Source organism: Hydractinia symbiolongicarpus, chromosome 13, assembly GCF_029227915.1.
Source record: "Hydractinia symbiolongicarpus strain clone_291-10 chromosome 13, HSymV2.1, whole genome shotgun sequence".
NCBI classification, from domain to species: Eukaryota; Metazoa; Cnidaria; class Hydrozoa; order Anthoathecata; family Hydractiniidae; genus Hydractinia; species Hydractinia symbiolongicarpus.
The window spans coordinates 13,837,079-13,948,688 of record NC_079887.1 but is presented as its reverse complement, the minus strand read 5'-3'; the positions used below and the strand labels follow the sequence as shown (position 1 = coordinate 13,948,688).

At 33.0% G+C, this 111,610-nt stretch overlaps 7 protein-coding genes across 9 annotated transcripts; 2 read left to right on the top strand and 5 right to left on the bottom strand.

Annotated features, from left to right (window-relative positions):
• Positions 1 to 2,946: 2,946 nt before the first annotated feature.
• Positions 2,947 to 19,129, bottom strand: LOC130624231 (serine/threonine-protein kinase TAO1-like). Of its 2 annotated transcripts, none has more exons than XM_057439804.1 (19): positions 18,709 to 19,129; positions 18,098 to 18,143; positions 17,648 to 17,755; positions 17,365 to 17,406; positions 17,221 to 17,281; positions 16,889 to 16,940; positions 16,376 to 16,415; positions 15,938 to 16,031; positions 15,706 to 15,787; positions 15,131 to 15,340; positions 14,800 to 14,904; positions 14,282 to 14,394; positions 13,845 to 14,013; positions 8,145 to 8,273; positions 6,955 to 7,140; positions 6,176 to 6,415; positions 5,675 to 5,887; positions 5,040 to 5,222; positions 2,947 to 4,574 (listed from the first exon to the last, which is right to left on the bottom strand). In XM_057439804.1, exons 1-19 carry the CDS (start codon positions 19,003 to 19,005, stop codon positions 4,128 to 4,130), a joined length of 2,817 nt encoding a protein of 938 aa, XP_057295787.1. In that variant the 5' UTR covers positions 19,006 to 19,129; the 3' UTR covers positions 2,947 to 4,127. The 2 variants fall into 2 exon arrangements, with proteins under 2 accessions (XP_057295787.1, XP_057295786.1); XM_057439803.1 differs by lacking the exons at positions 2,947 to 4,574; positions 5,040 to 5,222; positions 5,675 to 5,887; ... (1 more) ...; positions 6,955 to 7,140; positions 8,145 to 8,273 and adding exons at positions 9,802 to 10,915; positions 10,998 to 11,180; positions 11,260 to 11,472; ... (1 more) ...; positions 12,465 to 12,653; positions 12,764 to 12,892 and having other exon boundaries at positions 18,709 to 19,123.
• A 3,290-nt stretch (positions 19,130 to 22,419) lies between these two features.
• LOC130624230 (ubiquitin-protein ligase E3B-like) lies at positions 22,420 to 48,980 on the bottom strand. Of its 2 annotated transcripts, XM_057439801.1 has the most exons (32): positions 48,833 to 48,980; positions 48,393 to 48,442; positions 47,978 to 48,030; positions 46,780 to 46,844; positions 46,244 to 46,303; positions 44,596 to 44,700; positions 43,775 to 43,822; positions 43,186 to 43,237; positions 41,824 to 41,909; positions 40,922 to 41,004; positions 40,050 to 40,158; positions 39,816 to 39,936; positions 38,415 to 38,449; positions 38,135 to 38,164; positions 37,907 to 38,019; positions 37,589 to 37,719; positions 37,248 to 37,406; positions 33,554 to 33,728; positions 33,003 to 33,118; positions 32,784 to 32,910; positions 32,335 to 32,434; positions 31,338 to 31,448; positions 30,239 to 30,316; positions 29,978 to 30,076; positions 29,771 to 29,887; positions 28,508 to 28,645; positions 28,251 to 28,316; positions 27,840 to 27,898; positions 27,071 to 27,253; positions 26,519 to 26,630; positions 26,152 to 26,244; positions 22,420 to 25,815 (listed from the first exon to the last, which is right to left on the bottom strand). In XM_057439801.1, exons 1-32 carry the CDS (start codon positions 48,950 to 48,952, stop codon positions 25,618 to 25,620), a joined length of 3,192 nt encoding a protein of 1,063 aa, XP_057295784.1. In that variant the 5' UTR covers positions 48,953 to 48,980; the 3' UTR covers positions 22,420 to 25,617. The 2 variants fall into 2 exon arrangements, with proteins under 2 accessions (XP_057295784.1, XP_057295785.1); XM_057439802.1 differs by lacking the exons at positions 47,978 to 48,030; positions 48,833 to 48,980 and having other exon boundaries at positions 48,393 to 48,432.
• Positions 48,981 to 51,418: 2,438 nt separating this feature from the next.
• Positions 51,419 to 59,007, top strand: LOC130623371 (cilia- and flagella-associated protein 119-like). The gene is made up of 13 exons (XM_057438846.1): positions 51,419 to 51,666; positions 53,130 to 53,160; positions 53,261 to 53,326; positions 54,383 to 54,469; positions 55,040 to 55,122; positions 55,572 to 55,642; positions 56,006 to 56,076; positions 56,862 to 56,907; positions 56,993 to 57,047; positions 57,141 to 57,187; positions 57,497 to 57,548; positions 57,767 to 57,831; positions 58,389 to 59,007. The coding sequence occupies exons 2-13, from the start codon at positions 53,138 to 53,140 to the stop codon at positions 58,506 to 58,508; spliced, it is 786 nt and encodes a 261-aa protein (XP_057294829.1). The 5' UTR covers positions 51,419 to 51,666; positions 53,130 to 53,137; the 3' UTR covers positions 58,509 to 59,007.
• Positions 59,008 to 59,574: 567 nt separating this feature from the next.
• Positions 59,575 to 62,970, bottom strand: LOC130623370 (uncharacterized). The gene has a single exon (XM_057438845.1). It carries the CDS (start codon positions 62,572 to 62,574, stop codon positions 59,677 to 59,679), a length of 2,898 nt encoding a protein of 965 aa, XP_057294828.1. The 5' UTR covers positions 62,575 to 62,970; the 3' UTR covers positions 59,575 to 59,676.
• Positions 62,971 to 63,693: 723 nt separating this feature from the next.
• Positions 63,694 to 90,321, bottom strand: LOC130623369 (trafficking protein particle complex subunit 11-like). The gene is made up of 36 exons (XM_057438844.1): positions 90,090 to 90,321; positions 83,923 to 84,092; positions 83,636 to 83,706; positions 83,037 to 83,151; positions 82,536 to 82,608; positions 82,416 to 82,442; positions 82,240 to 82,313; positions 81,473 to 81,569; positions 80,429 to 80,562; positions 80,082 to 80,142; positions 79,197 to 79,277; positions 78,374 to 78,461; positions 77,912 to 77,991; positions 77,448 to 77,526; positions 77,085 to 77,139; positions 76,694 to 76,774; positions 75,836 to 75,900; positions 75,480 to 75,541; positions 74,906 to 75,041; positions 74,748 to 74,820; positions 74,364 to 74,421; positions 73,928 to 74,086; positions 73,431 to 73,612; positions 72,961 to 73,086; positions 72,480 to 72,523; positions 71,983 to 72,077; positions 71,363 to 71,422; positions 71,180 to 71,245; positions 70,783 to 70,848; positions 70,472 to 70,579; positions 68,776 to 68,827; positions 68,477 to 68,615; positions 67,644 to 67,726; positions 66,164 to 66,297; positions 64,955 to 65,125; positions 63,694 to 63,970 (listed from the first exon to the last, which is right to left on the bottom strand). Exons 1-36 carry the CDS (start codon positions 90,288 to 90,290, stop codon positions 63,920 to 63,922), a joined length of 3,417 nt encoding a protein of 1,138 aa, XP_057294827.1. The 5' UTR covers positions 90,291 to 90,321; the 3' UTR covers positions 63,694 to 63,919.
• A 379-nt stretch (positions 90,322 to 90,700) lies between these two features.
• LOC130623781 (putative ascorbate peroxidase) lies at positions 90,701 to 95,974 on the bottom strand. The gene is made up of 2 exons (XM_057439303.1): positions 93,243 to 95,974; positions 90,701 to 92,820 (listed from the first exon to the last, which is right to left on the bottom strand). Exon 2 carries the CDS (start codon positions 92,812 to 92,814, stop codon positions 91,606 to 91,608), a length of 1,209 nt encoding a protein of 402 aa, XP_057295286.1. The 5' UTR covers positions 92,815 to 92,820; positions 93,243 to 95,974; the 3' UTR covers positions 90,701 to 91,605.
• Positions 95,975 to 105,385: 9,411 nt separating this feature from the next.
• On the top strand, positions 105,386 to 107,693 carry LOC130623740 (uncharacterized). Its single transcript, XM_057439252.1, has 6 exons — positions 105,386 to 105,539; positions 106,056 to 106,181; positions 106,259 to 106,381; positions 106,731 to 106,853; positions 107,089 to 107,223; positions 107,618 to 107,693. Exons 1-6 carry the CDS (start codon positions 105,476 to 105,478, stop codon positions 107,635 to 107,637), a joined length of 591 nt encoding a protein of 196 aa, XP_057295235.1. The 5' UTR covers positions 105,386 to 105,475; the 3' UTR covers positions 107,638 to 107,693.
• The last annotated feature ends 3,917 nt before the right edge of the window (positions 107,694 to 111,610 follow it).

The following is a 111,610-nucleotide window of genomic DNA, read 5'->3' as shown; positions in this document are numbered from 1 at the left end:
TTTTTTAAACTAATTACAAGCTCGTGAGCTTGTATTAAAACGCAAATGTGTCCTACAAGAATGGAAATTTTTGCCTCTCTGAACACTGACACGGGAGTAGTCGTGTGTTCGAATCTCATTTTCGTAACTATTTTTACTTTATTTTCTTTTTACTATCTCGCCTGCGAGGATGCGTTTCCAACTCGTAACTACAGTAGACGTCCGTTAATTCGAACACGCAAGGGACTAAATTATTTGTTCGAATTAACGAATGTTCGGATTATCGGAAGTTCAGAAAAAACAAGAATTTTAATAAACGTTTAAAGGTGTCATGCTAATATAACTTTATTATAACTTTACTACAACTTTTTATAAAAATCTTTTAACGTTTTTGCTTGGTGATGGGCAAGGCCTCCAAATTCCTTGTAAACTTCATTTAATTGATAAATTAAAAGAAATTTTGCCACCATTGATGCAATAAAAATGAATAAAAATGAAAACGTTTTTTTTATTTTCCCTTAAGATTTTATTTATCGATACACAAAATTTCGAATTAACGAGCATAATGCATCTTTGGGACTAAAAATTGTTCGAATTAGCGAAATGTTCGAATTAGCGGAGTTCAAATTAAGCAGCTCAAAATATAAGACTTTATTAAACCAAACTCAAGGGACTTGGTAATTTGTTCGAAATAACGGAAAGTTCGAATTAAGCGGCATTCGAATTAACGGACGTCTACCGTAACTACTTTAATGGGGTAAATTTTCGCGGGGATTAAATTTCGCGGTTGTGCTCTTCCGCGAAATTTTAGCATTTCGCGGGGACTTATTTTCGCGGATATGAGGGATGTTTTAATTTTTCGCGGGAATTCAATTTCGCGGATGAGGTCACAATAGCAATTTTTGAAAAAATAAGTTGTCAAAAGGGTTCGGGGCCGAATGGCACTGTCTCGTATTCATCTCTCCTTGAACCCTATTCAGTGGGTAAGTACTTTTTGATTTCCGTCGCCGCTATGCGGGGTGGAATCTTTAAAATCGCCTGATGGGAGATAGATAGATAGAGACAGCACAAAGCCCGGATGCTGTTAAGTTTTTGTCCAGGCTAAACGCTCGGAAAATTCCATTTTTGCGAAAGCCAATGAAGATGCTTTATTTTAATCTCTAGCAATTAAATGACCAATCTGAACAGAGAGTGTACTCTTCGTGTGGCCAGAACATTCCGTGTGCGGCCATGACTAAAAGTGCTTACATTTCGTTGGTCGCCCCTTGCTGGTCTCTTTGGTTTGGTTAGGGTTAGGGTTAGGGTTAGTAGCTTTATTGACGGGGAGCTAAGCACTAATTTTTAAATTCGTGTATTTTATCAGGTAAAAATTATTTTGTATATAGCTAAGTGAGAAAGGTGTGCTGGCTAGCTAGCTATCTCAATTTTTGGTGCTGACTTGGATCTCCTTTTGATTGGTGCTGACATACCCCTTCACGAAATTACTTACTTGCTAGCTAGCTATGGAGCTAGCTACACAAAATAGTGCTTTGATTAGAGTGCCTTTTTTTCTTAAACAGCAAGCAACAAAAAACCTTTATCCTGTCTTACGTAGTTCTTCCATGACTGGACACTTAACTCCTGTTCTTATGGGAAAAAGGGGGGCTAAAAATAACTTCCAAATGAGACTTTGTGGGACTACTTCTATCAGATAAAAAGATATATAATTCGCACAGGTTTTTTATATTTTTTGCAGAAAAGTTGTCGAAACGTGACAAAAGTTTATTGTTGCTTGCACTGAGCAGTCGGGGAACTGATAATTAACCTGTAACAATATATAGTTAGCCGATGCAGGATAATTAGATTAGCTGTTAAAAGCTTCTTTGTGTTCTTTACAGCTAACTGCGTCATTTCCATGTTTTTTCTTGAAATCAGAATAGTTTTGTTGTTTAATAATATAGACGACATATGTACTGCTAGCTACAGTAAAATTATTTCATTTTTGCAAAATTTTTTCTTGTTCTTTTAATTGAAGCACAACTTTATGTTGATCTATATATATATAGATAGCTATGGGGAGATCGATAACGAAGAAAAGTGAAAATTTAAGTAAAAAGATATATATCGTATAAGTAGCTGTATAAGCGGCTATATATATTTAATTATTCTGCATAGATAAATGTCTGTATATTTGTCTAAGCAGAATGTCTGTATATTTTATATGTCTACCCTTACAAATCCTGTCTATTATTTCCAGGAAAGGTCATAGTTTAGATAGGGAGTCCTAGTCCGGGGCTATGGTAGCATAATATTGAATTGCCGCCAAGGGGAATCGAACCCCGTTCTCCCGCACAAAATGCCAGTTATAACCACCAAGCCATGGCGCCATTTAAAACAGCTAACTATTCTGTTACTGGCTAATTATCAGTTCTTCTTCTACCTAATTTGTTCGAAAATCTTTAAGATCAACCCAAAGTATCACAAATATTTTTCTAAGATTTCTTAGAAATGACTTGATTTTTAAAAATCTCACGAAATATACCTGTGCATCACATCGCATAGGTTTGTATCTTAGATTCACTTTTTGAACTTGCCAATGTTCATGCGAGATTAAACAACTTATTAGGTGCGATTTTACGTGTGATTTCCATCAACTGTTTTTTAACTGTTACAATAAAGAAGAATAAAAACTTCCTTCCCAGTCGCACCGAATTCCTGTCTTAGATTGCGACGTCGTGTCGCCAAGAATTTGTTGTAATATCTTGGTGTATTGAGTTTTCCGAAAAAGAACTTAGCCCAAGGGTTAACTCAATCCGACCGGCAAAGTCTGTTTCAACTCTCGTCGCCGGCATAATGAGATTAAAACACCCGAGGTGAGAATGTTACATATCCTTTAACATCGCTGTACTCGAGAATAAACGTTTCGCAGATAGATTTTTGAAATCATCGAGGGATTTTAATTGACGGATTCGCATAAAATGGCTGTAGTAAGAGAATTAGACGCATCTTATTTTCTATGTATGTGGAAAAATATTATCATTAATACAACAATTATACTAAAAAATAAAATTTTATTGCGAAATTTTGATTTCAGCGCATGGTATATAACAAACAAAAAAAATTAAGAAACATATATACATACCAAAATAATACTACATTGTACTTGACCCTAATATATAGTTACATACAAAATGGGCCTGTGCACTAAGTTGTAAGAGTAATCATAACTGTTTTATTACAAAAAGTTAAAACGCAATGAAGAGAAAAGATAAACCATTTTCACGTTAAAAAGCCCTGGGGACGTGGTTGTCATATTTAGTGATAAAACTGAAATAAAATTTAAAAGTTTTCTTAGATTGGCAAAAACGAAAAAAAAACATCTATCAATACGGGGGAAACTTAAACAGACAGAAATATAATAAGACACTCTTTATCACACTAAAAAGTTCAAGCTTTTGATGGAGAGAGAGCGATTAACATTTGTGATAGGATTTTGAGGTTCCGAGAATCAATGAATAAATGAGATAAAATGAAGACTTCGCAGTGAAATTAATTTTTTGTTTGAAACGTCACCTCTTTGGAGCTTCTAGAGTTCATGAATCATGTTTTTGTAACTTAGAATAGAAAAATTATTTATTGCGCCACAAACAAGCTGAAAACGTTACAGGTACATGTTACCGGAAAACGCTACCGAAAGGAATAATAAAAATGCGCGTAAAGAGCGCGGAATAATAAAATTAGAACTTATTCTATTGCAAAAAAAATTTTACCAGTCAATTTCAAACAAGCTTTAAGGATTTTCTAGTACTCCGCCAAAAATGGACCAGGTAGCACTAACTAAAAAATAAAGTTTCATTTTTAAAAACAATGTGACTTGTATAAGGTATGATTTAAATCCCTTTTTAAAATAAATATCCCATGAAAACAGAAGATCATACAAATGAATGAATCCCACAATTTTTAAATACTTTCGCATTAATTTTAAGGAGCAATCGTTACTAATTTTTTCTCGCTTTTTTCTTCCCGCACTTTTTTTATTCCCTTGATATACTTCCGCCATATTTAAAAAAAAATAAAAGCTACTGCACATAGTGAATTTTTTTCGATAATTATTATCGCTAGTTACGACATTCTTTAGTGTAGTAACAATACTGATTCGGTGAAAATAGCTATTTTCGACTACCTTCGTGATACGATAAGCGAGCGTTACCGTTTCGACTCTCGTTACTTCTAGTTCTTGTTACATTGCTCGCGCTATGCGCCGGTTGTAACGGGCCGTTACTAAATTGCGATGCTAAACTTTCGCGCGTAGAATTATTGGTTGCGGATTGAAGATTAGACATGCTGATAAAACTGTTACGATTAGACTGCGGGTTTCGACTAGCCGGACTACCTAGCGATCTATTACTGAGTCGTGGACTACCTTGATTGAATGCTCGGCTAAAACGTGGACTCGTGCTGCCGCTGAAGCTACTTGCAGAACGACCCGCGCGAAGATTATCGATATGTCTCCGTGATGAGGAATCAAAATCCTCGAGTTCGAATTGATGTCGATTTTGCATTTCTTTGAGTCTTTCCAATCGAATGTCTTGAAGCCGCGTGCTCTCTTCAAACATCTAATAAAAAAAAAAAAACTAAATAATGAGAAGATGAAAATCCAATGAATCAAAAAAATTTCAATAATTCAAGTGCTTGCTCTGAAGAGGGTTTTATGAAAATTTGGATGCGAATCAGTAAATTGGATATGCTGTACAAACCACATGTGTTGATTGTGCCAATCGGATTAACTGGTAAATGATGCACAACAATCGTAGAGTGGAATTTTTATTTAACTGACGAAAACAGGGGGAGAATTTATAGCTTAGGTTTAATCAACAAAAACTTGTTAACTAAAGAACATCAAGCGATCACAATTTCCATTAGAAAGCATGCCGATCAATGAATTTACTTCACTTGTCTTGTCCAATTCCTTAAAAAAATCACGAACTACAAGCTCTAAAACTAAAGTCTCCAGTTTCTTATAAAATCTTGTACAGCCTCATTTAGACTTGAGCACACGAAGTTGACGAAAGAAAGCATACCCTCTCTTCTAAAAGTTTTTTCCTCAATTCAACTCGATCTTGTAGATCTTTCAACTCTTTGTCAATGTGAGAATTTAAGTGAGCAGATTGTTTGGCTTGATAAGTATCCAACACTGTTTGTTCTTCTTGCAACTGAATGCGTAATGCTTCAAGTTCTTGCAACTGAAGCTCATCAAGACGAACCTGTTTGAAGGTACGAGAAATAAGTATCAGTCCAATGTTATGTTATCAACAATAAAAACTTGAAAATCAAAATTTGGAAAAGTCGCAAGATTTATAAAAAAATAAATCAAAGTTTTTTCATTACTATGTGGTTAGCAAACAATCAACCTCGTCCCTAGGACTATGGTAACTAAACGGGACGGGCGTTAGCATACCATGGACGTAAGGGAGCGAAGTTTTAATGAACTTTTACGTCCTATCTATAAAAAGTTCACGTAAAAAAAATAATCGCGAAAAAAAAAACAAGCGAGAAATTGTCAAAAAAAAACAATACACGGTAATTTTTATAAGAATATCAAATGGCTAACCTAAGATTTTAGCCTAATATTCTTAAAAAAGAAAAAGTGTGGGGAGAAAGAAAGCATAAATTCGCAAAAATAAATCCGCGCAAGAATTTCTATCTTCAATATTACCTTTTGTTTCTGTAGCAAGTCGTTTATACTTTGGTCGTATTGTGAACCAAGATCGGCAAACTTTCTCATGCGATCTTCTTTGAATTTTTGTATAATTTCGCGATGTTGTTCACGCGGAGCTTTCGCCAACATCTGCTTGCGCAGCATTTTATATTGTCGTTCTTGTATCTTGCACGTCTCGTTAAATTGTTTCTTCACCTTAAGTTCTTGTGCCTAGAAAAAATTATTTCTTGTAGTTTTATTGTTTTTAAGTCTAACCGAATCGGTCTCTGTCCAAGCCTGCAGGTCGCATTAAAAGAAGAGAGTTGGTAAGGATGTCAAGGGGTAGCTAAATGACACGTTACTACTACTTGTTTAGTTAGACATCTACCTGAGGAGAGATTAGAGATCATGCTAACAGGATATTGTTATAGCGAGAAAAACTATCCTTATATGCATACAACAGCAACGGGTCTTCTTTTTAAAACTGAAAACCTAAGGTAACAACGTATAGCACCGAACCTTGAGTGTTTTTGGTCTTTGTCGCAGTTCCAGCAAATGCTTCTTCTGCAGCTCCATTTCTGCTTTCTTGTTATACTCTGATTGATTGTCTCTCTCAGTTTCATGGAGATTAGATTGTTGTTCTTTACGTAGTCGATGCATACTATTCAATTGCTTGTACTCAAGCTCCTGCGTACACTGATGATGACGTGATAACATTTGATGAGCCTGATCCTTCTGAGATTGCAATGTATTCATTTCCTAGAGAAGCATAGAGACAAAGTTAGCCTTTATAATATTTCATAGGTAAGCTAAGCATGGAGTCAAAGTTAGACTTTATACTATTTCCTAGGTAAGCATAAAGTTAAGTTAGCCTTTATACTATATCCAACTTAAAAAAGTGATTAAATAAGCCATATTTCAGAACAGTTTCTTAACACCGAAATCCTTGCAAGCAATCCCAAAAATTAAGCAAAATGAAAATAAGCTGCCTATAATTTCGTGGGCTGGTTCTTTTTTCTGAACGAATTTACACGATGAATTTCCTTGTTATCTTACGTACATTTGTTTCTACACCTGTTTATGTATGGAAGGTTAAAAAATTAAGAAAGATAGAATGACTGGACTGAATGTACGAAGACAAGATCTCTTTACGAGAAAGAGAGGAACAGTCAAGTATACTAAGCAGATCATTTCATTTTCTCTACACAGCCTTCTTTACTGGTCTGATTTTCTTATTAATATATTTCTTCGAAGAGAATAAACAAATATGTAAATACAACAAAGATGGCTACTGATACCTCCATTAGCAATTGCTTTTCCAACGCACGACTTTGACAAAGATGTTTTCTTCGGTAAGTTCTGAGGTTTTCTTCCATCTCAGCTACATGTTCATTGTACTTTCTCGTCTCTTGATCGCGTTGATGTTGCAAAAATTGTTCTTTTAACTGTGATGATGTCACAGACGCGCGTTTGTTCACTTCGTCCTATTAAAAACGATGGAACATACCTAATGGGCTTAAACTTTCGTCGATTCTAATTTTCGTAACCTGAATTTTTTTTTACTTTGGGGTCACAAATTTTAATTGTTCAAAACCTAAAAGCGCTGAAGTCAGGTATCTATTAAAATAAAAAATTGGAAGTTAGTTCAAAGTATGCCAACATTTTGAATCTTGCTAGGAACCCAAACTAGTTCCCAGGGCATCTTAATCTCTTCTGAAATCGGGATGGCAATAACGTTTGCATTGCTGCATAATGTCAGAGAGATATGTTCTAAACACAAGTTTGTTAGAAATCTATTCCGTATAATAAAAAAACCCAACTTAAATCATCCCCTCTAAAGATGGTGATTTTTTTGTGGCATTTTAACTGAATCGACATTTTAGAAATCTGATCTGATTTTTTATTGGGCTAAATTTTTGTCACTTTCTCAAACTTAGGGCCGAAAAGGTTGTATCAGAAGAAGTAATCAAAATTAATTTTTTATGATAGTATGTAAAGTAGTGATAAAGGCAACATGCTTTCAACAAAAGAATCCACTAGCCTACGCCAACCTCGTTCCCAGGGCATATTGAAACTTGTCGACGTTTGGACGTCGCCCAGTGTCAAAAAAAGACAAAAAACCCTGAGAATGAGATTATACCCTTCGCACATATAACATTGCTCCATTACGTTATTAACAAGTCCACACTTTTCACAAAAATATCAAAATAAATTTTTATGAGTCTTTACAATAGACGATTTTTGTGCCATTATGTTTTTTTTGTATATTTTCCGCGAGAGTAATTACGCGATGATACACTGAACCCTATATATCATAGCATGTGAGAAAATTTTTTCGTCTAAAAGCATGGACAGTAAAGGCGCATTAATTTAACAGATAAATGCATGATGGCGGCAAAAGCTCTGAGACTATCTACCTAACATTCTTTGAAATGTTCAGTGCTTTTAGGACGTGGCAACAAAATAAAAACAAATCATAGCAAGTTACCTGTTTGAGTTGTAGTTTTGCTTTTTTGAAGTCAGTTTTAACTTGAACAGAAAGTTGACGAAGCTCGCCGTCTTGATCATCTTTGATTTTTTTGATCAACCTTTTCTCATCCGCCATGCCTTGCTTAACCTGGGTAAAAGAGATAAAACACGGTTACCAATAGTTACGCACAAGAACAGAGTGTCCACTCAATATCAAATCTTCATTTTCCTGAGATTTCTGACACTTTTGACATTTAGGGAATTTCATACTACAAGAACCTTGAATTACCTTAAAAATATAAATTTAAATAACAAACATATTGATGTAACAGATTTGTTGAAAAATAATGCTATTTTTTTTAAAACAATTCCTAAGTTTAATCCCTTGTCAATATTTTGCAAACTAAAGATAGTTGATTTACCAACTAAACCTAAAATTCCTAACCTTTTCCTGACATTTCATAAAAACATATCCCTGATATTTTGCTTACTTTCAAAATTCTTGACATTTTTGACGGAGTGGGGACACCCTGAAGAATGTTCTTATTGAAGTTTTAAATAACAATATAGTAAAAAGACGAACAAACATTTAACTATCTTTTTTTTAAATGAAGAAGCATTTTTACCGAGTTTTTTTTGACGAATGAAGTTTTTTGCTGTGTTACTTTACCTATTTTTAATATAGTCAGACCTCGAACGAGTTAAAAACAAAAATATCGTCACATTTCTTTGCATATATTTTATAAAAGCAGACAAAATATTTAATATTTTATTTCGCGTGTCTCAAAAAGCGTCGCGAGTAATGATTTTTGCGAATCGATAGTTGGATTTTCGCGGACATTGGCTGCCTGAGTAAATTAATGCTAGATATTTCAAGAAAGTTGAATAATTTGACAAATGCTATTACACCACAAACCTCAAAAATACTGTGTTATTTAAGGAGAAAATAAATAATAAAAATAATAATATATAATAATATAATAATAAAAAAAATTACTTCTAGAACTCTAATATTTCGCTTTAATTTTTAAAAATGTTTTAAAAAAAAAAAAACATTTCTCGAGCACAAAAATTTCGCAAATTTGCGCTAAGTTAGCGAAATTTAATGCGCTAAAATTAAAAAAAATTATCAGGACTGTTGTGTTCCAACATTGGCCACTAACGTAGCATGTGGCATAGCTATTTTTAAATTTGTTGAAAAGCCGTCAATGGAAACATTAAATTGACTTGCCCGCAAGCGGAAATTCGAAAATTACCATGGACGAAATTATAAGCGATATTGCAATCTCTAATACCAGTTGTCTGTCACTGTCTCGATTTTGTAATTATGTTACGGATACACAAAATGCGATATATAATCAACAGGTTACAGACTAATAAATTTAATTAAGATTATGGAAGTCGATGAAGCCTAATCATTTATTGTTATTTTTAGGGTTATTATTGATAGGAAATTTGATTATTGATTAATTAACGTAATTATTAATAATTTTAATAAACATTAATAAGCTCGCTCACTCGCTATTTATGAATTCGCTCATTCGCTATTTTGAAAGCAACTTCCCTTTCATTCGTATTTCCATTCTTGAATCGTTGGATGTACAACTCATGAAATGCGCGAGGGCGTCGCTATGCAACAATACTTCACGTAAATACAACACGAAAGACACACTGCGTATATTATTTGCGAAATTCTTTATTTCAGCACATGGGTACAGAAAACAATTTAAGAAATATATGTACATACCAAAAAAGTGCCATGGCCATTTTTATGAGCACTGGTCTTTGAACTATTATAAAAGTACATGACTGGGCGTTAAAAGTACATGACTGGGCGTTAAAATTCCGCCTGAGCGGAAAAATGTATTAACTGTTTTCGATTTATTAGGAGTTTCTTTTTTCTTTTTAAGAAATAAAACGATGATAAAAAAATACTCTTTCCATATAATCTGAAAAGGATATTCCCTATGAAAACTTTCCACGACTTTCATGTACGAGTTATGTGAGAACATTAAAATGACGGAACATGAAGTGTTAGCAATCGAGGCGAGAAAATTTTGTAAACAAAGATAAAGGACAGCAAGGTAAATGACGATAAAGTTTGTTCCATTGAGGATTGAGATATGTCAAATGTGGATTTAAAATTCTACGATATCTAAATATTGCATTTTAAATATTAACTAGAAACGCCTTGAAACTATCACCAAAATCATCACCGGTATAGACTTCATGATCACGTATTGATCCAAAGGCGATAATACATGCATTGATATATAGACGTGATTGACACGTGTTCTTCACCTGTTAATCAGGTGGGTGATTACCCACACACGTTGTCGCACGGTCTCATCTTCGATTTGACTCATAATACGATAATCTTTCGATATTTCCATTGCGATTGTCGTTTCTTGAGCGCGTGCTGGTGACATTGCTAACGCTGTGTGCTGGCTGTAGTTGACTATTATACTGCGTCATATCACCACTGCGATTCGAGCTGCCGCTAGACTGGAGACTGGTCATGCTCACGGAACTAGCTCGACTTGGCTGAGCAAAACGTGTGCCCGGCGTTCCCAAAGACCTGTTACTGTCCCGAGAGCTACCCTGATTAAAAGCTCGACTAATTCGAGGACTACTCCCCACACTGGTAAAGCTCGACCGACTCGATCGCGGGCTCTCCAAGTGGCGACGAGATATTGTGTCGAATTCTGCTAGTTCTATTTGGTGACGATTTTGCATCTCCTTTAAGCGTTCCAAACGAATGTCTTGTAGACGGGTGCTTTCTTCAAACATCTGCAAAAAATAGAAGTACATATCAGTGACACAATTTAAACCAATCAGCATAATGCAGAGAAATAAACTGACGAAACCATACCCTCTCTTCTAACAGTGCTTTTCGTAACGCCACCCTATCTTGAAGATCTTTCAACTCTTTGTCAATGTGAGCTCTCAAATGAGCAGATTGTTTGGCTTGATAAGTATCCAACACCGTTTGTTCTTCTTGCAACTGAATGCGTAATGCTTCAAGTTCTTGCAACTGAAGCTCATCAAGACGAACCTAGTTGAAGGTACAAAACGTTAATAAAACGAAAAACAAATGAAAAACACCTTTCCATTTTCATAACTGTAAATAATACCTTTTGCTTCTGTAGCAGGTCGTTTATACTCTGATCGTATTGTAAACTCAGCTCAGCAAACTTTCTGGTACGGTCTTCCTTAAACTTCTGCATTATTTCGCGGTGTTGCTCGCGTGGTGCATTTGCAAGCATCTGCTTACGCAGCATTTTATATTGTCGTTCTTGTACTTTGCACGTCTCGTTAAACTGCTTCTTCACTTTAAGTTCCTGAGCCTAAATAAAATTTACTTGTGAATTACGTAACCGTATAGATCATGCACCTAGAAGTTAAAAGTCTACACGAAGGTCTATACCAATCTAACGTATGCGTTTATGCCAAAAAGGGGTATAAACAGGATTAAAGTGACATAACTAGAATTTCCTGATACGGTTACCACGAACCTTGAGTGTTTTTGGTCTTTGTCTAATCTCCAACAGGTGTTTCTTTTGCAATTCCATTTCTGCTTTCTTGTTATACTCTGATTGATTGTCTCTCTCAGTTTCATGGAGATTAGATTGTTGTTCTTTACGTAGTCGATGCATACTATTCAATTGCTTGTACTCAAGCTCCTGCGTACACTGATGATGACGTGATAACATTTGATGAGCTTGATCCTTCTGAGATTGCAATGTGTTCATTTCCTAGAGAAGCATAGAGACAAAGTTAGCCTTTATATTATTTTCTAGGTATGCATATAATAAAAGTTAGCCTTTATACTATTCCCTATGTAGCCAAGCATTAAGTCAAAGTAATCCTTTATACTATTTTTAGGTAAACATACAGACAAATGTAGCCTCAGAAATACTTCTTAGCACGAAAATATACAGTCAAAGTTGGCCTTAATACTATTTCTTAGGTACGAAATATACGAGTCTAAGCCAGTTTGTTTTTAACACCCATTGAAGCCTTAAAAATTACTACGTTAATTATAGATATTTTAACGAGAAGACAGAAATAGCTTTGCTAGGTTAGGACGCAACATAAAGTTAAGGAACTCTGTTCTAAAATTTCGTGAGGATTCAATTTTGTGGTCAAGGTCTTCCGTCACCACTGAATACTTATTTTCTAAAATGACCTTTTTATACAAGAGGCGTTGAAGTAAATGTCAAAGCAGTTTTAAGGCAGAGATTGTTCATAGCTGTAGCATATTTCATGGGGCTTTTTTTAAAGCATACTTAATTACGAAACACTACGTCTCTTACTAAAATAAAACAACCAAACTTACTTCAATGAGTAATTGTCTCTCTAGAGTTTGACGTTGCCCTAACTGATCCCTTCTGTATCTTCGCAGCTCTTCCTCCATCGCAGCAACATGTTCATTATTCTTCCTAGCCTCCTCCGCTCTTTGGTGTTGAGCGTACTGCTCTTTAAGTTGGGACGGTGTGACTGAGTTCCTTTTGTTAACCTCCTCCTGCTAAAAAAATAATCCAAATAGGATTTAGTCAAAATTTATTTGTATTTCTGTGCATTATAGTATGATGTTGAAAAACAAAGTGAAGTCTTCTTTTAAAATATGACAATTACCTGTTTTAACTGTTGTTTGGCTCTCTTGTAGTCATTTTTCATTTGATTGGTAACTTGACGTAATTCGCCGTCGTGGCATTCTTTTATTTGACGTATCAACTTTTTCTCGTCGCCCATACCTTGCTTTGCCTGATGAAAATTTAGTGTTTTCTTTTTTAACTGTTTAAATAGTTTAGACAATTTATACTTTATCTGTTGGAGTCGTGTTATAAAGTAAAGTCTTTTTAGTGTACGCATGTAAAATTGTGAGTTGGTCTAAACAATTCCCAAACTTCATATCGATATAAACATTAGCCGAAATAATAATACAGAATTTAAAGACTCATAATTTTAATGTTTTGATTACACAAGTAAGGTTCTTTCAAATTTCAAGGCTTTCCTTGTTAGCTTGCCTCGTTTAGTCCAAACAGACAGACAGACACAAAGAAAGTCGGAAAAGTATTTTCCTTACATAAAGTTTGGGAAAAGTGTGGTCATTCTCACAAAGTCGATGCTTTAAATTTTAATGGTACTATGCACAATTCACTATAGGTGTCTAAAATTACTATTAAGCAATTGGTTAAATTTTTAGTTTTCTTTAAAACACTTCATTATATATTTTTATGCTGATCTCAGCAATTTTCGGCGAAGGGCTGTCTGTGAGCGTTTTTGCATCGCGCATCGCTGTCTAAACTCGCGGAAATAATTTGTTCGGTAAGTTATTAAAACACGCTCGAGCAATTCCCCACAAAAAGTAAAAGCGGTTAGTTGAAAGTTGTTAAAAAACAGAATGGTGTGTTTGTGCTTGGTGGATGTTAACCATTAAAATGAAAGCATCAAGAAGGAAAATGAAAATACAAGTCGAGTTGAAAAAAGACTGTTTGTTTTGTGTTTCATGTCATGAAGTGTTTGCATGTGCATGTATGTAGAAGTAAAAGTAAAAAAAAAACAAATGGTAGAAGGATTTTTGCAAAACCTTTGATATTATAGATTTTTGTTGCTTTGAAAGCTTTTCCTGCTGGCCACACACACAGCGGGAGTGCAGGCGCGTCGAACGTCATTGTAACAGTAGTCATAGAAACAAAACATAAACAAAGCGAACCTTCTGTTCCAGTTCTTGCTTGTGTTTCATTTTTAACTTCTCCATTTCTTTATCGAACGTGTGCATTTGATTTTCGAATTCTCTTTCTAAGGCTTTTCTATGTTCGTACATCTCTTGCTGTTGTTTCTGTTCAAGCTGGATGATCAATTTCTGATGCTGCTGACGAAGCCTGATAATAAATAATGTATCGACAATTAATGCAGTCCCTGAGAACAAAATGCAGAGCAAGCCTGGGAACAGCTTAAGCATACCGCTACTAAAAATTCACAATATTTTAGACGCGAGACTCTTACGTTCCCTTGGTAAGAATTTTTTTTTATTTACTTATAGCATAGTAATAAGTTGCATATTTATCCAACCACAACAGCAATAATAACAACAATTATAAACAACAACAACAACAACAACAACACCAACAGTACTAGTAGAATACACACCTTTTATAAACTTGTAGTTGTTCTCGATATGCGTCTGAGCCTTGATGCTCATGCATTTGCCTAGCAACCATCTGAGCAGGACGCAAAGTAGCGAACCTATCATCAACATCAGGCTAAATGGAACGGTTACCAAATACAATGAATTCACTGAGCGAAATGTTTATTTACCATATCTAAATTAAATCTGGGGAAATCTAGAAATCATTGACATGTCAATACTACTACTTAACTCTTGTAAAACCTTCCTTTGCTAACTTTATTACCTCATAGGGGTGAATAGTTAGTTGCTAAATGTTCCATTTTAAAATTAATGCAATGCCAGTTCTTTCAAGACGTTAGTGTTGGGAATTAATGAACAAAGCACAGAAGCAAATAAAGAAAAACTAGTTGACAGGTTTGGCTTGGCAGCGAATTATTAACCTTGTGGAGGAGAAGGGAAAAAGCTTCGTGCAGCCATTTTTAACAGACAAAATATAGGCATTAATATAAGAAAAAAATATATAAGGGTAGACACATACTACTTTTACTCTTCTACTTATAATGATTGGATCAGACGTCGAGTCAGGTTTCTCATATTCACTTTCACTGCTTCCATGGCTGGTTACACTGAGTTTCCTAACATCCTAAAAACAATTAATGAGTTAACAGATCTAAATAAGCTGAAACACTAATTCCAACATTTCTCTCGTCTCAGATGCAAATTATTTATCAATTGGCAACTTTATTATTTGCTTTCAAGGAACTTTTAAGTTGTAACAATTTCTTTAAAAAATCCTTTGATTACCTTTTTTAAATCTTTATACAGAGATGAAGAAAAAAGGATAGCGTCAGTTAATCAAGAAACCTTACCTCTTCTAAAGGAGTTTTTCCATCAGTCACAGAGCCATTATGTCCAACTGCCTTTGCACTAGGCATCTCATCCTCTTGTCCATCAGAATCTTCCATAATGATTTTCATACGATTATAATTTGCTTTATCTAGTGCTTTAACTGCTTTTTTAGTTCTTTCAATAAGTTCAAAAAGTGTATTAGCTGGCCTTTGCCGTGTTACGAATGGTTCCTGAAGGAGAAAGAATGTTCGAATTTATTTTTTAGATTACGGTTCAATAGGCAAGAAACACAACAAGCTTGCAAGGAAAAAAATAAAATATCCATCCATCTTTTTTATGTGTGTTTTATGTGTGTCCGGAGAGCCAATACAGTGCAATAAATGAACGTCCTGTGAAAAGGTGCTAAAAAGTTCCTATGGAAGCCATGCAAGCAGTGATTTTAAAGTCATGCAAGGAAACTTATCTCCATACCTCATGCTTAAAAAATGCACACCTTTATAGTTTCTTTTAGTCTCCTTAGTAAACCCATTTTCCACTTGCAAAAAACTGTTGCAAAAAATGAAAATAAAGCAAGTAAAGTAAATAAAGAATATACCTTTAGTAGTTCATCAGCACTCGGTCGATCACCTGGTAATTTAGCTAGACATTTTGCTACAAAATCATTAAATTCTGAAGACCTATAACCAGAAAAAAAGATAAAAAAGTAAGTCTTTTACATTTGCACTCTTCTCATCAAAGCTAGGGTTTATGTAATCTCCAAATATATTTATTATATAAGATTAAATCGTGTAACATGGCATGAAATAATCTCAAGATTGATTACTTACCACTTGCCCACAGTTAGCTTAGGAGGATCATTTTGAGCTATGTGGTATAACGCACTCATTGCATTCATATTAAATAATGGTGGTTTTCGTTCCGCTGAAAAATAAAAAGATAACCGTGCAGGATTATGATTGGCAGGTTTTTAATTCACAAACAAAGTTGAAGGAGAAAGTTTACATAAAACAATTCTATCTGAAAAACACTATAGTCAAATCGTTATGTTAAAAAGTCAACACTAAATTATTATTTTAAAATACTAAGCTTTCCTGAAGTTCGTAGAACTTTTATTGAATAAAAGTGTTTTTTTTAAAAAATGAAACTGGTGATGAAAAACATAGATAAAAAAATGACATTTTATTAAATTTCTATAATAAACGTAAATTTGAGTTTTACTTGTAATCCATGTGTGTGCTTTGGACAATAACAACGAAGGGAGTTACCTAGTTCAATACAAGTGATGCCCATTGACCAAATATCAACCTGAAAGGTAAAAACATTGATGCTATAAATGCTAAAATTTTCCCAAAAATGTAAAAGATGTTTTTTTTGTCAAAAAGAGAACTTTTGTAAACATTTTTATGCAATTTTTATAAATCAAATATTTAAAAATATGGAGGCAGACTTGTAGTTGGCCCTAACAATTTTTTTTTTCGTAGAAATAGTTTCTAGGGCAAAGCCCAGAGGTAGACTGAGAAGTTAATAAGAACATACTTGATGCAAAGGAAATTGAGTTTAGATCTGATTGTAAGAGGCTTATTAATATACAGAGTCCAACCTATGCTAGCATGGAAAACAGACGTTAAGTCGAGAATGATGATAAATGATGACAAGTGTGTGATTAAAGAAAAAATTAATTTAAGGGGATTTTGACTGTCTCCTCCAACTGACAGGAATAAAAACAAAAATACAAATTGGCACACTAAAAAATAACTACGCTCAAAAAAATGTGTTACTTTTCCATCGTATTGGCCTTCATCCATTGCAAGGATAACTTCAGGTGACATCCTGTGAAAATAAAAAAGTCTAAAGATAAAATCCATCCAAAATATCACGTAGATAAAAAAAGATCAACTTGTTGTTACTATACGCTTCAGTATACTTTAAAATATGAATTTTGAGGAAGGAAGAAAGTTTTACAATCACAGAGGCACTGTATTTAATTCAAAATCAATAGTATAATTCAAAATCAATAAAAACACAAAAAAAATACGATACATTTTCTTTAAACAAATTCCCAAATTAGGCTCAACGACTTAATCTTAGCAGAGCACAATATATCACTTACCAGTATGGCGTACCAACAAACGAGTTGGCTGGAGCTTTCATTGAAGCAGAACCAAAATCAGCTAATAAAATATGGTAAAAATCATAAATAACCCTTTATGAAAAAAGTATTATGCAACAACAAGTCAAGGGATGAGATACACACCTAGTTTTACGACACCTTTTTCAGATAACAAGATGTTGCCAGCTAAAAAAAAATTAAGAATGTGATAGAATTTCAACAAACTAAGGTCTTCTTCAAAAATATCTTTAAGGATAACAAGGTTTACATATTGTGCAAACTATTTTTGAGGTGTTTTAAAAAAACCTAACCTTTTGGCCACCTACAGAAAACAAAAGCTTTTTAAGGAAAGTTAAAAAGGATACAAAACATCATGGACAGGCAAAAAGAGTTAACAGTCAGTAATGTGTTAAGTTCAAGATCATACCTTTTATATCCCTATGTATTCTGTTATTTTTATGTAAATGTGCCAGCCCAAATAAGGCTCCATGACAAATAGCAGCACATTCATTTTCAGTAAGTGACTTCTTATGAACTATAAAATATAAAATAATAATAATAAAATTTTCAAATAAAGATATGCTTACAAAAACCTTATTAAAAAATTGTAACAAAAAGAGCAAATCAATATTGCACTTTTGCTCAAATTGTTAATTGCACGTAGTTAAACACGATAGTTATGCTGTAGTTGGCTTTATCGAGAAACAAGGATAATTTTTGTCAAGCCTATCACTTGACAACATTTCTAGGATATAACCATTTCTGTTTGTTGGTTTAGCTTATTTGAGTGATGCCATTTCAAGCATCCCACAATGACCGTTTTACTTTACTCACATTGAAATGATTTACTTAAAAAATCCAAAAAAATTATGTTTACCTTCTAAAATATCTGAAGCAGATCCAAGACAGTACTCCATAACAAGCTGAAATATTAACATAGAATACAACATTTAAACTTTACTGAACCATGCAATATTTGTCTACCTGCTGGAAAAAAGAAAGAAAAATCTATGTGGTGGCATGGCTGCAACAAAACAGACTATTTCTATTCACTTCTTAAAAATATATCATGTTAAAAACGAAATTACAAAGTTTATAAGCTTCTGCAAAATAAAAAATACAACTGATTTGAAAAATTTAATATCACGTCAAGTTGCGATGAACACAAATTGCTAATCAAAAAAGTACTGGAACATAACAAAATTAAAACTGCAATTTATTCACACTTAATGTACTTGAGTTTCTCACTGCATTTTTTTAAAACAGAGACAGTAACACTGGTACAGTGCAAAGCTGGCTTGACTGGTACATGTCTAGCAGCATATTCCACAGTCTGATAAACTAAACTGGCCCTCGCAAAGTATAAGTGCTGAGAAATTTCTAAATAAAAAAGTGTCAACACTACACCAAATAGCAAAACTTTTATCCAACCTTCATAGAAAAAAAATGCAATTTGCACAAAGGACAATAAACTTAAGTCAAACTTACCCATGCTGTATGATCTTTCAAATAGCAAGCATGATATCTAACACAGTTTTCATGCTTAAGTCCAATAAAAAATTGTACTTCTTTTACTATATCCTGCCATTTCTCAGTGGAGTTTTTGCCTGTAAATGACATTTTTTTAATAGCAACGGCCTCATTCTGAACATTTCTTGCGTAAAACACAGCACCAAAGCTGCCATGGCCAATTTCTCGTAAATCATGAAATACTTTTTCTGGATCTGCATCGGAAAATAGTCCGGCATATTCAGGGTTTTTGTGACCCCCTTTCGGGTGGGGCATACTGTTGTTCTACATTGATTTGTGACAATTTACTTAGTTATTTTAAGATAATGTTCCAAAATTATTCATTGAATTCTGTTCCTAAAAATAAAGGACATAGGATACAATATAAATTACAAAAGCATGCAACATTGACATTAAAAACAAGCAGACTAAAAAATCTGAAACTTAAATACAGGCACTAGCTGGGAGACTTGTTGTACATAAGCTCAGTTAAGGTTTGAAAGGGTTACCACACCCTTTTAAACCTTAAAGAAAACTTTTTTTCAGACTATTATATTCATTTTTTTCTATTAAAAAACTCTTGTCACAATTTATAGCTTTAATAGTATTATTTTGTACCAAAAATATTCAGCTTTAATAATTACTTCTTAAACTCAAAACGTCATAAATAACTATTTTGCCAAATATAGCTTTAATGCTATGCATTTGCAAATTTTTTTTCAAATGATTATGTATATTTAAGCGGTATATAAAGCGGTTTGGTTTTTGCTAAAATGTTTTTATTAATTCTGGATATTTTTTTCCCGCATTGCTGCATTCAGCAATGGAAGCTACCCAAGCGTATTTCAAAAAAAGGCCTTCAGAAAAAAACAAACTATGTAGACCCTTTTAATGTGATTTACACAAAGTTCATTTAAAACAGATGAGGTAGAAGTTATTTGCTACCAATTTTTAAGTGGGAATATTTGCTGACTCAACAATTTAGATTGAAAGTCAAATTCATTTTTATACATTTAAGTTTCAATTTTGTCAAGAGAAAGTACATGTTTGTACATTAAACACTATGTAAATAAAGCAGCTGTTTGGACAGCCAAAAAAGGTTTACTGCTACCTTCCAGCCCTGTGAATTCAACGTACAGCAACAGTATTGTTTTAATTTTTTAAAGGCACAATTACAGGAAACTTTGTGTACTACCTATGGTGCAATATGCAGGCCGTTTTTAAAGCCTAAAAGTCTGTTAAAACAAGATCGGTTTAGCTGAAGTTATAAGGAAGTTTTCATGGCATGCCAACTTTTAGATTCAAGTGGGGAAGACGGATTAGACAGGTGGAAAAACTTAGTCAAAGTTCAAGATTTAAAGCATTTTCCATTTTAGTGAGTTTACTATGATGGTTTAGAGCAATGCCCAATAGGTTGTGATGTTATGAACAGGTGGAGTCAAAATTAAGCAATAAAAATATAAAAGATCACAGAGTTTTATAAAAATTAAGCAAGTATTTAGAAGATATTAAAATTTGAATTTGCTGCAGGCACCTTATGCCCCCATACCAAATAGGGTAATATTTGAGCAGCATTTCAATTATTTGTGCTAAGGCAATAGGCTGAAAAATTCCTAATTGAGCAAATCACACTAAATACTTGTAGAAACATTGCAAACTATACCAACCACATAGCATAAAATAGCATATATATGTCCTATGCCTGTTTTTCGCATACTGCAGAGTATGCAGAACAAGTATGCATAAAATTTTCTAGGCGATTTCTATATTTAATTTACATAATTTGAACTTGTTAAAGTTCACATGAGAATATTTACTTTTGTTTTAATTTTTTACTCTTATTGTTGCTGATTGCAACTTTTTGGAATAACACAAATGAGAAAATCAAAAGCAAAAAAAATGGGCCAAGGATTGTTGCTAATATGGAATTTACATTTCTGTGCATGTAAAAGTGGAAATTGTCACAAAACTTCTTTGTTATTAATATCAATTTGAAGGTTGTTTAAAACATTATTTTAACAATAACAGAAATGATCTTCCTCGAGGTAAAGTACCAGATTGACAAATTTTCCGTAATACTGACAAAATTGAAATCTAAATATTCATGTGTATTAAAAACTTTGATGTGGCCCACCCTAAATTAAGTGACAGCAAAGACATGAAATGAATTCATACAATTAGAAATTTGCTTGTTCCCAAGGCATATATTTTGAAAATGCTAGTTATAAAACTTAGTTAATATAAATTTACACACTCTCAGGCAATGATATTTGAGGGTAATGATCGATCTGTTGCTCCGTCGTTACCCTAGCTTTTATATAGAAAGCAACAGGCTTCAACAAATTACCTTTAATGTTTCATGTTTATCTTAAAAATTCATGGTTTCAATGTTTATGCTCACATTTGATATTCACATGTGACCATTATGATGTAAATTTGATGTAAAAATGTCACTTTCTATCTATTGATAACTAACTTTGTGCAAAAAATCAAAAATTCTAATGAACAGATCTACAGGCCTATCAATAGAGGGGAGAGCAATTGCTCTTGCTAACGCAAATGCTCGCTCAATTCTGAAAAATGAGCAACTAGCTGAGCCATTAATTGCTCCCCCAATTCGAAAAAAAGGTTTTCTGGCTGAGCAATATCACTTCATCTCACATGGAAATCAATGTTCTATTTCTTATTATTTATGGTAAAAAAGAACCAAAATATATAAAAAAGATAAAATAAATAGATAAAAAGACTTCGTGATAAAATATGCATTTATAACTTATTTTAGTCAGATTGCTCGCCCAGTTTAAATTATTGTAACTTTGGGGGAGCAATTTATGCTCGGGTGTTATTTTCTTATTGATGGGCCTGGATCTGTGACAAACGCAGATAAGGATGCGAATGGAAACTATTAGCTAATCAGGGGTTGTTCTAGTTCTGTTGCCTAACACCTTCATTATTCCCCCATACAAGACCAAATAAACTTTCTAGATATAGATCTGTACTGAAATATTAGACTGTTTATAAAAAAACACTTTTTAGCATCAATATACACCTATGCATAAACAATGAAACAATAAAAATTTAAGACAAACACGAAATCAACTGATAGTTCATCTATAAAAAAGAAACAAATAAATTTGAAGACAACGGAAAACCTAAAATCACCATTTTCTACCTATTGATAAGTACCTTTGTGCAACTATTGGATCCAGAGAAAAGCTTTAATGTGCATACAATTGTATGCACCTTAATTTCATATAGCATGTGTGTGTAGCCAAAAAGAACACACACTAAAAAGCCACTTGCTGAACTTTAACAAACATACATACTGGTGGATAATAGTACTAGGACAGAAGGTCAACAGGAACTTGGTGGCCAGGCAAAAAGAATTGAGTTTTTTTTAAAAGAGCAAGGTGAAAATGAAAATAACTCAAAATTTACTTTCTGCAGGGAATTTAGGATAGTGACAGGTTTTTAACATTTGTATTCTAACACCTGCATGATGTAGCTAACACCCTACCATAATATATAGTATTAGAAGGACATGAAAAGTTATACACAGTAAATACTTTAATTTACTGTGTATTTAATTTTCAAAATTTTTAGGTGGCTTTGATTGGAGAGGGGCATTAACAAGAGAGAGAGGGGGGGGGGGGGGGGGGGTATTTAAAACTTTACTTTGTTTATACAAAATATTTTTCTGTGATATCTATCAACAATTACAAAGTCAATGTATGATGAAACTTTATCTAGAAGGCTGATACCTGCATTTTCCTTTAAAACATTTGAGTCAGTGGAAAAAACAAATTCTTGTGCATATTGGCATCTATTTTAAAAATAAAAAAAACATACATTTTGGTTGTAGTAAAGCACCAATGCTGTATCTTGGACCTCTATGTGATCTATTAAGTCAGAGACTTTATGTCAACATTACTTTGTCTATCAACAAGTATTGGGTGAGTCAAACATGCCTTTTGAAGGAGATTTGTCCACTCTTCAACATTAAAAAGCTTGCAAATAACTCTGCCGAAAAGACAGACATTGCGTAGAGTTCTCAGAAAAGGCTAGTGATAGAATTTGCTTGTTTGGTATGTTTCTTACATATTTTGACTGTGCTGTGTGTATGTGTGCGAATAAAAACTTAATGCTCCAGACGCAAAATCATAACGCTATGCTATACTACAACTAATCTAAAAATATAACAGTTCCACAATTCTTCTGTTTGCGATGAAGATAACTGTCGGGAAGGCAATCTTAAAGGAGGCTTTTTAATGATGTTCCATTATCAGAGGAGGGTGTCATACAATTGGGGGTATAAGAAGAACAGACAAGGAAGGTAAATTTGGAAGCTTGTGACATGGTATAAAGTACTGGCTAAATACAGTTGTAAATTAGAATTTCAAACAAAATACGGGAAATAAAAAATATATATAGCTAGCTATCTATGGCTAACCAAAACAAGCCGAATATTTGCCTACATCCCACCCTACCAATCTTACATTGATTTTCAAATAGTTATATAGATAAAGAAACGCATGTAATAAAGGAGCTAGTTAGGGAGAAATTCTTTGAAGGTTAAAAAAGAACATAACATGAAAGTTTCCTATGAATATACAGAAAATACCAGTGTTACGAGCTGAATTTCCAAACAGTTTCTTCGAACTTCTCTCTCGGTTCGTCATGACATGAAGTTCAGACCAAAATAAATAACAACGCATGCGCAAAACAAAACCACCTCGGGTGTACTTCAGATTTCAAACCCCGGGAAAATTTACATTTTTCTTGAAGAAAAAGCTCAATCTCGTTCAAAATTGAGTCAGATTTACGGCGGAAGAGTTGATACTGACAACTTTCATTACTCACTTGAGGACAGTTTTAAATGTCTAGAATAAAAAGTACGGCGCATTTAAATGATAAAACACTTTGTTGTTCTGTGTCAGCAAAAAATGACGTCTAATTGAATTATTATTTACGTCCTGTATGATGTATGGGGAGCAAGAAACGTGTAACAAACAGAAATTTCGAGACATTCTTAATTTCCCTACATGCACTCTCTAAGGATGACGTCAGGTCCTAGGCAAGCTCCCATGACTGTTAAAAAACCCGTCAATCTGGATTTACAACTTCCCGAAACGCGTTGTAGTGTTGGACTCGGCTATTCCGATGGAAAAAGTACATAGGGTGCCCTGGGAAAGCAAAAATGCACAAACATATTTTGCATCAAAATGGTATTCATTATTCTGTCACATACTTATTTTAATGTTTTTTTTCTATCTTATAAACAAGTTGTTTACAAGCTTCCCCAATAATGTAATTTAAAACGTAATTTGCTAGAATTAATCGGAACCAATGTAGAATGCCAGTTAATTGCTCAAGCTTTCAAATCAACCTCGTTTGTGTATTTTAGGCTCTCGATCCCATGCTGTTTAACAGGGAAAACGACTACACTCGTCCTCAGGGTTTTTGACTTCTTGATATGAAAGATGACAAACAACCCTCGTCGAGGGTGCAAAAACGACATAACTTAAATCTCCACTAAAAGACAAAACAAAACAGAAATAACTTTTGTTCTGATAAATAATTTCAACAGTTTGGATTACAAATCATAATTTTACAATCGGATCCGCTCCATCCTTGAGCAGAATCCAACCTCGTCCACAGGGTCTTGTGGCCCCTGAGCTGTTATTACGAAATGGCCAACAACAAACAACTTCATCAACAATGCAAAATGCCCTGGGAACGAGGTTAAAGCTCGTTCTTAGGGTTATTGTACACCTGATGCTGACTTGAAGGTCCTCAAAGTTGACACTGTTCGTCAATAACTTTCCCGTCCCGAATACAAAAACATAACCAGCCCTGTGGAGGAGGTTGTCGCTAACCTAATTATCCCCTACTAAAAAGGGGGTGAAGATTAAGGTTGTTTTCAGACAGGGTATATACATGTAAATTGATGACAATATTAGGGTTGACATGATTGACACGAAACTGACAAATGTTGTGTCAATAGAAATGAAAAAATAAACAATGTTATATAATGTTTAAAGATGTTTTTAATGAATAAATAGAAAATTACATTCTTAATCTTTTTACAATCTTTAATAAAATAAAATTCATTAAAAAAACATCGAAAGAATAAAAACAAACACAAGAAAGAAGTACGACCTTTTTGTTAAAAGGAGTATGGAAGAAAGATTGGTACGTGTGAAAAAAACATATATTTTGCTGACGAATGTGTTATTCAACAATGACGTAATGTAGTAATTAAATATGGCGCATATTTCCAGTTGAAAATGAATTTTCGTTATTCTCTGCGTCATATGAAATGCGAAACAAAGCACGATGATTCGCGGAAATATAAAGTTTGCTTTGTTTTAGTTTTTTCGCAAATAAAAGCAAATAAGCGAATTTTGTCTTGAAATCATCTGGATGCTCTTATATGGATACAGTAAACAATGTACAGTTAGCAATATAGTTCCCAGTCTTTCGGGTAAAAACTGTTCAAAGGGAGTCACAATTTCCAGCTGGTGACAATAAAAACTAGGGAAGAAAATTAAGATGAAAACAGGGTTAAATTCCAAAAATATTAACACAAACAAAGCCAGTCACACTCCAACATAACAAAAAACAATAAGAATCTTCAAGAAGACATGTATACAAAATCTTGTAACCAGGTTTGTTATTCGCTGCTATAACGCGGCAACATATTATTTTATATTTATACTTTGTTGTGCTTCAATATATAGCCGTCCATTTTACGATGTTAAGTCGTCGATATTCAGCTGTATTGAAAAACCGTCAATTTGTCACTATATTTTCGCTAATACTTTTCCATGTTATTGTCGACAACATTTCCATGTTCAGGAAGAAACGCAGCAGCCGGAAATAAAAATATTACGAAAGCTCAAACCCAGACTCGGATTTGATAGCATACTTTAATTTGTCCCTCAAAATAGTTTTCTTTTTGTAACTAGGAAGTTTTAACAAGTTAAAACACGTTGAGGCGGTTGGCAAACGAGCTACTGACGATGAATTGCGTTTACGAACGTTAAACAGACCACGAACAACACTGCCCACTGAATCGCCAACATCCTGAAAGAAATAAAATTGCAATGAAAACCCAACCGGATTGCAAAATTAAATAGGCTGGTTTGGGTATTTATGCTAAGTTCTTTTTATGGGAATTGTTTTATAAAAACACGATATGGCCTTGATATTACCTAAAATTTAAGAACTTGTTAAGAAACCAAGGTAATTCTTCTAATAAAGTATAAGAGACAAGAAAAACATTTCAATATTATTCAATAACATTTCTAAATTAAGAAATAAACAAAAACATAAAGTGAAAGTCAAATTTGGTTCTTATAGAATACGATTAATGGAGATAAGGGTTTATCTCCGTCAAAAAATAACGAACGTCATTTCTACCTCATCCTCGGAGCAGTCCACGAAGCGTATCGAAAATTGTGGCTCTAAATGTTTGAATCCCAACAGCGGTGGATTCGAGCAACTCGTTACGAACTAAAGAACAACATAAATATATAAACGATTTAACAAGTGGTTTCATGAACCTGAAGTTTGAATTAAAACCCGTCATTCAGGTTGTTTGTCTTTATAGAAATAGCCAAACAAATGCATTTATTATTAGTAGTATTAGAATTAGCAGTAGTATTACTAGTATTAGTAGTAGTAGTAGTAGTTTTTTTTAGGTTGTTTTTCTAGTCCAGTGAGCCATTTGCTAGATTTGAGAGGCTGGTGTCTTGTAGATAAAGAGGGGGTAAATGGTTAGACGTACCTTTAAGAAAAGCTTTTTCTCAGCCAAACTAAAGTCATTGTTCAATATGTCCCAAAGCCACGATATAGTTTGATGGCCAGCATGGTAACCTCCATAATATTGAGTATTGTTTCTATATGAAGTAAAATAAAGATATATAAACGATTTGATAAATGCGCGAGCGAAAAGTGAAATTTCTAGGCAAAGAGAAAAAAATAAAGAGAATAAAAATGAAGAAATACGGAATAAATGAACATGGTCCAAGCTGACCGCCAAATTTTCATCAGAAAGGGCCCCTGGATTTTACAGGGGCCCTTGTAACTGAAGACTGAACTGAAGTTAAGTCCAAAAAAGTCTAACTGGACTGAAGTTAAGTCCAAAAAATTATGCTATAACACATTCATATTTTTTTTTCGATTCAATAATAATTAAAAAGCACTACTTAAAAATTCTTGGATGTACAGAAAATTTTTCCAACTTTTCCAGGTCCCTGAGTACTCCAAAATTGTAAAAACGCAAGGTTGTCCACAAGTCGTGGCATGAAAAAATACGCAAAAGCAAGCAAAGCCACACCTTAAATCAGATAGATCCAACGTTTCCGCAGACCCTGATATAAGACGCTGAAGTTCTGGTCCTGAAAATACCGACAGCCATTCTGGTGAGATAATTGAATGAAAACCACATTTAAATGCCGAACTTTGTTCTTTAATTTGAATGTGAATACGATATCGCGCCATCAGATGAATATAGGTCAATCTAAAACAATAATAAAAGAATATGTCATTGTTTATTCCAACAATTGTGTGCTTTTGCTAAATGGATTTTAGCACCCTTTATATAAAACCCTAAAAAGTCTGAAATAAAGAAGTAGGTAAACAACAAACAAAAAGGAATAGTGTTTTCTGTACTAAAAATACCCGCATTTGTCAGTGTGCAAGAAAAAAGTCGTGCTACGGACACACGATAAACAAATGCGATTTATTTTTTTCCACTTATTTCGACGGGCCTTCGTGTTCAAAATGGCTGCGTTTCAGGTCACCAGCAGAGCAACAATTTTGCTAAAAGGCGAACCCGTAATTATATTTTTGGGTTAACGACTAGTAATTATAATTATCTAATAATTCGTGAGTAAGTTATAAGAGATGTAACATCAAAGAGCCAAGCTCGTGCCCTGGTCATACATTTTACAATTCTGCACAGAAATAAAAGAAATCAAACGCAGCAACTACAGCATCTTGATTCAAGTAAAAAACATAAATCGCTTACACTTTCAAACCGGAATATGGGAAAAAAGCGGGATTTCTTTAAAGAATGTGCCAAAAACAACAAAAGAGAAAATCACCTGTTTGAGTTGTTGACTTGAATGGCTCGGCCACCAGGTTTCAGGTCATGTGTAACCAGCTAAAGAAATACGAAGAAAATACATCAACCTTCGTTATACACTTTCTGGTAGGTAGCTAGTGAAGGAAATCATATTCTTAACCTGATGTTTAAAAATTTATGTTGTAGTTAATGCTTCACAACTTTTCAAGTCAGCTTTTTTAAATTAAAAAACAATAAAAATTTCAAAAATAAATATTCATTATTCCTTGTTTATGAATAGGCATAGTCTGGTTCCATCGAGCAAACAGTCACAAAAATACATCGAAGGAAATGAAGTAAAGAAACGTTCTTCCACGAAAAAAAGAAACGCCCTGGCAAACAAAAAGGAAACTCTCTTTCAAACTCAATAAAAGTAGGAGAATGGACTTACTTGACCAAGTACGTCTTCATCGAAAGCAAACACCAACGCTAAATCTGAAACATCGCCTTCATAGCTCTAAAAATGAAACATACATCTAAACCAAAGCAGCCTTTGTACAAAAAATATTAAAGAAATGGAAGGATGCGATGGGATGTTTTTTAATGGGAGGCGAGACGAATCAATAGAATGGAGACAGAAATAAACAAATGGAAACAAGTATGTAATATAAAATTAGAAATATTAAATAAGAGTCTAAAACATAATACCTTGATAAAATTTAAATTTTTATACATTTCAGGATCTAAAGATGGCAGCTCGTCGATGGAACTGTACAGAATAGAATGCTGGCGTTGCAATAAATTGTTAAGAAAAAACGAAGCGAACGGTACATCGACTAAAATACCCTAGAAAGTAGTAAAAACACAAAAAAAGGTAAAAAAATCAACATGGTAGCACAGTCACGTTGTGTTCCTAAATGAAATGAATTTTTCTGACCTTATCCTAAAACCCATTTTCGATCTGTAAAAATGCGAGGTCATAGTTGGCAAAGGGGTCAGAACCTCTCTATTTTTCAAAACAGCCCCCTATTATTAGAAACCCCAACCTTTTTATTTTGGGGGTAACCTTCTATTATTTCGAGGTTAAGCTATTATCTGTATGTAACGGATATGTAACGCAAACACCCTATTAAAATGAATTCATATTTTTGTTGTTGTTAAAAAATATATGGAACCTATCAAAAAAGCAATGTTAAATATTTACAACAAATTGATAGAGAAAAAGTTCTAGCAAATTAGATTTTGCCTATGCTAATTCTATTTATCTACTTTGTCTGCCTTTCATAGCGACCAAATGTGCCTAAAAATACCTGATATTTTTAGAACTTTCTCTCTCTATACACCTCTAATGCATAGATAAGTCTCTGTAATTTCGTAATGTTGCCAATTTTGAATATTGCAACAAACTTCGTTTACTGAGTTTATTGAATCTTTTCATAATTGTCAACTTCAAATGATTTTTACTGATAGGTTTTGAGAGACACATGAATTTAGATACATGAATGAATAAAAAAGATATAACTGTTAAAAGAAAAAATCAGTCTGCGGTCATGGTAAGATCCTTTTTTGCCACACTTTCAAATACCTCGTTTGTACTCCGTACAAACGCTGGATTTGACTTTGACATAGTAAACAAAAAAGGGATGCTTAAAACCACGGTGACGTAAAAATCGTGGGTTTTTGTCAACAAAATACAAAATACAAAATACATAACCTTGGTACTGTTTTAGGCCAAAACTGGTCCAAAAATTAAAAATGATTTTTTTTCTACAAAATTTGCCACAGTAAACAAATAAAGCACGCTAAACATGATAGATATAATAAATTCGAATTTTGTTAAGTTTTTCTACAATTACAACATCACATTGATATCCTCACAATTTCGTTTTAATGAAAGTCGTAATCAAAGACGTCGCCTCAACTTCTTGGTTCACTTTGCTTGTGGAAACACACTGAAGAAACGACACACACCTCATAAAGAGCTTTTGCCAACATCTTTCCAACAAATTCAAACAATAACAAATGATTCTCGTGGATGAAAGAGGTAGGGGAAGGATACAATCTCTGCTCATCACCACCTGTTGTCAACTACAAAAAATAAAAAAAATAAACAAACAAACAAATAAAAGACAGACAGACAGACGTAGAGACGGAGAGGCGCATAGACGAGTATTATACCTTGAATAAATTCAACTGTGGGTCAAAAGCATGTGAGATGACATCTTCAAGAAATTCTTTAAAAACTCCATCTTGATCAATGCCAGCTTCATCAAGACCCTGAAATACACAGTGATTAAATAAGACTCAATTTATTGTCTTATCTTAAAGGATAGAACTCCACAAGTTTGAGAAAATGTAATTGTGAACATCAGCAGGTATTCAACAAACAAAAACAAAACAAAAACAAACAAACAAACAAAACAAAAACAAACTACGAACCTGGTCATTTATAAACTTCACTCTAACGATACCTTTCAATTGGCTGCCTGAGCATCGACTCAACTGCTCATACCCATCCTATAATATATACATATAAAAAAAATATATATATAATATATAAATAAATAAATATAGCATAGATAACAACAAGAAACTAACATTAACATCCAAACCAAATCAATATTCGATCAGTTGAAAATTTTTTGAATTCAAAAGCATCAAATAGCCTTACGAAACGACACTGCAGTTAGCAGCACTTCTAGACTCTGGGATTATTTTTAAAAACTTGACAATTTACAAGAAGGGGGATCACTTTATCAATTATTTATTTCTGAATCTATGGGTTGAAGAAACTTTGGAGGTGAACAATACTAGCATGACAGACAATGATCATGTCCAATAATTAGTTAGCACAACTAACTTATAATTAATTAACAACTATTAAAATAGTTTCCTTATATATATTATACAATATATATTATACAACACTATTTTTTTATGATCACAGGTGCAATTACCACACACCTTTTTTATTGACTGATTTGTTTTTTCAAAATTAAACAAGCTGCGGTCTCTACAAATTTACCAAAAAAATTAGTGTCGTTATTTTTGGATCCATTACATAACTTTTAAAAAAAATAAAAAGAGGGGCAAAATGAATAGCAAAGAAATAAAAAGATGGAGAAAAAAAGTACATCTCCAGTAGAGTAGCTTCACAAGGGTCTTGCATCATAAAAGCACTGCGCTGGAGAGCAGACATTCGTAAATTTATGAAGACGATGCTAATTTAAGGCATAATCAGGGAAACCTGTTCATTTTCTTTTTCTTTAAAATTTCTTCAAAATCAAATTTACAAAATAGCATGTAATACATCTTACAAATGAGGCTGCCAGATCGAATAGCAGGTTGTTAAGCAAAGAAAACTAGGGTGAGGTTTTACATTCATATTTTTCAGTTTTTTAAAATAAAAATAGGACGTTAAAAAGACATTGCGCACAAGGTTTTTATATCTGCGGCATTGATACCAAGAGTATGGCACACAGTCAAAATAAAATTCTTTTTTGATAAGTTAATCAAGGCAAGATGAATTGTTACTTACCTCGAGTAAGCGAGATCTTTTGATGGAAACTAGCGCCGAGGCTCGTGAATCTTTATCGATACCAAGTGACCTTTTGTCAGCACTCACAAGACGATGAAATATCTTTACTCTCTGAAAAAAAATTAAAAATTTGACTTTCTAAATATAAGGAAAAAAAGCGGAGACCGTAATAAACAGAAAACCTAAAAAACACACACACATTAGAAGGGATTATAAATGATGATGCGGAATAATATTCCTGGTCATTTTCGACTGGTGGATTTTGTGTGTGACCCTGCACATGTAAATATCTTGAAGGGGTAAATTTTAACGTTTGTTTTAAGTATGTAATCGTATAGAATACATACTCGGATAAAAAAGATATAACACGCATATTTTAAACCTGCCGAAGTTTACAGTGAACTAGATTAGACTCGCATGGAAAACGATGTCAACTCAGAATAGTCCTTTCCCATGCTTTCACAGGTCGTAATATCGATTGTGTTGCATTGCACACGCTAGAATGCATTGAGTGCGTTTTCACTGTGTTTTCTTTACCTGGTCTACGTTTCTGCAAGGATAACATTTAACAACTTTATATTATATGTACATTTTAAAGAATAGTACAAAAATTTGAATTTTATATACATTTTTTATCCAAGATTGTAGATAGATCTTTAGAGAAACGTGAAGCCAGAAGATATATTCCTTGACAACAACAACACAGATTCTTAATTTGAAATAAAATAGCAAACCAGTTCATTGAGTTTAAGCAAAAATTGTAAGGTCAACCAAATAGGTCAAATTTTAGATCCTTCTTAGAACTTTATGTGTTCTGCAATATTACACATAAACAAGAATCATTTTATAATCCCGCGTAAATTTGAAAGAGGGAACCGTATAAAGAAATTTCAAGTGTCAAGGTTATACAAAGCCTTATATTCCTAATTCTTCATATCTGGTCTACAAAGTCCTACAGAAACACGGATATGACAAAAGAAGACAACGTAATACTCACTTCCATGTGTGGAATGACGTGAGGAATGAAACCAAATATTGTAAGAGCTCTTGGCTTCTTCTCTTTTAATTCAGTTTGAAATTGGGACACTTTTATTTCTCTAGAAAACACAAAGCATGTGTTACAAATGAAAAACGCTTACACCAGCATACATCACGTACGAGAAAAACTGTTATTTCATCCAAATCTGTCTTTTAAAGGGTCAAATTAGCACGAGTCTACACATGTAGTTTTGTCAACAGAAGAGTGAAAAATAATAGTTGTAGATAACAACAACAACAACAACAACAACAACAACAACCACAACTTAAACAACAATCACAACAATCACAACAATCACAACAATCACAACAACAACAACAACGTAACAACAGCAACAACAACAACAACAACAACAACAACAACAACAACAACAACATAACAACAGCAACAACAACAAAAACATTTACTTGATTAGCCAATGATTAGGCGGTGTAAACTGTCTCCGACAATCGCGATCATACAACAACAGTAGCAATTCTAATGCGGAGTTACGAACTGTATAATCCTTTTCAACTTCCTTTGGCATTGATGGATCTATTGATCAACAAAAAATAGTTAAGTTGAATGAGTAACAGTACCATTACATCTGATGTCAGCTGATACTGATTTGCAGTATAAGTCCCTACCTGGTTCGTTCCATATTAATCTGAAGACGAGCGAATTTAAGAAAGCCGACATCTGTACCAAGTCATCACATGTGTATGGTTTTTGTGTTTCATACAACTCAATATCGTCCAGGATACTGTTTGAAAAAAAAAGTATTACTAAGTATCTTCAAAACACAATTTTAGTACGCATTAAATTTTATGCTTATAGACTGTCTTTTAATGTCTTTATAATTTTTGTGATTAATACATAGAGAAGAAAATGAATTCGTATCAGACAATACAAATAGAATTAAAAAGGAAGTTTTCATAAACGGATTCCTTTCACTAGAAAAAACTTTCTTGATAGTGAATTCAAAACATCTTTAACTAGAAGGTGTCGCTCAAATATTTTTAGATATGCTTGTAAAATAAAGTAAATTACCTTGCTTGATTTACCTTTTTGATACAAGTTAAAGAAAACAAGAATAAAAAATCCAAGTTGTTGTGTTAATGTTAATCAAGTAAAAACAGTCAGCCTGTCAAATTTGGTTACCATATACATTGGGAAGCTTGTCAACACTCCAACTTACGGTATTAACTGGGCTGAGCATTCACAAAACAGGATCAACAAAGATGACAAAGGTTTAGGTAACGTCTGGCTGTTTTCATTGATGAAGTTTAAAATGCTTTTCATTCCAGCACCAGGTCCAATTGAATATATGAAGCGCCACAATCGCACCAACACTTCTTCTTGTAGGCTTAAACCTAAATAAGAAATGTGCTCACATTAGGTCTCACGCTTCACTCTAACAAGAAAGGAATAAAGGATAAATTTTCAATCACAAGCAGGACATTATAGGACAATAGCTTTTAACCACTTTTAACAGTTGTTGTCAAATATAATAAAGATGGAGTAGTTCTTAGTAGATTTTGTCCTCCTAGGTTAATGTTTGTATTGCTAATTCTGTAAAGATTTTTACGAAATATGTGTTTTTCTAAAATGTGATATTAAATCTATTTATGTACGGGTTTATTTATTCAAGATGTAAACAGGAAGGATATATATTGTCGAAACGTTTTTGAGACTAAACAAACTCATACCTACTTAGTGGACCTTAGTAACTGTATTAGCAGTAATTCTTCTTCACAATTATGTCAAATTTCCTGGAACCGCTTATTTAATATTATTCCAGAACAAATGCTTTTATGTATTCTGTTACCAAGTTGATCGACAAGAAATATTCAAATTCTGCACCATTTAATGCTACTATGTTTTTTATAAAAAATATGTCTACTAAACTTGCTTCAGTCATTATTTGATTGCAAAAACGAAAAACATAATGTTCTGATGATAAAAAAAATATATAATGCAAAACAAATGTTAGCAAAGGGCGACACAGTCAACAAATATTTAAATTGACCAAGACTTAGTTTAGCTATCCAAGGCGATTGACTTTTTTTATTCTAGTATTCCTTTTAAATTTAATGATTTATATACTTTATTATTTACTTTTGCGACTTTAGATGCTAAATTCATAAATCCTATACACGAAGACAAAAATGCTAAAAATTAAAGACAATTGACACCAATTAAACTGTAACTCTTCATATTACAGAAGGTCTACTTCTTGGGTCAGGGAGGCAAGTTCTGTTAAGTGCTGAAAATCATCGCACTTTCTATAAGAATGATAACATCAGAAATGTCAAGATTATTATTAGTCCTTAAAAAATTATACTGCAATGGAACTAAGATGTTGATAAATATGAGTTTGTCTTGTGTTGGTACAATAAAATTTTAAATAAAAAAACAACCTATCGCAACTCTACACTTAACAGGAGTTATACTCCCCCCCCCCCCAACCTATAGTGATGACCTCCCCCTTAATCCCATGACTGCAATCTTTGTTAAGCAGAATATGTTTTTTGCTACATTGTTGAATTCATACATAAATAGTGTATTAATTGAGTTTGTACATTAGTAAATTATGATATTTTCACTGACACAAGTTCTTGGCTTCTCTATTTTCACATTACAAACAGTGTTTCACAAAAATTACTGTATTAGCAGTAATTTTTCTTGACTTTATGTCAAATTTCTGGGAATCACTTATTTAATATTAATCTGTAAAAGATTATTATTAAGTAAGTGATATGTAAAAGTTTGTGAATAAAATAACTCAAAACCTGGTGTACTATACCTGGTGTATTTTGCTAACATTGATAACTATTGCACTGTTAATTTAAGATTGTGGTGTCATAGCATGAGCTGTTACTGGAGCTACATGAACTTGTAGGCTGGTTGGGTTAAGATAAAAATCAGTTACTTCTATAATCTTTTTATATCTGTATATAGCATTTACCAAATACATAACGAAACAACAGGAGACCTTTTAAACTGGTGCTTGTGAATTATGAAATATTTTTTTAAAAGAACATCAAATTTAAATTTAGTATAAAAAGACACCAAAATTTTGATCTTGTGAATGTTGATTCTTATTACCATTTTTGTGTTTATTCACACCTCTAAAGGATATTGTCTCAAACAATTGTAGTTGCACGAACTGTGATGACTAATTATAAAGCTTTTAAATGCTGCTTAAAGTTAGACTTGTGATAGACATCATTTAAGTGCAAGAAGAATTGAAGTAAATCTCTTTAAACAAGCTTATCCTAAAACCAATTATAGCCTTGCTTACATGATCAAAAAAAATTAAAAATTTATAATTCTAAAAGGAGCATGCTGATAATGACTTGATAATAAAATGACGATAAGATTAAAGAAAAATATAAAAACTAAGATTACACACAGAACATGGCAAAGAGAGAAAGGGTTTTAATGTTGTTTGTTTTGAGAAAAATAAAATTTGACAAAAGTGAGATTTATGCTTATTATTTATATGAATACATTTTTAAAGGGATGGCAAATCATGTGATGCAAGGTCTAATAATCTATACATATATATCATCTGCCATACCTCTTCAACAAATAGATTTTTAGTTGCAAAATATCACAAGTATTACACGCAGATACTTGACTCTCTTTCTTTATAGTCTTCGTGGTTATTTCTTACTGTTTTTCATAGCCATTTTTAATTCATTATTTTTTTAAAACGATCTAAATATCAAACCTGTTTTATGTTTTAAGGATTCAAAGGCTTTTTAATATACAACTCTTCAATGCACCTGTCAAAAGACTTTAAATTCTCACCTGTTTATAGTTATCATATACTATACAATTTTTTTTCTACAAGAATGTGTGGCTAAAGTCATTGACCTAGCAGTAAATGGATAACTCCATTTTATCATTCCTCCCTTATGTACAATTTGAATATATTCCTAATTATCATTCGCTGTCTAATTTCCAAGGAGAAATTAAATACTAGAGTTAATAATCCAAGACCTGCAGTGCGTAACATTCCAAAAAAAAAAAAATTTATTCTGCAAACTGTATTGTTTTAAACAATTTGTGTAATAGCCTTTGATATAGCTAACAGCAATGTCTTATTTTTAGATTAAGGAAAATGTCTATCAATAAACAAAATCAAGATGGGTTAAAGTTGAGTTTTAAGGAGTGCTTCAAAAGCAATAAATGGCAGAATGCAATACTTTTTGCAGTTTTAAAAACCCACGAAAGAATACCGCATGTTGAAGATGCTAACTCTAATGTAATTCATGATGAGCTAGAAAGTAGCAGACAGCAAACAAATAAAATACAGTGCTCAAATAGCATGCCTATGCAGAGATGCGATGAGCATGACACACTTACTGAACTAGTCCAGCAACACTGCTTGGAGAATGACATTGAACAACCGTCCTTGGTTAGTATGTTGTACTATATTATCCACAACAAAATGATTGTACGAAAAAATCCAACCGAAAGGAGATCAGCGATTTGTGAGGATTCCATGCTCGATCGTGACATTATTTATTTGATTTTAAAAAAGTATAGACTTGAAGAAACCCTACTAAAGTATTCACTGGAATAGGATCAGTAGAAAGTAAACCCTGTCAGTTCCAATCACAAAGATAAAAATGCTATAATCAGCAGGACTTATTGAAAGTTATACTAGAAACTGCAGTAAATAAGGTTTATGCTGAAATCATCAACATAACGTAGAATCCATGTATTTAGAAGCAATCCTCATTGTTTTTACAGGAAGATTCAAGGGTGTTATCTTTAATGAATTTGAATATGATAGTAAAAATCTCACCATCTAATACAATAAACGTACTTGACGTATAAAGAAATAATTAATCAAACAAATTGAATAATAAAAATCTTACTTGCAACAATTTCCAATTTTAATTGTGACAAAGTTGCTGTTAATGTTTGATACAAATCACATGTCATGCAGATGTCAATAACTATTGGTTCGTTAAGATCAACAACACCAGAGGATATTTTCTTAAATGTTTTCATAAACGCTCTACGAAGAATGCTTCCTACATGTCAAAGAAAATATGCCGTTGAAAGAATTAATTAGATACTTTAAATATTAAAATATATATAAAAAAATCCATTAAGGGTACTTAAAATAGTTATTAAGAAAATATGCCTTCACATAGACGAATTAGAAAGCCATGTGTTGAAGTCAACTTGTTCAACTGTATTCATTTTAAAATACCTTTAGTTTCATTGTCCTGAGTTGTTGTCAATTCATTTACATTTGGTAAATTTTCGAAAAATGTACCAACCAAAGGTTGCTTCCACAAACATTTTAATTGTGACACAACATGAATATAACTTTCATTGGACCTACATTAAAAAAACAAAAACATAAAAAAACAAACAAATAGATTTGATAAACAACGAAAAAATTTGCTTTCATCGTCACAAATCCTATTAGCTTACTTACGAATTCATATAAAAATGTTTTTCTTAGAGGTGTTATGCATGCACAAGGAAAAAAATAGTTTGACCAAAGTACTGTAAAACACTCTACCTTGACTTATTTAAATCTTTGCACCAACCAAAAACTGGATGCCATTTTGAATTTCCAGAATGCTTTCCACCAACAAATGTCTTACAATGATTTAGAAGGCCACTAAGAATTATCTGGAAATAAGAAGTGTTGTTGTAATACTTGTTTTTGTTTTAGTTTCACCACAGCTATCATACAAAGTGTTTTATATCTCGAAATTGATGTATAAAAAAAATGAGATGGATTTACCTTAAGTTTATCCTTAGTTGAATGAAATTTCTAAAAAAAAGTGACAAAGATATAATTAAAATAAAAAACAAGTGACATTATCTGTTGATACTGACAACAGGAGACATTTATAATAGTCAATCTTTAAAATAACAACACTACAGTTCAAGCTGTTTTGCAGAACAAATATTTCGTTTAAAGGATCAAAGATGTTTATATAGTTGCATTACATAATTTTAATGACTACTGTTTTGATCAAACTATCTTATAATGTGACAATGTAGGAATAAAGAAGATATACCTGTATATTGATAGAGCACAAACTAAGAAGATTTCCTAAATGATATAAATAAATTACTCATTAACTTTTGAAAAAATCCACCAGCTTGTCCGTCAGCAAATAATTTACTCTTTGGGGATCTGAAATGAAACTGTGTGCAGCCATTTTAAACACACATAATATGGCTATTATTATATAGACTACTTGTTAGCCCATGGGAAAATCCACGGGTTCGCCCGTCCTTTAAATTTACCCGTCCCAACAAAGTGGACAAAAATATATCGCATTTGGCATTGGTGCGCATTTTAAAAATTTCGTGATTCCGGTACGGGACGCGGCTCTCACAGACAGACAGACAAAATACGGCTATTATTAAAGAGATAAATCACATTAAAATTAAAAAATGTGTTTTTCTAAGTCAATGGTGGGTGTAAGATTAATAATTAGGAAAACTTGCACATAAAGTTTTAAACAAGGGTTAAAGGAAAAAATAAACCCAAAGGAATTATAAAATTTCTGATATTCCTGTATATCATTTTTAGACCACACAGAAAAACACCATACTTTAAAGACCACACTAAAAAGACCCTTTAAATATATCGTTTCATGGTTTCTTTACAATGTACATCATTGTTTAAACATCTCTTTTAACTTAAAGTATGAAGAAACCTTTCTTGTGAAAAAAATTACACTTCATGTAGAAAGAAATACAATGTTTTTTTTTTTAAATTTTACTTTAATTTTAATTTTTTAAGGCACTTTGTCCTAAAAAAATGCCCAAATAAAAACTTTAAAAACCTGGTATATTTTTTTGTTTCCAACTTATCAATATTTGTAGTTCCTGCATGAACGAAGCAATCTGTAGAATCATAACCAACTGATAATTTTAGTGATAATCTGTCTATTCTTAGATGTGAAATACAGAATGCATCAAGTCCTAGCGATAATGGGAAATGTGAGATGCATACACATTCCTTGTATTTTATAGAAGTTTTAAGTAAGCAACTACAATTGAAGGGTAATTCATCACAACACGCTAACAGGCAAACATTATATTATTTTAACTATTATTACGAATCTTTATACAGGATTTAGTCATCTCAGTGTTGGACACATTGTTATTAATGTGGGTCCAGTGTTGCGAAGTATACATTACACCGGCATTGTCTACCCAATCTCCCTCCCTTGGCAAGGGTTGACTTGTAGCTGTGGTAATGCACTTACTAAGCATGCCCGCACTATGAACCACGGAACATGTAATTATGAAGCTAATTCCATAACCACAAGGTCATACGCCACAAGGATGCACAAAATATAGATGTCGAAAACATTGTACCATTGGAAAATTTCTGTGGATTCGTTCAGTTTAACGATATTTTGACAAGTTGATATGAAAAAAGACAGACATCCAAAAGACCTTACCTATGAGACATAAACAAACATGAGCATCAAGTGAAGAATACACTTTGGAAAGGTTTTCGTAATTGTGAAGCGCGTCCAATACTTTAGTATAAGCATCAAAATCAACTAAAAGTTTGGTTGCCTATAAAAATTGTTATTATCAGTAACAGTAGAAAAACAATATTCTCTTTTTTCTCTAGTGGCTCTATCCCTTTAAATGTGATTAAGCATTAACTTCAGTGAAAAAATACTTACATCAGGAGAGAGACTATTAACATGACGTATATATGCAGGAACAGTAAGTACTTTCAGTATCAGGATCATTATACCAGACGTACTGTTCATCGTGGACGTGTTCATAATTCTACAATAAAATAAAGTGAACAAGTGTCAGTTTTTTCAGTATCCATTGAAACTGCTTTCTGAAAAGTTCCAAACAGGCTGTTACGCTAATTACGTTCGTTAATTAATGGACTATTTATAACAAGTGCAGCACTACATCTGATTTTTAAGCATGCCACCTATTACAATTAAATGCATTATTCAAAAATAAATTATTTATGAATAATACGGGTCAACCCAAATATTCATTTGTTAAAATCTCTAAAACTGTCCCCCTTTTGAGCGTTAAAAATAAAGACAACGCTCCTAGTTTTTTTTTAAACACCTATTAGTATAGTGCTCACATTTAATGCATAAGGTCGTAGTTTTAAGGTTTTAAACTTCAATAGGTCATGGTTGTAATTCCACGGTTTTAATCCTTAACTACTAGGTCAAGGCAGAAATTAAAACAATATAATCCTTTTCTTTCCAGTTTCCAGGTCAGTGTTCACTACAAGAAAGAGATAAGTTTCTCAGGTAGTTGTCTAGCTGGCATGCTTGTATAATTTTTATATTTCAAAAGAAGCTATATATAAACGTTTTCCTGAAAGCAGTATAAAGAAATACCAACAACATCATCAAAATAACTTCGAAAAGTGATCAAGTTTCAAATTAGTAATGCAAACAAAATGATATCTTTGCAAACCACTCTTAGAAAGTTTTTTAGTAGCTATTCCAAATCGTAAATATACTTTCTAATGAAATTTTCCAGTTTTCCAGTTTATTTTTATTATTAAAAAGTTTACCTGATGATTAAAGCAGTAACAGCAGATAGGGACAACGTATTAAGACATATTGAAGATCTGTTTAAACCATTCATGAGAAATTCCTAAAAAATAAACAAAAAATAAATCAGACATCTGCTTCCAGTAAAGTGTAGTAATGACTTACCTGTGAAAAAATAGAAAAACACTCTCGTAGAGTGCCTGGCAGATTTTTTAATACTTTCATTCTAACCATAAAGACAATGACAGTTTTAAACTTTCAAACTATGTTTACTTTTACTGTGTTCAACGTAAAATACATTATCTGGACTTTAATTGTGAAAATGATAGGTACACCTTCTTTTGCCATTACAAAAAAAATTATCTATATTATAATACCCGTATACGTCTGTCTGTTTGCCATGCAAAATGGTACCGAAGTAGCGACACGCACGCAATGAGGTATTAAAAGACGGGCTAACCATGGAATTTTTCCACGAGTCACTGACTAGTTATGATTTAAACAACTGATGATGGGCAAAATAAATAGTCTAGCAAGTGAATGTAAAAGTGTAGTGCAAAGTTTTTTTGGTGATAACTAAAAATTCAAATCTATATTCAAGGACATTTTTCTTATTATTCCAGGACCAATTTGTTTGACATTTTATGACCATTCCAGAACACAAAAGGCTGGAATTTCACCAGGATTTGATGAAAAAAATAGTAAATGTTTTTTTTAATTACTTCTTGGAAAATTCCTTTTCGTAATGTTTATAAAAGAATTTTAATATGTCGAATTACAAAATTTTAATTCGAAACAATTTCTTTTTAGGACATTAGCAAATTTTCATTAAAATTCAAGGATATGATCACCACATATTATGACATATAACCCCAAACAATGATTATGTATTTAATTATATTTAGAAAAAATAAAGGATTACCTGTAATGAGATAATTAACCCTTTTGCAGTTAATTCCATTGTAACAGATGAGCAGACTTGCTGCATGACAGGTCGAATATTTTCTCCTAAAAGATATTATGCTGAGACTTGCAAAAAAAATAACAAAATAAACAAAATTTGTTTTTTGTTAAAGTAAGGAATATTTTAAAGTGATAGAATTAAAATATATTTGCCCTAATTGGAATAAAGGTTAAATCTGCTGAATGAATAAAATTAGCAAGGCTTGGCTAAAGTGAATAGCAAACATACAGTTACACACACCTGATATAGCCTTACCTTATTCACAAAAATACATTAACCTTTCAAATAATTCATTAAGAATTATTAGGTCAAATATCTAGGCCTATCAGTAAAGAGCTAGCAATTCTCTTGGGCATGCAAAGATGTGCTCAGTCCTGACAAATTTCTACCTTATGTCAACAAAATGCTTTGCTAGCTTAGTGATATAAATTTTTGACCTTGGTGTTTTGAAATTGTTTTCCTAGTCATTTGTCATTTGTTTTTTCAGTTATTAACATACATATTTCAGTTTCGAAATTAAAGAATATTTTAGGTGGAATAATGCAAATGACATACATCCTGTTCTGCTGGCAGACTTATTTTAAACGTTTCTCATCTGTGTTCATCTCTGCACCAGTAAAAGGTCGCAGGCTAGGTAACAGCTGCAATCTAGTTACCAACTACGAAGGGGTCATGTTTTTGACATTTTAGTTTACGTAGATTATCTAGATTATTGGCTTTAAATATTTAGAAAGGTGTTAGAAAGGTAAGATCACCGGTATTTTCAAGGAACTATCTTACAGGTTTAAAAACGTTATTTTAAGTCCTAGTGTGGTTGTCTTTTAAAGAAAAATAAAATGAGTAAAAGTTAAAAAAAATCTTAAGGTTGGTAACAGAGTTTAAAAGAGCTTTTGAATGCACCCAAACAAGTCTGGAAAAATATTGTGGTCAACAGAGAGGTGAATATCGACTAGTCAAAAATACTTTTACTAAAGGAAGTATTGAATTTTAAGTTATATAAGTAGTAGTTTCAAATATAGTAATTTATACCAAGTTGCACACAGAGGTGGTTAATGATTTTGATCTTGCCTGCGTAGATGCCAGAATATAAAGTTTTTACTTTATTAGTTACGAATGCGCACTTCTCTTCTATTCAGTCAAACACTCGCGTGGCTCATAGCCTTTGACAAGACAGTTTTACTCTATACCGTCCTTTCTTTATCAATTTTCATTTTATTTAACCCTAGTTTATTTATATTTCAATTAAATTGTAATTATTTTTAATGAATAAATATATTTATTATTGTAAAAAAAAAAAAAAAAAAATATAGTAATTTTTACCTCCTTTTATTTTTAATATTTTCCAATGTGTACAATCTGTGAATGTCACCAACTAGAATGCATATAAATAAAAAAAAATTTGAAATGCTTAAAATCTAAAAATTAAAGTATTTAAAAATTCCTGTAAGCTTTAGATGTGCAGCCCTAAGTAACCTGCTTTCCTTAGTAAATGATAATACTAGAAATGAAATGTTATGATACTATTTTTTTTAATGTTCCAAACATGTCAGAATTTCCTAAGTTGCAATATCAATATTAGTTATCACCAAAATTTCTTGCAGACACTATTGTTATTCTATCTGCTATTTACATGAATTGGGCGGCTAAAATATTTTGTTTTAAACAAGTTTCCATGATAACGGACTTACTAAAAATTTAAGAATGCAGAATAAAAACATTAGCAACTTTGGATATATACTCATAAATGATTGCACTATAATACCTGCTTATCCAGAGTATTCACGTGAATGACTACAACAGCTATTAGGTTTAAAACTGTTTGGCCATCTCAATGGAATATTTTGCTGTCCTTTTTAGTATGCAGATTAATACATTAATGGGGGGAGGGGGGAATAAAAAATGTCAATACCATGCTTAAATAAATACTCGCAGATTTGCTACCAGATGATATATGAGTCTAAAAAACAATGTGCAAAAAATTAATATTGGTTATGATATTTTTTTATAAATATTTATTGAAATATTTTTCAAAGAAATATTTTTGAAATGTAACAACCTGCATTGTAACAATCTCATCTATGATTTAAATAAAACAAACAAACAAACAAACAAAAAGTGCAACGAAGATGTAAACTTACCGTCTTGGATGTATGTAAGATGTTGGATGTAAAGTAATTTAGGGACACAAAAGTACTAAAGGGCCCTCTGAACTCAAAAAATTCTGATATACTTAAAATACTCTTAGGGACTTAAAATACTACATACAGCAAGGTTGAAAACATATTTCAAAAGATGTCTGGTGGTATATGCAAAATAAAAAGCAAAAAAACGATAAATGAGAGTTGTACTTTTATGAAATAATTTGTTTAGTTTACTAAATAGGAAAATTACGAAATATCTTAAGTAGCCATTTTGAAAAAAAATTCTCTTTTGTTTGTGTTTGAAACTCCATCTTACACAACAGTTTGAAACTTAAACAACTACGAACATTATTAAAAACAATGAACAAAGAAAGGACTACATTTGTAAAATTTTAGACTTGTTATTTATTTTTAATTTCACATGCCTGCTATTGTCTTGGGGATTATTTTGTCATCACTATTATGATTAAATAAGAACCTGACTAAAAACAATATTTTTTCATCGCCAAGTGTTTAGCATAAACTTTGAAACCATATACAAGAAATAACGTTGGAAGGTATTTAATATAAAAAAGTGTTAACAACTTACCCTTGCCGTTTTCAGTTGATTGGAACAAATAACCAACAACTGCTTAATATGTTTCAACCAAGCACTGGTCCATTCTTTTATTAACATCACTGACATATACCAGTACTGATAAAAAACATGTTACCATAAGCCAAAAAATGTAATATTAACATATCGTTACATAAGCTCTTCATAATGCAAAATGTCTATTAAAAAAGGAGTTTCCTATTACAGTTTTTTCACATAATTTGCAGTACTATCTATTCAATCTTCAATTGTCAAATCTACATTGAACTGTGTTCTCAAAAATGTATTATTTTCCAGGATAGCCTCTTCAGTTCCTATTGGTACTGCTATCAAGGAGGGTCCTGCGAAGGGGGGCCTAGTGCATTTAAAGCTCCCATTTAAGCTACAAAAGTAGTGCAAGCGGAGCAATCACTTAACTAGACAACCGCCTAAGATATCAATCCTAATCTCATGCTGAACGCTAAGCAGAAAAGACAGATTCACACTTTCATAGTCTCTGGTATGACTAAACTGGGGTTTAAACCCAAGACCTCCCGCACTGGAAGCGAACGCTCTACAATACGGCTACCAGTGTGTGTATTTAAAAGTTCTTTAACATTTTTTTAACAATTTTTATCCTTGTCATGCATCCTTTCTAAGATAATTTATTTTATGTTCTTAACGAATTGTCGGTGTTAAACGCCATTTAAATCTGTTTCATAATAACAAAGTTGTTATTTACGTCAGTAATTTGAATATTTTTGTGATTAGATTCTCCAATACACGAGCAACAGTTTAATGTAGTAAGAAAATGAGAGGAAAACTTTTGGTTATTCAAAATTTTTTTGTTAAAACACCAGCATAACCATTGGAAATTGTTCAATGCCAATGTGATTTATAAATGCTGCATTTTAATGGAGCACAACAAAAAGAATCACATAAAATTTTGATATAAATTAAAAACCAGAGATTATACTTTCAAAAAAAGATTCTGAATAAAACTTTCCAAATAAAGTGAATATATAGGTGCATGGGAGATGAAAATCATAAAGTATAAAAAAGGATTTTACAAGAAAAAATATGTTTAGGTCAAAATTTTAGGAGTACTGAGTTTTTTATTAGCCAGTTAGGAGATTTTAGGGAAACTAAGGGAAAGCTAGCCTTGTTATCAACTATGTTAGTCTTAATAAAAACAGACAAACAATATAATGCCAAATTAAAAAAATTCAGTGTTTCCGGCAGACAGAATGAGGAAAATATTTTGCTTCGATTTGAAAAAAGGTTTTGCTTCATTTTGTAGATTTATTTTGAAGAAAAAATCTTATTGCACATTTTTAGATAACACAAAAGTCACCAATTTTTATGGAGAATCAACCCTTATTAAATATTATGCAACATTTTCATGTGTTATTTTGTTGTCTTAAAAGAGAAAAGGGGGAAAGCACAAGGAAAGCCAATATCCTCTTTTTAATTCCCAAACTTTGATAACATTAGCATAACAAGTTAAAAAACTCTAATTTTTTCTAAGAGAGCATAGTCAAACCTCTCTAAGGAGAAGAAAAGTGGTTGTCTTGGATAGGTCTTATAAAGAATCTTAGTATAAAAGCTACAGTGTAAATCTTGCATCATTGGCTGCTTTGAAGAGTCTGCAAATGAAACTTACTTTAGGCTCTTTGCCGGTGTCAAGACTTGTAACGATGGTCTTGCATAGCAACAGAAAACGCTAAAAAATTATGAATATAAAACAGGATAATAAGGGTGCATACCTTTAAACGAAAGAAAATAATAACAAATAACAAATCTTAAATAAAGAAATCAGGAAAAGAATTTCAATCAACATAAAATAAGGGTCAGTTGGTATAATTGCTCCGAAAAATAGTAGACACTGCAGTACAGGGAGTCTACCCATATGTTGTTAGATTATCTTGTTTTATTGTCCTACAATTTTTTTTTTTAACTTAACACTTAAAATAGTCAAAAACTTTTCACAAATACTAATGAAACACTAGACAAAGATGCCACATATATTTTAAAAATGCAGAGGGAAAATTGTTTAAAACAGTAGAAAATTCATACTACTGAAAATTTTATCTTGTAAAGTATCTGGAATAAGGTGATTCTAGCCATAAATTTGGTTTACCTAATGTTTTAAATTTTAAAGCAACATTAAACATACACACAAATGCTGTGGTACTGTACCTGTTCATCCTGAGTTGAGTTGTACACAAGTAACAATTTTCTTGCTTGGAGAAATACATTTAAAGCTAAATAGAGAGACCTTTATGAATTAAATAAACACTTTGTATTAGTATTGTAAAGTGTATTACAGGCCTATCAATAAGGGGAGAGCAATTGCTCTTGCTCACGCAAATGCTCGCCCAATTCTGAGAATTAAGAAACTAGCTGAGCCATTAATTGCTCCTCCAATTCAGAAAAAGTTTTTTCTAGCTGAGCAATATCAATTTATCTCACATGGAAATCAATGTTTCCTTTCTTATTATTTCCAGTAAAAAAGAACCAAAATATATAAAAAAGATAAATAAAATAAATAAAAAAGACATTGTTATAAAATATGCATTTATAAACTTATTTTACTTATTTAGATTGCTCGCCCAGTTTAAATTATTGTAACCTTGGGGAAGCAATTTATTTATCTGATGTTATTTTTTATTGATAGGCCTATTATTGTATTAGTACATTATCAATTGTGTGGAGATAGAGCCTTCTAAAAATAATAGATCTTTTTGAGCCACTACAAAAGACATAGCACATCTAATTTTTATATATCAGTTTTTCAACATATAACTCTATTTTGGGGAGGTGTTTCATTTCAAATTTCCCATGTCAGAATGATAAAGCAGCAGTCAGGGATTCCCACAGTAAAAGTACTGTATAAAAAACAGTTGCTCACAAGTTGTTCAATGACATATAAAAGAGCGTAAAGCAGTAAGGCAGAAAAACAGACATATATAGATGAAATTTCTAAGTGAAAGAAGCATTATTATATATATGCCTAATGGTTATAGAAAAAGGTTTACGTAATAAGTTTAATTTTTTCTCATCGATTTAAATAAATTAAAATTTTCCATTGGTTGTTTTTATTAACTGATAAAGACACCATGTTAGAATGAATAACAATAAAATGAATACCTTGCACTGTACACAATACTATTGTTAGAGCAAATGGTGGATTTAATTAAAAGAAAATGCAAATAAAAATGAAAAAAAAAAAATATGTAAAATTTATTCCACTTAGAGTGTCAATTTGTTGTAAAATTTTAATATTGTTTTTCATTGCATAGATGTTGATTTTTCACAAGAAAAGGGACGCTCAGCAAAACAATGCCCAAAAGGTAATTAAATGCCTTGAAAAATAGTAAAAAATACTGTTACAAACCTGGCTGAGTGATGTTTGTCTGCTTTTGTTCAAAACAAGCATCGAACTCATTCCTTTAAAAACATTTATGTTATTTAAACTAACTTTTTGTTGCATATTTAATAGGTCCAACTTGTAAAAAATACCTCCTTTTTAAACACAAAGACACAAGAAAAAAATCTAAGCTACAATGAAGGTGAGAAAAAAAACCTTAAAATGGCATTGCAAAAAATTCAAATATATTGAAAGTATTCAAGTTTCAATGTTTTTAAATCAGTCAATAAAGTTTGACGGAAAAGATATAAAAAAGATCAATGAATGATTGTTTCTGCTTGCATCACAATCATTGCCATTTGTGTAATTTAGCAATTCAGAAGCAATTTTCTTATGATAAGGTCTAACATGCAAACACCAAAATTTGAAAGATATAATATACCTAATGTTGTGATGAAATCTTCTTTTGTTTATAAACATACGTACATATGCCTAAAATAAAAATGCAAAGATTTAAATGTTGAAGTTGACTCTATAAAAGAAAGTTGTACAGAGGGCCATATAAAATATCACGGACATTCTGTTCTTGTATTATAATTAAATGACTCTAAAGTTTCTTATTCCATAAGGATAAATCAATTAACACATCTGACTGAAACTGGTTATTTGCACTGCAAGTTAATTAATTAAAGTCAGGGCAAGTATAAAGGGAAAACATAGTTGTGTTTTAAGTGGCCCTGTCCAATATTCTATACATCAAATTCAAGTCAAGAGAAAGTAAGGTTATTTTGTTCAGCTGGTGAATCTGGAATAATTGAACTTGTTGTGTTCGCAGATGCACCTAATGTAATCTGCTAAATAGAATTTAAAAAAAATACACACCTGAATTTTTATCACTGCTTTTTCTTGCTGTTTTTGTTGTAAGCGTAATTGCCGTTCATTTTGAGCTGCTTGAAGCAATTGTGATTTTTTACTGGATGATGTACCAAACATCTCGTACATTTAATAATGTATATATAGTATTATGTATATAGCTGTTACGAGAACAAAATGCGGAATTGATTTAATTTACTAAAACAGGATTTAAATTATCAGGCTACAATTGGCAATTTGCAAATCGAAATGCTGTCAATACAGAATTTAGATTTAATTTACTAAAAAACAGAAAACACATATGAATAACTTACTGCATGTCATTAGATTTTATATGTGTTACAAAATTATAGATCGTAAGTGTTTATTTTCAAGTTAATGCTTTATCAATTTTTTTGTTAAAGCTTACTTCCTGCAAAAAAAAAACTAGTTGATTTATATGAAGGAGCTTGAAAAAATATCTATGAATCTCTCATTTCCTGATTTCCAAGATATAAGTCCTAGATCTTTAAAGGTTTAAAGTTCTATTCCTTTCTATAAGAATTCAACTCAATTTAATTGAAATGGAGTAGATATATATAATATACACAATTTTAAAAACATTTAAGGTGCCTAGCTTCGTGATCATAATTCTTACACTTTGCGGGAGACTGGAGGGAGGGAGTGCCGCCTTTAGCAAATCTTCTCACTCCAGGATTCCAGCCTGAAATGTACATGAAGGGCACAGCTAACACTCTTTTGTCAACAATGCAGTTTGATGTAGGATTTGTGTAGGGATCATCAGGGATCAATGACAGAAAATTATCTAGCTAGTTTTTGAAGCAACTTGTAGAACATTGAGTGTTTGTCTGATCTCTTTTGGCATTTGGTTAAATAAACGAGATCCATTGGTTTGAAAGCTGGTGAATTTCAGGGATTGAATAGCTTTGGGGGCTTTTGAGGTTTTAGATTCTATATAACAGGAACGTCCTTTTCTGTTAGATGATTTTACAATTATGGGCACAGAAAGGTTGGAAACTAGATTTTCAAGGATTTTCAATTCATATATAATACAGTATAGTTTTCTTCTACGTTGGAGAGAGTACAAGTAGAAGTGACATAGAGCATTGGTATATGATAGTTGATACGCTTCTTGGATTTTTTTAATGTAGTTACGCTGTAAGTCTTCTAATCAAAGAATTTAACCTTTTTTAGTTGGTGACCATAACTGTGAGCAATAGTCCACTCTAGGGATGACAAGGATTTCCAAAAAATAAGCATTGCTGGGCTTCTCCGTTGAGAAAGGTCCGTAATATTCATTCAATTAGCTTTCTGACGGTTTCAGTGAGTGACAGGATGTGTTCTGAAAAGGTGCAAGTGCTGCTCATTATAACACCTAGATCTTTAACATGCAACTTTGATGGAATTGGCAAACCTAATTGATTTAGGTATTGATAATTTGTGTGAAGTTCTATTTTACCCTATTAGATAAGCTCAAAATTGAAGTTATTGAAAGACATGTTATTCTGCTCAGCCCATTGATAAACTATATTTAAACCTATCTGTAGATTTTGAGAATCTAAGCAGCTTCTGATTCGACCACCAATTTGTGTATCATCTGCAAAGCTTTGTAGGAAATATGATGAGATGTCTGAGTCTATATCTCCAATTAGTATTAGGAGCAGTAGTAGTAGTAAGTAGTAATAATTTATTCATCAATAGACAAAAAGTACATGATTTTATAGAAAAATGATTATATAAGTATTGTTGTAAATAAGTCTATTGAAAGGGTCCCAACACTGATCCCTGAGGGACACCAGACAGTACAGGCATTGGCTTGGATTTAGTGCCATTAACTAACAGTGTGGTGTCTATTGGTGAGAAATGAATGGATCCATTTGACAATGTTACGACTGACTCCCAGGTTGGCTAGTTTTGCTAAAACAATCTGAAAGTCGACTTTGTCGAAGGTTTTTGCCAAAGTCTATATATATCACGTCAACATTGGATCCATCTTCAATTAATCCAAGGATTTTTTTATAATGCGCCAGAAGTTCACTTAGGCAAGATTTACCCTGTCTGAAACCATGTTGAGATGGATTGAATAAATTTTTGTCTTCAAGATCACAAGTAATACTTTTTTTTAAAACCTTTTCAAAAATCTTGATTACATACGAGGTCAAAGCAATTGGCCTATAGTTTAGCAATTGGTCTATAGTCTATAAGTTTAAATTTTATATTTCTGACAAAATTCATAATTTAATGCAGCTAATTAGCCAATTTTTTTTAGTCCTGGCTTTTTCTGCCCCAACAAATGTGCTTTATGTTTAGCTACTGAATTTGTAGGTGTAGGTCAACAAAAAGGAAGGGAAGGGGACGTTTACAGATACAGCTAATGGGTACAGCGTTTGATTCCTTAAACCAAACCAGCTTCTAATATTAAAATAACTATAAAGAAGTCTGCTATCCTTCTTGTGTGATTCTGCTTTCTGTTTTGAACATTACTAATCAAGCCCGCTTGGATATATTTTTGAACTATCGAGACTTGAGGTAAATAAATATGGCAGCTTTCTTGAACAACAAAAAATATAAAAAGCACACCACCGTCCAGGAATTTCTATGTTTGTGGGTGGAGAAGGGGAGTAACTTTTATAGATTGTTATATTTATCATTAGGTTTTTCCCTTACTAATCATTCCGAGAAAGGATTATGTATGTAGGTGCATGTACAATTTATCATTGTCATTTAGATTTTACACTTAAGTTATGATAATGTGATCCAGATTTGTCTTGCATGTCAAAATTTTGTTAAATCTTGCCTTCTTTGTTCTCACAAAGTTTCCCCTTAGCAGTGATTCAATATGGGTGAGTGAAGGTTAACCCAAGCCATGTGAGCGAAATTGGGGAGAGGAGACGGTACACTGTGTGGGCTGTTGGATGTTGCATAGAGTTGTCTGTTAGAACGCAGACCCTAATTAGGTCTGCATACCTCAAAATAAGAATTAAATACTCTAGGACTCCCCGTCTAAGCCAAGACCCCTCCTGGGAATAATAGACAGGGTAGCTTTATCCCTCAATATTTGTGAGGCAAGCCATGTAAAATATGCATCTCTCTATCTCTCTGATAGTCGTTTAAAAAATAGTCAAAAAATTCTGAGAAAAGTAGGATAGGAAACAAAATCATAGGAAAATAAAGTACATGTACAAAGATTTTTTTATTTATCCTCACCAATAACCATCTCACTATTTCCTGCAATGTATATATATATATATATATATATCTATTATTATACAGCATTAAAAATGCAACTTGTTCGTTTTAACCCTATTCGGTCCGGGGGGGGGGGGGATTCCGCCCCCCCCCTAACGGGTTTTTTTAATAACTCCTGATTGCTTTCTTATATGGCTATGATACTTACTGAGTTTCAACATTTATCTATTAGACACCTGCATGCTAAATTTTTAGGTCCCATACCTTTCAGAGGCTTTAATATTGGCCATTACTCGAAACTACCCCTAAAATCTCTATGAAATCCTTATAATGGGGAAAATATAATAACTCCTGTTAGGATTATCCTTAGAACTTGAAACTTGCAACACAACTTTGTTTCAAGAAGAAGAATCATTTTGAATAATTTTGACACGTGACTAATCCGATTTCCCGATTTTGTCGGATTTTACCTGAAAATTGGAAAAAACGGATTTTTGGGCAATTTTTGGCAATTTTTTATCCGATCCATGTAAAAACCGTAAGATATGTTAAAAAATTTTATTTAGCTTTCAGAAACTTCAAACAGAATGTAAAAATTCGATCTAGAACAAAAGTAATTATATTTTAAGCAGATAGTGGCATTTTTAACAATTTTCAAGCTTCTGATGACGTCACAGAAAATGTGCTGACGCAAGCAAAAATTTATTGCCGCCATTTTGTTCCTTTTATGACGTACTATAAGTGTGCCAAGTTTGATTCAATTTGAACAATCCTATGAAAAGTTATTGAGGAGGGGGGGGCGGAATCCCCCCCCCGGTCATAGTATGTTAGAAAAACCCCGGCCCGGATAGGGTTAAAAAAGAATCTGTAAACAATTTTTAAAAATTACCAGATGATTTCGAATCACTTAATGAAATGATGATTAAAACAATCCATTAGATAAAACCCACAAAAAGGCAAGCTCCCTAGTGAAAGACAGTTAGTTGAAGAGAACTAGATAATGTTTAAGAAAATATTTATTAAAATATTATATTTAATAATCTATTTCTGTCATTAATTTATTTTTAGAGTTTATTTAAACAACAATTTATGATTATTAAAAGTTGAAATTTTTTAGTATAATCAATGAAGCCTTCAATCTGTTTATGGTATGTCCATCCACACCTTATTTGTTTGTGTTTTTTTTGTACATTTTTTTACTTTGTTTGATATTGACTTGCTGATCTATTGATGCGATTTGTGTGTTAGGAATGATTTGACGCTGCAAGATGCTAGAGAATTATCATCATGTGAATCAGCTCAGCAGCTAAAAAGGTATTTTTGTATGATATGAGTTGAATGATTAGTTTTAAGAAATGAATTTGCTAAATAAAAGTTGTTTTCAACATATTGGGAACCTTTCAATTAGTTGCTGCCTTTTAGCCAATTAAAACACTTTAATTTATTACATGACATGGAAAGATTTTTTTTGGAAAACATAAAAATGACAAGAGGGAAAAGAAAAAACAAAAGAACAAAATCAACTTTATATATATATGTGGAAGCCAATATTTGCAATAAAAGAGTATACATCATGAAAGCTGGCTTTCACAAAGTTAAAAGATTAGAGACTTGTCTGTAAAAAGTTAAAATAATCTGCCTTGTCAAGGAAATTATACTCTCTAAATGTATGAGACATTTTTGCCCAAATTTGTTTTTTTTAGCCACCTTTCCTGGAAGATTTTATTACAGCAACTCCCGCTGTAATTCAATTTCTGACTTTCTGACTTCTTGTCAAAAGAAACAGTTATACTTTCAAGTATCACCCTTTAGTAAAGCAACTCTTTGCATGAACACCATTATTTCATGTACACTTTTTTTATAAGCAGATGCAAAATTTAATCGGCTTAAAATTTTTTAAAATTTATGAACATTTACTCTACAATTTGTTGGGGTGAATAACTGATAAGAAGCCAAAAGTATAAATAAATATAGACTTTAAAAATAAACAATTTGCCTGATAAACTTCTCAGGTAAACAACAATTACACTGTTTATGGTGCGTTTCTTTCTAAAGTAGCTAAACATTGATTGAAACGAAGTGCAAAAAATCTTTTTTTTATAAAAAAGTGTAAACCAAAAGCCATTAATTAGCTCACATATAATTGCATAAAGTTTTGCACAATGAATAGTCAATGAGGACATTTTAAATTTACCTTCTTGCATAATATTTTTAGTTGTTTATGTACTAAATTCAATATTGAGCATGAAGAGCCTCAAATCAAAGATAAAATAGTGTTGGATCTTTATTTTTACACAATACTGTATCTTTTCATATATATATACATCAATGAGGACAATTTAAATTTTCCTTCTTGCATAATATTTTTAGTTGGTTATGTACTAAATTCAATATTGAGCATGAAGAGCCTCAAATCAAAGATAAAATATTGTTGGATCTTTATTTTTACACAATACTGTATCTTTTCATATATATATACATCAGCATTCTTCTTTTATTTTGTGTCCAGTATTACAATTTTTAAACTCACCATATTGCTAGGAAAAGTGAAAATTTTAAATTTATAAAAGAGAATATGTATTTATATTATTATATTAATATATATTTATTTTGTTGAAAAAAAGTTTTAAAATGTAGGTGTAAGTAAAACGCACGTTTGTATCCTTGTTAGATAATGAATTTTAAAAATCTGAATTACACACAACTTATACAAATGTTGTTTATTTTTTTCTTGTCAAAGTTTCAAATATTTTTAAACCGGTCATAGACATATATTGTTTCGATTTTTCTGTTTATATTTTATGCATTTGTATATATAGCTTTATCATGCATTTCAACACAGAGAGTAAAATTTATACAGCTACACAACGAAAAATAGTAAATGCAAAAAGAACTTAATAAATGTAACCTCTTGTGGAATTAAAATTAGCTTGATTTCCTTTTACAACTAATTTTAAAAAATTTAAGAGTCAGACAAGATATTTAAACCATCACATTTAATTTTTCTTTCACTGTTGATAATAACAGATTCTCAAAAGAAAAATCATTTAATGAAGAACAAACCTCATCATTTTTTTCAATTGTAAAGAACACTCACGAGAAAGCTATTGGTGAGTTTTAACCAACAATATGTTTTTTCTTCTTTTTTTATGGCTATATTTTCTCTTATCTCTTAGCAAAGAATTCCATAATCCATACATATACTACAAACTATGAAAACCTAGATTCAAACACAGCTTAAAAATACATATATTCCAAGTTTACTGCACATAAAAACAGCTTTCAATAATATTTAATAACAGTCAAAAGAATGCTTATTAGTTGACTTTATCTGCACTTTATAAACTTTTGTAAGTTACTCAGGGCTGCAAAATATGCATTTTAAAACACCAATGCAAAAGGTTTTATCTTTATAAGACGATTTTTTGCTTACATATGCCCAGGTGAACGCCAACCAAACCAACCAGATCATCCTTCTAGGGAGTTACATACTAAACCTTTCACAGATGCTTTAACATTATTATGTGCAGTTTTTTTTATGTATTTCTTTTTATTTCAGAAACATCCTTTGGTAATCTTGATGAAACATTTTCTTATTTCAAAGACCTGATAGCATGTCACAGTGCCAAGGTAAAATAAACATTGCAATGAGCCTTTTTAAATTATATACAGTATAATCACCTTTCAAACTTTTTTCTCGATACACTCTTGTAAAATTTGATGAAGAGAATTTATGTCTGAGAGGTATTTTTATTAGGATATAGTTTCGTGGTTGGACAAAGCAATAAAAATATATAAAATTTCGCGAATTACAAAATTTATAAGATTTGTCAGGATAAGCTTTCACTAATTGCCATATTTAGTATATGGAAATTTTTACTTTTATAAATAATATGTAGAAGTAATATAAAAATGTCTAAATTTACGAGTTTTCATTTTAGTATTTTTATTATTAGATAGAAAATATAAATGAGTACAACTTTTTATTTTTAGAGACCACCATTTTGTGTTCACATATTTCAAGTACACGAAATCAAAGCTATTACCGACTATGTTTTAAAAACGTAAGTTTATTTCATGCTTCCCTCTTTACGCGTTTTGTTTTTTTCCTATTTTTAGTAAGAGTAACTTAAAGACAAACTTGGGGTCGTCTGTAACGGAAAGGGGAAGAGTTCTCTGTTTTTTGCACAATGTCAGCCACGTCTCCTTAAATCTCCTAATTAACCTAAAGGACTAATATCCTCCTAGAATCTCCTAAATAACCTAAAATTTGGATCCATAATATTAATTCTGCTAAAATCTCTTAATTATTTATGATGGCATCCGTTTTGTTTTTTCAAATAGTATACAACTTTGCTATTACGTTTATGTGAGAAAAATATCAGCATATGTTTATCTTGCAACGGGACTGATGAATTATATATACATAATCACTGTATATTGAAGAACTACTTTGTTCATCACTAACATACTGCCAAGCAGTGAGCGGGATTCGTTCCGCGGGCCCCAGAACTGGGAGCCGCAGACGAACCCACTACACTACGTGCGGCAAAGTAGTTCTTCTTCAATATGACTTACGCGCATTATACTCGCCCGTCATGATCAGAGGTCTGATCGGGGTGAAGCATTCTCTGTTGAGAATGAAATACGGATGTGCTATGATAAATATTCACCTATATATAATCACTGTAATTGAGATGTACTGCCTCTCTGATTCTTAGTAACTCTGTATTTTCTCTTAATATGGTTGACAAAGTCTTCTAAAATCTTTTGTCCTCCGAAGTATTTCCGATTTCTTCGATCATACCATGTATTTATATTTTGTTATCTGATTGTTTTCTCATTGCAGATATTTCCGCCATTTCAAACTGTACAAGTATGCGTTTACACCAAAGGTAAGGCTGGAAGGATAAAACAGTTATATATGCTAATAATGCATGCGGTTATTTTGTAGCTTTAATAAAAGCTATGTTCTCATAGATTATTATGAATGTATCGATAACATATCAAGGTATACCTGAAGAAACCGTGGAAGGTAAGGAACAAATATTTTTTGATGTCGAATTTACTAAGGTTTTAATCAATGAAAAACGCAATGGTTGCATCCGGGTTGTTTTTCTTGTTTTAGAAAACGAAGAACTGAACCCAGATATAGCTGTAGAAGATGCACAAACGGTATGTTAAGTTTCGTTAGGACTGATAATTATTATTAAGATCATTTAGGTAGTGTGATAAAGGGAAGTGGATGGGTGGTCAGGGTATATCGCTTTTTGATTGGCATATAAATCATGTATGTAAAACAAATTACGTCATTTATGTTATTACAAACAGCATGTAAGATCATATCAGCTGACAAATTGTTGAAACTTTGGAAGTTATCAAAAAGATGAGCCTTGTTTGATTTTTGTTACGAGAAAACTTTTTGACTCTACTTAATTAGCTCCAGCGTGATGTGATGTATCGTGTCCCTCACTATTATTTTAGGAGAGTGACGACAAAGCTGAGGACGCAAATGAGGATGCAATTGAAAATAATGGTAAACATATTGGTTCTTTTGTGCCTTGTCCAGTATCTCTGTTAGCTCGCTTACATTTGTATGTTACCTGCCAAGTAAAATTGGTGCCCTACGCTTCCTATTGTCTGTTCACTCATTATCTTTTGTTATTTTTTCCTCAAAAAAAAAATCAGTGCAAATTTCCGCAGTATTTGTTGTTATATTCACGTGATATTTATATCAATTAATTTCTTTACCAGACCCTCCAGCTGTACAAGAGCTTAAGAGTATCATCGAAGCAACTTTAGAAGATCAAATAACAAAGGTAGAAAAAAGAGATTTTTTTTATTCCGTGTACTATAATACATATTTTTCGCGTGCTAGTACCAGCCGGATGTAAATTTTCCCCCGGATTTTATTTTAATTTTAAACTAAAAATTTTATAGTGTGGTTTCTGAAGATATTCATACGTTAGAAAGTAGACAATTTAATTCGCGAAAATAGATTGACGAAAATAAAGCTCACGCGAAAATTTGTCCGAAATTATTTTGTACAAATCATTATTATTTCAACTTAACATATGTTAGTAGGTGAAGTAATTATCGGCCGAACAACGAAGGATTTTTTTCCTTTTTTGTCGGCATTAAACCAGGACGATTGCGTTGCCAAGGTGAAGCGTCACAACTACCTTGAGCTCCCAGTTTTCACCGCACACACGCTGAGTTGGCAGATACCAGTCTCGGACCTAGAACCTCGCAATTAGCAGGAAATTTGCTCTGAGAATTGGTTATTGGTGTACTCTTCCGCAAACATTTTTTTTTTTTAATTTTTTTTTTTCGCGTGAACAATATTTTACCTGAGTTTTTACTCTTTATACTCCAGCTGAAAGTCAGTGTCGATCAAAAGTTAAAAGCCAACGAAGAAGCCATTTTAAAATCGGTTGCAGGTGATAAGAAGAAAATTAATCCGCCCAGAAGTGCCAGAAAGGGAAAGAAGAAATAAACGCCAATACCAAGTTCTAACATTCTGTTTGCTCAGTCATTGTAACGGGCGGGGATTTTGATGGGGTAACATTTTGCCTCAAAATGTGCTATCTTAAGTTAATTAATTTTCCTGAACACTTATTTTCGCGATGTTAAAACAAATAGTTTTCAAAAATCAGTCATATTTAGATAATTCGCGAAGATTTTATCGCGTATGGGCCAATTTAATAGTCTTTGTGAAAAATTATTTTCGGGAATCTACTGGCCTTTTATTGAACTGACCATTATATTTGGCAGGCACAAAATAAGAAGTAAATTTACCCAGAAAAACAAAATTATATTTCAAAAAAGATAAATTTGCGACGGTTAATTTTAGCGAAGAAGGTTTCCCTTGTAATTTCACAAAGATTTATTATTGCAAATCGATATTTCCAGAAATTTTCCGGCAGACAAATTTTCACGTATAATAGTTAGAAAGTTGTATTTATACATTGTTAATAGAGTTAATATATTTTTTTATTGTTTAAACTTTCTGTTGTGATCTAATCGTTGTTGTTTGTTGTATAGTTTTTCAGTTGTTCTAGCAAGAGGTTAAGTAGACGCTAGCATTTTATCTTTCGAAAACAAATATTGTTATATTATCCCGAGTTAAGAGGTAATTTTCGGTATTATAAGCCTGATTATTCGAACGACTGCACGCAGATTTGACGAAGGGTAAAACAAATGTTGCTTTGAAAAAAAAATCAACAATTGGAGCAGCAGAGGGTCAATATTTTCTTTAAATTCGAAATAAGTAGAAAAGATGATATGGCTAAAAGGTCTGTAGTGTGTCTGCACATTTGCCTTGCCTTTTGTTTTGAGTAGACAATTCCCGTTGTTAAAAAAGGTAGCGAAAGTTTCCAAAATTTAGTGTTATCCTCTTCTTCCCGCAACAATTCGGCTTTTCTATCCTCCTAGAAATAGGTTACCAAGAGAGCGATCACAAAATGTTTGTTCCATATCAAATTAACAAAAAAAAAACCTCGCAAACATAAATGCATCCTTGAGATTTGAACTTCGGGTAGTGACATTACGTAGAGGTCAAATTGCAATAGTGTTCAAACCAGGTAAAAGCTGGTTTGGATATCTTTTTAAATAGAAAGCCTTAACAACTATATATACACAGTATAAAAAACTCACATTACTATCTAAGGACACGAAGGATTGCAAGGGTATGGACAATCTACCAAATTGTATTTTTCCTTACTTCCTCGTTCGTAAAACCAATCACCAAACGCTTGTTGTATGGATTTCCCTCCAACGATTAGTCCAGTCCATGTTTCATCAAATAAAGATAAAGAATGATCTATACATGATACTAAGAAGCGCCCCGACTTGGGCATGCGCATGACACTATCAGTCGAATGTAAAAGAGCTGGTCTGTATTTCATTGCGTTTAATATTTCTTTCTCTGTACATTCTGGTGGGTCTGAGCGCAATATGTTTATGTATTCTTTCGCAATGCTTGTCGAACGTCTACTTTTTTTGATTTTACTGTGCCCTGTTTCGTTTAAATGATGACGTTTTACCGCCATTGAAATGTTAAGCTGGCTACCTGTTAACTTGGTTTCGAATATATGTCTACTTTGTTCTTTGATTTGTCTTAATCTATCAATACCCTGTAGTATGTTATTCATATCTTCGAAGGGATTTGTCGATTCGTTATGCAAAAATTTGACAGCAGTCGGGATCATCGATTTTGTTGTTATTTGCTTACTTAATTTGTCTTTACTATCCAAACTATCGATTTCTTTATTTTCTATACCTAAAAGGTTTTCTACTTCTGTGGTATTGTTCATCGAGTCGAGAATATTTTCAGCTAGACTAGGACTTTTTTTCGCGCTGATTTGTTGATTTGTTACCAGGCTAGTGTTTTGTTTTATTTGCGAAATTTCTGCTGTTGAGTTCGATGTTGTGTTGTTATTAACAGCAGTTGAATTTTCAAGTTCTGCCTCCAAATCGGCATGAAATAAATTGTTCATATTCTCGTCTGACGATGTAACTTCACCTAATTCTTTTATAAAGTTAAAAAAACGTGATTTACCGGTGTGTTTCTTCTTTTTACTTAACTTATATTGACTATTTTTTGTATGATTGCTAACTTGAGTTGTCGTATTCTGTAAAGTATTATTATTGTTTGTCGTAACAGATGTATTATATTCTTTCGTTGAATTATTACTTGACGTGTTTTGTGAACTTGGTTTATCTGCCGGAACTTTATCTCGACGATCCGAACTTTGTCGGAAGAGCGGTAACATTTCAAATCCTGATATATCTCTTTCCGTTCGTGTAGTTAAGTCTCGTTTAAAAAGTCTAACGTCGCGACGAAATAAAAAACGATCAGCGTCAGTATTAAGTGGACTCATATCCAGTTCTGAATCACTACGCAAAAACAACTTTGGATCTATGTTCCTCTTTCGTCGTTCTTTTAGATTAACTGTTGGAAATTTGCAATCGATATCAAGAAAATATATCAACGCCCATATATCGTACGCCGAATTTAAAATAAACGTCGGTGTTTTGACGTATTTCATTGTTTTAGCCGGTAGGAAACATTCCCAACCGTCTTCCATGCCAACATCTCGCACGCAATCTTGATTTAACCCTGCCGAGGAGTTTTGTAATTCATAAACCCTTTTGAATATGGACCCCAGATTCTTGCCGCCAATTGGCGCCGTGTCGATAAAAAAGCCGGCATCGGATAGAACACGCACGGGAATTGTCTTTGGAAACTTGGAAGCTATGAAGTCAGCTTGAAACATAGCCGTCATGCTCCCGGCGGACGATCCAGTGAGAATAATAGCCTTAGCAAATTTAAAATCTCTGTTGTATAACAAGTCGTTTACTATCGCATTTAAAACACGTTTTCCTCGTAGGTATATCGTTTCCCCAGAATCTGAGATGAGAGGTCTCTCTCTATTTCCTGTGAATGATGCTCCGTCACAATATACAACCCAAACTAAATTCCAGTCATAAAAATCGGGATTAACGGATGGATCGGGTGAGTTGATACCCTGGATAATAGGAGGTGATGGCGGTAGCTTCTTGGTCGAGCCCAACGAACTTCGGCTTCTTTCAAAGCAGGCTTTTGCGTCGAAACACCATGCACCGCCATTAAAGTGAATGATCCATAACTTCTCACTGTTTCCACTCCCTGGACGATGATAATAAGCCGGTGCCGAACCATCTAAACAAACGGCACCGGCTTTGACAGCGTTCTGAACGCGATATAAAGTCATTGCAGGAGCGTCTCCAGCATCTACTACGGGAACATGTTTGGGTTCTGCCGACTCTGAAGCTAGTTTTTCATTAACAACAGAGCCTCGTTTTGTAGGCCGTGGGTTATCTGGTGGGTCTAAAAAAGTCTTTTTTGTTTCAGTCATTGGTGTTGGTCTGAACTCGTGCAAGCTGTTCTCTCGCGTTTCTCCGTTTTCTTCTTTGATAGCTGCCGATTTAAGGTGCTTCCGGCTTAACGGTTTATCGATTATCCCGTGTTCTATGACACGATACTCGTCAGGTGACGTGTTTTCAAAGACGTCATCTAGGTCGTGAAATATCTCGTTATGCGACACAGCACTTTCATCATTATCGCTTTGCTCGAAATTCAACCCACTTAATTTATGTCGCTCCCTGAAAGAAAAAGGACTCTGTTCGAAGTTTGTTGGGCCTGATATTCCATTATCATAATCTTCTCTCTCATCGTAATCTGGAAGGCGCAGTCTATGTTCATGATGGCTAAACAAGTTCATTTGGTCATCTTTGTGTGCTACAAAACGAGAATCGAATTTGCTCGATCGGCTAACATAAGTATACGTAAGTATCGATAATATAACAGCAAGAGTTAGCGATGTTACGACAAGTAACGCAAACATTAAAAGTTTTACGTGGTTACGAATCCAGTTTACGTATTTCGAGAATAACGAGTCGACGTTTTCGTCAGGATCATCGTAAGCACTCTCATAATCGCCAGTATCGTGGTCTTTCGAATCTGAGCTTGTGTATTTGCGTGAACGGAAAAGCCTCATAAAGGAATCACGCACGGACATGTTATTCCTTACGTATAATTCATACACAAAACATTCTAAAAGTATTCTCAAGTTCTGTTTAAGATGTTCTTCGTTCTCATGTTTTCGTGAAACATTTCACCTCTCTTTCTTCATAATTTTAATCGAACGACATATTCGATTCGAAACTTCTGTTTTAATTTGTTAGTTACGCTACTTTCTTCCCGGCATGCAGGTGTGATACTACCCGTCTGAACGAACCAACGCTTCGTGCATAAACAAAAACAGACTTTGTCACAAAACTCGTTCCCAGATCCTTTACTAATTTTGCGTCTATTTTTAATAAAAATCTCGATGTTGAAGCCCGAGTACTAGATTATCTATTAATACAGCAAGTGCGTTGAGCATTTAACTAGTTGTTAATATTTTAATTGAAAGCTACCTCAAATGTTTTAAAGAAAACTTCAAAATTGTGCAGCAAATAAGCTAGTTCTCGGCACGAACATTGAAACCAACCTCGATTTCCGTAGACTGGGAACGAGGTTTACGAACCATGTTTCCTAAAGCGCAACTGTTATTGGGAAATCATTTTTGCGCTAAACTGGCATACGGATGAATCTTTACAGCTTAACTCCTGCGAAAATACAAGTTAATTTCATATGAAGAGCTTGAAAAGGTGTCTATTTTTGCGCTTTTTGAAAAATCTTCATTGGTTTCTGAGATATATGTCTTAAAAGTTTAGCTAATTATGCGGAATTATGACATCATCGATTGTATGCTCAGAAATAATTGCTAGTATGAATGATAATCAGGGTAAGTATTAATATTTATGTAAATATGTTCAAATTATCAAACTGGGTGGGTGAAAACATAATCACCACATACTTTGATAAACCCTTAAAACACCTCATTTTTTCTATTCCATGATGTCATGCATTAATTAGCATAATTATCAAAACTTTTAAGGTCAAAAATCTTAAGAACGGATAAAGGTTTTTCAAAAAAATAAAAAAATAGACAACTTTTCAAGCTCTTTCATATGAAGCCAACTTGTTTTTTTCGCGGGAGGTCAGCTTTAAATAACATGCGTATAAAAACGTTTTACGAATAATTTGATTGGAAATGTGATTAGCGCAAAATTAAATCAACGTAAAAACAATGAAAACAGAGAGACCCGGTAAATTTTTGAGCGTTAAGGAAGGTTAAATAAAAATCATATTTTATAAAACTAATATTATAAATTTCTAGAATAAAATTCAAAAAAAATGATCGTATATTTGCGTATCATTTCGGCAGTTGTTGTTTGGAAAAAAATTTCTGTTGCTACGTCAGGCAGGTTGCTTGTATCACTCAGGTGTAAGTTATAAGTTGAGTGTGTATTTACATATTACTGCACTTGAATCTCCTGCGTATGTGGCGAAGATGATGTTGGCTTCGGCTAAAACGTAAATAAATGACGTATATTTTTTATTATCTTCCCCATCTCTAGGAGATTAGAAACCGTTTTAATAAACGCTACCCTGCAACTAACAAGCGTGACATTCTCAAGCTAGAAACCTTAACAAGCGTAATGGCGCTAACTACAGGAAATCTACTCGCCGCTGTAACGCAAAAATATTATACTTATGTACTTTAACCATGCTTTTCTTTTTCACTTTCCTACCCTCTTCTATTACTTAGTACAGAATATAATGTCCTGCACGACCACCATTTTCAGTAAATAAACCTGTATCGTGCCTTGCGCGTATAATAAATTATTTTTAAACAAAATGCGAATCGAAATTTTTTTAGAATTCGTGGAAATTTTATTCCTCGAATGGCCAACAACTAGGATTTGAAAAAGGAAAGTTGGAAGCCATTTTATCCTTCATGGTAGTTTATGCTCCAATCAGATTCGTCGGAAGGATCGTGATCTCTTTCATTGACGGAAGGGCTTTCAAGACCTGGGTAGGATGTTACCGACTGATGACTCTCCACTTCTACAGCTGTAACAATGTTAGCGAAAGAAAAATTATATCTGTTTTTACGATCTGTTTTTAAGATACGTAACAAAAGGACGGGCGCAACAAAAATCGGTTAATTTACTCAAACGCAATGACTTCTTACCCCCTCAATTTTGCTTAAAACAATGAATTGAAAAAAATTAATTTCGCGAAATTCAATTTTGCGAATGGCGGAATTGACAAAAATTTAGGAGAGCATATTATTAGAGCATCTTGTTAGGAGAGAATTGCCGCAGTGGCATTTAAAGCATTTCGGGACAAGCTTGAAAAAATTCGCGAAATTTAATTCACGCTAAAATTTATTCCATTAAGGTAATCTATCAAATAACTTCATACGTCACGTTTGATGTCAGGTTAGCTCTCTCGATAAGTGGAGGTTCCACTTATCGAGAGTAAACTGTATTTATTTATTTATTTACCTTTATGTACACGTGCGTTGTCAGCATTTGTTGAGCTAATGCGTTGCTGTTTAAGTTGTATAAGTGAGGCAAATTAATGTGAAGTTTGGGGAGTGGTAATTCTCCCGGAAACAATGGAAACATGCTGTATGATAGTGTGTGTTCGCCATGTGGAAGAACACGAAATTGCATCTAAATGAAAACAGAAAGTGTATTAAAGAAACGCTAGAAACGCCCCAAAGAACCTTAGTCATGGGTAAACTCTTAAAATCTAAAAAATGTGCTTGTTATAGCACAGAATAAAATTACAATCGTCTTATACCTAAATAAGTCGACAAAAAATTATATTTTATACCGACAAAAAAATTTTTACCGACTCTTTTATACCGAAAAAAAAATTTCTACTGACTCTTTTATACCGAAAAAAAATTTCTACCGACTCTTTTATACCGAAAAAAAATATCTACCGACTCTTTTATACCGAAAAAAAATTTCTACCGACTCTTTTATACCGAAAAAAATTTTTTACGGACTCTTTTATACCGTAAAAAAATTTTTTACTGACTCCTTTATACCGACATAAATTATTTTACAGGCTTTAGTTTTTGCCGATAAAGTTCTTTTGTCGATTTTTTCTCTTTCTTTTTTTTTTTTGCATTAAGAACTAAAAGGTTTAAAAATAAGAGTTTATCAATTTGGGTATTTTCGGTTTACAAAATTGAGATACAAAAAAGAAGAACCCTTACCTCGAATGTATTTGCTTTAAAAACAAAATGGTTTTGCATTAATTTTTCCAAAAATTAATTCGGTAAAAATATGACTAACTTTTGTGCAAATAATTAGTTTCCGACTAATTATTCATTCCGTCTTTCTTTTCGTCTTTTTTTACCCGACATTTTTTACCGATAAGGTACAGAGTACCACTTCTCGCCATACCAAAAAATTTCGGTTATTGTCTGGTATTTTTAAAGGTGCAAATATTTATTTTTCATAAAAAGAGTGGAAAAATAAACAAAAAATTTGATCCAAGGATGGAATCCTTGAACATTTTTTAGTGAATAATAAAAAAGGAAACAAATGAATTTTAAAGACATTAAAAAATTTTTTTTTTCAAAAAATACGAAAAAAAATACGAAAAAAAATACGAAAAAAAATACAATAAAAATACGAAAAAAATTCGTTTTTTTTAAAAACAAACAAACAAACAAAAAAATCAATAATACAGCTTACTTGGGTAGTACCAGCTAACATAAATGCGTCACTAGGCTGGATTGCCGCTTCAACTTCTTGTACTAGACTAGTTCGGTTGCAAATGGTGTACTGAAACAACATGGCTTCTTGCACACAACCATGTGACGGTATATCTGAACGAATAACACGAAGTATGACTTAAAGTACATTGATTTTAGTGAAACAGTTGTTAGAAAGTTACTTCATTTGCAAATATTACGCTTGATACTTGCTCGATTTTTGCACAGAAGAAAAATGGTTTTAATGAACTAAAAGTTTTATAGATTGTGTTTAGATTATCAAGGCTTTAACTTTTTAAATTTAAAACAAAGTGGATACAGTGGACTCAGCGGTTCGAGTGATGGAGAGTTTGGAAATTTTGCTAAGTTTATCCTTTGTACACAAGCCCCTTGAGAGAAAACGATGTATTTGAGCAATTATCTACCTTACGGGTGAGAAGTATGTCGTAAAAAGTTTATTTCAGTTTACCAAATCTATTGTGTAATGAAAAAATCCATAATTACAGTTTGTTTACTGGTCAAATTGACATGATGTTTAATATTATCATTCAAAACCTTGAGAGACTCCATCATTTCTTTTCAGAGAAAAGGCTGAAATCTTCGAGAATACTAAAAGCTTTCAAGACTTCTTCTGTCGTTGGTTTAGTAATCTTGTTGTTTGTTCGAGTTACGAAGAGCGAAAATAGCGTAATATGCTTTCAAGGGGCAAAAAATATTGTTCGACTTAAGGAGATTTTCGAGTTATGGAGATTCGAGTAGTAAAGAGTTGATTATGAGAGTTTATTAGGAAATTTTCACAGTGCCTACGAATTCGTTCGAGTTAAGGAACGGTTCGAGTTAAAGAGTTCGAGTTATGGAGAGTCCACTGTATATTGAAAATTATTTCAGATTGAAGTCAAATCAGTATTCGGCAACCACTCTAAAAGCAAAAACAAGCTTTCGGTCCTTTTGATTGATATGTAAAGTGACAATAAAATCATCTTACCATTAATAAAGGCAGAACAAAAACAACAATTATGTCCGCTACCATAAAAAGATCTCCTCGTGAAATAATGAAACACAAAATTCACATTGCATGAAGTTTAAATGAATTTAGGGCAAAATTTCAATCTTTTTGGAGAATAATAAGATAGTGATCTGTTGGAGGGAGGGAGGGAGATTAGGGGCAACGTAGTGGTTTTGCTGAATTTGTTTTGGAAATTATTTTGTCTCTAACCAATGTCTAAAAAATATTTAAAAAGACCTTCTATCGCTCCTTTCATGATATTGAATCTTTTTTTAACTCAAAATACATATTTAAAAGAAATACACTTATATTAAAGCAGTCTATATCTAACTTTTTATTTGCGGTTGAATAACATATTAAAAAAAGTTTTTTAAATAAATAAGAAAACACGTAAGGAGAAATAAATTTATAACATTTTCTAGATTTCCTAGATTTTTATAAAGTAGTTTCCTACCCGTTTTTATGTAGAAGGGAACAAATTGAATGTGCCCAACTGGAAGATTGACTTTTGTATACACTGGCGTTCCTCCCGATGTCCTATGAAAAGAGCATAAAAAATAGGACAAGAAAAAAGTTGATTTAGAAACAACAAATTAAAGAATATTAAAATCTTTTATCATGGTTCAAAACATGTGCCCTGAGAAACCCCACTAATTTAGCTTATACAGTAGATACACAGCATCATTTACATACAAGATTCCTCTTTTTGTGATACACCACAAAAAATTGAGATAAACACCACAAACATTAATGAATGTTTTAAGAAACAAGTAGTCGCGAAAAAAGTTGTGGCAGAAAAAAAAATACAGTTGACTTTCCCTAATTCGAATTCCCATGGGGAACAAATTTTTATTCGAATTATAGAGAGATTCGAATTATAGAAAGTCTCGGTAATTCAAACTTTCAGCTTCAGAGAGTAAAAATTCGAATTGCAGAAAGAAATTACGTTTATTTCAAAATCAAGAAAACATAATTCAAGTTTCATTCAATCTTTATTTTCATAGTTTACACAAAAAAGAAACTCTATTTAACACCCATTAAAAAAATACTTTAAAATTCGAATAAGGGAGAGAATCGTAGTGAAGGGACTGAAAAACTGTTCGAATTATAGAAAGTTTCGAATTAGAGAAATTAGATTTGTAGAAAGTTTTTTATAAGAGTTTTCTAATGAAATATGACGGTGATTGAGCACTCATTCGAATTATAGAAATATTCGAATAATTATAGAGATTCGAATTACAGGGAGTCAATTGTACATAGGAAAAATAAAAAAGCCCAGCATCTTACCTTCTCCATTGGATCAGATATTGACCAATCTGTACACTTCTCACACTTTCAGTTGGGTCGGTAACAAAGTGTTCGTTTTGTTTACTCGGCGCCAGCAGACATTGACATTCTCCAGCCACATCTCCCTGTTTCAATTTCACTAAAAAAAAAATATACAAGATAGGATACAATGAATAAAGAACAAATAAAACTCATTGTTAAAAGGCAAGTTTTTTCCACTTTATGTTGGTTTCATAAAAAAACAAGGATGAGGGAAGTTCTAATGAAATTCACAGAAAAAAAGTATAAACGGTACATACAGCCTTTTATTTGTGAAACTAGTTTTTCATCGGCGCTTTTGTATTCAGAACTCTAAAATAATAAAAATAGAAAGAACATGTTAGACACAAAAATCGTGACAATGTTAAAAGCATATGTGCACCATGTAAGTCGACCTCTGTACCATATAGGTCAATCACTCTTCAAAAAGCCATCAAATTTATGTCACTAAAATTAGATCTATGTTTTATCTCTTAAAAGAGTGAGAAAAGTCTTTAGCATCAATAGTTCAGGGCACAAAGTTTTACAGAAATAACTCAGAGATGTTTCGTTCTAGACATCTAAAATCGCGGACAAAATTAATAAAACAAAGTCAGTTTATTTCGTCGTTTTTCAAACATAAACAAAAGGGTAAAACTGGTCAATACTCTGCAACAGACAGGCTGCAAAGTCCTTAGTCTGCTTGAATATAGACAAGTTAAAAATGAATGACTCTAATATAGAAACAACCAATTTAATTACTTGTGGCGGAGAAATTCAAAAATAGACGTTCTACCTATTTCATTATATTTTATCTAGGTGATAGCATACTTAGATGATAGCTCTCTTTAGATGATAGCTTACCTTTGGTGATAGTCTACTTTAGATGATAGCCCACTTTAGATGATAGCCCACTTTAGATGATAGCCTACTTTAGATGATAGCCTACTTTAAATGATAGCCCACTTTAGATGATAGCCCACTTTAAATGATAGCCTACTTTAAATGATAGCCCACGTTAGATGATAGCCCACGTTAGATGATAACTTACTTTAGATGATAGCCTACTTTAGATGATAGCTTACCTTTGGTGATAGTCTACTTTAGATGATAGCTTACTTTAGATGATAGCCTACTTTAGATGATAGCCTACTTTAGATGATAGCCTACTTTAGATGATAGCTTACTTTAAATGATAGCTTACTTTAGATAATAGCCTACTTTAAATGATAGCCCACTTTAAATGATAGCCCACTTTAAATGATAGCCTACTTTAGATGATAGCCCACGTTAGATGATAGCCTACTTTAGATGATAGCCCACTTTAAATGATAGCTTACTTTAGATGATAGCTTACTTTAGATGATAGCCTACTTTAAATGATAGCCCACGTTAGATGATAGCCCACGTTAGATGATAGCCCACTTTAAATGATAGCTTACTTTAGATGATAGCTTACTTTAGATGATAGCCTACTTTAGATGATAGCTTACTTTAGATGATAGCCTACTTTAGATGATAGCCCACTTTAAATGATAGCCCACTTCAAATGATATTTTTTACCAATTGACTAAATATATTTTTACTTTAATTTTCCTTATTCTTTTCTTTTTAACTTGTGCATTTATATGTATAACAATTGTTAAAGGCAAATTTAATCCTGTAAGAAGTTGTCTACAAAATTATCATCTAAAAGCCAGCGTGGCCTTGTAGTTATGGCATCCGCTTTGTAATCACAAGGTCCGTGGTTTGGTCTACAGCGTGGGCGGACAAGTGTCTTTACCACAGGTACAAGTCAACCCATGCCATGTGAGGGAAATTGGGTAGGCAATGAATGTGTATACCTAATGTATACATTTTGAACACAAGACCCACATTGATAACAGTGTTTCCAACACTGAAGTGGCTATATCCTGTAGAAATATTCGGAATAATAAGTACAGCTGCATATAGATTCACGGTATGAAAAAACCTTACCAGCAAGAATTCACTTGATATAATGTCAACAGGCCAAGGTGATGTACATTTGACATAAGTGACAAGTGTGAACGGCTCATCTGTGTGTATCTGGTTGATCTGCTGAAACTAAAACACACAAAGAATGCTAAAGTGGAATAGTCGACAATGAACTAACATAATTTCAAAATCATGCACCTGTGTTAAGCCTCTTGCAAAAACTAAGCTATATTAGGAAAGAATATCCTGTGAGAAAAACAGACACGCCTTGAAAAAGGGTTCGTTATATACATTGGATCACATGAAAAATGGAAAGAATTATGTATATTTACCTTCATGTTAGCAACTTTGACGGAAATTGAGAAAGGCATTTGTGTCTCGATGGTTAGTATTTCTTCCTAAAACAAAAATCAGATGGAAAAGCGTGATACATGAAAACAAGTTTAACCTGAAACAATGAAAAAAACCCAAAAAAATAACAATTATTATCACTGGATTATTTACAGTGGGTGAGACATAAAATCCCAGGAAAAAACTTTCAGATGTAGTTTATCCATTCATTTTGTCATTCATTTATTCTGTCATTCATTCATTCTGTCATTCATTCATTCTGTCATTCATTCATTCTGTCATTCATACATTCTGTCATTCATTCATTCATTCATTCATTCTATCATTCATTCATTCTGTCATTCATTTATTGTCATCAAGTCCTCCCAAATTACATACCTTGGAACAAACACAGTCCACCATCGTTCTTTCTTCACCGACAACTACACCCATATTATAAGAAACCTGCAATAGAGAGAGAGAAAGTAAGGGATTTTTGAAGTAGTGTCGCTGTGGTATGGTGAACCAATTTTTTTATTTTAAAAAGTAAACTAGTATAAACAAAGATTTTTTGCCTTTTACCTCAAACGATACTGTTTTAGCTCCCAGCTCACTGGATTTGAGATATATCGTTTTCGTGATCTATGTAAAACAATATGAATATATAATGGCGTTTCAGCAGTGTCTGTTGTTGGGTTGTGGTTACATCGCCACAAAAAAAAGTTGTTTATAGAAACATTACTGAAAGGAGGCGGATAAAATATGGTGACCTTGGTTGCAATATATTTAACGCTTATTTTCAACTATCTGTTTATAAAAGAAACATTGGAAACAATATTTTAATTATCAAATTACCTGCAGTAAAATTAGAACCTGCAAAACGCGGATTCTTTTTTACTGATGATTTTTTACAATTCACTGCCATTAGAAGTAAAAAAAAATTCAAGCAACAATAGCTTTTGGTAGTGAGGGTTCAAAATATTTATTTTAGAATTTATTTATGTTAGAATTTATTTATTTATGACTTATGAAACTAATAATTGGCTTATGATACTAATAATTTTTAGCTTTTGTTTGAACACGAAAAACATTAGTAACAGTTGCATTGTATAATGCTGATACTTTATATAACGACGGAAGTTCTTATCGTGTATAAATATTCGCAAATAAGTAAATATAATTGAGAGTACATCCCTTTTTACCTGTGAGTTAGATTCAACATTTTCCAAATCAAATCCAACTTGATTCAAACCAGCTTGTCTATCACCACCATCAGCTTCGTCCAGATATAAGGTAGCTACAAAATAAACATTGTTACGATTAAGATCTGTTATAAAAGATTTGTTAATTAACGTAAGCCTAGCTAATTTTATACTCTGCAAGTAAACTCCCCAATACGTTACATTCTTAAGATTTCCAGCTTTAATTCTTTCCTGTTGTTTATGGAAGCAGCCTCTTGTTCTTGGTTATATATGTAGCTGGTTAACAGGATTTAATGTAATTCCATTTTACTACTATTTTCAATCAAAACAGCCTTATGCATCGATTTATTTCTCGGGAAAATTGAAGCATAATACATTCTGCTACAAAATATGACATCTCGAATTTTGCAAATGTTAAAAGGAGCTTATTAAGTTCACTTTTGAGGATAAAGAGATTATAAGTTCTCTTTATTATATGCACTGTGTAAGCAATTTACCATTGTGTGTTGCTCCTTCTTCCGTCACTATTTTCACCAATAACCTGAATGATAAAAACGTAAAGTTAGGTCACTATTTATTGCGAATATAGTACATGTCCAAATAGCTGGTTCGAAAAAGCTACTCAGCTCACTAGAAATACGAAAAAACACCGTAATGATAACTTAAACTGTTATTGAAATTACGAAAACGAACGTATATGGTAACTATGGTATTGAACTGGCAGTGGTGTTTAATGAAAGTAGTGATAGAAAGGTCATTACTTAAATCTACCAAGAAGAAAAATAATCAAATCGAATCGAACCCGAACCCGAATTAAACCGAACCGAATTAAATCGAACCAAACCGGAATGAACGGAAACCGAACGGAAACCGAACTGAATTGAACCAAACCCGAACCGAACCGATCCAATTCGATCCAAATCGAACCGAACCGAACCAAATCAAACGAAACTAATTAATCAATTAATCAACCCATACCTTGTGTTTGTCACCATCACACTTTCTTTATTATGTATGTTAACGTTGAATTTGTAAAACTCGTCTACGATGCACGGTTGGTCATGGACGATTTCCAAAGACACTTCGGCTGGCCGAGGTACAACACTGAAAGAAGAAAATTCTTATTTCTTTCCACGGTGGAATATTTAAAAAAAAATGAATTAAAAGTGAAAGAGGTTTAAGAAAGGAATTGTTGTGAAGTAATTCAAAACGTCTTCGACCATAAAGCTAGTCAGTTTGTTGGAGCAAAGTTGGCAAATTTTAGGGATTTTTTTACTTTTTAACTAATGAATACATTTCAACAAGAGCTTTATAAGAGAGAGGTTCTCCAAGCAAAGGTAGGAACCAAAGGCATTGAGACATTTCCCTTTAAATAGTAAAAGCAAGAATAATCTTTATTCAACTTTAGTTGTCTAAATTCGATAAGGCAAATTCAACATATCACTCACTCTGTAAAAGGAGATATCGTTACCGAATCCCACAAAATATCCCCATCTTTTCCATGTTTGACAGGAATCCGTTCTCCTCCGTAGTTGGAAGAATCATAGGATGGACTGACATTTGCATCGAGACCAGCACCTTTCCATCGAAGGATAATATTTTGGCCAAGCTTTAAATAAACTTGTTTTACCTGAGAGAAACATAATGTCCTAGTTCAGTAAAATCTAATACAACACATTATAAAGAGAATGAATTTGGCTGTAACAGATTATCGTTGCTACTGCCACTTCGATTAAATTCAGTGGCACTGCCAACATGTAACCTTCTGCTTCACATGGTTTTTTTACTGCATTATCGACCACAAAAAAGAACAGTTTTATGTTCGCAGAATCTACATAGAGCGACCGCAAATATTTAAGAAAAAGAAATCCAAAAAAAATCTCCCCAACAGACAGAGCATCTATTAACAACAAGTTATCAGATTTCATGCAAATATAGAACCTACTTCAAGTTTTTTATGAACATCAGCGGGTGCCAAAATAAATTTAAAGGTATGCACAGTAGTCTTGTAAGGCTCCAAGAACAGGTCTGGACCATCAACCACATCAGACGGCGTTGATAGAGCTTCACAGGTGTCTGTTTTTATGCAGGATGAATTGTATACCTGAGAAGAAAAAACGTTTTAGACATAAACTGTATAGTACATAGGTCATAAATCTCCCCTAAGATGTTTGATAGTAGCATAGTAGCTACACAATCAATTTTATATTTTTAAAACTAAGGAGGTTTAAACCTCCTTGCTAAAATCAAATCTGCATAGGTGCCTAACTTGCTAGGAGATGAAACGTTCGTCCTGTATTAACCATAGATTTAGTAACACTTTGTCTTGGTAATTTCATCTAATTCGTTGTACCAAAGTTTTATATCAAAAAGGAACTTACTTGATTGCTAAATTGCAATCCAAGCTCAGAGAATCGTATAGGATAAGCAGCTACAGACCTATGTTAAAGAAAATAAAAAGGTTTCTTATAAAAACAATATTTCCATTCGCTTTCACTTGACAACTTCAGAAAATCTTGGAGTCAAACACAAAAGAAGGAAAGTTAAATCCTTAAAGAGATTGATAAACAATAAGGATAAATTAGAAATTTTGAGGATTTGAATGAAAAACAAAGCTTAATGTTGCAACAAGAAAGCTTCCCTGCTGGATGAGTACAAATTAAATGTTTCAAAATCAATGGAAATAACGTAAACGCAATAAATAAACACAAACATAATAAAAGATAGATTAATTTCCACGACTACTGTAAACTATCCTAACATACCTAATATAAACAGTCACAGATGCAACTTCATCCAAACGAAAAGCATCCTGGTCAAACGACACACGGCATTCAACTAAAAGAAACACCAAACTTGTGTCTAACCAAATGCGTAACTGCGAAAATACTCCATCAACACCAAATGATAACAATATACTTACTAAATGAGGTAAGATTCTCCATATCTACTGTGTAAACCTTTTGTTCTTGTCCATCTGCAAACGCTATCTTCCACAACTCTTTCGCTTTTTCAACAGACTCAATACTGCAATTATTTTCTGGATCGGGAGGCGTTTTCTAAATCAAAAAAAACCTTAAAAAAGCAAATACTAGTCCTTTTGACCATTCCGTAATGATGTTGTTTTGGTTACAAATACAAGCATACATCCAGCACACTATCTATTCGGCATCTCTCAAGTGTCTGAAGCAAAGCCGGTATGTGTTTAATGTGATTAGCTACAGCCAGAGCGAAAGCACGACTTTAAAATGCCTTATGTATAATTCTTAGTGATCCCAGAGAATTAAAGGTTCAAAGTATTTTTTTTTTATAATACCAGAAAAAGCACAGCTTTACTCTGGACATGAACAGTTATGTAACTTTTTTCTTTTTTTTATTGAATGTTTAAGAGATCCTCAAACATGACTGAACAGACCAGCAGGTAAATATCAAACTCTACTAGGAGGAAGAGACACTGCAGGAGTGCTAAGCATAAAAAAATGCTTATAGCTAGCTACCTTAACAATTCGTAGCAAGTTTGTTTGGAGTCTCGTCTTTTCATCAATTTTCACTGAACAATCTGTAAATAATGCTGTTAAGGATAAGAAACATAGAAAAAAGCTCGTCTTATTTTGAATTTCCGACACTTAAAAAATGAAAACAAAACTTCAATGAGCTTCATGTTTCAGTTTTACTTTGCTTTCTTATATTTTATTCGAAAAAATTACTGAGAAACAAAATTAACAATCACGGAATTTAACACAAAAAAAAATTACTAAAAATGTTTGCAACGACTTATAAAAAAGAATTTTATTAAAACGATTCAGTATTAATTTAAAATCAATATTTGACTTCACAACAAAAAAGAGGATACAATTTCCAATTAGCTCCAAACATGATGTTACATAATCTTGAATGGCGACTGTAAGATAGGAACATCTAGAATAAATGGACGAAATTAATTTTACCTGAATATTTGAGATGATTTACAAGTGTTACCTTTCAGTTCTATTATGATAACTATGAAATCTATCAATCGATTTTTTAATTATATTTGTTTGTAGATATACCTTGTTTGTTTATACACCTTTTTGCATGAAGGTTAAACACAAATTGTCATTTGACGTTTGTATTCAAAATTGTTCAATTCACCTTAAGATTTCAATACAACCAAGATTTTGACAAAAAAGCTAGTTTAATTTTAAGCTAAACTATCCAGAAACATGTAAAGAGAGGGATAAAAAATTAGAAAAAGTGTATTTTCACTAAAAAATAAAAGCATGACAATGGGCGTGGCGTCATACCATTCTGAACATTCCCCCTTTCCCAACCCGAACAGTGTTAAGAGTTCCCCTATCGTGCAAACGATTTAGTGCAATAGCAGGCAATAAAAAATTTTTTAAGCGCCATATTTTTATGTCAACAGATACATTCCAAGATGGTAGACAGTAGAAGCTGTGGTTGAAACGTTATTAAAAATAAATTAGAAAAAAAGATGGTGGAAAGTTTTATTTGAATGGGTTCAGTCACTCTATAGGAAAAGGAAAGGGAAAGGGTCATATACCCAAATTGTTCTGGCTGAGAAACTTTACGTTGATAGATCACTCCACCAATTACTCTGATTACTCTTTGCTGTAAGTTTATTATAAAGTACGCCATGGCAACATTGGTGAATTTCAACAAATTAACTTTTAACAGTCATATATTTATATAGTATGCAAAATGTTCATACCTTATAGCAGTACGTAAAACACTTCTTAAAAGGTCCCACCATCTTTCACCACGATAAAAAGGTGTAACACGGTGTAGAAGGCTAAAATTAGAATCACATTAACTTTAAATAAATAACACCTTTAGAAGAAAATAGATTTTCCTGTATTAGAACTGAATGTTGTGAAAAAACATTAAACTCTACGACCATAAAGTGGAAGTTCATGAACACTGCAGAGAAACTATACAATTGAAAAAAACAAAGAAACTCTTTTAATCAAATTTTTTCCAGGCTGAAAAGCAAAGATAATTTAGCATAGTTTTTAGCTGTTGTTTCTGTTACTGCTTTTTCTTTGTTTCCTTTAAAATAACAATCCAAGTTGAGAAAATTTTATTGATAACAAAATACTTACGTTAATGCTTTCTCATAATCTTTTGCTTCAAAATACTCTTCACCCATTTGCACCACTGAAATTAAAAGAGAATTTTGAAAATACACTTTTCAATAAAATTTGTTCTAACAAATTATTAACACTTAATACATGCAAATAACTAGATTTTTCAAGACGATAAAAACATTTTTTTCACACCGCAAAAAGTATTATTTAGTGAATTTTTTGACTAATTTCTGAACTATCAATTCAGCATTGTGTTTCTGTCAAACAAGCATTAGTTACGTTTTTCTTAATATTAGTATTAAGCATTTTTTTTTCTAAAGAAGTTATAAAAAATGTGAAATTTTTTTAACTAGTGTGATAAAAATATTATAGACTTACTTAAAAACAGTTTCATCCTGACAGATTTATATTCTCGGAACTGAGCAACAGCACTGCTTAACAACGGGATGACAATCCACTAAAAAAAAATTATCTCACATACAAACATCTATAAAGATAATAAAAATTCCATCACAGACAAAAGGAAGATTGCCACTAAGTTTCACAAATAAATATGTCGATTTGTTTTAACATGTTGGTGTAGAATTACTTTAAGTAATGTCGAAAAGAAAATGCCTAAGCAAGATGCTCATTTTTTTATTTCTTTACTTTTAATGTGTATTGTTATGTATTTTTATTTTATAAAATTTGATAGTGATAAACAGGGCAAGATTAGTTTTTGCGATTTTTAAAATCCTATAAAATTTAGCAACATTTATTGCATGCAGTTAATATTTTAGATAGGAAGTAAAAATGGTTTCAAGCACATTGTAAATCCTTGTAGAGAAAAAAGAAAGTCTTACAAAATGTTCCACTTTTAATTCTAGAGCTTGCAGAGATAAAATGCCAGCCTGTTCCATTGAAGGGTCAGGTGCTTCGTTGGCTAAAAAAAATGTTAAGATGGTCACAAACATAAACAATGAACAATGAAAACAAGGTTACATAATGAACGTGAAAATAACATTTGATTATGTATGACTAAATCTTTTTAAGTAGAAACAAAATATAAACTGATGTTATAAATCACAAAGCATAATTTTACTTCAAAAAATATCAATTTTGTAAAAACCAGGCAAATTACATTTTCCAGATTATGTTTGCCAAGATACCACCTTAGGACACAAAAATAGAGCTTTATTGGCAAAGCATGTACATCTTCAAAAGTCATCTGTCACAATGCATAAAAACTAATGTTCGATTGTAAAATGATGTTTATACAACCTAAAGCACGTAAAAATTGGAAAAAAGTTGTAAGGAATATTAACCTTGACAGCCTTGTCTCCAAGGTCTCTGTCCAAAAAATTCCAAATTATTTATGTCTTCCATTGGATCTGGGTGCACTGGTTCAGAAAACTATATAAAAAGTTATATAATAAGAGTATCTACATCTAAGTGAATACACACAGAGGAGAAAATTCAAACTTATCACAATTTTCCTATCCTTTCCCCAAGTTTTCTCCTATATTTACACTTAATGGAGACGCATGTTTACACGTTCAATTTAAATTAATAAAAATTCCATATATATAAGTCTTCATAACTGCGAAAACAACATTGCATACCATATTTTAATAATAATTTTTTTTTAAATATTGATAACAAGAGATCAGGGACCAAGTCAGTTTTTTTAGGACCATATCAAATCAAAATGGATTGTGCATTTCTTGTTTAATATAGATCAAAAATGAAAAAAAGGCAATGTATATTAACAAAAAAATAAATATTTACGGCAAGCAAAGTTTTAACAATACCGTATGCCTTCACAGTACAATTGATATTTAGGCATTCCATAGAAGCACTCAAATAAATAATCAGAAAGGAAATAAAAGTATGAATCTACAAAACTAACTGGAGTCTACATTTTGGCTGAAAAAATTAAAACAACATTTTATTTCTTTTAAGTCCTCTCATGATACTATAGTTAGACCAGGATGAGAAACTTTGTACTTGTTATGTTACTTAGTTAAGTTTTTCCTGCATTTAAAAAGATCTTTGTCTACCAAAAAATACAATAGCAACTTACATGTACACATACATAGTACTTCATATAATTTTTTCCTAAAATATTAACAAAAAGACAGCCCTTACTCGACACAAATTTCTACAGTGTTTCATTCTCATCATTGAATGATTTGCAGCTTGCTGATAATAGAAACCAGGATGTTGAGTCTAAAAAAAGCAGTTATCTCAAAACAGAGAAACATTTTAAATTTTTGAGAAGAATGAGTAATCTATATTATAATACCTGTACACGTCTGTCATGCAAAATGGTACCGCAAGTACAAGACACATGTAATATGGTATAAAAAAAAACGGACATCCCTGTGAATTTTTTCCATGGGCCACGGGCTAGCTATTTTAATTATCAGGGTACTCACAGAATCAACAAAAATTTAACAAATTTTCTATTTTTTATGCACGCTTTTAAAAAGTTTAACTAATAGAGAATTAGCTATTTTTTAATTCTATGCAGGGAACTCTATAAGTGTGTGATCGCACACATATGCACCTACGCGCAACATCTGTCCAGGTGTCGGATTCATCGCTCATGCTGAACAAGCTTTTTGTTTGTGTAAAAACTGATAATTTTATAAAAAATAAGTAACAAATTGATTTTCTAAAGTGTGGTTAAGCTGTCCCTAATGGCAATGTGTAAAGCGTTCAACTATTTAGAAGCTCTGTTTGAAAATTCAATGTCTAATATAATGAGCTTCAACTGCATTGTGGTTAAATAGAATATTTTAATGAAAGCATACACTATAAATGAAGATATCTGTAAGGGTAAAATAACAAGTTTCTCACATTTCATACAAAATCATGGGAAATTTTATGCTTGTAAAGCCCTTAAAGTTTTCTTCAAAATGGAAAAAATTGCACATGCAAATTTATTAAACTTTTTTTATGTGTGCGATTCACAGCACACATGCGTAATTTTATTTCATGGAATTTTCTGCTATGTATCCAAAAGTCTACCTGTATTGCTTGCAAGCCATTCTTTATCGCTTCTTGAAATAAATCACCAAATAAACTAAATCTACAGAAAAAAGAAAAAAAACTTCTGATATATTCTACATAAAAATAAATTGTTGTCAGTACTCTTATTACTAGTATTAATCTACACCCTCCCTTACACCCACCTCTATATCTAAAAACATAATATCGCAAACAAAGGTGTTTTATTAAAGTGAAATATGTAAGCACCGTAAAAATAAAAAAGGTATATTTCAAAAGTTAAAATTCAACACTTCCTGATACAATATTGCATTGTATAATTAATTAACAGTGATGATTGAGTGATGGAAAAAAGAAACAAAACTTACTGTTTAGCCATCCATGCAGAATGTTCAAATGCTAGTTCATTACATCCAATTTTGCTTTTAAAATAGTCAATATGTTTGCGAAACTGTGAGATTGCATCGAGTGGTGCATTTAACTGGAAGGAGATACGACATATCTAAATGTAAACATATCATCTACCTTTACACAAGACACTTGATTTCTCCACAAAGACTTTTAGACCTCGCAAGTTGATTTAAATCATCAAAATACAATAAGATGAATTAAATATAAATAACACAATTGTTATTCTAAAAATAAGGAAAATACTATCACACAAAGTTTGAATATTGTCATATTTTATTCGAGCACTAACGAAATGAAGCTTGGATATTTTTTTTCAAGACTATTAAAACAAGATCACACAAAAGCATGATGAATAATAAAACTATCAAAACACAATTAATAAAAAAGTTATAAATATTGCATATTTTTTCCATAGCAATAAAAAACTTAAACTTGTAAATTTGCACAGGGGGAACCAGTTAATGTACATATTATATACACATTATTTACGTACGCAATGGAATTTATTTTATTTTTTTGTAGAGTGGGCACTATTTCCCTTAATAATAGACTTGATTTCTAAGGTAATAAAAAAATAGAGAAAAACAGGAAGAGGATTAAAAACTACATATCTATGTTAAAAATAATAATAACAAACAGCATTTTTGCGACTTCAACAGACCAAAATTTGCAAGCAAGGCCGGATATTCGTTATGATTTTGGTTCTTGTAGAATTTATTTATCTAACAAAACAAAATGTTTAATAATGTAAAATCAATAGACTAAATAAATATCCATCATTATCTAAATTATAATACCTTAATATGTCTGTCATGCAAAATGGTACCACAAATAATCAGACACACAATGCATTAAAAAAAGGACAGGGCAAACTTGTGGATTTTTCCACGGGCCACGATTAGTTTCATATAACGTTCTTGTAAGAACAGTAAAATTGTTTAGTAATTGCAAACAATCACAGTGCTAAATAAATGTTTTTTTGTCAGAAAAATGAGTAAAACCTTATAATTAACAAAGCCAGCCACAATTTTCACTTCCAAGTTGTTGACATCAGTCAGTCTATGTTCCAATATGTGCTGATAGGCTTGCTTGTAATGCCTACAACAACAAAAAATAAATAAAAAAAAATTCTGACGTTATATTAAAACTGAAATTGGAATAACAATGTTGTCAAAACGTTTGTTTGTTTTTCACCTAAAAAGAATTGGTTTATGCATTACCAGGACGGTTCTAAACCATACAATACTCGTCCACAATAAATTTAGCTTAATTTTGTGACTAGTTGTTGACAAGAATATATTATTTTCCACAAATAATTTGATTTATTTATTGATTTATGATTTCGCAAAGTCTTATTTACAGAATGAGTGAATTTTTCACCAAAAAATAATTTATGCAGATCGTAGGCAATACCAATAGAATTTTTTTTTCAATATTTACACAATTGGCTGACTGCATCAACCAAATGCTGACTGCATCAACCAATTGCTGACTGCATCAACCAATTGCTGACTGCATCAACCAATTGTGTCTCCAAAAAAAGAATTGACTTCTTACTAAATTTGCCCAGTGGTGGAATTATTCTTCAAAGTTTTACTGAAGAATTATATTCGCATGAATGGCGAATAAGTCACAAAATTTATAAAAATAAATTTCAGAAATCTTTAACCTTGTTAATGGTATTTTTGAGAATGCTAAGATTACGGCAGACAGAAAACCAAATGGTATGAATTATTATGCATAATTAATAACCAGCATTATAACTTACTTCAGTGCAGCATGTGAATCTTGTCTCAGTTCATTGTAAAAAGCAACTTTAAACTGATGTCTTGAAAATAAGAGCTAAAAAATTTAGACATATTCTAAAGCTATAGGGCTTTCTGGAAAGAAATTTAGACTGCTATGCAAGTAAAACTTAAATTATAATAAATGAAATATTATTACCTGATGCTGTGATTTGTTTAACAGATCCTAAAAAATTAAAAGACAACATGATAATGTATACAATTCAACTTAATTATAGTAATCCCAATACTGTTTTATTCATAACGAAATCCTATATACCTTATGTTGTTTGACAACACGCGCTTCGTTAGAATAGTGAGTTTGAGCAATGTCATAAAATGCACCTTCTAATCTAAACATTTAAAGCAACATGAAAAAATTGCTGTTCGCTGTTGATTTCAGTCATTTGATCAAAAAATTGATGTGACACATAATGCCGAAATGCAAAATGAAGAAAGTAACTTAGTGCAAAATATAAATTCTTATTATAATACGTTGACTTTTATAACCCTTATATTTCTCTGGGAAAAGCTGTATAGCTGTCTTGAAGGCAGCATATTGTGGCAATTAATATATTTTTCAGTTTTTCTTAAATGTTAGCATCAAGAACATCAATATCCCAAAATTTGCTCATAACTAATCTTGTTTTCATGTTATTCCGCATTTTCACATGCATATTTCGCAGAATTAATTGAGTTTGGAAATAGGTCTATTCCCAGTCTTGTCATCCTTCTCACATCATTTGTCCTTTATAACCTTTAGTTTTGACAGTTAACAAACCTTGTCACATATCCTTGAAGGTGATCACTGAATGGTAAGACAAACAAAGACTTTGATGCCAATTCGCAAGCTTGACACAATGCTTCTGCACGTTGAACTGCTTGAGGGTCCTCGCCTACAAATTGTAATAATACAAACATCAATGTGACATATACATTACATTCGCAAAACAAGGAAAAACATATTTTTATTCATATGGTTAACAAAAGGCGTTAAAAGCCATTTTTCTAGCAATTCATTATTGAAATCAAATTTGAAAACAAAAAACCATGCTACAAGCAAAGACGTGTTGTAGTCAATGTGAACAAAAATAAAGTTGAAATCTTCACAATGTAAACTGAAATTAGAAATCTGAGTAGGCACTTCTGTGCACCTTGATGTATGTACCCCAAAGGTAGGAAAGAAAATAAACAGTAATAGGACCATTCAATTTGATGTTTAAAGAGAATTTTGTGGAACAATGCAAAATTGATCTGCGAAATGCAATAAAATGTAGAGTTTAGCATCGAATTTTCGAGGCACTTTTACGTTTTTGCACATTAATGTAGCTAATCTTAAATGTCCTGATGCTACAAGTAAACCAAAAAACATCAACTTACCTGGTGGTAGAGGGATATTCTTCTGAATCAGCACGACAGCTATTTTGGTATTTCTACCAAACAAACTTGACCTAGCATAGAGACAATAAAGAAAAATTAAGCAAAAGTTTGATTTTGTGTAGGTATCATCTCACTTTCAGTAAAAAATAGGAAGCATTGATCAAAGGATATAAATTTCTGGATATTTATACTACTTATTCAAATCACTCAATAAATAAGAGTAAAAACATTAGCCATGTTCTTTAAAAAGCATACAAAATGAAGTTTTATGTGATTGAGACATATACCTTACAACAGCAACCCTAGAGGCACATTCCGTTTGTTTTTCTCTCCACTGCGGATCATTCCAGTCCAAATCAAAGAAAACAACGACAAGGGCAGGTAACAAGTTTAAATGTTTGTTTATCCAGTTTGTCTTCAGAATGCCTTTTGGGATGTAGAACTCATAAGATGTTCGCTAAAAAATATGAAAATCCCAGGGAATAAAAATATAACTTAACTAAGAGAAGGAAAACTACATTCAAAAAGTGACAAGTCATTATAAAGATTGAATTCCTACTAAAAGCTTATGCAAAAGTGATAACTATTGTATGTATGAGAGAGTTAGAATGTGCCATTCTAATTGCTGTGAGCCCCATGATTAGAGGTTAATCTAGAATTATATACGGAAAACTATCCAGTAGATTCTTAAACACTAAAACATCACATTTGGTACAATTTTTTACTTCTTTTAGTAAGGAATTGAATAAATTTGCACCATGCAGGGACAGTAAAAATGATCTCAACTTCTTAAAGTTGCTAGGTAAAGTGTAATTAACATTTCCAGACGTAGGTTAATAGATATATTTATTCTGTTGTAACCAAGATTTGGAATCAAATCTTTAACGATTTCCCAAACATAGACAAACTCTGTATCGTTCATGGCATCTTTGAAGTGAGCGTAAGTTGTATTTTCGAGAGCACCCAATAGTCAGAGTTGCATATACTTTTTGATTTTGTGTATAAAGTATCATTGAATCAATTCAATTTTTTAAACGAAGCCAGTGGTGGTTGGACACAACAGTTGTGAACAATATTTAAAAAGAGGCAGCACAATACTTTTCTATCACTAATAAGTATAAAAAAAATCAGTGACCCTAAGACACATCCTTGTGGTACACCTAGGAGAAGATCAACTGGTAATGATTTTTCGTTGTCCACTGCTGCTGAGTGGATGCGATGTACCAAGAAGCCAGTTAAATTACATCAAATCCAAGATTATTACTCTCACAAAAAAATGGAGATTTTTGCAAACTTTTTCGAATATTTTTATCACATGAGATTTCAAAGCTTTAGAATGGTAATTTGATGAATGTTTTCATTCCACCTTTAAAAATGGGTGTAATTAATAAGGTTTAAGACGCTGTGGCATAACTCCACTATTAAGACACTTTCTCCAAAACAAATTTGGTAGAAAGGTCTTGCATTTTGTTAGTAGAATTGCAGGGAATCTATCAGGACCAGCCGAGAGGTCAGTGAAATTTATTTAATTGCATCTGCTAATCCCCCTCATTAAATTCATATCGCTAATGTTGATGAGCTGGTTTGTGATGGTGAATGGATAACAACTTTTTCCTATGAAGAATATTGCTCACACAATGCTTCTGCCATAAGCAGTTTGTCAAAAGTATATGTTCCATTTATAAGAAGAGGACCAAAGTTAGTTTTTTCTTAAATATTTTTTTGCATAACTAAAATATTTTGGGTTGCTTTTATTGCATTAGTGGCTTTTTGTTCACGGTATTCTTTACTAGCTTTGTATGAAGCTTGCGTCACATGTAGTAAGTCTGCTAATTCTTCTTCTGTGACATAATTCAGAACAATACCCGTCAGAGATTAATTTTTTTATAATATTTGTTGGAAAAGGCACATTTGTTTTTTTAAAACATATATATGGAGTAAAAAATGGAAAGGATCTTAATGGTTGTTTTCCCATTGAATGATTTTTCCTAGTCTTATGCTGAAAATGCACAATTCAGTCCGTCCCAATCGAATCTTCATGATAAAAGTTGAGTGAGTCAAACAGTGTGTGATATTTATGTTTAGATTGACTCTGCTGTGGTATTGTTTTATATATTGTTGAAAGTTGAATGACTTAATGTTGAGTGGTGCTTTGAAGAGTGTTTATGCAATTAAAATTAAATAAAAGCAGTGACTTGTTGGTAAAAACAAGATCTAAAATATATTTCCACCTTTGTGTGTCTTCTCCTCTTATTGTCTTCTTTATCATATCGGATTAGAGTGTATCTATGATATTAAGCTTAGCATCAAAGTGATCTCTGAGCCATGTCACAGATAGGCCAATTGCTAGGTGATTATCCCCAGTTAGAACATTCTCCATTAATGGAACCTTTGATGGAACAGTTTTAGGCTTAAGACCTTGAATGTTCAGAAATGAGATAGTACTCATATGGTTACTCATAGGTTGGGATATTGATATCACATTGGCGGGACCATGTGGTAATTCATTGGTGGCTGATATATTGGTGGATGGGTTGTGACTGGTTTTTATTATCACATCCATTACTTCTATTAGTTTCATCTTTAGCAACTTTAATGCCTCCAAAAAATCCTGTTTAGTGTCTTTTGTTTGTTTAGTTTTTATACTTTTTCATTATTTTGTCATTCTTTCTTACTTTTTTTAGTACCTTTATTGTGCCTAAATTTGCTGCTTTTGTCAAGGCAAATACACTTTCTTAATGAATTTGTCATTCTTTAGATGGGTGTTTTCCTCGAAAAAGCTTTTCCTATTTGGCTTGCTGATTTTCTTGAATAATTATTTCAGGGTAAAGATTGTTTTTGGGCTTACCAATGTTCTGGGCCCTCAATGTAAAGTGTTTCATCGCCCTCATATCTGAATGTTGTAATGAAAGTTGTATTTTGGGTTGAAGTGACAGTTTAAGTGTTGGTAGGCCAGTACACTGATTTTTGCCATAACATCTGATTCACAAGCCTGAAAATGTCTATTTTTACATTGCCACCATCTGCATCCATGTTAAATTCTTCAAACTTCTTTTTAAAACATGATTCGTGGACTTCTTGTCTACAAGATGCATGGGACAAAAAAAGTTTATCGGACAGTTCAAAACAATATTCTTTACAGAATATTTAGTACTTGTCCAGAAAGAAGTTCTTAACTATTTGTAGATCTGTGACGTTTTCCTTTTTTTTCTCTTCCTCTAATTGAGTGCCAGGGTGGTTGTGTTTTTAAGATGGTTTCTTTGTTGCAAAACTATTTTTAATTGCTTTGATCATTTTAAGGGATCATATATAACTAAAGGCAATGTCAGGTTGATGCGCCTGATGCTTTGGAGAACAAAGATCACCCACAATGATTGTCCATATATAAAGTTGGCAGGAACTTGGCTAGGACTGTCTGACTTATGTTCAGCCAAGACTGACATTGTAGCCAATGAATATCAAACCCAAAATAAGATAGAGTTAAATAAAAAGCATGCACCTCGTCAGTTGCACAAGTGCTTGTGCAAGTACTTGTGCAATACAATATTATGTGTAACAGATGCTATTATGCATTGCACATGAGCTTGTACAAAAACTTGTGCAAGTTATGATTTTTATAAAATGATTCTGATTTTTTTAAAATGATTTAAAAAAATTGACGTTTGCTAGCAAATAAACAATATGTAGCGATCAAGTTCAGAATGTTAAACAATCAAAGATTTTAGACTTTCGTTTTCATTGTTGATTTCACTATAATTGAGCCAATAGGATATCGAATTGATAAAATTAAAAATTAAAGTGTGCTGTAATAGTTTTGTGGCGTGTATGAAAAATATTTCGTTGAAGATGAAAGCAATAAAAAAAAGAAAGTTGATAGTTGGACTGACAATATGGTTGGACAACTAATTGCAAAGTGGCAACTACACAAAAGATACACAAAAAAATGGTCAGTTTGAGATAGTATTACGGTCAATTAAAACAGAAAGTCTAAACTTCAAAGAAAAGTGGAGCAGGTTTGGATGAGGTTTTCTCTCCCCAATGGCCTTTTTATGGGAGTTGGATAGCTTCTTATCTAATTATATTACCTTGCGCCATAGAATCCAGCATCAATGCGGACAAGGATCCTAATAGTAATGATGAAACTCCTACGCTGGCGCTCAAACATAAACTAAAAAAGTCATCTAGTGTCAAGAATGATCAGGAATATGTGTTGCAGACAGACTTATGTTAAAAGTGTTAGAGCGATTGGATGAGCCTCGTCAGACGTCTTCCACAGTTGCAAACCTAAACCTGAGCCCTAATGAAATTGAAACCCAAGAACAATTGTTTGGTAGAATGATTTTGAAGAATTTGCTTGATATAGAAAATAGTACATCTGAGAAAACTGATAATAACGGAAATGTTCAGTGTCTTGTATTCTTAATTCCCTAAGGATGCTTTTGCAAGCCCCTTTACTTGCACAACTGATTGGCACAAGTACTTGCAGAAGTACTTGTATGTTTTTTGCTATTGCAAACTTTGCTACGTGTAAGGGACTTTCGAAAATTCTTTTCAGGCCCCGTTAGCGGAATATCACAGCTAAGATTCGGACCAACTTCTTTTGGCTGATTTCCGTCAATGAATACACACATTCGGATAAATGTTGGGAGACCCAGGGGCGTGTTTTGTAGATAAAAGTTATCAAAATTAATGACAAGAAGAATTATGCTCGCGAAGGACAAAGAATTTTCAGGCCACGGACAAATTTATGAAATTTCTCAATCTTTAGCGGATTTTTTTTCAAACTTCAGACCCCCTCTGTCCCTTAGCAGCGATATCCCGCTAATGGGACCTAAAAAAATTTTTTGAAGGTCCCTAATGGACCCTTGAAAAATATTCAAAGAAATGGAACATTAAACAGTAACAAAAATTCAAAGATCAAAACCTTGTAGTTTGACAATACGGCGATTGCGGGATCCTATTTTTCTGACTGTTGTCAGAGAATATCTTGTTAAAGGCGCGTAATCACCCTTATCCTAATCACCCTTAAATTAACATATACATTTTATTTATTTATTTCAAAGTTCAGACAGAGTTATGACTTTCCTGAAAGTTTGAGGATGTAAAACGTACTAGAAATGGAAATAATGGCACTTTAATATCTTGAATTTATTGTTTGTTTTTCCCAGCGGCCATATTTAACGATCTTGTTGATCTCTTATTCTTGTCTAAAAGCGGGCCGTCGCAAAATCTTCGTGTGAAACCGTAGGTAAACAAACGGCCTTAACTTTAAATGAGCCCTGAGATGGAGTTCAATAAAATCGCCAATGTGGTTAGGCTCCGTTCACCATGCTGTTCTTTTTGGTTTGTTTTATCTTTGCAAAACATGGCATCAAAAAGTGGAAGGAAATTTAGGTTCTGCTTAAAAAAGTGGCCGCGCATAAAAACATCCGTATCACTTTCTCCACTTAAATTTAATTTTCTTCTATTGCCATTGTCATTTTGGAGACCAGACAAAACAAAACAGAAAGAAGAAATCACAGCATTGCCTCGTGGTTATAAATTATGATAATTAATGCTTATCATGCTCTTTCTTTTTTTTATTAGCTTGACAGGGATTACTGCATATTATAAGCCAAAATACCCAACGAGGAAGAATGCTCATTGTGATAGTTGAAGATAGTTGCAGCACTCTTTAGATAATTAAATTTAGAGCATGAAAGGGGAAATTCTGAAAATTTAGATATTCTAATTGTCTAGATCTGATACTGTCTCTATAAGGAAGCGACTAACTGTTTGAACAAAGGAAAATAATCAAAAAGTAAGTGAGCTAGCGAGGCGAAGCTGTCTTCAGAAACAACAAAAAGAAGTGGTCAGTGTTGCAAAGAAGTGTGATTTCAGTAAGTTAAAACGTTTAAATAATAAATAATAACACAGAAACTTCGATTGATTTATCTGATTTATCATGTTCAAAACTTTGTGGATACATTTATAAAAGCATTACGATGGAACCACAACTACGGATACTCTCCCTCATTCCTTATTTTTTCTGTAATGGAATGAATCCAGCAACCATGCGATCGATTTTGCCGTGCGTTTATTATCGCATGATTCGTGCAATGAAATGTAATGGCGGTTCTATAGGCTAAGAGAAATTGGGGTGAGTTTGCTATTTCTATGAAACATTTGAACATGTTCTGGTTGTCAGTTTTCAATAAAATTTTTAGGATAATGTTTTCTCATGTATATCTTTCATTTTTTACTATAAAATAGGTACCTCAAAAAAGTTGCCTACACCTACAGCGTGATTACGCGCCTGTAAATTCCAAAAACATGAGCGCTACGGATCTTTTTTTAACTCTGTCTGCAATTTCCCTGACTTTTCTAAATGCTAGTTAATATTTTAAAATTATGTTAACATTCAAAAAGGTCTAGCTATATGAAAGGCAGTAAAAGCTTCAATCAATCCACGCACCTGTTTTTGTCTTCTTTTGGGAAAATCTGCATCCCCAGGAAGTAATTTGATGTTAAGAACTTTGTCTTGCCTCCTGTTAACAGTAAAAGTATCCCATATAGACCTGTGCATAGCATTATGTTGAACATCAAGTCCAGTAAGGGCAACATATCCAAGAGGATTTGAAACCAATTCCTCTGGAAACTCACAGGCGGACGCCATATTTGTTGTTATTTTGAAATGGCCATTTACACGTGACCGTTTTTATAACCCTATTCCAGAAGTTCTTAATTTTTTTACGAACCTCTGACCAACACCATTTAGCACCCTCCCCCCCCCCCCCCCCCCCCCCCCCGCTTACCGTGGCAAAGAATAACCTAATTCGATTGTTAAAAAATATTGTCTTTGGCTGCTTCATAGTCACGATCAAAGTTATTGGGCAATCTTATTTATCACTATGTTGCACTTGCTTAAAAAGGGTTCTCGATCAATTCCTTCTAACCCCCCACCACGCACATGGAGAAAGTAATCTAGTTATATTTGATAGCGATATATACAGACACATATTTTCTACACCTGAATACAAAAATAACGATATTTATTGTGAATAGTGAAAGCTTCTTGACTGTATAATACATTATTACGAATTCCGTATTCCGTATACCTCAGTTTAGACTAAACAAAACTTTGAAGTTTTTTTACAAATTATCTAAAATCGCTACACACATAGCAAGAAAATAACTTCAAACGCATAGCCCGTAAGCGTGTTTTGTTCTCATATCCTAAATAAATCAAGAATTCTAATTTCACCCACATATTTAGCAAGCGTATATATTGCGTGTGCCTCCCATGACTAGTGGTCTTGTGGTAGAGCGTTCGCTTGCAGTGCGAATGGTCGTGAGACCTAGACTATAAAGGTTTCTAGTTTCCCTCTAGATACTAAAAAAAATTTGAAACAATGTTGGGCAGCTTGATATTGTTAGGAACTAAAAATACTGGTGGAAAAAAATAAATATCATTCTAAAAAATAGGGAATGTAACTATCTAAATGTGATTTTGGTTCAACATTCTTGACTTTTGACTGACCAGTATTATTAACTTTTAAATTTGTGTTTAGGTCGCTTTAACCATTAGTCAAAAATTAGACAAAAATCACCTCACCGCTCGACGAAAAGTACTATATATGTTCTAGAAAAAGGATAGAGAAACCAATGCAAGTTTCGGCAAGCAAGAATTACAACTAAAAAATTTGGAAGGCTAAATAGCTTTTTTTTGATCCCCAAAAGTGTTCTTTTAAAAAGGTTGTGGCGTAGTCTAGTATCAGCACCATATAGTATGATGTTTTACAGAAGGAAATCTGTGCATTTTCTGATAAACTTTAAGTCATAAAAGACTAAAAAAGACTGCTAAGAGCTATTAAAGTAGTTTATATTTAAACTGGTTACAAGTATAACATGCAGTGTGGTTAAATTATTAATATTACAGGTAAGCATTATCTACAATACGAAATGCTTATGGTGCATGTTAAGTTGGTTATTCAATTAAGATTTTCACGAATACGGTCCAGTGTGCTTTCAACCTCTTTCAAAATATTCATCGCACGTTTCTCACGTGGTACTTCATTTCCCTTAGTATCACCTCTGTTTCGTCCGCCGCCGCCCCCTCTACCACCAATTCTACTACCGCCTTTTCCACTACCGCTTTTTCCACTACCACCTCTTCTAGGGCGCACTACGGGCTGCGGAGAAGGTGGTAAAGTTGTTGGTATTTCAACTTCCGTCAGTTCAGCTGTATTTTTGTTGATCATCTGCATAAAGACATCCTTAAAATCACGTATAAAAAGGGCGTTATCTTGCGAGTATCTTCGAGCAGTGTCGTGCGTGCTCGAGTGAACACAACATCCAGTTCTATTGCGAAGTCTATCTCGGCAAATAACACACGAAGCTTTTTCTCCAACGAACGCCCAAGCTAAAGCCATGTCGACGTTTAAAAACATACTTCTTTGATCTCTCTCATCAATATTAGGACTATTAACCACAGTGCCAGGTTTTTGCCATTGAAATTTTGTTGTACCTCTAAAGGTTATCGGCATTTGGTCCCATCTGACCATTTGAATCATCAGTTGATAGTAGCGATTGTCTAAAATTCTGGTAGCATCTCGACCCCTGACCCATGGACCTTCATATCCAGAATTTTCCACCCGTGCACGGCCTAACGAATGTGCACCCAACAATGCTGTCACTTGGTCAGCATTAAAATCAAAGGCTTTCTTAAAAAATGCCAGCATTTCCTCCAGGTTGAATTTACCTGCAGGAAATTTTCCAGCTTTGTCTTCATTTGGTGAAGAAGAGCAATCTCTTCGTCCTAACTTAAAGTCCTGAACAATAATTCTTTCTCCATCAGGAGCTCCAGCAGTAGCTTCCTCTATGGCCACGATGGACGAAATGGCATAGAAATCAGCTCGAGACATTTTACCAGCAAAATTTGCATCAAACAAAGCATTTAATGGTGTTGTGTACCTTGCCAATCCAGCGTTGTCAGGATTTTGGTAATCAATACATCCATCACAGAAACCTGGTCCAACACAGTCGTGAAACATTAGCCGCACAATGCCAGCAATGAAGTTGACATCTCGATTTTGGTCGAAGAAACTTTTAACATGGGCTTTCACTTGCAAAAGATCATCCACTGTTGGCAGCGCTGATGCAAACGCCACCAAAAGAATTAACAACAGCACCTTGTTCATCTTTATCTAAATAGCAAAAGTTTGTACGTAGCAGATATGATATACTCAGCCCCTGCTTCCTAGATTATGTTGCAATTTTAGCATCTGTTGCCTAAAGTTCTATGTATGTATTTTAAATGTTGTAAGGGAACATTATTAATAGTTTTTTAAGAGATTAGATAAGTTTAAGTTGCCTTTTCATCAATGCATCAACCTTGATTCATCATGATATGTCACTGAGCGATTATGACACGTAACTCTTTGTCATAACAAAACGAATGTTAGGGTGACTTGAAAATTGGTACGTCGTCGTTTCTGTCGTTGTCTGTCGTTATCTGTCGTCATTTAAATATTTTATCAGCCCACAAACTACACATGGCATATTTACTGCGATTTATTACCAACATGTTAAAAAAATCAGATATAGAAAATCAGTCAAAAAAACTCACCTGTTTTGTGGAGAGACGTCTTCAACTGGCTCGTTAGTATGAATCTCTTGCCAATATTTTTCGTTTATATAGACAGGTTAGAATACATTACTATTATTATACCAATGCATATAATGTTCTAAACATTTCTTTGTTCTACATTGCATAAGATTACTAATAGCACAGGCATTCCTTTACACATGTGGGAACATCCTTTTAAATAGACGTTTTCTAAAGATTGTGTGGATAAATAACGTTATAGAGTGGAAGATAATTAGCGTGGTTGTTGTATCTATTTGAGGATGATTATCCTTACTCACATGTAAAAAAGAGCATGAGAAAGTCTTAATCTGTAGGAGTAAGACCAATCGTTGCATTTTATGAATCTAATGAATGATTGTAAGCCAACATTAATTATTACACCGCACAAAAATACTTACGAATTGTGTCCGGCTAACCGGTAAAGAAGAACGCAGGACCTGCCCCCCTATAGGGTCTTAGGTCGTGTTTTTTCATTATACCTGAAATTTTACCTTTGTCAAGTTGGTTTCATACGAAAAAAGCTTTAAAAATTGTCTATAAATTGATGGTATAAATGATAAGGTGACATCAACTTTAGGTTTAAACATTCACTATGATCTAAGACCATTATAGAATTAAAGTATCTTTGCATCTATAAGACGAATAATCAAACCACTGCATACATAGTTATTCAACGCTCTAAAATACAAAAAACGTCTCACAGACATAAGTTAAAAAAATTAGTTAAAAAAAAGAAAATAGTGGAGAAAAAAAAGGTGGACGAAAAAATAAGGTTCTCATTCTTGAAGTCACATCAACCAGTAAGCATAAATAAACAGGGAAGGGGACGCAACCTAATTATAGTCATACCTACTCACATTTTTGATCCCAGAGCTCTTTCAGATAGACTTGAGGTTTTATCTAAAAAAGCTTTATAATAATTTCGTATTCATCTAACATGCGGGTGGTCTACATCACAGGGAATTAGGTAACTACAGTCAAAGGATACGACTTCATAAAATAATCTAAAAATAGATCATCCCCCTTGTATACTGTCTCTTTTTTAATCTCTTTTGCTATTATTACCATAGTAACGCAAATTACCCTTAGAAAAGGAATCTCGACTTAGTGGAAAAAGGCATTGTGAAATCGATTTTTCAGCAGTTTAAATTAATTGGGCTTACTTAAAGTTGCATCCGATAACTAACTGATGTTTTAAGCATAATCTCTGGCTGCGCTCACCTTTATACGGGGCCCTGTCGGAATAATTAATTATGCTGACCACCGATCCCAGGATTTTCCACGGATTCACAACTAGTAGTTATTCATTTGCAGCTTAATTTTGAACTTCCGGCTAAACAATTACGAATTAGCCACCCTAAGCACCACAGCTAAATTTAAAAAATCGAACAGGAGCGGTACAATATGTTATAATTAAATGTGAGTTTATAACGCATTTTTGTTTGTTTTTTCTGCGCGTGTTGACATTGTTTAGAGTGTGAAATTGCCAATTTATTTGTTTTTAATGAAGAAGTGGAACACATTTTAAACAACTCTCTTGGTGGCTTTTGCAGAAGTTTTATTAAAGTGTTTGCGGGCACATTAACCAGCTTCTAAACGTCGGACCTCAATATAATCAATCCCCATGACATAATGGTAGCGCTTTCTAAACTATTATTGGTTGTTAAAAAAGTTTTTCCATTTACAAACCCATGAAATTTATTTTGTCTCAGCTGAAATACTGTCATCGTGAGGAAAAATTGTAATGCGCATGCACAAGTATTAAAAGCTGGAAGCTGTGTTTCTGAGCGCCTTAAAGGAACCTACCCTGTGCTAAGAAGGTTCATTTAAAAATTTTATGCACATTACTTAGTTCCTTAAAAGAAATGTGGTTAAAATTAAACGGTCTGTCACATGCACAAAAGAAATTTAACTTCTAGCTGCCACAAATCCGTTGTTTTTAACTGCAAATGTTGTTAATTTACAACTAAGCAAAATCGTATTAAAACTATAAAAAAAAAAAGCGGAACTACGCTCGCTAACCATGTTTGCACTTCGGCATACAATACCAACTTCTTCACCAGGTTGTGACATTTGTACATTCGTTAATTGTATAATTTTTGGGATGATTTATGTGATATAGATCGTTAGAACAAGTAAAATTAAAAAGGTTTAAAGTTATCAGAAATGACCTGGTTGTATTCTCTATGTTTCCTGTTCTTCACAACAGTTTATGGTGGAGATTTTGTTTACTACTTATCCGTTAACAACAGTAAGTGAAAAGTAAAAAAAAATTGTAGTCAACAACATAGTTATCAGGGCCGTACCAGGCATCAATTTAAATTGAAGGTACAGCGGGAGAGGGGGGAGGTGGTTGGGATGTGATGATCAAGTTTATAATTATAACGTCCCACTATGGTTGTAGTTAATGCGCCACAGTTCCCTTAGGCTTCTACTGCCCTCTTTACTATTTTGCTGTTTATATCAACTTTTCATTGCAAATGTGCTTTACATTGGACCTTATTTTGAGACATTGGAGCTTGTTTTGTATCAAAAATTTACTTTTATTCGAAGCATATTAAAAGGATTAAAATGTACTGTATACAATGATCCAAAAACCAATATATAGTTCCTTCTTTTTTTCATAAAATTAACTGTTATGTTACAGAGTCTTGCATAGATCACCCAACAGCATCATGCACTCGTTGGTTGGCTCAAATTCCAGGGGGGTGCAGAGGAGATCATATTGATGTGATGAGAATAAATTGCAACAAGACATGTAATTTTTGCGGTATGTATACTTCTCCGTAGTGCTTCTTATGTACAAAAAATATATGAATTAGACTGTTCAGACAAACTCCAAAGTAAAATATATATGTATGCGGATGCAGAAATAAAATCCGTCACCTCAGTTAACCAACTCTTCCAACTAATCGTTGCTAAAATAATCGAGCATGTTGCTAGTCAGCTAGATTAACGCGATAAGTGTCGTCCCAATAAATAAAGTGAAACAAAAAGTATCCTGAGTGATAGTGTGGTATAATATTCTTTTTTAATTATAGCACCGGCAATGTTGCCGCCTTTACCTCAGTGTTCGTTCACAAAGTTTGGATGTTGTTGGGATAACGTTACCACAGCGAAGGGTCCAACAGATGAAGCCGATAAGTCGAAATGTCTAGGTAAGTTAGAATAGGTAATCTTGTTCTCAAAGTTTCTTCTTTTAATTTTTGCATATACATGCTGGCGCGAAAGACTCGAGTAGCCACGTATCAGAAAGCAAGAAAGAAGCCCTGAGGGCGTGATTGTGAATAAGGGCCATTTTTTCAAGACTTTTACTAATAAGTAAAACCCGCGTATATGTTGCAACGGTAGATGTGAATATTAGAATTTTAAATTTAAAACTACGGGAGTTTTCATTCTCGGGGTTAAAAAACAAGAGCCTGTGAAACTTAACTATAGCTAAAAAAAATAAATAAATTAAAGCTTGAGATTTATATAGTACTAAAGAAAATAGAAAATTAGGATTAATGGTGATAGAATAATGCGCTTTTTATTTTTGGGGGAGGAGGGGAGGCTTGACGTGTGTAGCCATTTTCGACCCCAGAGCTCTCTATTTCAAAGAGCTCTGGGGACGACAATGGCATGTAGTATTTTTACCTGGTGATGCATAGCGATTTTTGCAGGATTTTTAAAATCTATACTTATTATTGCTTTAAGTAGTCAACCCAGGCCTCTGCTACCTACTTTCGCAAATTAAAAACGAATCTGTTAAGAGATTTAGGGCGCTGAACTCTTAGAGTTAGGATATCTGTACAATGGTATTAAAATTAATTCAATTTCTAATGTGATGACTAAAGCGACTTCTATTGTGGAATTTGATTGGTGTTCCCAGGGCTCTTTTATGCCTATGATATTTTAATGGGGCGCCAAAACATCATAGGGGTTGAAGAGCCTTGCAGAAAGGATTGGATAGGACAATATTGAATTGATATTTTTATCCCTATGCAATAACTACCTGTTGTGCTGGTACAATAAAAGCTCGCTTATCTTCATCTTCATGTATATGTGTTACCTACTCATTTGAAATCTTCGTGTGCTTATTATAAGAATATATCTGCTTTATGTTAAGCTTGCTTGGATCGACCAAGTTTTAAATCACTTTGTGGACGTTTTCCGATGGTGTGCAATAGCTTCATTCATTCGAATGGTGAATATTTAAGACCTAATTGTCCTAAAACCTGCAAAGTCCCGTGTGGTAAGTTGATTGTTTAATTAACTAAATGAAATTTGGAAATGCTATGCAAAGAGTTTTCTTTACAACGACAACAACAGCAGCAAAAACAAAAACCCCACCACAACAACTACCAAACCCACCAGCGCAATCATTACCACTACCCCCATCACCATCACAACCATCACCGAAACCATAACCACAACCACTACCTCCAATGCCAGCAACATCAGCACCAGCAACAGCACATCCCACCTTATAACCACCACATCCAGTACCAGTACCACCACTAACACAGTCACTGCTGCCGCCACCACCACTACCGTCACCGCCACCACAAAAACCACAACCCCAAGCGTAACCACACCACAACTACCACCACAACCACCACCACCACTAACATTAGTACCACCACTAACACAACCACTATCGCCGCAACCACCACAACAACCACAACCCCAAGCGTAACCACACCACAACTACCACCACAACCACCACCACCACCACTAGCATTAGCACCACCACTGCTGCTATCACTATAGCTGCTACTTCCATTACCATCACTGTCTCCAGCAATATTACAACCAGCACCACCAGCACCACTGCCACCACTGCTACCTACACAACTATTACGAACTGCGACTACCACCACTGCTAACACCACTACCACCACGAATTTAACTGCCACTGCCACTAACACTATGCAGCTGAACCAACAACAGTACAAACCTTTTTATTCAATTCTCATAGAAGACTTTTTTCAGTGCGAAAAAACAGAAATATAAATTTGCTTCCTTTTCTTTTTCTAGATTACAATTTGAATAAAAATTCATGCAAAGATGATCCTGAAGTGGGACATTTTTGTAAATATTGGTTGCTCGATGGTAAATGTAAATCAGAGAAGAAGAAAATGAAAGTTTTATGTGCAAATACTTGTAAATTTTGTGATAAAAATTCTGATAAGTAATTTACATAAATAAAATTTCTTCACAAAACTTAGATTTTTAAAACAAGAAGCAAAATGCTAAGAATGTTTGAAAAAAGCAAAAAAAGAAGAAGAATTTGTAATTTGTATATATGCTTTTGGTATAAATTTTCTGAATTAAACACGTGATATTTGGCAGGTTGGAGTAATGGATCACAGGCGGTCAGCGGTAATAGTAAACAATAAAAATGCTGGCATCGGCCTTTGTGTTTTATTCAGTAAAAAAAAAAAATGCTACTTCGAAAATTTGTTTCAGGAAATTATTGAAAATCATTTCCAGGGCATGCTGTATCTTCTCTGAGATCGGGATGCCGACAATGTTCGTCACGACATACTGTAGTCTTGCTCTTAAAAAAACATTTCGCTACTTAGAGTTTTTCGCCTTTTGGAAAGTTGATATTTTTTAGTTATATTGACATATCAAGAATATTTTCTGTCCCTTTTGGGTAATTTTTTTTTGGTTGTGAGAATGACTCAGACAAAAAGAAATCCCAAATATATAACTTAAAGTTTCTCGCAAAAGTGTTTTAAACCCCTAGCCTTAAACTCTCGCAACCAAAAACATTATAAACTACATAAAAGCACCACTCTTCCTCATCTGTTCTGAATCCTGATAAGGATAACGATGAGTGAAAAGATGTTACTGATTGACTTCTTTATTTGGATAAAGATCTTGGTGTTAAGAGTAAAACGCGACTAAACCAGCAGCTTTCAACTGTTCTTTCGAAACAGGTGAAGAGTGTTTGGCTTGTAACCATAAGTTTTCATGTCTGAGCTCCCACTCCTCGCAATTTACATGTAAATTTAGCCCTTTCAGTGCCATCCAATGACCGCAAACTGTCTTGTTAAGCAAGTTAAAGCAATTCTATTCATATCCCGAATGGAAATGTAAAATAATAATTGCCGGAGTGAAAGAAGAGCCAGCAGTTGCTCACATTTACCTATTTACACAGAAAGAGAATTTTTTTCTCGGCACTAAAAACAAAATTCTTTGCACGTCGAAACATCAGAACACCTTTATTCAGCCATCAAAACGTGTGTTCGTCACACTTCAAAACAGTCAGAATAACTTAAATTCGCTGAGTTTGTACGCAGTTGAGGCATGATTAAAAACAACCTCGATATTAGTTTTCTTCCAATATATATTACGCGGAACAAGAAATGCCACCGAAGAAGGAAGTTGCAAAAGTTTGCGAAAGTTTGTTTTTAAACAGTGTTCAACTCCATTGTTACATTTTCTGTTGAGCGCAGTACACATAGGATGGCTTTGCTCTATATCTTACTCAGTGTTGCACTATGGATGTCTGCTCATGCTCAAACGGATCTAACACAATATCTATCAATCAATGACGGTACGTTCATGCGTTTTTTTTTCTTCAAAAACGGTGGGTTCATGTGTTTTTTTAACATTGATGTAAAGATGTGTAGCGTCTAATTGATAGCGATTCTAAAGAGTGATTTTATTACATCGGACATTTTGTGACTAATCTTTAATTTTAGGTTATTTAATTAGTTAGCTTCCAAATCGCCAACATTTTTGATATAACCTGTTGCTGTGGTGACTTATTCGCGAACAGGCCATAAATTTTAAAAAAAATGTTTTATTTTAAATTAATGACAATATCGTTGGTAAGATTATTAAAGTCATAATTAGCCTTTTGTTCATCAGGGCAATCTTAATCCCTTTTGTGGTGTAGTCCAAATATTTCTTCTTTTTTTATCTTAGGTGTTTGTTATATTTTTGATATATTTGCAGAAGACACCTTAGCAATTGAAATTTTAAAAAAACGTCATGTATTGTCTTAATTTTTTGCGCTTATATCGTAGATAGTTGCATAGACGCACTACCTAACATATGTCCACGATGGGTGGAGAAGACGCCAACGATTTGCATGGCGCAGGAAACGTTGATGAGAGAAAAATGCAAAAAGACTTGTAACCTTTGCAGTAAGTTTTTTCTCCAATTCCCAAGGCAAATCTTATGTGCTTATTGTCAGCTAAGAAAGGGTGGTTTATATCTGATTGTTTGATTTGTTAAACGGCGTGTTATTGACTACGTTATTCCAGTAAATTGACGTTAATTGTATTAAACTTTGGGAAGAAATGACTTGATAACAGAAATTGGGAACCCGGGTCGATCTAAGACCAAAGTTGATGAAACTTCTTAAACTAAAAGCAATTGGTGCGATTTTTCAAGCCGAGCTAATTCATGTATTTACAATTTAACGATTGATGATCCAGTTTCTCTTACACAGTAACATTCGTCAGCATTCTGCGTTTTTTGCTAGGTTATTAAGTGTTATTAAGTGCAAAAAAAATTAATGTTGAGCCATGCTATCTTTTGTGGTGATTTTATAAGTCAAAATAGGTATGCATCTGAAGTATATGACAACAAGAACTAGCAATAAGATTTATCTATTGAATTTTGACACACAGGACCAATAAAGTTGTTTCAACATCTCATCTGCATTTTATTTATTTATTTTTTATACTTCTTTTCACAGTACCAAATAAACTACCTGATTTACCAGTTTGTTCGTTTACGGAGTTTGGATGTTGTTGGGATAACGTCACTACAGCTAGAGGTCCAACGGAAGATGTTGACAGCTCCAATTGCAACCGTAAGTCTAATATAGTAGACTTTGACTACCATAGTAGAGTTGACCTTCATCTTCCAACGCATCCTTCCTGTTTACGTTAACAAAACTTATTGCATTGTTTGTTTTTAGCTTGTCAAAATAGACAGAGTGAGGCATTTTGTGAAGGATGGAAATCTGACTGTGGTAGTAGCAGACAAGGTCAAGGAGATGAGATGAGACGACGTTGTCCAACTACGTGTTCAGTACCTTGTGGTAAGTAAAAATTTGTTTTTTGTGCGGAAAATTTGTCTAAATGCCTGACTGGCTTGTGATTGCAGGTCGTTAGCGGAACACAATTCTTCCTATCTTATTAGGCTTTATTATATAACACCTAACTCACTGTACTTTCCAATGACAAAGGCATGGGTTAACCAATTTATGAATTTTTGTTTTTAAGTAAAGAATTAGAACAATTGTAAACATTTCGTGAACCATAAATATTATGAAGTTAAAAAAACATGCAATATGTTCACAGCAGTAGTTGAAAAAATCGATCAGACTTTACTTTTCACTTCGTGCAACAGTCTACGCCTAAAAATTCTTTATAATTTCTATTGTTATAAACCACAGTTTTATTTGCAACTGCTGCATATCTTGTTACCCTAGATTATAACATCAGTGGCAACAAATGTGAAGATAATCCAGCGGTTGCTAAATACTGCAATTATTGGTTAGCTGATGGTAAATGTCAATCGGAGAAAGAAAAAATGAAAGTTTTGTGTACGCTCACTTGTGATCTATGCGACCAGCGCTAAATCAAGTGAGGATTATTATTGAACACTGTTTTCATGTAACTAGATGTAGGCAATGTTTGTAAAAAAGCTAGGTCTAAGAAAATCTAACTGTGGAGATAAAGATAATGAATGTTTTAAAAGAGAGCTCTATTTTATGAATCAAATATGAAGACTGAATATTTACACAGCCACATAGCCTTTACTTGTGGGGTCAGCGGTCAGTGCAATTTGCAGAACACATGTGTCTTAATACTTTACCGAACACTAGACAATCCAAATATTCTTTCCAAAGAAACGCTACAAATTGGTTTAGTTGTTAAAGTGTGTTAAGACATTTCAATTGAAAGAATAATTGATATAGTGTGTGTTTTTTTCCAACACATTTGAAGTAAAATAGTCAATACTTTAATTTGATGGATTCCCTTTAGAATTACTAACATAGCTACCCCGATCATGTCTACAGCAGACAGCTCGATCGGTTTTAAAATCATTTGTATAGACTGGGAAGAAGTTACATGTTGAACGTAGTCTGCATTGTACTGTTTGTTGATTGTCTATGAGCTAAATATTGTTGCTGCCTGTAGCGGCAGGCAAATTTCGTATTTTTTTTGCAAAGTTCCCCACTGGTTTACGACTAATTTACAATGTAGTTTCTCCTATCGAAAAAAAGCTTTCCTTTTTTCTTTCATGTTATATCTTACGATAAATGATGTGAATACGAGTAACAAAATATTTCGAGGTGTAGCACTTCAACAAAATATACTTCATATCGTGATAAGAAATATTGTAGCCACCCCAAACTTGCATATCTTTAACAGGATAGCATTTAAAGGAATCTTTAAGTTCAGGGGAAGATTAATAACATAAATGACAAAAAACGTATTGAACTTCTTCTACTGAATGGATGATGATATTTCTATTTTTTTATTTTAGTGTGAAATGAACTTATTTGGTCCTGATTTGGTCCTGTTTCATTTTATCTCAGAAGAAAGCATAGTATAAACACATTGCGTTAGATGTTTAGTTATCACCATCAACAAAAGATACAACCAACCAATATTACTAACAAAAATATGTATTTTTTATGGAATATATTCTTTTTTTACAAATTTTATTGGATCTTGTTTTTATATATTAATGCAAGAGAGTGAATTATCGCCCGTATATATTGCTGCGTGTTGCTAAGGTAGCTTTTTTATCAAATCGCTGAAAAATAACAAAGAAATTTAACAACTGTCTCGCTTTAAGCGCGAGGCCACATTTAAGTGCGAGGCCACATTTAAGTGCGAGGCCACATTTAAGTGCGAGGCCACATTTAAGTGCGAGGCCACATTTAAGTGCGAGGCCACATTTAAGTGCGAGGCCACATTTAAGTGCGAGGCCACATTTAAGTGCGAGGCCACATTTAAGTGCGAGGCCACATATTACGCTCAAATTTATAAAAGGAATATTACGTCAACTTAGGGCTGGCGATTGATTTGGATTTAAGCGTATCATTGAATATTGTAGTCCTAGCCTGGACAATACGAAACACTTAATTATATTTTTTTGTATGAACTTTAAATACGGAACACTTGAATATATTTTTTTATATGAACTTTTTTTGAATCGCCTTTCTTTTTTTTCGTCACTAAATGAGCTTTTACCACTTCAAAATGTTGGGACCTTGGGACCCACCACTAAGATAACGCTTGACAACTTTCTTCCGAATACCACCTGCCCAACCTTCGGTCTCATAGTTCCACCTAACTATCTTGAGTAACATTTAATAAAAAGACAACAAAAACATTTTGTAGTAAAACATATCAAGTGTTGAGGCAATAGTCATAAAGTAGGTTTCCTTCATGTCTAAATTTAGTCGCTTTTATTTAAAAACAAACACCTCCATTCAACGTTTGATAAGAAAATATATATATATATATAAGGACACGTGTATACTTTGAACTGAAGTGCCACTGAAGATTCATGTAAACAGCTTTCAAAACTTGTCGCAAATTCGAGAAGGGTAAATTACGAATCGACCCACAACTCCGTGATAGTGTTAAAATATAAGAAATGTGATGACACTTACGTCAGCAACAGTTAATCATTCTAGACTGCTAATTTAATCAAACCCAAGATCCAAAGTTTGCTGTAAAAACATTGAGTGCAGATCAATACAAAGCAACCTTGAATAGAAAGATTGGACGTATCCTGAAAGTGGAAATGGTCACGAAGATGTCATCATGAAGATGACGTGGTCAGTAGAATTGTATATACTATCTGTATAAGACAAAAATAACACGCAAAATCAACCTCGTTCCCAGGGTATTTTGTCTTGTTAATGAAGTGATAGGCCATTTCGTGATAACAGCTCAGGAGGGGCCACAAGACCCTGACGACGAGATTGAGGCAAAGTTAGTTTTTGGATAACCGCTATGGATTTATAACAACGCGTTAAACGCACCACGTGACGCCAGATATTCCAACTGGTTATAAAAATATACGAAATGTGGTAAAAGCAAGTAAATAAAAGACAGTAGGTAAAAAGTTTCCCTTTTCTCGTAAATATAAAGACGGGCAACTGTATGAAGAAACACTACTTTTAACTTTTTAATTTTGTCTATTAAGAGTTAATAAAAACTTCAGGTTAAACAGTGGAGATATTTATTGTTCACAGTGTCTCTTTGCCTTTTCACTCAGGAATGGAGGGAGAGGGGAGTATCCAGGGGTGAAATAACTCAGTTTGGAAATGAGTGGAAGAATTTTGGTGAAATTACAGGTTTTTTTCTGAAGAGAAGTTATCCAGAAATGTCACCCTCGCCCCAGGTTTTTTTTTGTCTTTTCAACGTCATCTCTCATATCAAAAAAGGCAAAAAACCCTGGAGACAAGGGTACCAGAAAAGGTTTGTTCACTTTGAAAAGTGAAAAGTGAAAATTCGTCAGAACAAAAATATGACGAACGAAATCAACCTCATCCTCAGGGTTCTACTATACCTTTGGTATTCTGACAGCCCGTCGAAATATCATAGGCCTAGAAGAGCCTTGATGACGAGTTTGAAACGAAATACTAGTTTCAGAGAACTTATGCGCTGTAATATGTACTTTTCGAAGTGCAGACACGTTCACTTAAAATTTAAAAAAAATTAAATTAAAAAATGATTTTATGATATTCTAAGGAAGGAGTTGATAAATATATCATTTTTTTTAGCACGGTATAATCGGAATCCAGGTCTACGTTTGTATTTTGTATAGTCACAGTACTTGCTATCATACGGTGCTTGCTATCATACAGTCGACAAGCCTTGTTCCCAAGGCCTGTCGACTCTGGAAGTTGATTGACAGAAAATAGTCAACAAAACCTGGGAATAAGGTTGGCAATCAGTAAAACCCTATTTTTCCGTCGCTATTCAGTGCCGCTTTTTTTAACCTGGGAACGAATTTGCTTAAAAACAAATTATTTACTTTGGCGGTAAACATTGTGCAGATGTCAAAACAAGTCGTATTTTTTGAAGCAAATAGACAACCTTATTACTAAACCTTATTTTTTTATTCTTTAGTCATGCACCAAAATTTTGTGTGGGGACTACGCACGAAATGGCAAGATGTTGCTTTTCATTTTGAGCGGATAGTAGGTGGACGATACCATAAAAAACTGCATCAAGATGTATCAAGTTTTGATCTTTGTTATTTTGCTGACGACAGCAAATGTTTTGGAGGGAAATAATGGTTAGTGAGTATTTGATAAATTTAAGTCGTGATTTAACGCAATGTTTTTAATCCTGTAATACAAAGGTGCAAATTTTTTAATTTAGAAAATAAAAATTTTGCATAACTTTTCAATATACAGCAGAGTCAGCACTAACTGGATTTGGAGGCAATTGGGTTGGTAATACTTTCTAAGGGGATGATTTTTTGCGTTTAAACCTTTTTAGAAAATTTCGCAAAATTAAATTCATGGAAATCTAAATGCCAACAATTTGAAAACTTAATGCGGTGCAAAAATTGACAAATATTTTCTTTTAATTATCTCCATTTTTAATTTCTAACAAATACTTTTTGCTTTTAACATGTTTTGGTATTGTTTGGATTTATAAAAAAGCCTTAGCATTAGTTGAAGAAACACCTAAGGATCCCAAAGACCTGAGCTACAACAAATTGACTAACAAGCAGAGTGATTAAAAAAAATCAATGTTATACGAAAACGTGCTGCATTATTTTTTGTGAATGGTTTTATAATTCTAGATAAAATCAAGTGCGAAGACGACCCACAAACAAGTGCAGTTTGTCCAGCTTGGAAAAAAGCTGGAGCGTGTGAGAACAACAGAGATACAATGCGAATTTATTGTCGAAAGACCTGCAATGACTGTAGTAAGTTTGAATGATCTCGAGAAGGAAGGAACAAACGAGCGAAATTTATCTACATTATTTATCTATATTTTTTCTAGGACCGCCATCACCACCTGTGCCAAAAATCCCGAAATGTGCCAGTACACAATACGGATGCTGTTGGGATAATGTAACTGTAGCCAAAGGTCCAACTAATGACATTTCGCAATCTCAGTGCATGCGTAAGTATCTATCAAATTCAGTAGGATTTGGACAATATTGCTATTAAATGCAATAAATTAACTTTAGATTAATTAGAGCAATTTAACTTTTGGTATTTTGTTAAATTACCACACAAAAATACAGACAATAGCAAAGAAAGACAACAGATTGGTTTTACTTTTGATGGGCGGTAAATTTTGCAAGCCAATTAAAATTGTTAAACAACCCGGAATATCATGCCTAGTTTATTCTAAATGTTTTTTTCAATCACACAATTCACTCTTACCAAAAATCGAAATCGAAAATTTAGTCTTCTTCATCTTTAAATTACGTAGCGAGTATAACCACAACATTTTCTTTTACATCTAGCTTGTTTAAACAGAGGTAGTAAGACATTTTGCAATAACTGGAAGTCTGATTGCAACAGTGCCATTATTGGACAAGGCGATGTTATGAGAACAAGATGTCCTGAGACATGTCAAGTACCATGTGGTAGGTGGATCAACTTTGTTCCTAAGCCTTTTTTGACGGTTCTGCTCCAGCTCTGAAAAAAGGGGTTAATAAGTAATTCCGTCTGCAGTAGGTTAAGTAATTAATCAAATATGACAAACTTGTTAAAAAATAGATTTTCCCTTTCCCTACATGCGATCTTTCTTATTCACAGTGAAAATAGAAAGCATGGATATGTTTGAGGGAAGAAAGATGTAACAAAATATTTTTATTTTAGACTATAACTTAAACAAAAATCTATGTCGTGATGACCCTGCTTACATTACAAGTTGTATTCAGTGGTATGCAGATGGAAAATGCACAAGTGAGCAAGCCAAAATGAGAGTGCTGTGTGCATCTATGTGCGGCTTCTGTAAGTATAGTAAACTATAAGAAGTAATACCTCTCTGCGTAAAGAAATTTTACCAGATACATATATTAACACAACCTGGTCCCCAGTTCATTTTTTATCTTTTCGGACATCGAGACGGCTATACGAATCTCGCTGTCCCGATATAAAAAAGAAACAATAGTCGCTACTTCTTAATTTTGCTCCGTGTAAAAGTACACCAAAGAATGGTTAAAGAAATTTGAAAAATGTAGTACTAATTCTATTTGAGCTGCCCGGAAGTAGATTCTGACTGTCTTACGGAGATTGTAGTATCGTGTACTATCACTTCGCAAGTGAAATAGTCAACTGGTCCAACTTATTATTCATAACTTTTTGTGATATAACTGGCTATATCCTTTTTTTTATTCTTATTTAGGTAGTACTGCTGGAAGGTAAAGATGTTGAAAATGTATATTCTCATATTTCAGAATACTTCTGTTGATATGGTTGAATGTTGTTTTTGCTTCATACAGAAATTATACTTGATGGATCTCCCATCAATGTCCAGACAAAAATATTTTTTTATTGCTTCGATATACATCTAGAAATTATAGTCGTTCGAATGTTTTATACAAGGAGGAACAATCGTATAGTGCGGCAACTTTACTGAAAAACCCCCTTTGTAACTAGACTCTAAAAAGCTACTTACTTTAATTTTTTATCAATGTGGACAACACTACACTGTTTCGTTTTGTGAAGTTTAATTGTGACCAATAGGCTAAATTTCGAATAACAGTCCCTTTTAAAAAGGAAATTTTTAGAAAGAAATTGAAGAAAATAGAGAAATTGTTCGGTAATAGCTCATCTTCATTCCATTATTCAGAAAAAGATTTCAAATTTTTTTTAATAATTTGTGGTTCTGAACGTTATAAAAAATAAAAATACTCCAATTGAATTATGAATTCAAACTATAATTTGAAGATGTTGGAAACAGCTATTTAGTATTCATCCTCACGTTTGCATATTTTATACTTTGTGGCTAACTTATAACGTTTTGTTGGTCTGTAGTATTTAAAAATAGATTGCAAAAAAAAAAATTCGGAAGGAATTTACGCGATTGCAAGAGTAATTTAATTTATAGACTTTCAAGTCAAATAAGCTGCAATTTAAAATGGCGGATGTCGGTAACTAAAGATTGGATTTTGAAATCAAACAGAATAAACTGTTTTTTTGAAAGTAATCCTGGTAGTGTGAAATCAGAGGTGTGTATCATAAGTTATGTAGCGAATTTGCAGTCCATGAATACGGGAGTATAAAGAAATAAAATTAGCAATCAAACAAATAAACACACAAGCAAATATATTAATTTGGATCAGTTATGTGAGATTTGTCAACTTTGCGAAAAAATGCAAGGTGAAGAACATATCGTGTACGCTGTAGCTGTAGCTACCATTATTGTAAACATCGTCGCTGATGTACTTATTATCAAATACCAACGTCGGAAATGGAAACCTACCATTTTGATTTTAATTAGCATGTCAGTGGTGAATATAATTTATGCAATCAATAGAACATTACCATATCTTGTTAACTCTCAGCATACCACAGAATCGATTGCAAACCAGCTAACTATGGCGGCATGTACCTTGCTTTGTTTTCATATTCTCTCACTGACTATTTTGTCCTACGTAAATGTGAACACACATTTTAAAGAAAAATTCAAGGGAAGAGTGATGAAGCTCTCATTTATTTTGGTAATAGCTTCTTGGATAACATCATTGTTAATTTTAACTCCAATGATAGTGTTAGATCCAGAACACGGGAGTTCGTCCAGCGATCAGTTTTATCACGTGGTCATACCAGCCAGTATTTTTGGAGTAATTGTGCTGTTTTTTATACTGCATATCTATGTAATTTACCGAACTTGGATAAACGAAGAGATCGAAAACATAGTTAACTTTTCAACCAATCGAAAGATGGTTTCAGTCGTAATTTTGTTGAGTGTGTTGTACGTCAGCGCATTTTCGCCGTACGGCTTGTGCAAATTACAGACAACAATTTTATGGCGAAGCAACATTGTTTATGGGTTTCTATGGCTTGATAAAATCTTTTCACCTGTACTATACACCTGTTTCATGACCTCTGGCTCTATTTGTCGGTCTATGAAACTTTCCACAAGTCGGCTAAACCAAGATCAGTCTTACTCAAATAAAAATCACAGCAAGATTCACCAGATAAATTCTTTTACCCATGTTCAACAAATTCTAAAAGAAGAAGAAGAAGAAGAGGATCAGGTTGAAGATGTTGAAGAAAACGCATCATATGTTTAATGTGGAATCAAAATAACACATGTTTTGGGAGTACTTTTGTTAAGGCTTGTAGTAAAGAAAAAGAGGTCTGTAAACGAAGTTGACGTCAGAGCGTACATGGTTACATTGTTCGGGAGTTGAAAAATAGTTGCTTCAGTCGGCGAAACAAACAATTTTGTATGTTTTAGAAAGAAAACATTACTTCTTTGCTCAAAGAAGAAAAACAATTTTTATGATGTACTGGTACTCACGGTGTAAAATTCACATTTATTTTGGTGACAAAAATAAGTAGAAACGTTTCAACACATATGGATGTTACGTTAGGTTGATTATTAGGCGCCAAACTTTTTGGTAATATTAAAAAGGTTTATCGTATAAACGATATTTGTAAGTTTTTGAAACAATACTCGTTTGTTGTAAAATAACTAATTAAATATTTGATGGTTGATTTTTTGTTTGAATATGAAAAGTCTGAAAAACCATTTAGAATTTACCTCCAGGTAACTTGAACACCTGATAACGCGAACTTTTATTATCGAACCATTTTCTTGGGTTCTTTAAACTTTCCCTAATGCTTTCTTAAAAAAAATCCCTTTGAACCTCGCATAACGCGAGCAATCGTTACCTCGACCCAATTTTCATTCCCACGAGGCTAATTTATTCGAGTTACCGGGAGTTAACTGTAATATAAGTCCGTAGGTAAGTGCATAATATACTTAGATATATACGATGTCTTTGAAGGTTGAAAAATAGAAGAATTGTTATGTATGCTGGACCTCTTTATGCAATGGGGTTCTGAGTATGGATATTTCCAACAAGCTTAAAAATGACCGAGCTTTATAGCAAACCCTGACTATTTGACAAAAGCGAGAAAAATTTTTTAAAAAAGCTGATGTTTAGAAATGGCAATAATGTCTTAGTGCAGTTGTTGGCTTGGTTGAGCATCGCAAAGAATTCGTTAATGATAACAGGGAGACCTCGTTGAAAGAACTTACAATGCTATCAGAAATTATATTGATTGCCCCACAAGAAACTCACAGCTGGGTACAAGCACAAATTTAACTTTTATGTGCAGGCGATGCTAACAATAAACGATAACGTTAAAGGAAATCGATCAAATTCTACCAATAAATCTGATAACAACACTAACTGGATGTATAATAACTGATGACCTCGAAAAGACATTGTTCTCTTCACCACCTAGTCTTGGAGGCTTCGGTATGTACCAATATTAGGTGAAATTACGGAAAGGGAATTCGAAAACTCTCAATTGTCTCGTGACGGTCTGCAAAAAGAAGTTATAGAACAAAAACGGTAAAGCGATGTCGACCGAAAAACCTTTAAAAGATAATACATTACCAGCGTAATCTTGAAAAGATTCGAGAAGGGGCTTCAGAATAACTGAACAATTTAATTGACTTCTACATTGAACGTAGGGCATCATTATTTCTCAGAACTCTCCTTTTTATAAAGAGGAAAGTTTTCAAATGATTAAAAATCTTTTTAAAACAATTTCAAGATTCGTTATGACCATTAACTCTGTCGTCAGCCCGAGGTTTAGCATGTGGTGCTTCTTTTAACCTCGAACACTTGCTGTTATTCAAGAAAAGGGGACTCGTCACGCTTTGGGACAACACACTGCGAGAAATTACAGCGCGTCTTCTTTCTGAGGTCTGCAAAGATGTACGGGTAGAGCTTTCTCTTTCCATTATCAAGTGAATCCATTGCAGAACGTTCAGCAAACAGACGTGATAAAACACGTCTTGATATTTCGGCAAGAAGTTTTTGGGTTTCTTGGCAAGAAGTATTCCTTGATGTCAAGGCACGACAGAAACTTAAAACTGGTTAGAGTGTATTAGGTTAACAAGAGAGACAAGAAACGAGTGTATTGGACAGACTGGTGATTTTGTGGTAGAGCGATCGCCTCCCATTCTTGTCCCAGAGCTCTTTGAGAATAAAACATCAAAAGTTTCCAGATTTATCTCAAAAAAATCTGTGCCCAAGAATGTTCGCCTGCGGAAGTCTTGTGTTTGAACTTCGTCGAGTCATTTCATAAACAATAAAGGTGTGAATAGATCTTCGTGCTTAACGTTTAGATGAAAATACGTGCGCTATCTTAG

Coding starts and splice junctions, on each gene's coding strand:
- LOC130623740 (XM_057439252.1), top strand. CDS start 105,476: ATGTATCAAGTTTTGATCTTTGTTATTTTGCTGACGACAGCAAATGTT. Junction 105,540..106,055: donor TGTTTTGGAGGGAAATAATG/GTTAGTGAGTAT, acceptor TTATAATTCTAG/ATAAAATCAAGTGCGAAGAC. Junction 106,382..106,730: donor TTCGCAATCTCAGTGCATGC/GTAAGTATCTAT, acceptor TTTTACATCTAG/CTTGTTTAAACAGAGGTAGT.
- LOC130623781 (XM_057439303.1), bottom strand. CDS start 92,814: ATGAACAAGGTGCTGTTGTTAATTCTTTTGGTGGCGTTTGCATCAGCG.
- LOC130624230 (XM_057439801.1), bottom strand. CDS start 48,952: ATGTACGAGATGTTTGGTACATCATCCAGTAAAAAATCACAATTGCTT. Junction 33,729..37,247: donor AAAATTGGAAATTGTTGCAA/GTAAGATTTTTA, acceptor TTTCTTATTTAG/GTTTAAGCCTACAAGAAGAA. Junction 33,119..33,553: donor TGCTCAGCCCAGTTAATACC/GTAAGTTGGAGT, acceptor TTTTTCAAACAG/TATCCTGGACGATATTGAGT.
- LOC130623369 (XM_057438844.1), bottom strand. CDS start 90,290: ATGGCGTCCGCCTGTGAGTTTCCAGAGGAATTGGTTTCAAATCCTCTT. Junction 82,314..82,415: donor TAAACAAATCACAGCATCAG/GTAATAATATTT, acceptor TAAATTTTTTAG/CTCTTATTTTCAAGACATCA. Junction 75,901..76,693: donor GTTTTACGTACTGCTATAAG/GTATGAACATTT, acceptor CATTTATTCTAG/ATGTTCCTATCTTACAGTCG.
- LOC130623371 (XM_057438846.1), top strand. CDS start 53,138: ATGAAGCCTTCAATCTGTTTATG. Junction 53,161..53,260: donor AAGCCTTCAATCTGTTTATG/GTATGTCCATCC, acceptor TTTGTGTGTTAG/GAATGATTTGACGCTGCAAG. Junction 54,470..55,039: donor CTTTATTTTTACACAATACT/GTATCTTTTCAT, acceptor TGATAATAACAG/ATTCTCAAAAGAAAAATCAT.
- LOC130624231 (XM_057439804.1), bottom strand. CDS start 19,005: ATGCCCCACCCGAAAGGGGGTCACAAAAACCCTGAATATGCCGGACTA. Junction 15,788..15,937: donor AAGCTAACTGTGGGCAAGTG/GTAAGTAATCAA, acceptor TTCTGGTTATAG/GTCTTCAGAATTTAATGATT. Junction 8,274..13,844: donor AGCAAGAACTGGAACAGAAG/GTTCGCTTTGTT, acceptor TCTTTTACCCAG/GTTAAGCAAGGCATGGCGGA.
- LOC130623370 (XM_057438845.1), bottom strand. CDS start 62,574: ATGTCCGTGCGTGATTCCTTTATGAGGCTTTTCCGTTCACGCAAATAC.